The 107417-nt window shown below is 45.6% G+C and overlaps 2 protein-coding genes across 3 annotated transcripts; both read right to left on the bottom strand.

Annotated features, from left to right (window-relative positions):
- Window positions 1-18105: 18105 nt before the first annotated feature.
- Window positions 18106-60332, bottom strand: LOC141153588 (cholesterol 24-hydroxylase-like). The gene is made up of 15 exons (XM_073638538.1): window positions 59994-60332; window positions 58972-59049; window positions 48913-48994; window positions 47646-47716; window positions 46982-47068; window positions 45220-45358; window positions 41319-41429; window positions 40224-40380; window positions 39762-39824; window positions 39465-39537; window positions 38259-38343; window positions 37927-38037; window positions 35706-35794; window positions 33114-33183; window positions 18106-19014 (listed from the first exon to the last, which is right to left on the bottom strand). The coding sequence occupies exons 1-15, from the start codon at window positions 60128-60130 to the stop codon at window positions 18853-18855; spliced, it is 1515 nt and encodes a 504-aa protein (XP_073494639.1). The 5' UTR covers window positions 60131-60332; the 3' UTR covers window positions 18106-18852.
- Window positions 60333-64993: 4661 nt separating this feature from the next.
- On the bottom strand, window positions 64994-99707 carry LOC141153590 (cholesterol 24-hydroxylase-like). 2 transcript variants are annotated; one of them, XM_073638540.1, is made up of 15 exons: window positions 99441-99707; window positions 96490-96567; window positions 90014-90095; window positions 87553-87623; window positions 86497-86583; window positions 84392-84530; window positions 72388-72498; window positions 71022-71178; window positions 69432-69494; window positions 69254-69326; window positions 68752-68836; window positions 66774-66884; window positions 65842-65930; window positions 65697-65763; window positions 64994-65410 (listed from the first exon to the last, which is right to left on the bottom strand). In XM_073638540.1, exons 1-15 carry the CDS (start codon window positions 99575-99577, stop codon window positions 65252-65254), a joined length of 1509 nt encoding a protein of 502 aa, XP_073494641.1. In that variant the 5' UTR covers window positions 99578-99707; the 3' UTR covers window positions 64994-65251. The 2 variants fall into 2 exon arrangements, with proteins under 2 accessions (XP_073494641.1, XP_073494642.1); XM_073638541.1 differs by lacking the exon at window positions 96490-96567.
- Between the last annotated feature and the right edge of the window lie 7710 nt (window positions 99708-107417).

Consider the following 107417-nt stretch of genomic DNA (forward strand, 5'->3'; position numbering starts at 1 on the left):
CAAGATTCTCCTCGATGTACTCAGACATGGCCAGGGTCTCAGCCAGAGACAAGGGGCAGATAAGCCCATGGGGAGGTGAAGCGCCAGGTACCAGGTCGATGGGGCAATCATACGGCCTATGAGGTGGTAGTGTCTCGGCTTCCTTCTTGTCGAAGACATCCGCATAGGACCAGTAGGGTGCCGGCAGACCAGGTAGATTAGCCGGAGTAGACAGAGGTCGAGCCGGGCGAACCGGAACCAGGCAGGTCTCATGGCAATCCTGCCCCCAACGGAGCACCTCACCAGATCGCCAATTCAGGACGGGTTCATGTTTCTGTAGCCAGGGTAGACCTAGCAAAAGGGAGTGAGAGAGTCCGGATAGCACATGGAACGAGATCCTCTCCGAGTGCAGCATTCCCACCTGAAGAGTTATAGGCTCTGTGACGAGCAAGAAGGTCACTGGAAGGAGTCTCCCATCCACAGAAACGACTACCAATGTTTCGACCAGACGTTTGGTGGGAATCTGATACTGCTCCTCAAGGGACTGAGAAATGAGATTCCCAGCGGCTCCGGAATCCAGGTGGGCGGTCTCAAAGAAGCGGGTCTCACCACTGGAGATAGAAATGGATAGAGTCAAGGATGGAGAGGATTTACTCTTGCCTAGGATGACCTCTCCGAGCGGTCCTAGACACTGGAGTTTCGCGGCTACACCGCACAGGAACGGATCAGATGCTCCTTACTGCCACAGTAGAAACAGCTCCCCTCGGCTCGGCGCGTTTCCTGGCAAGACTTGACCATCTTGGTCTGGTCAATCTGCATGGGTTCGGGCGAGCGTGCCCGGGAAATTGCTGGTTGGGAGGCAGGTTTCAGGAAGACAGGAGCAAGACGAGGAAATCTTCTCTCCCGGGTAGTCTCCTTAACTTGCTCCAAGAAACAGATGTCAATCCGGTGACACCAGGTCGTCCAGGGTGGAAGGGATGTCACGACCAGCTAGCTCATCCTTGATTCGTCCGGAAAGACCCTCCCAGAACGTGGACACCAGGGCCTTGTTGTTCCAGGCAAGCTCTGATGCAAGGGTATGGAACTGTATGGCATACTGGCCCACGGTGAGACTCCCTTGGCAGAGACGGAGCAGTGAGGAGGCAGTAGAAGTCTTCCGTCCGGGCTCATCGAAGACCTTCCGGAAGGCAGTGAGGAAAGCCGGAAGATTGGACACCAGGGGATCCCCTCTCTCCCATAGGGGGTTTAGCCATGCCAATGCTTCCCCGGTGAGGTGAGACATGATGAACGCTACCTTGGCCCGGACTGAGGGAAACTAATGTGCCAGGAGTTCAAAGTGCAGCGTGCACTGGTTTAGAAAACCCCGAAATAAGATGGGGTCACCACCAAAACGTGGAGGCGCAGAGAGCCGGGGTCCAGAGCTGGATGCCATGGCACTAGTAGGCTGAAGCGCCGCCGGAGAGGGTGCTGCTTGGCTCGAGACGGACACAGGTGGGATGGACAGCGTGTCCAGGCGGGAGTTGACAGACTGCAGGTAGGTCGGGATAGTTTCCTGTTGGGATCTCTGACGAGAAACCTCCTGGTACAGGTCGGAAAAAGAAGGAGCCTGGGAGGCACCGGGTTCCATGGCCCGTGCAAACTGTTACGGATCCGGGTGGTGGAACCTCTGTGCTGCGGTGCAAGGAGGGACCAGAGGGGCGTGACTAAGTATCTACTCGGCCTGACCAGGGTCACACGGCGGCTCAGTCAACTCCGTGAACCAGGGAGGGACCGAGCAGAGGGACCAGGTGACACTCTGGGACCGACCTTGTATGAGAGCAGGTGACTCCCACGGGTCAGAAGTAGTGTTGAGCCACCCCCGTAGTGTTCGAGTTCGGTTCGGTTCGTCGAACACCCGTGTGTTCGCCGAACTGTTCGTCGAACTGTTCGTCGAACACCTTCGAACACCGTTAAAACCAATGGCAGGCAAACAAAAACACATAGAAACACATAGAAAACACCTTCAAAGGTGTCCAAAAGCTGACAAACTGCTCAGAAGACATAACTAACACATGGAAAAGTGACAAGTACATATAGTCATGCGAAAATAAAAGAGGTGGAGGAGTAAAAGGAGGGGGAGACACAGATATAGGCATGTCATGCCCTTCTAAAATCCAAAAAGTGAGAAGCCGACACGGCCAGTCCGCTCCTGCCCGTGCCACCTCCGTGTCGCCGGGTTTGTGCCAGAGCCGCGGTGAACCCTGACGGCCAGCCCCCCTCTCCCAATACTGGTGCCTGTCCGCTGGTGGGTCGAGCGAGCCCCCCTGTGGTGGAGGCAGCTCTAAGCTTTTTAATTTAAATTGTCTCTCTAATTTGAATGAATACACTTTAAATCCATTTACATGGATCTATTGGAGGGCAAGTCTCATGCCAGCAGCCGCGGTAATTCCAGCTCCAGTAGCGTCCACTAAAGCTGCTGCAGTTAAAAAGCTTTTATAAGGATCGAGCTCGGCTGTCCACCGCAAGGCATCCTACTGCCAGTCCCAGCCCCTATGCCTTGGGGTGCCTCCTGATGCTCTTCACTAAGTATCCCATGGTCCCGAAGCATTTCCTTTGAAAAAATTAAGTGTCTAAACTACAGGTGGTGCAGCTTGCTTAACAGCCGGGATAATCCGCTTACTAGCAGACACTGCTACTAGGCACAAAGTATTTCCTGGGCTAGATGCAGTTAAAAATTTGTAATTAGATACTCTCGTTGGATGCTGAGAAAGCATTCCATAGAGTCTCCTGGCACGCCATATATGATTCTCTTAAAAAGCTTGGGGTAGGGGTCTAGGGGACCCTTTTATAGCCAAAATCACGGCCCTGTATCGCAATACGTCACCTAGGCTGAAGATAAATGGAACTGTAGCACCCTGAGGGCTCGGTTGCTAAAGACGTATTGCACCTCACCCAGAGGTGTGATATCTCACTCTCAGGTAAGGATGGAGTGTGGATCAGGACCCGACACCTGCATGCATTACACCACATTGCCGTGGGGCAGGGCGACCAATATGCCCCTGAGATGGGCACGACAGTCCCTGTCCCTGGCTGGAGTGGGGGGAGGGAACACTGAGGAAGGGGAACCCTGTAGTGCAGGAGCAGGGAGGAAGCAGTTCCTGGGTGCATTGAGAAGGGAGTATAAAAGGTGGGCACCATCTTAGTTCAGTGCAGAGAAGTCTGAGCAGAAGTGGCAGGGAGCAGGGGCTCTGCATGAGCTCTGCTCCGGAGGCGGGCCTAGTAACAGAGGCCCAGGCCTGGAAGAGGGAGAAGGAAGGAAGAGGAGCGGAGAAGGCTCCAGGAACGAGGAATGAAGGGATCCCAGGGGTGCGGACGGGCGAGTCGCCACCGCACGCCCGAATCCACCTGCGTGGAGGGGTCAGGCCAAAGGGGGAGACCGGTCCCCGAACTAGTGGAGGCAGGAAACGACCCTCAGCTAGAAACCGGAGGCTCTGACATTTTATGTGGCGCAGCCCCTCGCTACACCCGCTAGGAAGGCACCACATAGGGTCAGGGAAACTGGCGCCAAGTTTACCAAGAGGAGGCCCGAGGCAGCCGGACAGAAGTGTTGGTAAGAAAGGCCAGACAAAGGACACACAAAGGGGGTCCTGTGAAGTGCTCCAAAGTTATCTGGGAGTTGTCTGAGCCCCTCACCTGGTGAGCACAGTACGACGTGGGCAGCCGTTACCTGCAGACGTGGTCTGGATAATAAGAACTGTGAGTAAAGGCCCTGAACTGCATCACTGACTCCGTGTCGTTACTGCTGCTGCCCAGCACCATCACCCCCATCCTCCGCATACACTGCCCTGAGGCTATACTCCTCCCGTGGGGAGTTATGCTACGCTCTGCTGCACCCACAACACCAGCCTCAGTGGTCTGCCCTGTAGCGGCGGTTCACTCTGACCGCAATCCACGGGTGGCGTAGTCGGACATTTAAACATGAAAACCACATAAATAGTTCCGCCACTGGTTTGACCGCCCTGAGCCACGGAACTGGGTCGCCGCCACGAAGACTACAACCACCAGCATCCACCAAAAAGGGTCCGGCTCCGGGTGTCCCAAGGCCCAGGGGGTGCGTCAGAACATTTTCATCACCTTTCACAATCACCAATGGGACAAGGCAGGGATGTCCTCTGTCCCCTCTCTTATACATCCTAGTGACGGAGCACCTGCTCTCATCAATTCGCCATAACCCCAATATTAGGTGGATTGAGGTGGGAGGCACCGAGTACAAGTGCTCTCTATTTGCTGATGATGTCCTAGTATATATCACTCAATCACATATATCCATCCCTGCTGTTATGGCTGAAATAGATCACTTTGTTACATGGTAAAATTTTAAAATCAATGCAGCGAAGTCTGAGGCCCTCGATGTCTCCCTCCCCAAATCCATATAGGATTCCATCCAGTCCAACTTTCCCTTTGCCTGGCCCTCACAGGGTATCAAATACTTAGGAATTCCTATTCATAGAGACCTCTCCCATCTATGTTATCTTAATTTTGGGCCCTTTATTGAACAACTCCATACAGACCACGGTTGGCAAGTTAGAACTGTAAGATTCACTACGTGAACCACTGGTGTTTTGTGGAAAAGCACATGTACACTGCGTTCCAAATTATTATACAAAAAGTGTTTAGGAGTGATAAGGGAAGAATTTGTTTGTTTGTCAGTTAAACTCATTGATGGTGATGTGTGTCAGGGCTCTTTATATCACTGTAAGCAATTGCAGACACCTGTGCTAATTAGTTTGGCAGGTGTGTCCAATGAAAGGCAAGACTACTTAAGAAGGCTCTCTCACATTATTAAGCAGCCTACATTTTCTGCCAAAATGGGAAAGAAAAAGGATGTGTCGGCTGCTGAGAAGCAACAAATTGTGGAGTGTTTAGGTCAAGGCATGACTACAATCAACATTGTGCGATGATCAGGATGAAGTGTCTTGGCAATCAAGAAGTATGTAGCTGATTCACAGTACACACGTGTGCGTGCTGATAAGGGCAAATTGAGGACTCTTTCCTACAGGCAATTACGTCAGGTTGAAAGAGCAGCGGCAAAAAAGCCTTGTCATAGCAGCAGACAAGTTTTTGAAGCTGCTTGTGCCTCCAACGTCCCCCGAACAACAAGATGCAGGGTCCTTCAGAGGTTTGCAGCTGTGCATGCGCCATCCTGTCGACCTCCTCTATCCACTTCACACAAGCAGAAACGGCTCCAGTGGGCCAAACATTACATGAAGACTGATTTCAAAACTGTTTTGTTCACGGATGAGTGCCGTGCAGCGCTCGATGGTCCAGATGGATGGAGTGGAGGATGGCTGGTTGATGGACACCCCACGCAAACACGGCTACAGCGCCAACAAGGAGGAGGTGGAGTAATGTTTTGGGCTGGAATCATGGGGAGAGAGATTGTCGGCCCCTTTAGGATCCCTGAAGGCGCTAAAGATGAACTCCATAATGTATGTGGATTTTCTCAAACAGCACTTCCTGCCATGGTTCAAGAAGAAGAACCATGTATTTCACAGCAAGATCATTTTTCTGCATGATAATGCACCATCTCATGCTGCACATAAAACATCTGCATCTCTGGCTGATATGGGCATAAAAGGGGACAAACTTATGGTGTGACCCCCATGCTCCCCTGACCTCTACCCCATTCAGAACCTTTGGAGCATCATTAAAAGGAGTGTCTATGATGGCGGGAGGCAGTTCACATCTAAGCAACAGCTCTGGGAGGGTATTCTGTCCTCATGCAAAACAATTGAAGCAGAAACCATCCAAAACCTGACAAATTCAATGGACGAGAGAGTTCAGAAGCTCCTTTCGAACAAGGGGTCCTATGTGAAAATGTAACATCACCTAGAATAAAGTTTTGAGTTGAAAACTGTTTGATTTCAGTTTCTAACAACCTGCTAATGCTTATAATTTCAAAAATGACCATTTTTTTGGTCTTTATTAAAATGAAAAGGTTGATCGAAAAGTTTGGGGGATCTAAGAGTGTGGCAACCCAGTAGTCATGATTACTTCGAATTCTGACAATATGAGGGTCATGCTGCAGGTAGTGCAGCAAGAAGGCACTTATGTGCCTTGCGCATCTCGGAGCCCCAAAATTATTTTCCGGGCTAGATGCAGCTAAAAATTATTTTTAATTTTAAATCTGGTGAAGCTTATTATAGATGGCCTAATAGGATCAGTGCTGCACACTGCTACAAAGCCCAAATTATTTTCCAGTCAAGATACAGATAAACATGATTAGTAATTTGAAAGCTTAAAACGGTTGGTAGGGTGATTTTAACCAATCATCAAGCTTTTACTCTCCCCAGGATGACACAGGGGTAGAAAAGTCGTTTCGGATCCATGATTTGTTCATCTTTATGAACGTGAGTCTGTCTACATTATCAGTGGAGAGCCGCGTGCGCTTATCTGTCAGCACACCACCAGCAGCGCTGAACACACGTTCAGACAGAACGCTGGCTGCGGGGCATGACAAGATCTCCAAGGCGTAAGTGGCTAGCTCCGGCCATTTATCCAGATTGGAAGCCCAAAAAGAGCAAGGGTCCAGTGACACAGTCGTGGCTTCAATGTTTACTTGGAGATACTTCTGTACCATCGTCTCTAGGCGTTGACTATGTGTCAGACTTCTTGTCTCCTGTGGCCTTGCAAAGGATGGGCTAAAAAAGTGGTGAAATGATTCCGCAAAATTGATGTTACCAGCAGATACTGTGGTTCTGTCACGGTTTGAGTGCTGAACACTTGACGGTCCCACGGTTGGCAAGTTGGAACTGTGAGATTCACTACGTGCACCACTGGTATTTTGTGGAAAAGCACATGTAAGATTCTGCAACAGTCTCTGCTGATACTCCTGCATGCGTGCATCCCTTTCTATGGCAGGAATAATTTCTGCAAATTTACTTTTGTACCGGGGATCTAACAGTGTGGCAACCCAGTAGTCAGGATTATTTCTAATTCTCACAATTCGAGGGTCATGTTGCAGGTAGTGCAGCAAGAAGGCACTCATGTGTGTTGCGCATCCAGGAGCACCAAGTCCCTGTTGTGTTGGTGGCGAGGTAACAATCATGCTTCCTTCCTCTGTCCTCTCCCCCCAACCTCGCACAACAGAAATGTGATCAAGGTCTCCCTCATCTGATGAGTCTTCCATCAGTTCGTCCTCCACTTCTTCCTGGGCTCCTGCACCTTCCTCACTAGTTTGGCTGCTACCATGCGCCCTGGTAAAACCATCTCCCCCACCCTCACATGCCTGCCGCCTTGGTGCTGCCGACCGTCTGGACCTTGCAGATGTTAGCCCTTCCGCATACAACTCCTCCTCCTCTACTTCCTCCACCTCCTCTTGTGCCACCACCTGACTCCGAATTCTGTTTAACATGTGCTCCAGCATGTAAATCACCGGAATAGTCATGCTGATAATGGCATCGTCAGCACTAAACATCTTCGTCGCCATTTCAAAACTGTGCAGAAGGGTGCATAGGTCCCTGATCTGAGACCACTCCTCCAGCGTGATTTGCCCCACCTCTGAATCTCGTTGGCCCAGGCTATACGTCAGAACGTATTGCACCAGGGCTTGTCGGTGCTGCCACAGTCGCTGCAACATGTGCAGAGTTGAATTCCACCGGGTAGGCACATCGCATTTTAGCCGGTGAAGTGGCAGGCCCAACGACTTCTGTAGAGATGTAAGTCGCTGAGCTGCGGGATGCGAACGGCGGAAGTGAGCACACAGCGACCGTGCCCTCTGCAGAAGGCCATCTAGTCTGGGACAGTGGGCTAAAAATTGCTGGACAACCAGGTTCAACACGTGAGCCATACAAGGCACGTGTGTGACATTGCCCCGGCGAAGGGCCGCACCCAGGTTTGCAGCATTGTCGCACACGGCCTTCCCTGGTTTCAGGTCCAGTGGAGACAACCATTCATGAAATTGGTTCTCCAGAGCTGACCACAACTCCTCAGCTGTGTGACTCACATTTCCCAGACATTTCAATGTAAAAACCGCCTGATGACGTTGAGCCCTACTGCCAGCATAGTAAGGAGGTGTGCAGGATCCCTTCTGTGCAGTTAGAAAGCTTGTGGCATGACCAGACAGGCTTTGGGTGCAGGTGGAAGACCGAGAGGAGGTTGAGGAGGCAGAAGCAGTGGTGGAACTTTGACATAAAGAGGATTGACGCACAACTCGTGGGGACGGCAAGACTTGGACAGCAGCCCCTTGTCCTGCTGTCACCATAGTTACCCAGTGCCCAGTCAGCGACATGTAACGCCCCTGTCCATGCCTACTCGTCCAAGTGTCTGTGGTGAAATGCACCCTGTCACACTCAGAGTTTCTCAAAGAAGCGGTGATGTTGTGTGCGACATGCTGGTGGAGCGCAGGCACACCTTTCTTTGAGAAGTAGTGCCGACTGGGCATCTGGTACTGGGGCACTGCGACGGACATAAGGTCTCGAAAATCCTCTGTGTCCACCAGGCGGAAAGGCAGCATTTCTGTAGCCAAGAGCTTGCAGATGGTGAAATTCAACCTCTTAGCTTTCTCATGGCTAGGAGGAAATGGTCTTTTACTTGTCCACATCTGAGGGACCGAGGGCTGGCTATTGTGCTTAGACGGGGTTGATAAGGGTGTCCCCGGCAAACTGCCGGTCTGTGAGGAAGATGCAGGCGGACATGTTAGGTTGCCTTGATCCAAAGGTGGTGCTATCGATGTCGGACAGCGCTCAAGACCAGCTGGTGTTACCACCTCCAAAGAAAATGATGACCTGCCAATCACGCTGGCTGTTGCGGGTAAAGAGGTGGCAGGTCTGCGCCCCAAAACAGGTGTGACTGCTGTCCCCCCAGTCACAGAGGATGAAGAGGCCGCGGATGCACAAGATATGGCAGACGGTGGTTGGCCCGGCCGGCTAGACCGCATTGTAGCACACTGAGCTTCCCACTGCAACTTATGCTTCATGTCCATGTGCCGGTTCATGCATGAAGTACTCAAACTATGTATTTTTTGGCCTCTACTTAGCTTTTGCTGACAAATGTTACAGATAACACGAGTTGGGTCATCTTTATCGATCTGAAAAAATGCCCAGGCTATGCAAGGCTTAGCACCCATACGACCTGAAGAGCCACCACGACTTGTGGTGAGAGGCAGAGTTGTGTTTGAGGATGCAGTTGTTGACGTGCTTCCAGTACTACGTCTCTGTCCAGGAAGGCGCAACCTGACCTCGTCGTCACTAGCATCTTCCTCCACCTCCTCTGCTGACCTCATCTCTTGGCTGACTGTGGGTTGACAGTAAGTGGGATCTCCGACCTCATCATCATCACCCTGTGCGTTATCACACCCGTCGTCCTCAGAGCCAACCTGTTCCTGCCCTGACAAAAAACTAAAGTTGTCGCTCCAATCAGGTATTTGAGTCTTATCATCGTCTTCCTCATTGTCTCCACCAACAGGAGTTACAGTTTGGGAATGAGGGTCTACATTATGGTCAGAACCTTCTGCGTCTGGTCCTGGATCCGACTCATAAAGATTCTGGGCATCAGTGCAGATCATTTCCTCGTCTGGATTCACAGAAGCGCTGGAGTCGACCTCTGATTCCCAGGCTATAGTATGAGTAAACAGCTCTGCAGACTCAACCATCTGTTCTACCTCATACTCAGACAGGCAGCTGGAGATTTGGGAGCTGTGAGGAAGCAAGTGCGATTTGGGTGACACCTTTGAGGACTGGAGTATTTGTGATGTTGAAGTTGATGTGGAGGAGAGCCCACTTAAAGGAGCACTTGATATCCGTTGAAGCACCTGCTGTTTTTGTGCCTCATCTGGAATTTGTAGCGATTGGCGTGGCCGTAAGAAAGGGATCTTATCACATTGTCCGCTAAAAGAAGTAGACATTTTAGTTTGGCTGGAAGATGGTCTTTCTTCTGCAGATGTTACTGTTGCTTTAACACCTACCCCACGGACACAACCTTTTTTCCCCTTCCCAACACGCCTATTCCCCTTTCTACCAGCAGCAGGCCTTTTTCCACTCATTTTGGTGGTTAACTAATTCACAACTCTGGAGTTGTTTGCACAAAAAAACAATGGATGGTAACCGAGCAGAGCTGAGTGGCCAAACTGTGGTATTAGGCCAAAACTATTGGCTGGGTTAGATGCAGAAAAAAATTATATTCAATTTGCAACCTGATGGAGGTCAGTATAGATGGACTAATACAACAAGTCCCACACACAGCTAGAAGCCCAATATTTTTTCAGAGGTAGATGCAGAAAAAAATATATTCAGTTTGCAACCTGATGGAGGTCAGTATAGATGGACTAATAGAACAAGTCCCACACACTGCTAGAAGGCCAAATATTTTTTCAGAGCTAGATGCAGAAAAAAATTATATTCAGTTTGCAACCTGATGGAGGTCTGTATAGATGGATTAATAGAACAAGACCCACACACAGCTAGAAGCCCAATATTTTTTCAGAGGTAGATGCAGAAAAAAATATATTCAGTTTGCAACCTGATGGAGGTCAGTATAGGTGGACTAATAGAACAAGTCCCACACACTGCTAGAAGGCCAAATATTTTTTCAGAGCTAGATGCAGAAAAAAATTATATTCAGTTTGCAACCTGATGGAGGTCTGTATAGATGGATTAATAGAACAAGACCCACACACAGCTAGAAGCCCAATATTTTTCAGAGGTAGATGCAGAAAAAAATATATTCAGTTTGCAACCTGATGGAGGTCAGTATAGATGGACTAATACAACAAGTCCCACACACAGCTAGAAGCCCAAATATTTTTTCAGAGGTACTGTAGATGCAGATAAAAATTATTTTTAATTTGCAACCTGATGGAGGTCAGTATAGATGGACTAATAGAGAAAGTCCGACACACTACTAGAAGGCCAAATATTTTTTCAGAGCTAGATGCAGAAAAAAATTATATTCAGTTTGCAACCTGATGGAGGTCAGTATAGATGGATTAATAGAACAAGACCCACACACAGCTAGAAGCCCAATATTTTTTCAGAGGTAGATGCAGAAAAAAATATATTCAGTTTGCAACCTGATGGAGGTCAGTATAGATGGACTAATACACCAAGTCCCACACACAGCTAGAAGCCCAAATATTTTTTCAGAGGTACTGTAGATGCAGATAAAAATTATTTTTAATTTGCAACCTGATGGAGGTCAGTATAGATGGACTAATAGAGAAAGTCCGACACACTACTAGAAGGCCAAATATTTTTTCAGAGCTAGATGCAGAAAAAAATTATATTTAGTTTGCAACCTGATGGAGGTCAGTATAGATGGATTAATAGAACAAGACCCACACACAGCTAGAAGCCCAATATTTTTTCAGAGGTAGATGCAGAAAAAAATATATTCAGTTTGCAACCTGATGGAGGTCAGTATAGATGGACTAATAGAATGATGCTATGCCCAAAAGATTTTACTTCACTAGGTGCAGTAAAAAAATTGGTATTCTATACACAGGTGGTATATCTTGCAACACAGATAGGCTACTGCACTGACTAACACACTCTGCAATAGGCCAAAAAGGATTAGCTTTGCTAGATTCAGCCAAATGCTGTGAAAAAAACTTGCACAGCACTGGCACAGACCTGCCTGGCAAAAACTGATAGGAACTGATGTAACCTAGTCCTGAAAAGGACTCCAATTACAATTAGTCTTTACTCCCACAACCTATCTATTTAAGAGCACAGACCTGCCTGATAAAAGTCGTAGGAAATGCTGTAACCTAGTCCTTAAAAGGACTGCAATCACAACTATTCCCTACTCCCAAGCTATCTGTATATTTGTGCGAAAATTGGCTTGAAATTAACAAGGTATAGCGCACACAGCAACAGCGGTGCCGTCTAACACGCAGCTGCAGCAGTGAGAAAATGGTGGCGACGGGGAAAATGGCTTGGTCTTATAGGGCAAGGACATGTGACATACACTGCCAATGACACATGCCCTTGCTTGTGTGAAAAAAAGCACTTCGCTCCGTGTGTGCTCTGCTGATAGGCTGACAGACTACACCTCCCCACTGTAAATGCGGGAAAGAGAAAAAAAAATGGAGATCTTCATTGTTCCTGCAGAGATCCATCCCCTGCCCCTCCCCCCACCCCGCTGTACACTCAAACTGCGTATTAACATTAATTTTCATCATTACTGAGAAAAAATCCAGTTATGATTTTGGTGCACGAACAGTTATCGAACATAACCTCGAACAGCCGAATTTTTCTCAAATTGTTCATGTTCGCCGAACGGCTCGAACACCGCCCAAAACAGCTCGAATTTGAGATTGGCGAACAGTTCGAGTAGAACAACGCTCATCTCTACTAGTCATGTCAGTAAGGGGTTTCACGATTACTGAGTAATTTTGGATGAATTTCTGGTAAAAATTAGTAAAGCTCTGGATCCATCTGAAAACCCGAAGAGGACAACAAGTACCCCAAAAACTGCACCTCTTGAACTGCGAAAACACATTTTTCTAGTTTGGCATATAGTTTGTTATCCCTTAATATCTGGAGCACCTATTTAACATGCCCCAGATGTGCCTCAAAATCAGGTGAGTAAACTTAAATATCATCTAGATAGACCATCACAAACCTCCGCACCAAATGATTGAAAATATAATTTATGAAATGCTGGAACACCGCAGGTGCATTGGTCAAACCGAAAGGCATAACCAGACTCTCGAAATGCCCTCCCGGGGTATTGAACGCTGTTATCCATTCATCCCCCTCTCTGATTCTAACCAGATTGTAGGCTCCCCTTAAATCCAACTTGGAGAATACCTTAGCTCCCACAACCTGGCTGAACAAATCTGGAATCAGAGGAAGAAGGTATGGATCTTGGATGGTAATTTGATTTGATTACCAGAAATCTAAATAAGGACATAGGTCGCCATCTTTTTTCTTCACGAAGAAGAACCCTGCCGCCACGGGAGAAGATGAGGGCCTGATATGTCCCTTCTCCAATCCTTCATGGCTTGTCTCTCAGGGCCAGAAAGATTATACTGTCTGGACTTCGGGAGTTTAGCTCCGGGGGTCAGGTTAATAGGACAGTTATATGCACGATGAGGAGGCAAATCCTGACATCCCCTCTCAGAAAAAACGTCCTCAAAACCAGACAGAAAAGCAGGTAATATTTCCGTAGAGACTGTAGCAAGGGAAATATCTAAACAGTTCTCATGGCAGTAATCTCTATATTCAATGAGCTCCCTGGTTTGCCAATCCACCAACGGATTATGTTTCACCAACCAGGGAAAACCCGAAACAATTGGGGTGGGAAGACAGTCCAAGACATAGCAAGGGATTATTTCACAATTAACCGACTCCAGCCTCAGTTTTAGATTATGTACAATCTGAGTTAATGTTTTCTGTGCAAGTGGCTCTGAGTTGATGGTGAAGATGGGAATAGGCTTAGCTAAAGTACAGCAAGCAAGACCATGAGTTTTCACAAACTCAGCATCAACCATGGTGACTCCAGCTCTACTGTCAACAAACACAGACATTTTCTCAGTTTTGCTCTCTAGCTCCACCTCTGCTGTCAGGACAAACCGGGAACTGCAGGTTGGCAATAAATGCACCCCCTGCTTATCCAAATCCAGACGACCAAGGGTTAATCGAGTTTCCTTTTGCTTAGCAATCGAAGGACAGACCCCAATAAAATGTCCCTTTTTCCCACAAAAAGACATACACCTTTATTCTTGTGAATCTCCGGGGAAATGTATGATGCAGAGAAACCCCCTAACTGCATGGGTTCCTCCACCTTCCCCAGTACTGGTTCACCGCCAGACAGTTCCCCCAGCAGAGGTACATAACCCCGCCCAAAAGCCCCCGGAGTAAGTGGTCTCACCTGTCTATCCCAAAGGCATCTATCAATACGTATAGCCAAAAGACATGGCAGCCTCCAAGGACTCAGGGGTTTCATATACTGCCAAAGCATCTTTCACCCTTTCAGTAAGGCCCTCACAAAATTGGCTTCTAAGGGCTGAGTCATTTCATTTGGAATCCGTTGCCCATCTATGGAATTCAGAACTGTACGTCTCCACTGACCGATTCCCCTGCTGAAGGCGACGTAGCCTAGACGCAGCCAAGGCGACTCGGTCAGGATCATCATAGATGAGGGCCAGGGCCCTAAAAAACTCCTCCACAGACTGGAGACAAACCGAATCCTGGGTTAAAGAAAAAGCCCAGGATTGCGGATCTCCCTGCAGTAGAGAGATCACAATTGCCACTCGTTGCTCCTCACTTCTGGAGGAGTAAGGATGAAGTTTAAAGTACAGTTTGCAGGTCTCCTTAAACACAAAAAACTTCTCCCTACCTCCTGAAAACCTGTCTGGGAGGGCAATCTTAGGTTCAGGCTGGACAGGCCTACCTGCAGAGACCCCCACATTAGAGACCTGATGCTGTTGCTGAACCTCACAGCGGAGGTCATTCACCTCCAGTGACAGACCGCGCAGCCGCTCTGCGAGCTCTGCAACTGAACCCATACCAAGGGAGAAAGGGAAAAAAAAACCCACACAAATAAACCCAAGTGTCAGGTTTTTGTTTTTTTCTCTAAATGTGCACGGCCGGTGATGACGTCATGCAAGGTGAAGGAAAGACTAAGTGCAACACAAAGGGAAGAGGGGAAGGGAGCCCAGACACTAGGGAAAGGGGGAGTGGAGACCTCCAAGGCTGATCTGATATCACATTGTTTCCTCTATTGTCTGTAATGCACACGCCCGGACTGAGCGGCGTGTGCGTGTGATTGTAGTGACTCCACTGTACCGTACCGGAGAGTGCCTGGAGGGGCGTAACTAAGTGTCTGCCCGATCCGACCAAGATCGCACGACGGCATACGACGCCAGTGCACCAGGGAGGAACCGAGCAGAGGTACCAGGGTCTACTCCAGGTCAGACTCCGGACACGGCTGTTGGCCCACACCGGGGAATACAGGAACTGGAAGGTTTAGGCTGGCACACTGGTATGCAGACGGGGAGGTACTGGCAGGTACAACAGGTTGGAGCACAGAGAGGATAGAACCCAGTACAGACTGGGACTTCTGGAACAGAACCGCAGAAGCGGTATACAAACACAGCAGGTTGAGAGCAAGACGAGGCCGCCAGGAGCGGAGCAAAGAGTCAGAGCAGAGCGAGACTGCCGGAGCAGCGAGCAAAGGGTAAGAGCAGGGTAGGACTGCCGGAGCAGTGAGCAAGAGGAAACAGAGCGAGACTGCCAGAGCAGCGAGCAAAGGGTCAGAGCAAACTACCGGAGCAGCAATCTAGAGGGAGCAGGACGAGGCTGCCGGAGCAGCGAGCAAAGGGTCAGAGCAGGACGAGGCTGCCGGAGCAGCGAGCAAAGGGTCAGAGCAGAGTAGGACTGCCGGAGCAGCGAGCAAAGGGTCAGAGCAGAGCAGGACGAGACCGCCTGGAGCGGTGAGCAAAGGGTCAGAGCAGAGCAGGACGAGACCGCCTGGAGCGGTGAGCAAGAGCAGAGCAGGACGAGACCGCCTGGAGCGGTGAGCAAAGGGTCAGAGCAGAGCAGGACGAGACCGCCTGGAGCGGTGAGCAAGAGCAGAGCAGGACGAGACCGCCTGGAGCGGTGAGCAAGAGCAGAGCAGGACGAGACCGCCTGGAGCGGTGAGCAAGAGCAGAGCAGGACGAGACCGCCTGGAGCGGTGAGCAAGAGCAGAGCAGGACGAGACCGCCTGGAGCGGTGAGCAAGAGCAGAGCAGGACGAGACCGCCTGGAGCGGTGAGCAAGAGCAGAGCAGGACGAGACCGCCTGGAGCGGTGAGCAAGAGCAGAGCAGGACGAGACCGCCTGGAGCGGTGAGCAAGAGCAGAGCAGGACGAGACCGCCTGGAGCGGTGAGCAAGAGCAGAGCAGGACGAGACCGCCTGGAGCGGTGAGCAAGAGCAGAGCAGGACGAGACCGCCTGGAGCGGTGAGCAAGAGCAGAGCAGGACGAGACCGCCTGGAGCGGTGAGCAAGAGCAGAGCAGGACGAGACCGCCTGGAGCGGTGAGCAAGAGCAGAGCAGGACGAGACCGCCTGGAGCGGTGAGCAAGAGCAGAGCAGGACGAGACCGCCTGGAGCGGTGAGCAAGAGCAGAGCAGGACGAGACCGCCTGGAGCGGTGAGCAAGAGCAGAGCAGGACGAGACCGCCTGGAGCGGTGAGCAAGAGCAGAGCAGGACGAGACCGCCTGGAGCGGTGAGCAAGAGCAGAGCAGGACGAGACCGCCTGGAGCGGTGAGCAAGAGCAGAGCAGGACGAGACCGCCTGGAGCGGTGAGCAAGAGCAGAGCAGGACGAGACCGCCTGGAGCGGTGAGCAAGAGCAGAGCAGGACGAGGCCGCCTGGAGCGGTGAGCAAGAGCAGAGCAGGACGAGGCCGTCTGGAGCGGTGAGCAAGAGCAGAGCAGGACGAGGCCGCCTGGAGCGGAAAGCAAGGCAGAGCAGGGGGGACAGGGCTCTGTTCACACGGAACAGACAGGAAGGGAAAGGCAGAGCCAGATACCCACAGGGTACTTGCAGAGAAGTAGCGAGTGGACCACAAACTCACAAACGGGAGTACAGAGACAACAAGCAGGAGTTAGGTACGAGTTCAGACTCTGCAGAAAAAGGAAAGGAACGGACATAGAGAAAAAACAGGTAAAAGATAGGAGAGAGTTCAGACTGGAACTGAGTGTACGGAGGAGACCGACACTGCAGCGGAATACAGGAGCGGGTCTGGGAATACGGCCCCCAGAGAGGCGGGACGAACAGGCAAGGAGCGTGTTCAGACAGGACAGACAAGATACAGGAGCAGGTCTAGGTAATCGGCCCCTAGAAGGCGGGAGGAACAGGAGCGTGTTCAGACAGGCCTGGAAATACAGCCTCCAGGATAGGCAGACAAGAGGCAAGGAACATGTACAGACTGCAGGTTAGGGTACACAGATAGGACACAGTACAGACATGGGAACAGATACTGCAAGACAGGTAACATAGAAAGGACCTCGCATGTCAGAGACAAAAGCCAACTGACAGGGCAAGATGCTCAGGCAGGGATTGATTGGAGCAGCTGGGTTAAATACCAGGTGACAGACAGCAATAGGCTGAGGACGCACAAGGGGTGTGCCTGCAGCAGGTACAAAAAGCAGGAAGTGATCGGGCGCCGCCCTTAAGCAGCAGAAACAGACACAAACAGACAGCATGGAGGGAAGCCAGAGAGACATTCTCAAGTGCGCGCTCTTGCACAGTGGGAGATAGACCACTATGCAAAGACGCCGCCAGGTATGTTACATTGTCCCTATATTGGTTCCTCACCAATCACCGCACAGGAACCTAAACCCTGTATTTCCCTATAGATTGACCCTGGTTAGGGAAGGGAGGGGGAGCACTAGTCAGTCCCCACTAACAACTAAAGACAATAAGGGAGACATACACGGGGGAAAGTAACTTAGCTTGAGCAGACTTCAGAGAGATTACACCACACGCCCTCCTAACACCAGAAAGGAAGTAAGCAGACTGCAATAGCTCTAAGCCTCCACAAGGAAACATGTGAATATCACCGGCACCTCCCTGTAGCAAACATAAAGTATTTAAACACCCAGGCCTGGGTGTCAAATAGCAGGAGGGAGGTAGTCGCCGGGTCCTAGCGTGAGACAGATCTAAGAAGGTGTCTGTAATGCCAAACAAAGAGATCTTTTGCAACCAACTGCAGAGCGACTGTCACATCTGACACACACGTGACAACTTCAGAGCACATTTTCAAGACGTGGATGTGGATCCCAGGGATCAGCAAGTGATCCTGTATTGATAAAAAGTGTATAATTTGGTAATCACCCTTTAATCAAATGTGAATGGCCACCTTAATAATAATCTTTTTATTTATATAGCGCCACCATATTCCGCAGCGCTTTACAATTCAGACAATTTATAGACTTCATCGGCACTGTCCCCATTGGGGCTCACAATCTAAATTCCCTATCAGTATGTCTTTGGAGTGTGGGAGGAAACCAGAGAACCCAGAGGAAACCCACGTAACCATACAAACTCCTTGCAGATGTTGTCCTTGGTGGGATTTGAACCCATTACCCCAGGGCTGCAAGGCTGCAGTGCTAACCACTGAGCCACGAGTAATCAAATTAATAACCACAAGGCTCAATGTATTTCTGTATTAATACAAACTTTATTGGTAAAATTGGCACAGTCATTCTTACTTTGCTCAATAAAAACATTGAGAAATTGAACCAAAAAAATTCTAAATTTTGACTTTTATCTTTACATTAATTATTGCTTTTACCTACTGTTATGTATAAACATTTTACAAGTAAACTAAGGAAAAGCCTCATTCACACGAGTGCTGAAAAACAGTGTCTACATTTGTAATTTTTATTACTTTTATGCCAGTGTTTTCCTTTCGCCCTATTTTCTTTCAGCGGCACAATATCCACAGAGGCGAAGTTGCGAAATTTCCTCTAAACGGCTTCGCCCAAATGCAATCTCACAGAGTTTAAAGGGGCTCTCTGGCACCTAACCACCTAACAACAGTTTTCAGTCTTTGATGTAGCTTTATGAGAGCGTGATTTTGCAGGATGATTTTGTTACTATAGTCCCATCATTCTGGTGTACATATTATTTATTGAATAACATAGATTTTTATATTTTTTGGAGGTGGAATAAAAAAAAACACAGCATTTTATCATTGGTTTTGAAGGTTCTAATTGTACTTTTTTTTATCATGCAGCATAAATAAAATGATACTTTTATTCGGCTGGTTGATAAAGCTTTAATATAAAAATAACATATTTGGCAGTGATGCAAGAGACCCGGCATCGAAAAAGGTGGAGAATTTGTACACCGGTATGAATGACAACTAATCCAGGCGTTCTTCTTTGGAAACAGAGACAACAACTTTAATTCTTTGCTGGTTTGCGATCTGTCCGGGGTCTCAGTCTGCACAGCACACCATCCAAGGGGCGCAGGGTGCCGATATCATAAAACCTAAAGCTCTGACCTTCCACCAACTCGAAATCAAATCTCTGCAAAAATTTGACCATGACGACCTTTGCCTCCATCTGTCAGGAGAGAACATAAAAAATATCACAGATTTGCTGATTGTTTGCTGCATGCTTGCTCATTCCTTACTGATCCCTTCAGTGTTTTCACGAGCCAATGACCATCTTTTACTGTGAACAGCGGATCCTGTTATCCATGTATAAATGCTGCTTATCCTGCCAGTGATGATAATGAGACGACTGCTGAAAAGTGATCTCGGCAGAACAGGAGATGTCAGCACAATGTGAAGCTCAGCGTAAACTGCAAGATTTTAGCATTTATATATACACACAGTGCCCCCTGACTATAGGTATAATATACACTGTGCCCCCCTGACTATAGGTATAATATACACACAGTGCCCCCCTGACTATAGGTATATAATACACACAGTGCCCCCCTGACTATAGGTATATAATACACACAGTGCCCCCCTGACTATAGGTATAATATACACAGTGCCCCCCTGACTATAGGTATAATATACACTGTGCCCCCTGACTATAGGTATAATATACACTGTGCCCCCTGACTATAGGTATAATATACACTGTGCCCCCTGACTATAGGTATAATATACACTGTGCCCCCTGACTATAGGTATAATATACACTGTGCCCCCCTGATTATAGGTATAATATACACACAGTGCCCCCCTGATTATAGGTATAATATACACACAGTGCCCCCCTGACTATAGGTATATAATACACACAGTGCCCCCCTGACTATAGGTATAATATACACTGTGCCCCCCTGACTATAGGTATAATATACACTGTGCCCCCTGACTATAGGTATAATAAATGTAGCGCCCCGAGGGTTTGGCCGCTACAGGGGTATTGCACCTCAGACCGGAGGTGTGATATTCCACTCCCAGGTAAGGATGGAGTGTGGACCAGGGCTCAGTTAGCTGCATGCAGCACACACACCCCATTTCCGAGGGACAGCTCAACGGTGCTCCCACTAGACAGAAGTGCAGGCACGACCGACCATGTCCCTGCTGGAGTGGGGAGGGAGGGGTGGAACACCCAGTGCTGTAGGGGCAGATAGGGGGCGGTTCCTGAGCGTAGGAAGGAGCTCATTGGTTGCTGGTCACCTGGGCTCATGGCTAGAGGGAGGTATAAAAGGTGGGCACCATCTTAGATCTAGGTTCGTTCGTTCTGTGGAGAGGAGAAGACAGGGAGCAGCAGCTCAGGCTGAGTGCTGCTCCAGAGGCAGGCCTAGGGAAGAGGCCGGGGCCTGAGAGGAGAAGGAGAAGTGGGCCTGGAGAAGAGGCCGAGGAGGAGGTGAAGGGGAGCTGAGATTCTGGCTCATCTCAGCTCCAAGAGAAAGGAACAGAAACAGAAAGGAACTGCAAAGAAGGAGAGACAGAGAAACAGAAGGGCTCAGGAACAAGAAGGTGGAAGGGACCCTAAGAACCCGCGAGAATCCAGGGTGCAGGGTCAGGCAGATTAAGGGTACCGGATCCCAAGTTAGTGGAGGAGAAATAACCCTCAGCCAAAGACCGGTCGTCGTGATCATATATTGGTGCGACACCTCATCAAACCTGCTAGGAAGGCACCATATAGGACAGCGGAGGACGGGGCCCACGTTTAACCGCACAGGTCCGCAGCAGCTGGACAAAAGTGGGTCACTGGTGAGGCAGGCCAGAGAAAGGATAAAACGGGGTCCTGGGCCATGCTCCTGAACTGCCTGGGAGTTGACCGAGCCCCTCACCTGGTGGACGCAGCACGGCTCAGGCGGTCACTGCTGGCCGAAGTGACCTGGAACAAACGAACTGTGAGTAAAGACCCTGGACTGTAACTTGTTGTCTGTGTGCTCCTTCGCGCCTCCAGCACTATCAGCACCGGGACTCGCACTACCATCACTCCCAACATCCACTACACTGCCCTGGGGCTGCACTCTTCCCGTGGGGAGTCACATCACCTCAGCTGCACCCATCATCAGCCCCAGCGGACTGCCTTGCAGCGGCGGTTCCTAATAACCGCAATCCACGGGTGGCGTAGTCGGACATTATCTGAAGCACTTAGCAGACTACCATTGGTCTGACCACCCTGAGCCGCGGGACCGGGCCGCCACTACTACCCCCATCGTTTCCCTATCGCCCGGATCCGCGTGCCCCACGGCCCAGGGGGCGAGTCAGCTTTGGCGTAGTCGGCAGGATCATTACCAACTCGCCACAAGCGGGTATTGCGTGCCTGAAGAAAATTGCACATGTACCTTAAAAAGAAGTTTCCCGCCGTCCGGAGTCGTTTCCCGCCATCCGGAGCTGATTCCCGCCATCAGACGCCATCTTGGACCGTTTCCCGCTATCTTCATCCGTCTTTCCCGCCCTGGCAGAGCGGACGCCATTATGTGCGCACCAAAAGACAGCAGGAAGCCACCTCCCATCGTGGGCCAGGTCCCAGAATGGCGCCAAAGAAGGAGCCCGCCCCCACCAGCCATGAATGCAGCAGTGGAGGTGTCCATCAACATGGGGGGGCTGCCCCTGAAAGTGATTGTCAGCAGAATGCCCCAGGACCACCCCCTCTGGGGGCGGAGAGAGAAGAAAACTGTGGGGCAGGGCGCAGTCTGGATCAGTCTGGCCAGGCCGCACCCGGAGATGGAGGGAGAAACCAGTTCCGGTACCCTGGCAAAGGGCCTGCTGCAAGCTACACCACCATGCAGCCTCACCGAGCTGTTAGCCCATCTCCCCAAGGAGGACCCCGAATATACACGGGCGGCGTTGGAAGAGCTGGACCGGAGGATGGTCCGGGCGCAGCAGGACGTGATCGCCGGATGGAAGAAGGAAGTGGCCCGGCGGGCTGTGATCCTGCAGCCGAAGGCGCCATCGACGAGCAGCGCACCAGCCACCGAGGGCAATGAAGGCCGAGCGGAGGCCGAGGACAATGCCGCGGAGGAGGCCGCGACAGCAGAGGCAGGTAACGGAGACACCCCTGCACTGAATCCTGAGGCCGCCGACCTGCCCCTGCACCCCGTCACGGAGCCCAACGCACCGGGACCCGCCGTCGACACCGTGCCCCCGCCGCCATCAACCGGCCCCCAGGCCGTCGACGCTGCCGGTGAGCCCCGCCCCACGCCGTGCCCTCTGACCCCGGGCGGGCTCAGCCAACCACCATCGCAGGTCCGGCCGCAAGGCCCTGCGCCCCCGGGCGCCGCTGCCCTGACGGAACCCCCTGCACCTGCTGTACCGCTCTTGGGAGCAACCAGGAAACAACCAGCACGGGACTGGTCGCAAGGTCACGTGCCCCCGGGCGCCGCCAACCCACCTGCGCCCCCTGCTGCTGCAGTACCACCACTGGGCGCGGATCTCTTCGCCCAATACACCACTCCGGATGGGCTGCCTTTCATCTGGCCCCCCGAGTTTGTCAACCCCCGCTTCCGGAGGAGCCCGTCCGCGGAGGTCGAAGTACCCTCTGAGCCCCTCATACCTGCTCCGGCGCCTCAGGAAATCCCCCAGCTGCCATTGGAAGATGCCCAGTTTGAATGGGACCCCACAGGGGAGGACCTGATGGGGTTCACGAAAGAAACGCGAGCGGGCGCAGCTGAGCGGCGGGAGGCCTGCCGCCAACAGCTGGAGATGTTTGAGAAGGAGCAGCGAGAGCGGCGGGTGAAGCAAGAGAAGCTGCAGGTCCAGAGCGCGGAGCAGAAAATGAAGGCGCGACTAGATCCCCGAACTGCCCGCAGACCCCGAGTCACCGGGACTGTGGTGAAGTTCCAGATGGAGCGCGGCTGGGGCTTCATCCGAGACCCCGAGACCATCAGTGACGTGTTTGTGACAAGGAGAGATATGGAGAGTCACCTACCGGAAGGCCATCGTGGGCGGGATCTATTCCCAGGCGACGTGGTGTCTTACACCCGACACCAAGGCGTGAAGGGGTGGTACGCCCTACACGTCCGCCGAGTAGTAGAGGAGGAGGAACAGCACTACTCGGACGCTGAGTACCAGGAGGGCCCGGACGGGCCTGAAGATCCGTATGAGGAGGAAGAAGGAGCGTCACGAAGACACCGTTACCAGTGAACGGTCAAGTGGCATTGTAAATAGTTACCCGTAAGGGTGCAAAGGAACTGTGTGGGACTGTTTCAAATTGCGTGTGGTCCCCGTTGGGACTGATATAGGACTGTGTGAACGTTATGCCCTATCCCCTAAGTAACCTGGCTGAGGACTGAGAGCAGCCATCCCTCTTCCCCTAACAGGCTGAGGACTGTGAGCAGCCATTCCCCTCCCCAAAACCGGCCGAGGACTGGGAACGGCCAATCTCATGTATATAGTTGCGCTTCTTAAAGCGCCCCCTACTGGTTTTATACAAGAACCGCAACGTCTACCTCACAGTTAAAATGGACTGTTGCACCTTTAAAAAGAAAGAACACCTGGTCGCAAGTTGCACCGCCGCCAGGATCCAAGAATGTGCTTTACTTAAAAAATGTTTTATGTGAAAAGGTTTTATATGCTGCTAAATAGTCATGTGAAAGTTTTCTATAATGTTTTATACAAAAGAGTTCCGGAAGTATTGAAAAAGTTTTCTATAATGTCTAGTGAAAAGAAAAGTGTGTCCCATAAAGGGAGTTGAACCGTAACGTCTGTTTCTAATGTAAAAAAAAAAAAAAAAAAAAAAAAAAAAGTTATTGAAAAAGTTTTGCATGTCCTGTAATCAACTGTTTTTGCTCTTTTCCAGCCCGAGGACGTGCTGTGCTTTACCAGGGGGGAATGTAGCGCCCCGAGGGTTCGGCCACTACAGGGGTATTGCACCTCAGACCGGAGGTGTGATATTCCACTCCCAGGTAAGGATGGAGTGTGGACCAGGGCTCAGTTAGCTGCATGCAGCACACACACCCCATTTCCGAGGGACAGCTCAACGGTGCTCCCACTAGACAGAAGTGCAGGCACGACCGACCATGTCCCTGCTGGAGTGGGGAGGGAGGGGTGGAACACCCAGTGCTGTAGGGGCAGATAGGGGGCGGTTCCTGAGCGTAGGAAGGAGCTCATTGGTTGCTGGTCACCTGGGCTCATGGCTAGAGGGAGGTATAAAAGGTGGGCACCATCTTAGATCTAGGTTCGTTCGTTCTGTGGAGAGGAGAAGACAGGGAGCAGCAGCTCAGGCTGAGTGCTGCTCCAGAGGCAGGCCTAGGGAAGAGGCCGGGGCCTGAGAGGAGAAGGAGAAGTGGGCCTGGAGAAGAGGCCGAGGAGGAGGTGAAGGGGAGCTGAGATTCTGGCTCATCTCAGCTCCAAGAGAAAGGAACAGAAACAGAAAGGAACTGCAAAGAAGGAGAGACAGAGAAACAGAAGGGCTCAGGAACAAGAAGGTGGAAGGGACCCTAAGAACCCGCGAGAATCCAGGGTGCAGGGTCAGGCAGATTAAGGGTACCGGATCCCAAGTTAGTGGAGGAGAAACAACCCTCAGCCAAAAACCGGTCGTCGTGATCATATATTGGTGCGACACCTCATCAAACCTGCTAGGAAGGCACCATATAGGACAGCGGAGGACAGGGCCCACGTTTAACCGCACAGGTCCGCGGCAGCTGGACAAAAGTGGGTCACTGGTGAGGCAGGCCAGAGAAAGGATAAAAGGGGGTCCTGAGCCATGCTCCTGAACTGCCTGGGAGTTGACCGAGCCCCTCACCTGGTGGACGCAGCACGGCTCAGGCGGTCACTGCTGGCCGAAGTGACCTGGAACAAACGAACTGTGAGTAAAGACCCTGGACTGTAACTTGTTGTCTGTGTGCTCCTTCGCGCCTCCAGCACTATCAGCACCGGGACTCGCACTACCATCACTCCCAACATCCACTACACTGCCCTGGGGCTGCACTCTTCCCGTGGGGAGTCACATCACCTCAGCTGCACCCATCATCAGCCCCAGCGGACTGCCTTGCAGCGGCGGTTCCTAATAACCGCAATCCACGGGTGGCGTAGTCGGACATTATCTGAAGCACTTAGCAGACTACCATTGGTCTGACCACCCTGAGCCGCGGGACCGGGCCGCCACTACTACCCCCATCGTTTCCCTATCGCCCGGATACGCGTGCCCCACGGCCCAGGGGGCGAGTCATATACACAGTGCCCCCTGACTAGAGGTATAATATACACTGTGCCCCCCTGACTATAGGTATAATATGCACACAGTGCCCCCCTGACTATAGGTATAATATGCACACAGTGCCCCCCTGACTATAGGTATAATATACACTGTGCCCCCCTGACTATAGGTATAATATACACAGTGCCCCCTGACTATAGGTATAATATACACTGTGCCCCCCTGACTATAGGTATAATATACACTGTGCCCCCCTGACTATAGGTATAATATACACTGTGCCCCCCTGACTATAGGTATAATATACACTGTGCCCCCCTGACTATAGGTATAATATACACACAGTGCCCCCCTGACTATAGGTATAATATACACTGTGCCCCCCTGACTATAGGTATAATATACACTGTGCCCCCCTGACTATAGGTATAATATACACACAGTGCCCCCCTGACTATAGGTATAATATACACAGTGCCCCCCTGACTATAGGTATAATATACACACAGTGCCCCCCTGACTATAGGTATAATATACACACAGTGCCCCCCTGACTATAGGTATAATATACACAGTGCCCCCCTGACTATAGGTATAATATACACAGTGCTCCCCTGACTATAGGTATAATATACACTGTGCCCCCCTGACTATAGGTATAATATACACTGTGCCCCCCTGACTATAGGTATAATATACACACAGTGCCCTCCTGACTATAGGTATAATATACACACAGTGCCCCCCTGACTATAGGTATAATATACACTGTGCCCCCCTGACTATAGGTATAATATACACTGTGCCCCCCTGACTATAGGTATAATATACACAGTGCCCTCCTGACTATAGGTATAATATGCACACAGTTCCCTCCTGACTATAGGTATAATATGCACACAGTTCCCTCCTGACTATAGGTATAATATACACACAGTGCCCCCCTGACTATAGGTATAATATACACTGTGCCCCCCTGACTATAGGTATAATATACACAGTTCCCTCCTGACTATAGGTATAATATGCACACAGTTCCCTCCTGACTATAGGTATAATATACACTGTGCCCCCCTGACTATAGGTATAATATACACAGTGCCCCCCTGACTATAGGTATAATATGCACACAGTTCCCTCCTGACTATAGGTATAATATACACCGTGCCCCCCTGACTATAGGTATAATATACACCGTGCCCCCCTGACTATAGGTATAATATACACCGTGCCCCCCTGACTATAGGTATAATATATGTAGCACCCTGAGGATTCGGCTGCTACAGGGGTATTGCACCTCAACCCAGAGGTGTGATATTCCACTCCCGGGTAAGGATGGAGTGTGGAACTGAGCTCGGTAGGCTGCATGCACTACACACATCCCATTTCCGAGGAACAGACCAACGGTACTCCCACTTAGAAATGTGCAGGTACGACCGAGTCTGTTCCTGGCTGGAGTGGGAGGGGGGTGGTACATCCCAAGTAGTGTAGGGGCAGATAGGGGGAGCAGCCTGGGTAAAGATAGGAGCTCATTGGGTGCTGGTCACCTGAGCTCACACATAGAGGGTGTATATAAGGTGGGCACCATCAAAGAACAGGGTCAGTCAGTCAGTCTTTGCAGAGAAGTCAGAGGAGGAAGAGGAGCAGAGCAGCCCCAGAGAGAGAGAGAGGAGAAAGCCAGAAAGACCCAGAGGGGGAAACAGAAAAGGAACTCTGAGAACCCAAAGTCCATCAGCGGGTGAAGAGTTGGCAAAAGGGTACCGGATCCCAAGCTGGTGGGGGCAAAAGCACACCCTAGCCAGAGACCGGAGGCCGTGGGCAGTGTCTGCCACGGCCACCCACCACATCCACCCCGAAGGCATACCACGTGGAGGGTCAGGGAACCCAAGGCCAAGGGTCTCCCAACAGAAGGCCCGAGGGAGCTGGACCTGGGTGGATCACTAGTGGGGACGGCCAGAGGAAAGGACAGAAGGAGAGCTCAGGGTCACGCTCCGGACTTGTTTGGGGGTTGGCTGGATCCAGGACCTGGTGGACGCAGCACGGCTCGGGTGGTCACTTGAAGCTGGAGTGACCGGAACATCAGCAGTGAGTAAATACCCTAAACTGCACAACCCGACTCTGTCTTCATTTTACATCTACGCTGCACCACCACAACCCCCATCCTCTGCACCTGACCCCCTGAGGCTATACCCCACCCGTTGGGGGTTATACCATCAAAAGCTGCACCTACACCATCAGCCTCAGCGGACCCTGCTGCAGCGGCGGCCATAATGACCGCAATACAACGGGTGGCGTAGTCGACATTAAGAACTTAATAACATCTGTAGGACTGCCACATACAACTGAGTTTGACACCCTGGGCACGGACCGGGTCACAGCCACTCGGAAGACTACAACTCCCATCTGATCCGGCTCCGGATATTCCCCCTAAAGAATATGGCCCAGGGGGCGCGTCAACTTTGGCGTAGTCGGCAGGATTACGTGCCCACAACAACCGGGTACTGCGTGCCTGAAGAAAAGTGCAAGTTTACCTCAAAAAGAAGTCTCCTGCCGGTTCCGGAGGGTCCCCGCCATCGGACTCCATCACAGGTCGATTCCCGCCGGTTGTCCGCCATTAACAGCGTTTTCCCGCCATCTGCAGAGTTTCCCGCCACTGGGAAGCGATTCCCGCCATTTCCAAAGGTTTCCCGCCTTGGAAGAGCGGACGCCATTATGGGCGTGCCAGAGGGTGGTGAGAGGCCGCCTCCCATCGTGGGCCAGGACCGAAAATGGCGCCAAAAGTGGAAACCGCCCCCACCAACAGAGACTGTGATGCTAGAGGTGTCTGTCAGCGTGAAAGAACAGCCCCTGGAGCTGACAGTCACCAAGTGGCCCCGGGACCGCCCTCGAGGTGGGAGGAGACGAAAGGAGAGAACAAAGATGGGTGTCGCCTGGAGCAGTCTAGAGCGAGCGCACCCGGAGGCAAGAAGCCTGGAGAAGAGTATCGGAGGAGCTTACCCGGAGATGGCGAGAAAGCAGAGCAGCACCGGCCCGTTGGCCAGGAGCCTGCTAGAAACAGAGGAGGGAGAGCAGAGCAGCACCGACCCGTTGGTCAGGAGCCTGCTGGAAACAACGACCCCACTAGGCCTAGTGGAGGTCCTAGCACAGCTCCCCCGAGACCGGGAGTGTGCACAGACCGCTCTGGAGGGCCTCGCAAGGAGGATGGCCCGGGTGCAGCGAGAGACGTTGGCGGAGTGGAGCCGTGAGATGGCCCAGCAGACCGAGACCTGTCAGCGGAGCACGCCACCCGAGACGAGGAAACAGACCGCCTCTGAGGATGGCGCGGGAGGATTGAAGGCCGGAGACGGCGCCGAGAAGGGAGCCGAACGAGTGGAGGCAGGTAAAGGGGACGTCTATACCCCAAACCGGGAAACCGCGTACCTGCCCCAGCTCCCCGTCGCAGAGCCCGAAGTCTATCCTGCCGTGCCCGTCGCTGCAACGTCACCGCCGCAGACTAGGCCTCAAACGGGAGCCGCGACCCCTGTGACGTCACACGCCTCGACCCCGAGCGTGACCAAGCAGGAAGTACCACCAGCCTGGTCGCAAGGCCTAGTACCCCCGGGCGCCGCAATACCAACAGCGCCCCCTACCTCCGCGGAGCCCCCGGCCTGGTCGCAGGGCCAAGTAGCCCAGGGCGCCGCCGTCCTTACGGTGCCCTTTACCTTCCAGATACCCCAGGCCTGGCCGCAAGGCCCGGGCAACCCGGGCGCTAACACCACCGCGCCCATAAGACCAAGAGTGCCGCATCTGGGAGAGGACCTGTACGCCCAGCATACGTGCCCGGATGGGCAGCCATTTATATGGCCGCCGGAGTTTCACCATCCCCGACTCCGGAGAGAGAGACCCCTGGATGAACCCCTGATCCCGGCTCCAAAGCCCGTAAAGAGGATCTCGCCCCCGCTAGCAGAAGCGCAGTTTGAGTGGGACCCCACCGGAGAAGATCTTATGGGGTTCACTCAGGAGACTCGGGCAGCTGCAGCGGAGCGTGCTGAGTGCTGCCGCCAACAGCTCGAGGACTTTGAGAGGGAGCGGAGAGAGAGGCGGGTCCGGGAACAGCAAGCTCAAATAAGGAGCGCGGAGCAGAAGAGCCGGGCCAGGAGAGACCCCCGTGCAGCGCATAGTCCCCGCACCACCGGGACTGTGATCAAGTTTAACATGCAGCATGGGTGGGGCTTCATCCGAGACCACCGCACCCCAGGCGACGTCTTCGTGACCAGGAGAGACGTTGAGTCCCACCTACCGGAGGGACACAGAGGTCGTGACCTTTACATCGGGGACGAGGTCACCTTCACCCGGCACAAGTGTGCCAAAGGACCCTACGCCCTCCATGTGCATCGCCTGACGGAGGAAGAGCTGCGGTGTGAGGAGGAAGAACAAGAGGACCCGGACGGGTCTGAAACTAGAGTTAGAGGTAACCATAAAGAAAGAGCAGGAGGACGCCGTCGTTAAGTACAGCGGAGCCGAAGCTGTATATAGTTGCCCGTCGGGGCACAGTGAACTGTTACAGTTGCTAATGTAGTCCCCGTTGGGACCAGAGAATTGAACTGTTTACCCGTTTAACCCCTAATACCTGGCCGAGGACTGAGAGCGGCCATATCCTTGTAAATAGTTGCGCGTCCTAAAGCGCCCCTACTGGTTTTATAGGAAAGCCACGAGTTATATATATATATGATGTTTTATATGTTTATGCAAAAATTTGTATGTTTTTGGTGTTTTGTTCTTACAGCCCGAGGACGTGCTGTGATTTACCAGGGGGGAATGTAGCACCCTGAGGATTCGGCTGCTACAGGGGTATTGCACCTCAACCCAGAGGTGTGATATTCCACTCCCGGGTAAGGATGGAGTGTGGAACTGAGCTCGGTAGGCTGCATGCACTACACACATCCCATTTCCGAGGAACAGACCAACGGTACTCCCACTTAGAAATGTGCAGGTACGACCGAGTCTGTTCCTGGCTGGAGTGGGAGGGGGGTGGTACATCCCAAGTAGTGTAGGGGCAGATAGGGGGAGCAGCCTGGGTAAAGATAGGAGCTCATTGGGTGCTGGTCACCTGAGCTCACACATAGAGGGTGTATATAAGGTGGGCACCATCAAAGAACAGGGTCAGTCAGTCAGTCTTTGCAGAGAAGTCAGAGGAGGAAGAGGAGCAGAGCAGCCCCAGAGAGAGAGAGAGGAGAAAGCCAGAAAGACCCAGAGGGGGAAACAGAAAAGGAACTCTGAGAACCCAAAGTCCATCAGCGGGTGAAGAGTTGGCAAAAGGGTACCGGATCCCAAGCTGGTGGGGGCAAAAGCACACCCTAGCCAGAGACCGGAGGCCGTGGGCAGTGTCTGCCACGGCCACCCACCACATCCACCCCGAAGGCATACCACGTGGAGGGTCAGGGAACCCAAGGCCAAGGGTCTCCCAACAGAAGGCCCGAGGGAGCTGGACCTGGGTGGATCACTAGTGGGGACGGCCAGAGGAAAGGACAGAAGGAGAGCTCAGGGTCACGCTCCGGACTTGTTTGGGGGTTGGCTGGATCCAGGACCTGGTGGACGCAGCACGGCTCGGGTGGTCACTTGAAGCTGGAGTGACCGGAACATCAGCAGTGAGTAAATACCCTAAACTGCACAACCCGACTCTGTCTTCATTTTACATCTACGCTGCACCACCACAACCCCCATCCTCTGCACCTGACCCCCTGAGGCTATACCCCACCCGTTGGGGGTTATACCATCAAAAGCTGCACCTACACCATCAGCCTCAGCGGACCCTGCTGCAGCGGCGGCCATAGTGACCGCAATACAACGGGTGGCGTAGTCGACATTAAGAACTTAATAACATCTGTAGGACTGCCACATACAACTGAGTTTGACACCCTGGGCACGGACCGGGTCACAGCCACTCGGAAGACTACAACTCCCATCTGATCCGGCTCCGGATATTCCCCCTAAAGAATATGGCCCAGGGGGCGCGTCATATACACTGTGCCCCCCTGACTATAGGTATAATATATACTGTGCCCTCCTGACTATAGGTATAATATACACAGTGCCCTCCTGACTATAGGTATAATATACACAGTGCCCTCCTGACTATAGGTATAATATACACAGTGCCCTCCTGACTATAGGTATAATATACACAGTGCCCTCCTGACTATAGGTATAATATACACACAGTGCCCCCCTGACTATAGGTATAATATACACACAGTGCCCCCCTGACTATAGGTATAATATACACTGTGCCCCCCTGACTATAGGTATAATATACACTGTGCCCCCTGACTATAGGTATAATATACACTGTGCCCCCCTGACTATAGGTATAATATACACTGTGCCCCCCTGACTATAGGTATAATATACACTGTGCCCCCTGACTATAGGTATAATATACACTGTGCCCCCCTGATTATAGGTATAATATACACTGTGCCCCCCTGATTATAGGTATAATATACACTGTGCCCCCTGACTATAGGTATAATATACACTGTGCCCCCTGACTATAGGTATAATATACACTGTGCCCCCCTGATTATAGGTATAATATACACTGTGCCCCCCTGATTATAGGTATAATATACACTGTGCCCCCCTGACTATAGGTATAATATACACTGTGCCCCCCTGACTATAGGTATAATATACACTGTGCCCCCCTGACTATAGGTATAATATACACTGTGCCCCCTGACTATAGGTATAATATACACTGTGCCCCCTGACTATAGGTATAATATACACTGTGCCCCCCTGACTATAGGTATAATATACACTGTGCCCCCTGACTATAGGTATAATATACACTGTGCCCCCCTGACTATAGGTATAATATACACTGTGCCCCCCTGATTATAGGTATAATATACACTGTGCCCCCCTGACTATAGGTATAATATACACTGTGCCCCCTGACTATAGGTATAATATACACTGTGCCCCCCTGACTATAGGTATAATATACACTGTGCCCCCCTGATTATAGGTATAATATACACTGTGCCCCCCTGACTATAGGTATAATATACACACAGTGCCCCCCTGACTATAGGTATAATATACACTGTGCCCCCCTGAAATATATGAAAACGTGCAATTTCAACAGTAACGGTTGTTTGCTCAGCGCTTGTCGTCAACTTTAACCTCGTTTTTTTGCCTTCAATGTGTAAATGGGCAAACTCTACAGCAGGGAGATAATGGAAATCCTTATCTCCTATTTTAAAACAGGTCAGAGTGCGAGGTCCTTTTCTGCTGTCGCTATTAGTATACAGAAACAATAGAAATATTTAGAAAATAGAAGACATGTTCTACTGTAAGACAGCGGCTCTCACGTCTGTGCGGTAATGAGGTAGTGACCAAAGACAGTTCAACTTAAATGCCTGTATTTGCCAACTTACAAAATAAATCCAAACGTTATCATCCGGATCGTCTGTATCAGTCCATTGCTGTGGGCGACTGCACTATCGTGTAACTCGTGGGTGTAGCAATGGCTTTGCTTCAGTCTCTGGCTCTGGTCTATGTTCAGTCTCACACAGACCTGACATACACAGAAGCTCCTGCTCTGATGCTTTCAAAACCAACACTAACACACCCAACCCTTACCTGAAAGTTTAAATGGGAATGATGGACATGGGCCACTTCCAAGACCCGGACTGGAGGGAGAGATCCGTCCCACTACCTTCCTACAGATCTCTCCAAAAATAAAAGCCCATGTCAGGTTTTCCTAAATCTGACTTGGTCAAGTAGCCTGACCCAGTCCACACTCACTTTTATTTTGCGTTGTACCCACAGCTGTGGCTGTAATTACAATGATCTCCTGTGGGTTTAGTATGTTTCTATGCACATCCTTGGGAACACATAACAACCCTCGTATATGGTTCCCCTCACTGTCTCACACTACATAAAGCAATAAAAGTTTTTAGGATTGAAAATATCCAGTTCCCTATTTTGTAAAAAAAATAGGACAGAGACGTTACGAGATCCTGAAATATTTTTTACTCTCGACAGTACAATTTCTTTCTATTTTTCTTTTTTAATTTATAGAATCTACCTACCTGCGAAAATACTTGACCAATACAGGTTCGTGGCCCAAGAGAAAACGGAAAGTAAATGTTTGTATTTGGCCTGATGGTGTAAAAGAAAATAAAGAAGAAATATCCAGTGCATGTCAGCACAATAAATAATTAGTAATTCTACCTTAAATGCACAATAAAGATTAAATACATTTATTAATAATTTACTTATAGCGCTAGGGTAAAGTGAACCCCAGGGGATGGTAAGCTGAGACATCACCTGTAATGGTGTATTCTGTGTTATCTACTGTATATAGAGGTGTTATCAGTCATGGTACAGGAGGAGGAGGTGAGCTGTGACATCACCTATTGTGAATGGTGGATCCTATGTTATCTACTGTATATAGAGGTGTTATCAGTCATTGTACAGGAGGAGGAGGAGGTGAGCTGTGATATCACCTATTGTGAATGGTGGATGCTGTGTTATCTATTGTATATAGAAGTGTTGTCAGCCATTGTACAGGAGGAGGAGGTGTGCTGTGACATCATCTATTATGGTGGATCCTGGGTTATCTACCATATATATAGGTGTTATCAGTCATTGTACAGGAGGAGGAGGTGAGCTGTGATATCCCCTATTGTGGATGGTAGATCCTGTATTATCTACTGTATATAGATGTGTTATCAGTCATTGTACAGGAGAAGGAGGAGGTGAGCTGTGACATCACTTACTGTGAATGGTGGACCTTGTTATCTACTGTTTATAGAGGTGTTATCAGTCATTGTACAGGAGGAGGAGGAGATGAGCTGTGACATTATCTATTGTGACTGGTTGATCTTTTTTCAGTGGGGAAAAAAAGTATTTATTCAGCCACCAATTGTGCAAGTTCTCCCACTTAAAAAGATGAGCGAGGCCTGTAATTGACATCATAGGTCGACCTCAACTATGAGAGACAAAATGATAAAACAAATCCTGAAAGTCACATTGTCTCATTTGGAAAGAATTTTTCTTTTTAAATTTTGGTGGAAAATAAGTATTTGGTCACCTACAAAGAAGCAAGATTTCTGGCTCTCACAGACCTGTGACTTCTTCTTTAAGAGTCTCCTCTGCCCTCCACTCATTACCTGTAGTACTGGCACCTGTTTGAACTTGTTATCAGTATAAAAGACACCTGTCCGCAACCTCAAACAGTCACACTCCAACTCCACTATGGTGAAGACCAAAGAGCTGTCGAAGGACACCAGAAACAAAATTGTAGCCCTGCACCAGGCTGGGAAGACTGAAACTGCAATAGGCAAGCAACTTGGTGTGAAGAAATCAACTGTGGGAGCAATAATTAGAAAATGGAAGACATACAAGACCACTGATAATCTCCCTCGATCTGGGGCTCCACACAAGATCTCACCCCGTGGGGTCAAAATGATCTCACGAACGGTGAGCAAAAATCCCAGAACCACACGGGGGGACCTAGTGAATGACCTGCAGAGAGCTTGGACCAACGTTACACAGGCTACCATCGCTAACACACTATGCCGCCAGGGACTCAGATCCTGCAGTGCCAGACGTGTCCCTTTGCTTAGGCCATTACATTTCTGGGCCCGTCTGAAGTTTGCTAGAGAGCATTTGGATGATCCAGAAGAGTATTGGGAGAATGTCATATGGTCAGATGAAACCAAAGTAGAAGTGTTTGGCAGAAACACAACTCGGAGTTGCATCCAAATAACACCATACCTACTGTGAAGCATGGGGGTGGCAACATCATGCTTTGGGGCTGTTTCTCTGCTAAGGGACCAGGACGACTGATCCGTGTACATGAAAGAATGAATGGGGCCATGTATCGTGAGATTTTGAGTGCAAATCTCCTTCCATCAGCTAGGGTATTGAAGATGAATCGTGGCTGGGTCTTTCAGCATGTCAATGATCCCAAGCACACCGCCAGGGCAATGAAGGAGTGGCTTTATAAAAAGCATTTCAAGGTCCTGGAGTGGCCTAGCCAGTCTCCAGATCTAAACCCTATGGAAAACCTTTGGAGGGAGTTGAAAGTCCGTGTTGCCCAGCGACAGCCTCAAAACATCACTGCTCTAGAGGAGATCTGCATGGAGGAATGGGGCAACACACCAGCAACAGTGTGTGCCAACCATGTGAAGAATTACAGAAAACGTTTGACCTCTGCCATTGCCAACAAAGGATATATAACAAAGTATTGAGATGAACTTTTGTAATTGACCAAATACTTATTTTCCACCAAAATTTGAAAAAAAATTCTTTCCAAATCAGACAATGTGATTTTCAGGATTTGTTTTCTCCTTTTGTCTCTCATAGTTGAGGTCTACCTATGATGTCAATTACAGGCCTCTCTCATCTTTTTAAGTGGGAGAACTTGCACAATTGGTGGCTGACTAAATACTTTTTTTCCCCACTGTATTTAGTGTAATGGTGGATCCTGCGTTATATACTGTTTATAGAGGAGATGCTAATGAGATGACTGCTGAAAGTGATCTGTACAAAGCAGGATGTGTCAGTCTAGCATAAAAGTTTAACATAAAAATTAGATTATTAAAAAATAGTTCACTTTCTGATGACACATTCCCGTTTAAATGAAAATACATATTTTATTATAGATCCACACTTACTTAGGGGCATCAGGATGGAATCTATCAGGATCGAAGTGCAAAGGATCTTTAAAATATTTCTCCATCCGACACATGACGTATGTGTTAAACTATAAAGAAAAGAGAATTTATTATATGATAACATGCCCCCCCCCACACTTATTCTAATTAGCATTAATAAAACTCACAGCATAAAGGGGAATCCATAAACATATTATTTCTAAAATGTCAGGGAGACAGGACAAATTATATTTGTGTGTTTCTGAGAGATCACATCCACTGATTTCCAAAATTAAGGGCACCCCTCACAATGGAAGACCACAGAAGAGAGAAAGAATGCCAGTTTATTAAGACTGTTCCTAATTGTATCATCTGTATATATGGTTTATTAAGGGGGTTATGGAAAGCACTGGAAAAGATGTAGCAGTAAGTATTTTTTATATTGGTATTTTACAGTATTTCGATGTGAATTTGAATTTTTTTTGTTTAACCCTTTTAACGCTAAAATAAATCTGTCAGTCTCTGACATTGGCATTTAAGTGGCACGATCCCATTTGGGCATCTGTTTGGGAGTCTACGGAAAAATTAAAAAAATATGGCACTAGGAAATAGAAGAGGAAAAGACTAAAGTACAAAAATGGAAATTGGCTATGATGGGAAGGGGCTAAATGTGGACAAACTCTTAACTGTTAACACATTTAGATAGATTTCTCAGCTACATCTATTACACATCAAAAGATTAATTTGACCAAGCTTTGATCGTAAATTAGTTCTTCAGATTGAGATATTAGGACAAGCACTAAGTATTGCCACTCTTCGTACCCTAAATACGTAACATGGCATATGGAAAGTTAGAAACGAAATTCAATTGTGAAGACCCGGGGTCTTCCGTGGGCGTAATACTACTCAGACAACACAGGGTGAGGGTAAAACAGTGTGGCAATATTTTATTGAACCACAAAAAGGACAATAAACATATAGAACAGTCCCAGCAAATACCCAAGATGGTGCAAAATTACACAGTCCTCACGCTTCCGCTGGCCCACCTGGGATACAATAGCTGCGACTTTGGGACTTCCACGGCCAACTACCTCAACCAGTGACCCCCCGCTTCTGGCGGGCCCTCACAGAGAGAAGGTAGAGGCAAGCTTAGGAAGCTAGGAGTCCATCGAGGTACAAGGCCAGGAGACCCGAGGGTCCCACCCTGGCCTCTCCGAGAGGTTTAATGGGGCCAGATGACTGGCTGGTCCCAATCTGGCTTCTCAGAAAGTCTCCATGGGTTCCAGGCAACCGGAAGGTCCCACCTGGCAACCCCAAACAACATATCCATGGGGCCAGGTGAATTCATCGTCCCAACCTGGTCTCTCCAAATGTATCCATGGGCTCTCTGATGGTCAATAGAGCAGATCCGTATCTTTCCAATCAGAGCCATATACCCTTAGGCTAGAATCATGTAGAATTCAAATCTGTGTCTCTTTGGGTAAAGCCATACTACCAAGCTGATGGTCGGAAGGGAGTCTGAGCTTTGATTCTCCTTGTAAAGTCTCTTTCAATTCTCGTTGCAGCAGGATAGAAAAACCCTTTTTTATATTTACATATGTGGCTAAGGTCATCAGTCACAGGTCAGAGGTAAAGGTGCAGGGCTCACTCAGGTCTCATTGTTTGAGCTAATCAATTTACACAGTTGGTATAGCAGGGGGCTCTTGTAAATAAACTAGCTAGCTTAGTATAATATGCAATTAGCATAGTAACAAACATCATTGTTTAACCCTCCGTCACATACAATATCGGTTCTAACGAGTTCACATACAATGTGACTGTCAGGCGCAGGCTAGAAAAATACCTATAATATCTAATGTTTGCAATTTCAGTGCTCTAAAAGTGATCAGTGACCTTCATAGGGATGTAATAAAAGAGACTACACATAATCAGGTGCAAAAAAAACCCATTTACTTAACATAAAACTAATAACTCTGAAATACAAACATTTCAAAACTCCCGCCAAATAAAAGAGATGTGCCTGTCAGGCCTATTGTATGTGACGGAGGGTTAAGAACCAAGAGAAGACAACAATCAGGGTTATACAAATACTGGTCTGTCCTTCTTGACCAGCCACAGAAATACACATATATTTACAAGTTAACACAAACACAATAGTGCATTTCTCTTGGCTTAACAAATCTAGATGTCTGGCTGATTAAGATTAGAAAGCTGTGTTGTCACACCAATGTTTCTCTCTTACCATTACATTAGATCCAGCAGGAATTCTCACTCCTTCGACAACTATTTCCTCTACTGAAACTCTTGATGTTCCTGGTGCTGTTGGGTACAACCTTAAGGATTCTTTTAAAACCTACAGAAGGAATGTAATGAGAGACTCAAAGAAACCCTTTACAAGCAGCTACAGTATGTCCTCCTCTAGAAGATTTATCCTTTTATTTATCAGTGTCTTGTGTTGCAAAAATAACACACCGCACTCCTTAAAAAACTGACCTCATCCATTACATGTACAGGAATATGTTTATAGGAAAGAAATTAGATTGTAAGCTCACAAGGGCAATAATTAACAAGTACCTGGGTCAAGTATTGCAGTTTCTTAAGATCTTCATAATCAATGTCTCTTTTGGAGCCAATAACTTCATCCACTTCAGCCTGGGCCCTAAGAAATCAGAAAATTCATAAGAATTATGAAAATAAATCACCGCCATAAAGATAACATTACAAGCTGTGAACATTACCCACGAAGAGGGTAAAACAAACTAATTTTGACAATTGGAATGAATCTGACATAACCTATGTTACCTGGCAATGGGTCAGCAAAGTAATAGTCATAAGGACTGTGATAAAGTATCCCTGTGTATTATGAAGCTCAGCTGATTAAGGAGGATGCACCTGATCCTAAACAGTTTTAGTGCAAGAAAAACTGCTTATAAAGGTTTAATATTCTAGAAGAGGACATAGCTGCTTGTAAATGGTTTATCTGAATCTCTAACCACATGCACACAGACAGGCACAGCCACAACAAACTGAGGAGAAGCTGTGACTGGATTTACCTCAGTTGCTGTTTCTAGCCTCCTTCTCCCTGATGCTTCATAATACAAAGGAATCCATTTTATATCTCTTCTTAAATAAATACATCCAGAATTAATTAATCAGCAGCACAGATCTCTCCTGTGTTTTTCTGCTGCACAGTCATGGTATCCTGACACACACAGAATTATCTCCCTTCTCAGAAGCAGGAAGTCTCTCACAGCTATCAAAATAGTAAGACAGTAGAGAGCCCAGACTTCAGCCAACTTTAGTCTCTCTGTCTAGAAAACAAAAGGACCGGGCATTGAAATGCAGCTGCCCAATCCTTATCTCCTCTGGTAGATGACGTGAGGAGGCACCTATACATATTAGAATTCAGCCAGTTCATCTGAGAGTCAGTTTGACAGAATACAATGTGTGCAGGGGCTTTTACTCTCTTTATAGTTACTGCCTAAAAATAAAGTTCACCATAAACATTAGCTAGTTATCAGTCAGAACAATAATACTATATCAAACCAGCAGGACCTAAGTCCACATAAAAATAAATTGGTCACGTTGGTTCTGGAGGCAAAAAGTAAGAAAATTCTACTGGTCCTTAAAACCAAAATTTACTTTGTAGATAGGATAACATGTTTAAAGGAATCAGATTGTTATGTAAGAAAAATTGATCCCCATTATCATCGATACCCACATTTTCCTCGGCTGGATAGCCCTTTAAAAGTTTATGGCTAGATCAAAGAATTGACTTACTTAGCTAGTACCTCGGGGTACCTGCCTAATTCCATCACAACAAATGATAACTGGTTTGCTGTCGTTTCTTGTCCTGAAACCATTGCAAATCAAGAGTCAACATCATTGTAACATAGATACTGGATACTTTAGATAGATAGATAGATAGATAGATAGATAGATAGATAGATAGATAGATAGATAGATAGATAGATAGATAGATAGATAGATAGATAGATAGATAATAGATAGATAGATAGATAAACAGATATAAATTAAACACAAACCAATAACACTTCAGAAGACAGATTTACTAACCTGCAATGAAGAACGTTACAAAATTATCTATTAAATCTTCTAGAGTGCAGCTTTCATGCACCTCTGAAAAGACAACAAGAGTATATATTCAGTATATTGGATGAGAAAGTCTCCAAGAAGCATAATAAAGGCACCAAGCAAGCACATTTCTAGATAGCGAATACGGCCGCTAGCAAAAACATCAATATCTGCTGTCATTCAGCTTTACCAGAGTTCGGTAGCTACAATATGTGAATATTTCATTTTTTTACACTTAGAATTTCATGGCAAATACACGGCAAAATCTATTTTAAATTTGGCACGTGGAGGCGATCTGTAAAATCTATTGATCAACCACTTGCCGTGTACCGTGAGTTCCTTCCATTCTCATGTCATCTTGTGGAGTGGGATTTTATTATTCAGGGAGGAAATTACAACATTTTTAGTTTTAATGTTCTGCAGTCGGCATTTTTGGGACCATACCTGCTGATTTCAGGATCTGTGTGAGGATATCTTTAGGAGTCTCTTCTCCTTCTTTAATCGCCTTGATCCTTTGCAGAATGCGTTCTTTGCCTTCGTTTCTCAGATCGCCCAGACTCTTTTTTACATCTTTGATAAAGTTTTTTTTGGATGGATGGAACTATAAGGAATGGAGATACCAATGGTGACCGATCGTTGTAACTTAGTGATCACAGGATCGAAACCTCTGATTTCATTATGTACAATGATATGAAATATATGGCACCTATAAATATATATACTGCATAGGTATATATTTATGGCACCTATGCCTTCCTTAGCTAAGTGTTAAAGGGATTGTCCACTACTAGGACAATCCGTTCTTGATCAAAATATTTGGCCCTGATAAAAATAAAAAAGCTTATATTAACCTCCCATTCTGGCACTGTTCTAGCGGTGTCAGTACTCGCGGTCCCGGGTCTCCAGTGCTGCTGTTGTGACACGTGACGCCAGTGCCCAATCAACGTTGGCATCACTATCTCCACCTTCGGACAAATCAAAGATAAAGAGGAAATCTGGGCTGCGGATGCTCTCGGACTTCCTCTTTATGCTCAATTCGACAGGAGGCAGGGGCAGTGACACCAGCGCTGACTGGACACCAGCATCGCGACTCACAACAACAGCACTGCAGCCCCGGGACCGCGAGTACCGATACTACGGGAACAGTGCTAGCATGGGAGGTTAGTATAAGCTTTATTATTTTATCGGGGCCAAGATAGGGGGGTGAATAGGGGTTGTCCAAGTAGTGGACAACTCCTTTCAGTGGGCCCCCGACTTGGGCATGTCTACAACTGCAGTGGCACATCCTAATTATAGTGGTTTATTCTGCAGGTCAAAATAATCATGGCAATGCCAAATTTACATATGTTTATTAGTTTCAGAGAAAATAAAAACCTGGCATGAAGAAGAAGTCGGATTGACTTTGAAACGCGTTGACAATAAACCACCCTATTGCGCTTTTCATTTTCCCTCTAACGTCATCAGTGATAACAAGGCATAGGGGAGCTCCAGTGCCCAGCATTAGTTTAATAAGAATAATGCACCATATGTAATACAAACCCGAGCCAAAAAATCCCGGGATGCAAGAAGTCCTTCCATAATCTTTGTGATAGTTTGAGGAAATTGTATCTGGTCATCTAAAATAGAACGTACGTCCATAGCAAAGGCGATCTAGAGAGTAGAACACAGAATACAATGGTCAGGCCATAAAATGGTTGGGGTGTTATCACTTCTAGTCTTTTACAAACAGAAAAAATGATCAGTACATCAGTACATCCAAACTCGTGTGTACAGGTGCCAGCTAAGACAATAATTCTAAGAGAAACTATAGCTGCACTCTGAAATGCTAAGAATAATACATTTAGAAAATTGGAACTGCATTACTGCCATAGAAAATAGGTAAACGCTACATTATGTACATACGGAATATTGGAAAAATGGAACTAGAACATTGCTATAGAAAAATTACAGAAAAAGAAGGTACTTAGCCCATAGATTTGCCAATATATGTGAGCCCAACGGCCATCATCAAGGCGTACCTCATTGTTCGGTCCCTGTCCTGATAAGACACCTTTCCTGGGCTGAAAAGCCTACAATTTATAGGGCAGGGATGAACCAGATAATTAAAACCACCTTAGGCTGCTGGGAGTAGGAGTGTACATGTCATAGGAGTTTGCTACAAACAGAAAAACTGACCAGCACTTCCAAACTAGTGTGTAGCCATTGAGAAAGGCTAGCGCCGAAACACGCGTCGGGGAGACGCGTTCTATGTGGAGCAGGGTGGTGGCCATATTTGTCATTCATCTCAGGTAATAGACTTGGTTTTGATCTGTTCACTATATATGGTGGAGTATATCTATATATCTTTACTATGCATCTTTTGTACAGTTTGAAGCTTTTTAGCCTTAGCGGTGATTCCATTTGGGGGATAGATATTTCCACTCACCTTTGTGGTATTATATAATGGTATCTTCCGCCCATCCATATATATATATCTTTGTAATATACATCTAATATGAATTGGATTTAATTGTAAATTATGCTCCTGCATTTGTGGACGCTGTCTTAATATTTTTATATGTATGTATGTCTGTATCATTGTATACCTTCTCTAAATACCGTGTGACAGTATATACTCAATAAAAAAATTTAAATTTTTTATTTTTTGGCCATAGATCGTGGTTTTTTTTGCTGTCTAGCTCCTCTGTATTAGTGTGTACAGGTGCAAACTGTTATCACTTCTAGTCTTGACAGCGACCATAGGAGCAGTGGGGGGTTCAAACTGGTAAGTAAAACTTTTTTTCTTTATTTAGGCTCTTTTCAGGAAAAGAAAAAAAATATGTAAATAACATTATCAATAAATTTTTAAATACCTTTAACTAGCAAATCGCTCTTGTTTTCGCCTAGGGAGGAAATCAGTGTCGCACATTAAAATGAACTCTGTCACCTTGTTACACTGATAGAAGTCGGTTTTATAATATTCATTGGACAGGAGTCTTTTAGCACGTGCGGTAGGAAACTCAGCTGCTGTGTCCTGGAGAGAGCGTGAAAGTATGTAATAGTATGAGATGTAGGCTTTTTCCAGGTCACAGCAGCCACTTTATAAAGACATGGTGGACAGCAGTGTGAGCAGCCTCTTCTTACTTCAGCACTCCTGGTATCTCCAGTATTAGATCAGATTGACATGCGGACAGCAGTGTGAGCAGCCTCTTCTTACTTCAGCACTCCTGGTATCTCCAGTATTAGATCAGATTGACATGTGGACAGCAGTGTGAGCAGCCTCTTCTTACCTCAGCACTCCTGGTATCTCCAGTATTAGATCAGATAGACTGGATGGACAAGAGTGTGAGCAGTCTCTGTTTACCTCAGCACTCCTGGTATCTCCAGTATTAGATCAGATAGACTGGATGGACAAGAGTGTGAGCAGTCTCTTTTTACCTCAGCACTCTGGTATCTCCAATATTAGACCAGATAGACAGGGTGGACAGCAGTATGAGCAGCCTCTTCTTACCTCATCACCCCTAGTATCTCCAGTTTTAGACAAGATAGACAAGGTGGGCAGCAGTGTGAGCAGCCTCTTCTAACCTCAGCACTCCTGATATCTCCAGTGTTAGATCAGATAGACTGGATGGACAATAGTGTGAGCAATCTCTTTTTACCTCAGCACTCTGGTATCTCCAGTATTAGACCAGATAGAAAGAGTGGATAGCAGTGTGAGCAGCCTCTTCTTACTTCATCACCCCTAGTATCTCCAGTTTTAGCCAGATAGACAGGGTGGGGAGCAGTGTGAGCAGCCTCTTCTTACCTCAGCACTCCGGGTATCTCCAGTATTAGATCAGATAGACAGGATGGATAGTAATGTGAGCAGTCTCTTTTTACCTCAGCACTCTGGTATCTTCAGTATTAGACCAGATAGACAGGGTGGATGGCAGTGTGAGCAGCCTCTTTTTACTTCATCACCCCTGGTATCCCAGTATTAGAGCAGATAGACAAGGTGGACAGCAGTGTGAGTAGTTCTTCTTACTTCAGCACTTCTGGTATCTCCAGTATTAGATCAGATAGACAGGGTGGACAGCAGTGTGAGCAGCCTCTTCTTATCTCAGCATGTCTAGTATCTCCAGTATTAGATCAGATAGACAGGGTGGACAGCAGAGTAAGCAGCCTCTTTTTACCTCAGCACCCCTGGTATCTCCAGTATTAGATCACATAGACAGAGTGGACAGCAGTGTGAGCAGCCTCTTCTTACTTCATCACCCTTAGTATCTCCAGTTTTAGCCAGATAGACAGGGTGGGCAGCAGTGTGAGCAGACTCTTCTTACCTCAGCACTCCTGGTATCTCCAGTATTAGATCAGATAGACAGGATGGATAGTACTGTGAGTAATCTCTTTTTACCTCAGCACTCTGGTATCTTCAGTATTAGACCAGACAGACAGGGTGGATGGCAGTGTGAGCAGCCTCTTTTTACTTCATCACCCCTGGCATCGCAGTATTAGAGCAGATAGACAAGGTGGACCGCAGTGTGAGCAGCTTCTCTTGCTTCAGCACTTCTGGTATCTCCAGTATTAGATCAGATAGACAGGGTGGACAGCAGTGTGAGCAGCCTCTTCTTATCTCAGCACGTCTAGTATCTCCAGTATTAGATCAGATAGACAGGGTGGACAGCAGTGTAAGCAGCCTCTTTTTACCTCAGCACCCCTGGTATCTCCAGTATTAGATCAGATAGACAGAGTGGGCAGCAGTGTGAGCAGCCTCTTCTTACCTCAGCACCCCTGGTATCTACAGTATTAGATCAGATAGACAGAGTGGGCAGCAGTATGAGCAGCCTCTTCTTACCTCAGCACCCCTGTTATCTCCAGAATTAGATCAGAATATCCACTAGGATCACATCTTCCTACACATGAAGGGCTTCTACTGCACATGCTCAATGGGCCCCTCTCCTGATTACTACAGTAATTACCTCCCTAGACAAAATCAATTGGATTTCCTAATTAAAGGTTTCTAATGATATTTTCTTTCTTTCTTTTATTTCTTTGTAAGGGAACGCCTTTAAGATTCCGTTATACTTTAGGTAGAAGTCAGTTAAATGACAGCTATCTTTTTCACCTTCTCTCCATACACATGCACACTCAACTTAGCTGAGCGTGCATGTATTGTCAATGGGGAGAGTGCAGTAAGATACAGCCAAACACCTTTGGTGGTGCAATATTTATACAATGGGAACAAAAGAATGGGATGTGGAAATTTGGAGAAGCCCATACACATGATATCCACACACCTAAGTGACATCATACGTGACATCCACACACCTGGCACAATAATATAACCAGTCCCAACATCATACGTGACATCCACACACCTGGCACAATAATATAACCAGTCCCAACTCACAATGATGTCACCAATCCCAACTCACAATGATGTCACCAGTCTCAACTCACAATATGAAATGCTCAGAGATACCTTGGCAATGACATCCAACGTCACTCTACCAAACATTTCGTGCATTTTAATGTGCTGTTTCCAATCAGCCATCTCTGCCAGTTTATCCACCATATCTTCAGCTTTTTCATTGAAAGTCTGCATTGATCCCATCAAAAAGCTGGAAATAAAAGGGCAAAATACATAATTTAACAGGTGCTAAAGTCTCCATATATAAGTAATATTTAGGTGGACTGGTAGGAATTGTCCATTATGCTATAATCTTGGACATCTTGGATTATGAGGAGATATGGCCTCAAATATGGTGTAGAGTCAGGTAGGACAGGGTTAAGTCCTAGTTCTGCAGGATTTGATTAAATGCATCTGCTTAACTTTTACTAAAACCAGGACCTGTATTCACTAGGTGTGTCAGTCTGCTGGATGAAGCAGAGTCGAGTGTACTGGAGCTGGTGAGTGACCAGCCGAGATGTGAGCTGTAGCAGACAGAGATGTGCCGGGGTCTCTAGCCGAATACAGACTGCATGGGTCAGCTAGGAAAGCTGAGCAGTCTGTGTGTTGGAGCTGCAGAGAAAAGTGTGGAAGCTGCAGCCTGTTCAGTGTGAACTGTGCATGGAGTTGAATACTTCTGTTTGACGCTGGAATCTGCTGGAGCTCAGGCTGAAGGGGATAGCGAGAATGGTGGGATCGTAACTCTTCTGTGTATGAAGTTTGCTCTGGGAGAAAGGACTGTAATCTCTTCGGGTGAGCCGACACTAACATATGTGCCCTGCTAAATGAACTGTTTATTTGCTGTGATGCCTTTGTGCCCAGAAAGGTTGTTTGAATAACTTGGAATATTATGAAAGCAATAAAACTGCACCTGTTTGGACCAAACCTCATTGCCTGTGTGAACGCTACCTAATGTCGAGCACACTGGAAGCAATGACATCCCAACCACCAGTGACCTGACCCTGCAGCCCAGCAGTGGCTTCAGCAATCTGATGACTGGTGGGTATAACATCATCTTTTTCAGTTTGGCAGTTTCTATGAAAGCGGTATTGCTGGAGTTGGAGGTGAATTCTGGGGGTAAGCATACCTTTTTATTTTCTAAAAATGGCAGAATCCATCCCCACGTCAGCACTGCTGACCCGACAGTCACCACCAGACTGGGAGAAATGACGTCCCAACCACTAATGACCTGAACTTGCAGCCAATCAGCGGTTCGGTGACTGGTGGCCATGACATTATCTCTGCTGGTTCAGCGAAGACCATTGCAGTGGTAGTGCTGGAGGTGGGGATGGATTCTGGGAGCAAGTATGCCTGTTTTTTTTCTTTTCCAAGGATGGCAGAATCCCTCCCCGCTTTGCCTCTGCCGATCCTGTATATAATCTCCAACAGACTGGAAGTAATGACATCCCGACCACAAGTGACTTGACCCTGCAGCCGATAATGGCTGGTGGTCATGACTGTTACGCTTTTCAAAGGACCAAAAAAGCCCTTTTAAAGTCTCCATACACTTTAGATCAATGTTGGCCAAACCCATCAAATGTGTCTAGAACTTGTGACCATTTAATGTGCTTTTAACTTTCCCTGACAATTGATGTCAGGGAGCAAGAATTAGGTATGTTGAAATTTAACACCCAATCAATATCATCGGTTGGGGAAGATCTGAGAGCTTCCAACAGATTAGACTGTTGGCGAACCATCATTGGGTTCGGCTGACATTAGGCTAATGTGTATTGGGGCCTTAAGTCTTAGGTCTTGCCAACAACTCTACAAATAACACTGACCCAACAGTACTTACCTTTTGCTGAATGCTGGATCCATAAGTCTCCTCTGTTTGTGCCAGTGGTCATAATCCACGTCTGTTAGTAAACCTCTTCCCAAAAATCTGAAAGTATGAATTGCCACAGTAGAGTAAGTAAAATCTTTAAAAAAAATGTGAAAACTAGTATGTATTGAGCTTAGATGTCAACCATGAGATCACAAGAAGTTGGATGTTAGTCTACTAGAGATTAAGGAAAGAAGAAGGGTTGAATACTTGACCACTGGACTACGGTGGACTTGACTCATCCACTAAGTCCCAAATCTTCATTAATGGGGCACCAGGGAAAGGAAATGGGCAATGCACTACAAAGAACTTATCATATCTTACAAGATAATGAACACCGATGGATCACCATAGACTGCACATTATATCATTTGGGCCACGTTCAACTTCCTAGAATATATGTTTGGTTCATTATGGACCGAGCAAAACGACAATTTAGTTAACAGTTCAGTGACCAGAGATCTAGGTCTTCACTGGGACCATCCGATGCGATGTTTATGGTAATTATGGTATTTTTTTTATATGACAGTGGGGTCATTTTGCACCAAGGGCTAAGTATAATTTTATGGTCTCCGTTTGACAAACTTTAGTAATCAAAATTCTAGACATTTCTATAGGTATGAAGACCAATCTTTACCTCATTCCGAACATGAAATGCAGACGCTCATAGAAATCATCTTTGGTGTATTTTGGTGATAATAAGAATTCCTATATATATAAAAAAAAATACATTGAGTATAAGTATACAACAGGGGATCCAACTAATAAGTACTACCAGTGCTTCACAAGAGGAGAAACAAAAGGTTTACATTTACAAAACGGGGCTCCAATAGTAGCAGTTTTAAGGGCCTTCGGCTGCCTTTTGCTCTTAGAAGTAGAGATGGTCTCATTTTAACCATTTGCATTACACAGACCTTATCTAAAGGTAGGTTTGGTAAAAAATTGTAAAACATTGTAAACCTGGCCATGGGCTTTCAAAAGCCATCACCTGAATAGTAGGCAGAACATCTCATCCACATTAGATGGTTGGCTGAGTCTAATGTTGAGAAGCATAGTGCATAAAAGTCACCACCTCTCTGCTTACTTGATAAATGCAGATCCCCAAGCCTCATCACGATAAAACCTGTGCCCCCGCCAGGATCTTCATGGCCGAGCAGCAACCTTACATCACCAAGCACAATGCCGAGCGTCGGATGGAGTGATGTAAAGCCGCCACCACTGGACTCTGGAGGAAACATGTTCTGTGCAGTAACAGATGGCACTTCTCTATCTGGCGTCTGATGGATGACTCTGGGTTTGGTGAATGCCAGGAGAACGTTACCCACCTTATTACATTGAGCCCGCTAGACAGTTTACTGGAGGAGGATAATGCTATGGGCTTGTTATTAGGAGTCAGCCTCGGCCCCTTAGTTCCAGTGAAGAGAAATCTTTTTTCTTATTCAACATACAAGACATTGTGGACAATTGTAGCTTCCAGCTTTGTGGGATCAGTTTGGGGTTCGCCCTTTTCTGTTCCCCATGACTGTGCCCAGCGCACAAGCTCCATACAGACATGGAGGGGAGAAAATGACCCGGAGTCCGGACCTCAGCCCCAACTGTTTGATATGAACTAGAACAGGAATTGTGATCCCGTCCTCTCCCCAACATCAGAGTCTGACCTCACAAATGCTCTTCTGGATATATGAGAAAACATTCCCACAGACTCCTCTAAAATCTTTGTAGAAATCCTTCCCAGAAGAGAGGGAGCTCTTATATCTGCAAAGAGGCCGACTCCATATTATTGTCGATGAATATAGATTGAGAGGTCAGAAAAGCTCCTGGAGGTGGGACGTGGAGGGGGCACAGTACTACGGTCCATACAGTGTATGAAATCAGCACATATGTAAAAATGTTTGGTCGCTTACCTTAACGCCTTCAGGGCTAATAACCCAGATCAACGCCTTGTGCATCATATTCAGGCGTATTATCGGGCCGTACTTCTCAATCCTAGACAATCAATAGTAAGTTGAAAGCATGAATACTTTTGTGGATATAAATCAATCTAGCATTAAAATGTAGAAATGCATCATGTGTGGATTTGGGACCGTAAACTTTATCAGTGTTTTTACAGGGGTTTTACAGATAACTTACAATATACGGTCGGCTTTAGGAAGGGAATCTAGTCTTCAATATAAGCAAAGAGTCGACTATACATTAATTAGAAAAAGGAGCTAGATTGACTCCCAAAAATAAGTTTTTCCCTTCAGTCATTAGGAGCAAGTACAGGCAACATCCGAGATGGATCCTACACCAGTGCGTGTAGGTATAAACTGAGGCTCTGATCCGCTCCGTTTGAACTAAAGGCGGCCAAACATAAGGCGGACATTCATTAGAAATCATCATCTGGTCTAATCTATCTAATGTGTATGGGGGTCCTAACTTTTTCCTAATATCAAATGTTGGGGAAAAGAAGGATGGGGCTGTTGGATTTCAACATGCCCTATCATTTTGTTCTCAGAGTAGATAAACAGCGAGATCAGAAGTGTTTGCCATTGGCCTTTCCCTTTTCAGAACACATGCAAACTCGGTCCAAACCCAAAGCAGGTATAAATGGGGGATTGGTAGGAAAGACTTAGCAAAGGAGTATTTAGCCAACAGCTATCTAAACTGCATGATTGGCTTAATTCATGTGTGCCCAAACCTTACCAAACCATAACTAATAATTTTGCAAGATAATGCATAAATCATAAAAAGTGCTTGTTTCTTTTTTTTTTGTTTTGTTTTTGCACTAGAACTTTTTGTTCTTCTGGATTGTATTTTTTGGGGTTACTCCATAGGATTGCACAGTATTATTGACGCGCCCCCTGGGACATATTCCTTTTTGAGGGGAATACCCGGCACCGGGTCAGATGGGGGGTTGTAGTCTCCGAGCGGCTGTGACCCGGTCCCGTGCCCAGGGCGTCAAGCTCAGTGTCATGTGGCAGTCTTTACTGATGTTATTAAAGTTCGTTGTGTCGACTACGCCACCCGTTGTGATGCGGTTACTGTGGCCGCCGCTGCTGCAGGGTCCGCTGAGGCTGATGGTGGGTGCGCAGCCTGGTGGGATAACCCCCAACGGGTGGGGTATAGCCTCAGAGGGGACAGGCGCAGAGGATGGGGGTTGTGGTGGTGCGGTGCAGCCGGTAATGATGACAGAGTCGGGTAGTGCAGTTAAGGGTCTTTACTTACTGCAGTTGTTATACGGGTCACTCTAGCTCCAAGTGACCTCCCGAGCCGTGCTGCGTCCACCAGGTCCTGGATCCGGCCAACCCCCAAACAAGTCCGGAGCGTGGCCCTGAGCTCTCCCTCTGTCCTTTCTTCTGCCTTCCCCACCAGTGATCCGCCTAGGTCCAGCTCCCTCGGGCCTTCTGTGGGGCAACCTTTGGCCTCAGGTTCCCTGACCCTCCATGTGGTAAGCCTTCAGGGTGGATGTAGTGGGTGGCTGTGGCAGATGCTGCCCACAGCCTCCGGTCTCTGGCTAGGGATGTGTTTTCTGCCCCTACCAGTTTGGGTTCCGGTACCCTAGTGCTGACTCCTCACCCGGTGATCTGATTTGGGTTCTTGGGTCCCTTCTTTGTCCCCCTCTGGGTCTTTCTGTACTCCACTCTCTCACTCTTCAGGCTCAGGTCTGTTCTGCTCCCTTGCTGCAGGCTGACTTCCTCTGCAGCAGACTTGTTCTCTGCACTGACTGACCCTGATCTTTGATGGTGCCCTCCTTATATAGCCCTCTATGTGTGAGCTCAGGTGACCAGCACCCAATGAGCTCCTAACACTACCCAGACTGCTCCCCCTATCTGCCCCTACACTACATGGGATGTTCCTCCCCCCTCCCACTCCAGCCAGGAACAGGCTCGGTCGCACCTGCACATTTCTAAGTGGGAGTGCCGTCGGCCTGCTCCTCTGGAATGGGATGTATGTAGTGCATGCAGTCTATCTGAGCTCAGTTCCACACTCCTTCCTTACCCGGGAGTGGAATATCACACCTCTGGGTTGAGGTGCAATACTCCTGTAGCAGCCGAATCCTCAGGGTGCTACATTCCCCCCTGGTAAATCACAGCACGTCCTCGGGCTGCAAAGACAAAAACACCAAAACATACAACATTTTTATAAACATGTAAAACATATTAAATATTATACGAAATACTATATAAATATATATATAAACTTTTTCAGGTAAACAACATTCTCGTCGTCTCTTTCTCTCTTCTGTTCCTCTGGTCACCGTGCAACTCGTGACCAGGTAGAGTGCGACAGTCTTTTGTAAAACAGTTTCCCAATTAAAACCGGTAGGGGGCGCTTTAGCAAGCGCAACTATGTACAGGGAAATTTTGGCCGTTCTCAGTCCCCGGCCAGGTAAAGGGAAAGGGATGGCTGCTCACAGTCCTCAGCCTGGTATGGAAAGGGTTACAGGTAACAGTTCGCTGGTCCCAACGGGGACTATTTTAGCAGCAACAACAGTTCCAGTTTCAGTTTCAGTTCCGATTCACTGTGCCCCGACGGGCAACTATATACAGTCTCCTGCTCTGCCGCACTCAACGGCGTCTGCCTCCTGCTCTTATCTTACGGCTGGTGGTTTCTTCAGACCCGTCCGGGTCCTCTTGCTCCTCCTTCTCGCACCGCAACTCCTCCTCCGTCAAGCGATGCACGTGGAGGGCGTAAGGTCCCTTGGCACACTTGTGCCGGGTGAACGTTACCTCATCTCCGACGTAGAGGTCACGGCCTTTGTGACCCTCTGGCAGGTGGGACTCGACGTCCCGTCGTGTAACGAAGACGTCACCCATGGTGTTCCGGTCCCTTATGAAGCCCCACCCATGCTGCGCATTAAACTTTATTACCGTCCCGATGGTACGGGGACGATCTGCTGCACGGGGGTTCCTTCTGGTCCGACTCTTTTGCTCCGCGCTGTGGGTCTGGGCCCATTGCTCTCTGGCCCGCCTCTCCTCCCGCTCTCTCTTGAACTCTGCCAGCTGTTGACGGCAACACTCGGTACGCTCTGCTGCAGCTGCCCGAGTCTCTCCGGTGAACCCCATCAAATCTTCTCCCGTGGGGTCCCACACGAACTGGGCTTCCTCGAGTGGAGGCGAGACCCGAGTCACGGGCTTCGGAGCCGGGATTAGGGGCTCACACAAGGGCCCTAGTCTTTGCTGCCGCTCTGGCTCAGGGTACCCTTCGGGCCAGATGAAGGGCCGCCCGTCCGGCCATGTGAGCTGGCCGAAGAGGTCCTCCCCCAGGTGTGGCACCCTGGGTATTACGGGCGCGGGCGCGGTGGTGGTGGCGCCCGGGTTGCCCAGGCCTTGCGGCCAGGCCTGGGGCACCTGGAAGGTGAAGGGCACCGTTAGGACGGCGGCGCCCTGGGTTACCTGGCCTTGCGACCAGGCCGGAGGCTCCGCGGAGGTAGATGGCTCTGCTTTGGATGCGGCGCCCGGAAATGCTAGGCCTTGCGACCAGGCCGGAGGCTCTTCCTGTTTAGTCACACTCCGGGTCGAGGCGCGTGACGTCACGGGGGTCGCGGCGGCGGCTTCCGGTCGGGGCCTAGTTTGTGGCGGTGTCGTGGCGGTTTCGGGTACGGCTGGGGGACCTTCGGGCTCTGCGACAGGGAGCTGGGGCAGGTAAGCGGTCTTCCGGTATGGGGTATAGGCGTCCCCCTTACCTGCTGCCATGCGTCTCGCTCCCTCTTCTGCGCCGTCTCCGGCCTTGGGTCCTCCCGCGTCTTCCGCAGAGGCAGTTGATGTTTTCTTCCAAGGGAGCGGGCTCCGTGGACGGGTTCCAGCTTGCTGGGCCATCTCCCGGCCCCACTCCGCCAGGATCTCCCTCTGCACTCGGGCCATCCTTCCCGCGAGGCCCTCCAGGGCACTCCGCGCGCACTCCCGATCTCGGGGAAGCTGCGCCAGGATCTCCGCTAAGCCTAGCGGGGTTGTTGACTCCAGCAGGCTCCTGACCATCGGGTCGGTGCTGCTCTGCTCTGTTTCCGGCAGGCTCCTGGCCATCGGGCCGGTGCTGCTCTGCTCTCCTCCTTCTTCCTCCAGCAGGCTCCTGGCCAGCGGGCCGGTGCTGCTCTGCTGCCGCTCCATTCCCGGGTCTATTCTTTCTCTCCTCGACTCCGGGTGCTCTCGCTCTAGACTCCTTGTCTCCGGGTGCGCTCGTTCTAGACTCCTCCAGGCGACACCCATCTTCTCTCTTCTCTTTCGTCTCCTCCCACTTCGAGGGCGGTCCCGGGGCAACTCGGTGACTGTCAGCTCCAGGGGGAGTTCTTTCACGCTGACAGACACCTCCAGCATCACAGTCTCTGTTGGTGGGGGCGGTTTCCACTTTTGGCGCCATTTTCTGTCCCGGCCCACGATGGGAGGTTGCCTCTTGCTCTCCTTTGGCACGCCCATAATGGCGTCCGCTGCTCTTCCAAGGCGGGAAATCTGCGGTTTTGGCGGGAATCGCTTCCCAGTGGCGGGAAACTCGGCAGATGGCGGGAACAAGCTGGAAATGGCGGACAATCGGCGGGAAACGACTGGTGATGGAGTCCGATGGCGTGGACCCTCCGGAACCGGCAGGAGTCTTCTTTCTGAGGTAAACTTGCACTTTTCTTCAGGCACGCAGTACCCGGGTGTTGCGGGCACGTAATCCTGCCGACTACGCCAAAGTTGACGCGCCCCCTGGGACATATTCCTTTTTGAGGGGAATACCCGGCACCGGGTCAGATGGGGGGTTGTAGTCTCCGAGCGGCTGTGACCCGGTCCCGTGCCCAGGGCGTCAAGCTCAGTGTCATGTGGCAGTCTTTACTGATGTTATTAAAGTTCGTTGTGTCGACTACGCCACCCGTTGTGATGCGGTTACTGTGGCCGCCGCTGCTGCAGGGTCCGCTGAGGCTGATGGTGGGTGCGCAGCCTGGTGGGATAACCCCCAACGGGTGGGGTATAGCCTCAGAGGGGACAGGCGCAGAGGATGGGGGTTGTGGTGGTGCGGTGCAGCCGGTAATGATGACAGAGTCGGGTAGTGCAGTTAAGGGTCTTTACTTACTGCAGTTGTTATACGGGTCACTCTAGCTCCAAGTGACCTCCCGAGCCGTGCTGCGTCCACCAGGTCCTGGATCCGGCCAACCCCCAAACAAGTCCGGAGCGTGGCCCTGAGCTCTCCCTCTGTCCTTTCTTCTGCCTTCCCCACCAGTGATCCGCCTAGGTCCAGCTCCCTCGGGCCTTCTGTGGGGCAACCTTTGGCCTCAGGTTCCCTGACCCTCCATGTGGTAAGCCTTCAGGGTGGATGTAGTGGGTGGCTGTGGCAGATGCTGCCCACAGCCTCCGGTCTCTGGCTAGGGATGTGTTTTCTGCCCCTACCAGTTTGGGTTCCGGTACCCTAGTGCTGACTCCTCACCCGGTGATCTGATTTGGGTTCTTGGGTCCCTTCTTTGTCCCCCTCTGGGTCTTTCTGTACTCCACTCTCTCACTCTTCAGGCTCAGGTCTGTTCTGCTCCCTTGCTGCAGGCTGACTTCCTCTGCAGCAGACTTGTTCTCTGCACTGACTGACCCTGATCTTTGATGGTGCCCTCCTTATATAGCCCTCTATGTGTGAGCTCAGGTGACCAGCACCCAATGAGCTCCTAACACTACCCAGACTGCTCCCCCTATCTGCCCCTACACTACATGGGATGTTCCTCCCCCCTCCCACTCCAGCCAGGAACAGGCTCGGTCGCACCTGCACATTTCTAAGTGGGAGTGCCGTCGGCCTGCTCCTCTGGAATGGGATGTATGTAGTGCATGCAGTCTATCTGAGCTCAGTTCCACACTCCTTCCTTACCCGGGAGTGGAATATCACACCTCTGGGTTGAGGTGCAATACTCCTGTAGCAGCCGAATCCTCAGGGTGCTACATTATCATTTCACCTCATTCCATAATTCAGACCATGGGATCAGCCAGGACAGGGTTCAGTTCCACATGCCACTTTTCTGACATCCTTGAATCTTAACCTTAACCTTGATGCTATCATGCTATCTCGCATGTAGTTTGATAATGGTTGTGACCTTGCTGACAACATTATCAATATTTGCTGCATGCAGTTACTCTACTGATCTCCAATTACATATTATCACCAACTTTCTGGTATATATTGTCTTAGTTCAGAGGTTAATGACCTGCCCCTCTTTCCACCAGGGATACTCTAGTGCACACGTCTCAGACATCTATCTTGGTGCCATTTTGAACTACATATATATTATATATACAGTACAGACCAAAAGTTTGGACACACCTTCTCATTTATAGATTTATCTGTATTTTCATGACTATGAAAATTGTACATTCACACTGAAGGCATCAAAACTATGAATTAACACATGTGGAATTATATACTTAACAAAAAAGTGTGAAACAACTGAAAATATGTCTTATATTCTAGGTTCTTCAAAGTAGCCACCTTTTGCTTTGATGACTGCTTTGCACACTCTTGTCATTCTTTTGATGAGCTTCAAGAGGTAGTCACCGGAAATGGTTTTCACTTCACAGGTGTGCCCTGTCAGGTTTAATAAGTGGGATTTCTTGCCTTATAAATGGGGTTGGGACCATCAGTTGTGTTGTGCAGAAGTCTGGTGGATACACAGCTGATAGTCCTACTGAATAGACTGTTAGAATTTGTATTATGGCAAGAAAATAGCAGCTAAGTAAAGAAAAACGAGTGGCCATCATTACTTTAAGAAATGAAGGTCAGTCAGTACGAAAAATTGTGAAAACTTTGAAAGTGTCCCCAAGTGCAGTTGCAAAAACCATCAAGCGCTACAAAGAAACTGTCTCACATGAGGATCGCCCCAGGAAAGGAAGACCAAGAGTCACCTCTGCTTCTGAGGATAAGTTTATCCGAGTCACCAGCCTCAGAAATCGCAGGTTAACAGCAGCTCAGATTAGAGACCAGGTCATTTGCCACACAGAGTTCTAGCAACAGACACATCTCTACAACAGCTGTTAAGAGGAGACTTTGTGCAGCAGGCCTTCATGGTAAAATAGCTGCTAGGAAACCACTGCTAAGGACTGGCAACAAGCAGAAGAGACTTGTTTGGGCTAAAGAACACAAGGAATGGACATTAGACCAGTGGAAATCTGTGCTTTGGTCTGATGAGTCCAAATTTGAGATCTTTGGTTCCAACCACCGTGTCTTTGTGCGACGCAGAAAAGGTGAACGGATGGACTCTACATGCCTGGTTCCCACCGTGAAGCATGGAGGAGGAGGTGTGATGGTGTGGGGGTGCTTTGCTGGTGACACTGTTGGGGATTTATTCAAAATTGAAGGCATACTGAACCAGCATGGCTACCACAGCATCTTGTAGCGGCATGCTATTCCATCCGGTTTGCATTTAGTTGGACCATCATTTATTTTTCAACAGGACAATGACCCCAAACACACCTCCAGGCTGTGTAAGGGCTATTTGACCAAGAAGGAGAGTGATGGGGTGCTACGTCAGATGACCTGGCCTCCACAGTCACCAGACCTGAACCCAATCGAGATGGTTTGGGGTGAGCTGGACCGCAGAGTGAAGGCAAAAGGGCCAACAAGTGCTAAGCAACTCTGGGAACTCCTTCAAGATTGTTGGAAGACCATTTCCGGTGACTACCTCTTGAAGCTCATCAAGAGAATGACAAGAGTGTGCAAAGCAGTCATCAAAGCAAAAGGTGGCTACTTTGAAGAACCTAGAATATAAGACATATTTTCAGTTGTTTCACACTTTTTTGTTAAGTATATAATTCCACATGTGTTAATTCATAGTTTTGATGCCTTCAGTGTGAATGTACAATTTTCATAGTCATGAAAATACAGAAAAATCTTTAACTGAGAAGGTGTGTCCAAACTTTTGGTCTGTACTATATATATATATATATATATATATATATATATATATATATATTGGCTTCAATACGATGTTGATACAACTGGATCTTGTGACGGAGCAGGGAATCATAAGCTCGCTGCCCCACCACTCTCTGTCCTGTAAGCCACAAGTTTCTGCAGAGCTACAGCTTACAAGTCATCACTGTCACGCTATGTTCACACATGTTGGGTTTTTCAGCGTTTTTTTGCTGCAGTTTTTTATGCAAATTTTCAGCTGCGTTTTGCAGTACCAACAAAGTCTATGAGAAACCTGAATTCTCTGTTCACGCATCATGTTTTTTTTTATGTTGCGTATTTTGTACCTTGGTTGGGTTTTTGGAAAATAAAGCATGTCACTTCTTTCAGTGTTTTTTCAGCGTCTTTTTCACCCATAGGAAGTAATGGGTAGTGAGAAACGCTGAAAAACACATGATGTGTGAACAGGTTTTGCTGCGTTTTTAGTGAAAATAAGCAAGTACAACAGTATGTGAAACATTTATTTTTCTGTTTTTACCATCTTGTCTTGGTCACTGAGATAGTAGTTTGAAAAGGAGTGTTTAATTAAATTAGTGATGTGTACATTGTAAACATTAGCTGAGCTACTTGTGAGATTGAACCATACCTGTGGCCCAGGGAGGTGTGAAATTGAACAGTGCCTGTGTAACTGAATGTCAGACCCCATAGTGTGAAAGTAAATAGTGTCATACACACTGGCATTCATTGAGTTTGTTAAACAATTCCTGAACGATTCCTCCCCCACTGTTATGCCAAAACCAGAATGAGATTTTTTTTACCCCCTGAACTTAATGTACATGCATAAAAGAGACAGAGCATGAACAACAGACATAATTCGGCAAAAAAAGCATAAAAAACGTAGCAAAACCTGCGTTTTTGACGCAGCTGATTTCCTGCCAGATTCATAGATCAACCAGTACTAAGAGTGTATAATAAAATCAAATTTCACAGAAGAATACACCTAAAATTTACAGTTTATTGATATCATTTAAAAATTCCCAGTATTCAAGAAAAACCCTCAAAAAAGCAAAACAATGCCTATAAAAAACAGGCCAGCACAAAAAATTACAGCCAATTAGATACAGATAAATGGGGAAGGGGCAATGCCCTGAGCTGACCCTTGATCTGTTCCTGCCTGTCAGCGGAGGTTGGCACCCTCTTTAACGCAAATGGCGCCCCCGCTCCTGGACGGCTCTGCCTGAATGAACCTGTGAGGCCCTCAAATGAATGGGAGTGATGGGAGTAAAGTACAGATGTGAGGGGATAAATAAAGGTAGCCAATGCTACACCATCAGGACATCACAACCAGCAGCACTGTACCTGCAGTGTACAGGTGTGGTAAGTAGAGTGTGATGTTTCAAATATTAGTCCTTATTTAATAACACCTTCTTACCCTGCCTACATGCAAACATAGGTAAGTCAAATAATCAAGGGAGATTATATACAACAAATCGGCTCATCAGGAGCCACATATAGACTCTAATGATATAATAGGAGTACTTAATGGAAAACTTAGCTTAGATGAATGACGTTGGCATTCTTAATAAGTTGGCAGAATTGGATATCTTTTCTCAAATGTGAATACAGGCTTTAAGGTTTAAGGGTAACGACCCTGGTGGCAAGTGAGTGGCTCCAAAATCACCTCCAAATGGAGGACTTTTGTGGGCAAATATTTTTGTAGGAACTAAATCTTCTATTGGTCCGGTCTGACCTTGAGTGATCCTAAAAGGAGTTCTCTTCTAACTTGATACCTACTTGGACATAAGTTGTATGAAATAACTTGATATCTACTTGGACTTTCATTCCAGAGAAGATATCGTTATGAGATGAGGATAAAAAGGGTGTAGCTCTCACATAAAAAATTGAAATTGGGTTCTTGGTGGTTCCCATGAGCAAATGATAAACCTGTCCCTAGTGTAGGGTACATAATGTATGATTTAGCAAAGTATAGGGTTGAATAAAATAAGGAATGACAGGATGAGAGAACTTTGAACGGTCATCATTACCAAGGTGATTGCCAAAAGGTGGATACTGATAAAACCAATCCTTTGAAACATTGAGTAAATATTTGGTAATAAGATACATACCATTCAAAGAAGGGGTCGTAAATGATCTCTTTTTTGTTCATTGTCTTTATTAATGTGGGTGAGTGTCCCATGAAGAAACTGCAAACCAAATAGATCACAATATTTATATTATATTGTTATATCATTACAATTTAAAAGAAAAAAATGCCCAATAATTGCCTCTATCGACACTTAACATCTATAGATATGACATATTGACGAGAGGCCAAAGTCCAATAATGATAACGAGGCAAAAGATGGTTGTTAATATATCAAGAGCGTTGTAAATAGGATCTAACTCACTGCCAAAAAGTTTATAGTGTGACAGTGAAGAAGAATCAGTCTGCAAGGGGTCGCAGCACCTACATTTTTATTGATTACATCGTGCCGCAGCGTTGTGAATGAGATGTCACTAAGTCTTATACAAGCGCAGCAGGATAAATTAATCACCGCTGCAGACTTGACTTCTCTGTTGCAGGGATCATCACGACTTATACCCTTTGCATTGCATAGAGTGAAACATGCAAAACATCTGCACATTTTCAGCAATAAAATCTGTTGCTGCTTTTGTTTTTTTCTGTTTTTTTTTGGAGAGGAATTTTTATAAGTTTATGTTTACACGTTGCCTCTTTGCTGCAGATTTTTCTATACGGATCTGCATGCGGAAAGTCCACAGCATAATTCAGTACCAGGTAAGTAGATGAGGCATCAATAAAAAACATCTACACGTTGCAGAAAAAGGCTGCATCAAAAATCTTCAGAATGATCAATTCTTTGCATAGAATTCATCATAGATTATTCCCAAAGGGTGAAATCTGCAGCAGATCCGCAACATGATCCACCCCAAATTCCCCAATTTAACTCATGTCGATTGTGCTGCAGAAAAATCTGCAGCAGATTTTTAATTAAAAGAAAAATGTTCCTGATCTATGTGTATTAGCGTTGTCTTTTGTAACATGTTCTGCAGCCATGTCTGCGGGATATGTTTTGATTCCTTAGGAAAAATTGAAACACAATGTATATGAGAAAGTTGCACAACTTACCTGTCTCTGGGAGGTCCAGGGATGTGGTCATACTTCAAGTGGGTGTAGTATATGTATCCGGAGAACAGAAGAAAAGCTACTAAAGCTACTATTAGGAGCAGAAGAAGGACCCCAGTAATGAGACCCAAAGCTCCCATGTTCCTCCAAACGTTCTGCTCTGTGGTGCTGCAACTTGTTCTTTGCTGAGCAACAGAAGAGGACAGAGGTTGTCTATTTTATATGGCTTGGTTGAAAACTATCAGGAAGACAACCCCTCCCCCAGAAGGATAAGGGGGGAATTATGAGTACAGGAACAGAGTGTATGAAAGAGCTGAGTGCGGAAGGAATTCTAAGGGCACTGCTAAAGGATCTGACAAAAGAATGTACAATAGAAACAATAAGTCAGTAGAGGATGTAAGGGGTTAAACTTTACGTCTCTGATACCTGAAGAATGTTCAAGGCTGTTCTTCCCAGATAAGCAGGTGCTGACACAGTATCAGTTGCAACCAAGATTCTAGAAGTTTTTACTGGTTTTAGTGAAACCACAAAAGACAAAGGAATATAAACTAAGATTAGGAAAGAAGGAGAAAACTTTTCTGGAAGTTCCACAGCTTGTCCAGAACACAGTGAAGGGCTAAGTGATTATTTACCTTTTATACTACTGTTGTGTTTTCACTTATTTGAACTGTTCTATTGTCACTTTTATACATTTCTGTATCAATTGGAGCACAGTTTTTCTATTAAACTTGGTGCTTTTATTCCCACAATACCTGAATCCACCAAAAAATAACAAAACGTTCTCCAACCGTTTTATATTAACTGTTTATGCAAAAGTTTTCCCATATTGCTCCTTAGTAAGTTTCCCTGGTGCTGGCTGTTGTCATCCTATCAATCATTAACTGCAGCAGTGATTTACCGTCCATAGTGGTTTCACCAGGGGCGCACACATGGCGCACGTAGGTCCAATAAGTCTGGTCTCCCAGACACCCTGCACGCCCAGTTCTCGTGTGATTGAAATTGGAGTATTTCTTACAAGGGGATTGAGGTCATTTTGAACCACTGAGTGTTCAACTCTTTTGCTCAGGGGGGGCAAATTATGAGCCATTTTCTATTTAGGAGCACAGTGAAGAAAAACAATGTGGGGCGTATTTCTAATCAGGGCAGAGTTTAGGATGTTTTTAAATCAGAGGGATAGTGAGAGTGTTCTTTTATTTACTGAGACATTTTGCTATCTAATGAGCATGGGGCAATTTTTATTTATTCAGCTGCACAGTATGGGCCATATTTTATTCTATCATATATAACATTATTTTTTTTTTGGGCACAGTGCATGTATCTGCTGCAAAAGCGATAAGCTGATGACATCTGTGCGGGAAATTGTACTTAGATGAATCGATGGCCAGAAGAAGTCATCATGATGGTCAGGGCCAAAGAAAAAAATGAATCAAAACCAGCAGTTGGTCTGGACCAAAGAAAGAAAACAACTCTAGTAAGAAAAAATATTACCTATAGGTCGCCGAATGTAAATGTATATTCTTTTACCGTCTGTGATTACTACTGTAGCACTGACTGCAGGGTTGGAAGCATGATAATGGGTGACAGCATTCTTGTTTGTGAAACAACTCCATACATTCACATACAGTGAAGGAAATAATTATTTGATCCCTTGCTGTTTTTGTAAGTTTGCCCACTGACAAAGACATGAAGAGTCTATAATTTTAAGGGTAGGTTAATTTTAACATTGAGAGATAGAATATCCCAAAAGAAAATCAAGAAAATCACATTGTATAAATTCGATTTTTTTTTTTGCATTTTGCAGTGAGAAATAAATATTTGATCCCTCTGGCAAACAACACCTAATACTTGATGGCAAAACCCTTGTTGGCAAGCACAGCAGTCAGACATTTTTTGTAGTTGATGATGAGGGTTGTGCACATGTCAGGAGGAGTTTTGGTCCACTCCTCTTTGCAGATCATCTCTAAGTTATTCAGATTTTGAGGCTGTCGCTTGGCAACTCGGAGCTTCAATTCCCTCCATAAGTTTTCTATGGGATTAAGGTCTGGAGACAGGCTAGGCCACTCCATGACCGTACTGTACTTCTTTTTGAGCCACTCCTTTGTTGCCTTGGCTGTATGTTTTGGGTCATTATCTTGCTGGAAGACCCAGCTACGACCCATCCTCAATGCTCTTACTGAGGGAAGGAGGTTGTTGGCCAAAATCTTGCAATACATGACCCCATCCATCTTCCCTTCATGGTGCAGTCGTCATGTCCCCTTTGCAGAAAGCATCCCCAAAGTATAATGTTTCCCCCACCATGCTTCAGGTTGGGACGATGTTCTTAGGGTTGTACTCATCCTTCTTCTTCCTCTAAACACGGCGAGTTGAGTTAATGCCAAAGAGCTCAATTTTGTCTCTTCGGATCACAGCGTCTTCTCCCAATAACTCACAGAATCATTCAGATGTTCACTGGCAAACTTCAGAGGGGCCTGCACATGTTCCTTCTTGAGCAGGGGGACCTTGCGGGCACTGCAGGATTTTAAACCTTTAAGGCGTAATGTGTTACCAATGGATTTCTTGGTGACTGTGGTCCCAGCTGCCTTGAGATCATTAACAAGTTCCCCCCGTGTAGTTTTAGGTTTATCTCTCACCTTCCTCATGATCAAGGATACTCCACGAGGTGAGATTTTGCATGGTGCCCCAGATCAATGTCAATTGACAGTCATTTTATATTTCTTCCATTTTCTTACTATTGCAGCAACAGTTATCTCCTTCTCACCCAGCGTCTTACTTATAGTTTTGTAGCCCATTCCAGCTTTATGCAGGTCTATGATCTTGTCCCTGACATCCTTAGAAAGCTCTTGCGTCTTGCCCATGTGGTAGAGGTTAGAGTCTGACTGATTAATTGAGTCTGTGGACAAAAGTCTTTTATACAGGTGACTATGTAAGACAGCTGTCTTTAATGCAGATAACAAGTTAATTAGGAGCGTCTAACTGGTGTGTAGGAGCCAGAACTCATAATGGTTTGTAGGGGATCAAATACTTATTTCTCACTGCAAAATGCAAAAAAAAATATCTAATTTATACAATGTGATTTTCTTGATTTTTTGGGGGGATATTCTATCTCTCAATGTTAAAATTGACCTACCCTTAAAATTATAGACTGTTCATGTCTTTGTCATTGGGCAAACTTACAAAAACAGCAAGGGATCAAATAATTATTTCCTTCACTGTATACAGTGACACTGGGAATAGTCTGGTACATTGCAAATTTATATGCAATCTATTAACTAGACTTTGCATTTTATCTCTGTACTGAACTTAATTCTGGGTCTGAATTCATGTACTGAGCTAGTCTTATTTACAGAGCTTAGTTCTGGAGCCATATTATGAGTTTCATTGTCATGCTGTATATATCTAATGAACCTGGTTCTAGTACTCTATTTTATTAATCTGATTCTGGTGCTGTATATATGTAATTTGCCTGGTTGTAGTATTTTTGTAATGAGCTTGGTTCTGATGCTGTATATAGTTAATGATCTTTGTTCTAGTGCTGCATTAATTTAAGGAGTTTGTTTTTGGTGCTGTATTTATGTTATGAGTTTTCTTCTGGTTCTGTGTTTAGGTTATGACCTTGGTTCTGATGTTGTGTATATGTAATGAGCTTGATTATGGTGCTGTATTAATTTTATGAGTTTGCTTCTCGTGCTGTATTCATGTTATGGCCTTGGCTCTGGTGCTGTATTTATTTTATGAGCTTGGTTCTAGTACGGTGGAAATGTATATGGTGCTGTATTTATGATTTAATCTTAGTCTGGTGTTGTATTATGTTGTGATTTTGCTTCTGGTGCTGTATTAATGCTAAGACCTTGGTTCTGGTGCTGTGTATATGAAATGAGCTTGGTTCTGGTGGTGTATTTATTTTATGCTAGAAGCTTGGTTCTGGTCTTGTATTTATGTTATGAGCTTTGTTCTATATTTATGTTATGAGCTTGGTTCTGGTGCTTTTTTTACTTGGTGAGCTTAGTTTGGTTCTGTGTTTATGTGGTGAAGTTAAGGGAAAATGTTATGTCTAAAAACACTATTTATATGCAGATATAGGGGTAATCTGGAGGTAAATAGCATTACAATTCTACCTGGATGCCTTACTTAAAGTGCAACTACTGGGAGAAAATAAACTTATATCCTCCCGTCAGCGGCTGGCTTTTGGTCATAAAATTACAGTATACAATGAGCAAAGGTGTAATCCCTGATACTTTGATTGACAACTCACTCTGCCCCATTTGTGTGCAGAGTACACTGTCAAAGTGCTTACTTCTGTACTCCCTATATACTTAGCGATAACTATTATCGCTCTCTGCTCCGCTCCATGACAGAAAGCAAGCGGCTCCCGGTATCTGTGCTTTCAGTATTAAGAGGCCACACAGCATTTTAATGCAATGTATTTGCAGATTAATCCTATATTTGCAGGTGAATAGTGTTTTTCGACATTACAGGTTCCCTTTAGTTCAGGTGTCGTATTGATTTACTAAGGTTAGTTATGGTCTTGTTTATATGTAATGAGCTTTGTTCAGGTACTGTATCTGTGTTATGAGCTTGGTTTTGATACGGTTTATATATCATTAGCTTAGTTTTAGTTCCATATGTATGCTATAAGCTTAGTTGAGATGCTGTATTTATGTACTGAGGTTAGTCCTAGTGCTGCATTTATATTATAAGTTCGGTTCTGGTGCTGTATTTATGTTATCAGCTTGATTCTGATGATGTGTATATGCACAGTAATTAGCTTAGTTCTGGTGATGTATTGACATTTATTTTATGAGTTTGGTTCTAGTGCTGTATATGTGCAACGAGCATGGTGCTGGTGCTGTATTTATGTAATGAGCTTAGTTTTCAGGTGCTCAGTTCTACAAAATAAAAAGCAGTGATTTTCTATGCAGATTCACTGGACATCGGCCATGTGTGAAAAGTACAGGTCAGAAAACTTCTTTAAACCTTTACTCTACATTTACAAGATGTAAAACTTTAAATCATGTGTTATACATTTATTGTTTTACATGCAATTTTATTTAGTCATACCTGTAACAAATATTACAATATTCAGTATCTACTGTATATAGACATTGGAGTCTGTACAATATTAACAACCTGCTGATCGTATTATGCAATATAAAAAAGTGCTTATCCAAACTAGTAGACATTTAGTCCAATATTAGTCTAGTAATTTTGTTATACGATACAAAAATCTGACTTCTATTGTTTTAATTTATTTGAGTTTTTGATTATTTTTTGTATTTGTGTTCTGCTCGAGGTCTCAGTCTACAGATTACACCATCCAAAGGACGAAGGGTTCCTGTATCCAAAATCCTGAAGCTCTGTCCTTCCACCAGCTCAAACTCAAATCTCTGCAAAAGTTTGGCCATTACGACTTTCGCTTCCATCTGTCAGAGAGAACATAGATATTATATCAGGGAATGATATCATTAAATTTGTGCATGTCCAAAGGATACTTTCTTTTTCCATTCTGAACATTTTTATAGTGTCTTTACTCTTGGACACATCTCCATTTTTGGTACTTCAACTAGGTTTCAACATGCTCAATCCTTTTTTTAATGGAGGATAAGCAGCTGTCAAAGGTAAGAAAATCCACAAGCTCCAAAAAATATTGTTCTACTTGAGCAATCTCTTCCCAGGAACATTTTTATTCACTTCTTAATCTGAACTCACCTGGGCAAATACTTGTCCAATACATGATCGTGGTCCAAGAGAAAATGGAAAGTAGGCATAGCCAGGTCTGCAAACAAAAAATAATGATATCAGCACTGCATAATGCACAGGGCAATAAGGATGATATTACAGTGCGGACACTTACTTGGGAGCATCAGGATGAAATCTGTCTGGATTGAAGACCAAGTGATCTTGATAGAATTTCTCCATTCGGCCCATAATGTAAGAATTGAACTACAAAGAGAAAATGATGTTACCACCTACTAATACCATATACTGCTTAACTATAAAGAAGACCTAAGATGCATCTACTTTAATAGTAAACTATCTACTAATAGTTTAATAAAGTTACGAAGAATCTACATGTAATCTATTAAATCCTGAGTAAGATTAATGCAAACATGTCATAGGTGCACATGAAGAATAAGACTATTTCTGGCCGTTATATGACTCGCATCCAATAGATTTCACCAATTATCTATCTCTAACTTTCAGTTGCCTCTGAGCTAGTGAGTGGAGGCTAGCTGCTATGATGTGCCCCAAACACTACACTCACAGACGTAAGGGATTCCTCTTCTCCTGTCTCTATGTAGTAAAAGTTCAGAAGCAACTGCAGTTTGGAGGACATTATACAGCAATACTGAACAGTGTAGCTGTGAATCCAACTCTGGGATGAAATAAAACACTTTCTAAAAAGCAAAAGCACATCTGCTTCATTCTGCACCTTTCCCCTCCCCCTCTCCCCTCTTTATAGGCTTCAATAGGAGGTGTAACATGATCACTCAGTGAGCTGGCAGCTTGTCTGTTTAGACCAAGATGGATTTGAGCTGTTTTTCAAAACAAATGATGAGTTCTGGAAGAAGCAAAATGGGATGAATTTGCTCATAAGTGGAGAACGGAGCATATACAGTATCTCTGATATGAAAGTTTCTCATATTCACTTTAACTATTGATGTATGTAAAGTTTGTTGAAATTACAGCGAATATTTAAGGAAATCCTGAGTTGGCTTGGACTAATAAAAGGTCATGATTTCAGCCCTTTTTGGATACTCTGAGTCGCCACAATCTACGTCTTACCATCAAAGCTGTCCTAGGTGGAATCCTTACTCCTTCGATCACCATTTCCTCCTCTAGGACTCTGGATGTCCCAGGAGCTGTAGGGTATAGCCTCAAAGTTTCCTTTAAGACCTGGTAACAAAAAAAAAGTAGAAAAAAAATTTGTTCAATCCTATATTCTCCATGGGCTTTAAATAGGATTGGATGCAACTTTCTAATAATGCAGTAAGATTTTGATTCTGACGCTTGGAAAGGGAAATATGCCTTGTGATTGCAGAACTGCTTGGCTGCTTGATGTAATATTAAAGGATCGGGCAAAGTAACTTTACTATAGCTAGTTTAAAGGGTAACTAAACTTTTTAAAAAGTTCGATAAGTTGTAGCTACTATTTTTTAGAGTTGAAAGAAAAGATTTGCAGGCCATAGTCCAGCAGTCAGATTTCCATGACCCTCAGACCAGAGCCTCCTAGTAGCTTCTGGCATCTGCCGCGGCTCTTCTTATTAGTAAGCCCATGTGTGCATCAAGCCGCCACAATGACATTGCACCAGACCTACTAATCCAAGAGGTGTTGCAGATGCTGGTAGGTAGGAGGAAGTTCAGCGGGCTAGTATGGTAAATACAGGCTAATGATTTAGCCTCTAGAACTGCAAATGTTTTTGCTCAACTCTGTTTAGCACTTTTAATAGGGGGGTCTGGGTCCTGAGACCCCCACTTTTTGCTCAAAGGAAAAGTCAAAAGTGCCCAGTCTATCTTCGAGCACAAGTAAAGGGGTGTACAAACTCATCGACTTTCTACTGATCCCCTCCAATGCTTTGCTCAAGCTCTAGTAATGCTTTTGCTCTCTCTTTGTTCGATTATAATTGGGCGTCTCAGGACCCAGCCGCCCCCACCATCAATCAAGACCTAGTCCCGCCGTTCATTGAACAGTGGATACATCATATTAAACTTTTTTAAAAATGTAATGAAACTTTAATCTCAGATTAGTAAAGTTACTTTGCCGGGTGTTTTGATATACATGATATATTGATATATAATATCTTATATATTTAGTTATTACAGTTGTATATTAGTTTTTAATATAATTTTTAGATGTTTTGTAATGCAGCGGTATTCACACAGTGCGGTAAAGAGGTAGTGACCCAGGTTAGTCCAACTTAAAAGTCTTTGTTTTGGCAACTTACAACAAAAAGGCAAACGTTAAACTCCAGATCCCAGCCAGATCGTCCGTCACAGTCCGTAACACTCTGTTGCTGTGGGTGACTGCACTACCGTATCACTCGTGGGTGAGTCAGTAGCTTTGCTTCTCTGGCTCTGGCCTGTGTTCAAACTCACACAGACCTATCATACAAGGAGCTCCTGCTCTGTGCTTGCAAACCAAAAACTGACCCACCCAAACTCAACTGAAAGTTTAAATGGGTTTCGTGGACATGGGCCACTCCCAAAACTCAGAGAGGAGGAAAAGATCCATCCCACTACCTTCCTACAGATCTCTCCAAAAATAAAAGCCCATGTCAGGATTTCTTAAATCTGACTTGGTCAAATAGTTTGACCAAATCCACTTTTTCTTGCATTGTAACCACAGCTGCGGCTGTAATTACAATGCACTCCAGCGGGTTCAGAATGCCTCTATGCACATCGTGGGGGACACATAATGACCCTCGCATATGATTCCCCTCACTGCCTCACAGTTTAGTTACCCTTGATTGCGGCTTCCATTTATAGCTATTGTGACAACGCTTTGCCTGGTACGATGGGTGCTAACAACGGGGTCCGTCAGAGTTTTGCTGTGGTGTCCAGTTATTTGATGGTAAGGTAAGTACTGCAAGTCTTACATCAAAATGTGAACAGAGTCTAATTTCAAGATGAACCTTATGTTTTTTTTTTATTTGCATTAAGTAATTAAGAATATTTTAAGCCATTTGGTAGCTGCATCTGTGTGAGTTATGCAGCCTGTTGTCTGGGGCAAATATGGAAAAAACGATACTACTGGTACAAATACCTGAGACAGATATTGCAATTTTCCAAGATCTTCATATTCGATGTCTCTTTTGGAGCCAATAACTTCATCCACTTCAGCCTGGACCCTGAGGAACCAAAATTATTATCTGTCCAAATAGTAATATATAGGTGCTATAGTTATTATACTAATCTGATCATCTGGAATGCATGTGTTGACAGATGTGGTGACAGTACTCCAAGAGATCGTGACTGTTTGACCTTCTGAGAAACAATGAATCTTGCTTATTAATGGAAGTTACCATTGCTTGTCTATAACTTTGTAAAATGGCCAAGGACTGAACTGCTTGGTAAAAAAACAAAACCCTGACCCTGGGATATCCTCTACAGCCATATTGACCTGATACATAAGTGTGTTGTCTCTGTGCTCTCCGGCCGTACCTATTGAATGTGATCTCAAGAGATGACACTTTGTAGAGTAGATCAGGCTACTATAACAATGATAGAAATATAAACTACTTAATTTTCAAACACATTGGATTTACCTTGTCAGTATCTCTGGGTTACGCGCTAATTCCATCACCGCAAAGGAAAGCTGGTTGGCCGTTGTTTCTTGCCCTGAAACCATGTGCAAATCAATATTCTAATTCTTAGAATCATAAAGATAGAGTGATGGATGGATAGATAGACAGATAGATACTTTACATAGACAGAATTACTGACCAGCTATGAAGAATGTGACAAAGTTATCTATTAAATTCTCCTGACTGCAGCCATCTTCCAACTCTGAAAGGAGAAATAGAAGGAGATAATGAGAAACCAAAATAACTTCATCATACATGGAGATTGAGCGTAATAGGAATACATCTTACCAAGTGTAAGGCCGTTTTCATATAACCACCTGTAGCGCTCAGGGGGGGAATACTATAATTGTAACAAAGCCACTTGTAGTATCTATCTATCTATTGTGGTAAAACGACTCACTCGGATGCTTTTGTAAGTAGACTCAGGAAATGGTTTCCTCTGCAGGCTTTATTGTACTGCATAAAGCACTGCAGGTTCAGCAAAATAAATACGGCCTTTCTGGCATAATGGCAAAACAAAAGATAAACAATAGCACAGTCCATATGTGTGTGGAGTTCGCCCGCACAGGTTATAGCACAGCCTTCAGCTCCCCCTGAGCTGAAGCTTTCCAGCCTGGAGACTTGCCTCTCCAGACACACAACCACAGAAAAAAAAAAAACTGACCGTTTAACCTTGCTCAGCCACACCCTGAGGGGAGGTATGGTGACTGACTTCCCTCCCATCTCTATGCCATTCACACAAAACCACTCCCTTTAGGTGATTTAACCCCCCAACATATAACATTCTGGAGGAAAGTTGTAGGTTCAGTTTGCTAAGGCTAGCAGCCGTGGCGAAACATACCTTCCCTCACATATAACACCAGTGACTCTGTCACACTATCTATCACCTAATTGTTTAAAGCCTATACATTTGATGAGTACTGATCCCACGGATTTCCCTTGAGACATCAGTATCATATTATTTGACTTATTATGCTGCTATATGATTTATGAGACACCTGAATCTTGTGTACCTTGTTGGACTCTCTATATGTCCACTTTATGGCCAATTTTAAGCAACATTTTTTAAGATTTTTTTTTTTTGTGTATTTTTATGAGATCGAAAAAACTATTTTTTCTTGTCATAGAGGCATAGTTGTTTGATTTTATAGTTTTACAATGAGATCTACATCACCATTGTTGTAGATTTTTGATGTGTATTTAATTTGCATACATGGTACCTTATATGGTTCTTATATATGTGGTTTGTTGGCATACATATTATTGAGGGGTTTGCAATGTGGAGTCCTCTGTTTTTACATCTCCATTTATTATTATTTACTTATGTTATTATGTGGTGTATACTAAAATTATAGCTTTTTATGAATTTTGACTATAATTCTATTTTTATTGTATGTAGGATTTACTATTTATTTATCTACAGTATCTACAATCAGCTGCAATCCCACGATCAGTAAGTGATAGTATATACTATGTTATTACTTCCTACAGTAAGAGAATCCATTTACATATCTCATTTAGGCAATATTTGCATTTCCCATGTTACCCTATCAGGTGTATAGTGTATTGATTTTATATATGTGTTTGTACCACCTATAAATAACTGTGGAAATACATGTATTATTATTACTATTGTTAGTATTTGTATGTTTATTCTAATTATTAAAGATGGACATGTAACACTGACATAAGACGCCCTTCATTATAATGACATTTTCTCAGGACATACCTGCCCCTTTAAGAATCTGTGTGAGGATATCCACAGGTATGTCCTCTCCGTCCTGAATTGCCTTCGTCCTTCTCTTTATACACTCCTGTCCAGTTTTCCTCAGGAGTTGGATATTCTCTTTTACGTCTCTGATGAAGGCCTGTTTTCCTGGAGTATACTAGAGAAGGAAATCTACGTGGTTTTATCCTGTAACTAATCACGGCGTAGAGTTGTAATATTTTAACGGTCAATCATTTTTTGATCATTTGATCACAGGTTCAATCAGGCAGCAAGTGTTTAATTTCTCTGCAGCGCCCCCACAGTGGAAATAGAGTATTACATACGTCTTATTGAAATCAATGGGCTGTCTAAAAAATGGTCAACATGCTGAGTCCTCCAGGGACGTGCTTGGTGGTCACAGAACCTTCTGTTAACAGCAGAGACCGGAGCTCGCTCTGATTGCTGCTGTTGAAGCACTTAATACCGCTGTCTGTGTTAAATTGATTGATTGCATGGCACAGTCATAAATACCACTGTAGTATTAAATTTAATCAGTGCGAGGCGCGGTCAATTTAGGTCCCATAACAATCTTTCCATTAACCATCGTCCCCTTCCACAACGAGATCTGAATGAGCCGATGGGTTAGCAATGGCAGGAGGGGGGCTACTAAAAGCTGTAGCTCGGCTTCATCGGAGTTTAGTAACTGCACTATATACTGCAATAGCTTAGTACCATGGTATTGCTGTATATAGGGAAAGCGATCAAATGATTGCAGGTTGAAAAACCCGAAAGGAACTAAAAAGAATAAAATAAAAACTAAAAAGTTTTAAAACTTTAAAAAAAAAGTTGAAATCACTTCCCAATTAAAAAAATGAAGATATTTTACATTTTTTTAAAAATTAACATAATTCGATATTGTAGAGTCTGGAAAAGTTTGTTAAAATTACGGGTCTCAGAAAATGGTGAAACAAACCCAATTTTTTCTTTTTCACAAAGTTCTGAATTTTTTTAACCCCTAAAAGTTTGATATCGCCATAATCGTACTGATCTAGAGAATCATGTTGTCTTGTCACTTTTACAACACAATGAATGCCACAAAAACTAAACTCAAAATACAATGGTAGAATTGCGGGACTTTATCATCCCACCTATAACTTTTTTCCCATTTTTCAGTACATTACATAATTCAAAACTATAATTCTTCCTGCAAAAAAAAAAAAAAAGCTCTCATACACCTATGGAGGCGGAAAAATAAAAAAAAAATTATGACTCTTGGAAGAAGGGGACCAAAAAGAGCGAAATGAAAAATCGCCTGAACATGCAGGGGTTATTGACTATATGTGTTTGCCTCCTCGCTGGGTATAAGTCGGCAGCGTATATTATATACCATCACTAAAGGATTCCGTGTCTCGATCATTCCTTTCATAACAGTTGAAATGGCTCTGGGGAATGGTGTCTGATCGTCATGAAGAGAATTCAGCTCCATCCCAAAGGCGACCTGGAAAAGGCAAATAATAAGAAAAAAAAGTATATCATAGTAAAAAGTTTCCTAACTTCCATGTGCATTATGGGTGTGTTCACATGGGGCACAGTGCTCATTAAGAATGCAGAACTGGACCAAAACAATACACATTTGGATTCTCTTGAGAATAAACACTGAACAAACAGAGCTCTGTTACAGTGCTCAGTCGTCTGTTCTCGGCTTGTAATTCACGTACCTGCAAGATGGAGGGGGTCAAATCATATCCAACAAGCCAAATTGGCTTTACAACCTGTCCTTTTAAGAATAGCCAGATTTTTAGACGTTGTGAAGCTTGCTCAGTGTGTGGGGGTCATTTTTAGTGCTGTATAGACCTAATTTATGATTAGTGTTGAGCCACCCCAGTAGTGTTCGAGTTCGGTTCGGTTCGTCGAACACCCGTGTGTTCGCCGAACTGTTCGTCGAACTGTTCGTCGAACACCTTCGAACACCGTTAAAACCAATGGCAGGCAAACAAAAACACATAGAAAACACCTTCAAAGGTGTCCAAAAGCTGACAAACTGCTCAGAAGACATAACTAACACATGGAAAAGTGACAAGTACATATAGTCATGCGAAAATAAAAGAGGTGGAGGAGTAAAAGGAGGGGGAGACACAGATATAGGCATGTCATGCCCTTCTAAAATCCAAAAAGTGAGAAGCCGACACGTTCAGTCCGCTCCTGCCCGTGCCACCTCCGTGTCGCCGGGTTTGTGCCAGAGCCGCGGTGAACCCTGATGGCCAGCCCCCCTCTCCCAATACTGGTGCCTGTCCGCTGGTGGGTCGAGCGAGCCCCCCTGTGGTGGAGGCAGCTCTAAGCTTTTTAATTTAAATTGTCTCTCTAATTTGAATGAATACACTTTAAATCCATTTACAAGGATCTATTGGAGGGCAAGTCTCATGCCAGCAGCCGCGTAATTCCAGCTCCAGTAGCGTCCACTAAAGCTGCTGCAGTTAAAAAGCTTTTATAAGGATCGAGCTCGGCTGTCCACCGCAAGGCATCCTACTGCCAGTCCCAGCCCCTATGCCTTGGGGTGCCTCCTGATGCTCTTCACTAAGTATCCCATGGTCCCGAAGCATTTCCTTTGAAAAAATTAAGTGTCTAAACTACAGGTGGTGTAACTTGCTTAACAGCCGGGATAATCCGCTGACTAGCAGACACTGCTACTAGGCACAAAGTATTTCCTGGGCTAGATGCAGTTAAAAATTTGTAATTAGATACTCTCGTTGGATGCTGAGAAAGCATTCCATAGAGTCTCCTGGCACGCCATATATGATTCTCTTAAAAAGCTTGGGGTAGGGGTCTAGGGGACCCTTTTATAGCCAAAATCACGGCCCTGTATCACAATACGTCACCTAGGCTGAAGATAAATGGAACTGTAGCACCCTGAGGGCTCGGTTGCTACAGACGTATTGCACCTCACCCAGAGGTGTGATATCTCACTCTCAGGTAAGGATGGAGTGTGGATCAGGACCCGACACCTGCATGCATTACACCACATTGCCGTGGGGCAGGGCGACCAATATGCCCCTGAGATGGGCACGTCAGTCCCTGTCCCTGGCTGGAGTGGGGGGAGGGAACACTGAGGAAGGGGAACCCTGTAGTGCAGGAGCAGGGAGGAAGCAGTTCCTGGGTGCATTGAGAAGGGAGTATAAAAGGTGGGCACCATCTTAGTTCAGTGCAGAGAAGTCTGAGCAGAAGTGGCAGGGAGCAGGGGCTCTGCATGAGCTCTGCTCCGGAGGCGGGCCTAGTAACAGAGGCCCAGGCCTGGAAGAGGGAGAAGGAAGGAAGAGGAGCGGAGAAGGCTCCAGGAACGAGGAATGAAGGGATCCCAGGGGTGCGGACGGGCGAGTCGCCACCGCACGCCCGAATCCACCTGCGTGGAGGGGTCAGGCCAAAGGGGGAGACCGGTCCCCGAACTAGTGGAGGCAGGAAACGACCCTCAGCTAGAAACCGGAGGCTCTGACATTTTATGTGGCGCAGCCCCTCGCTACACCCGCTAGGAAGGCACCACATAGGGTCAGGGAAACTGGCGCCAAGTTTACCAAGAGGAGGCCCGAGGCAGCCGGACAGAAGTGTTGGTAAGAAAGGCCAGACAAAGGACACACAAAGGGGGTCCTGTGAAGTGCTCCAAAGTTATCTGGGAGTTGTCTGAGCCCCTCACCTGGTGAGCACAGTACGACGTGGGCAGCCGTTACCTGCAGACGTGGTCTGGATAATAAGAACTGTGAGTAAAGGCCCTGAACTGCATCACTGACTCCGTGTCGTTACTGCTGCTGCCCTGCACCATCACCCCCATCCTCCGCATACACTGCCCTGAGGCTATACTCCTCCCGTGGGGAGTTATGCTACGCTCTGCTGCACCCACAACACCTGCCTCAGCGGTCTGCCCTGTAGCGGCGGTTCACTCTGACCGCAATCCACGGGTGGCGTAGTCGTACATTTAAACATCAAAACCACATAAATAGTTCCGCCACTGGTTTGACCGCCCTGAGCCACGGAACCGGGTCGCCGCCACGAAGACTGCAACCACCAGCATCCACCAAAAAGGGTCCGGCTCCGGGTGTCCCAAGGCCCAGGGGGTGCGTCAGAACATTTTCATCACCTTTCACAATCACCAATGGGACAAGGCAGGGATGTCCTCTGTCCCCTCTCTTATACATCCTAGTGACGGAGCACCTGCTCTCATCAATTCGCCATAACCCCAATATTAGGTGGATTGAGGTGGGAGGCACCGAGTACAAGTGCTCTCTATTTGCTGATGATGTCTTAGTATATATCACTCAATCACATATATCCATCCCTGCTGTTATGGCTGAAATAGATCACTTTGTTACATGGTCAAATTTTAAAATCAATGCAGCGAAGTCTGAGGCCCTCGATGTCTCCCTCCCCAAATCCATATAGGATTCCATCCAGTCCAACTTTCCCTTTGCCTGGCCCTCACAGGGTATCAAATACTTAGGAATTCCTATTCATAGAGACCTCTCCCATCTATGTTATCTTAATTTTGGGCCCTTTATTGAACAACTCCATACAGACCACGGTTGGCAAGTTAGAACTGTAAGATTCACTACGTGAACCGCTGGTGTTTTGTGGAAAAGCACATGTACACTGCGTTCCAAATTATTATGCAAAAAGTGTTTAGGAGTGATAAGGGAAGAATTTGTTTGTTTGTCAGTTAAACTCATTGATGGTGATGTGTGTCAGGGCTCTTTATATCACTGTAAGCAATTGCAGACACCTGTGCTAATTAGTTTGGCAGGTGTGTCCAATGAAAGGCAAGACTACTTAAGAAGGCTCTCTCACATTATTAAGCAGCCTACATTTTCTGCCAAAATGGGAAAGAAAAAGGATGTGTCGGCTGCTGAGAAGCAACAAATTGTGGAGTGTTTAGGTCAAGGCATGACTACAATCAACATTGTGCGATGATCAGGATGAAGTGTCTTGGCAATCAAGAAGTATGTAGCTGATTCACAGTACACACGTGTGCGTGCTGATAAGGGCAAATTGAGGACTCTTTCCTACAGGCAATTACGTCAGGTTGAAAGAGCAGCGGCAAAAAAGCCTTGTCATAGCAGCAGACAAGTTTTTGAAGCTGCTTGTGCCTCCAACGTCCCCCGAACAACAAGATGCAGGGTCCTTCAGAGGTTTGCAGCTGTGCATACGCCATCCTGTCGACCTCCTCTATCCACTTCACACAAGCAGAAACGGCTCCAGTGGGCCAAACATTACATGAAGACTGATTTCAAAACAGTTTTGTTCACGGATGAGTGCCGTGCAGCGCTCGATGGTCCAGATGGATGGAGTGGAGGATGGCTGTTTGATGGACACCCCACGCAAACACGGCTACAGCGCCAACAAGGAGGAGGTGGAGTAATGTTTTGGGCTGGAATCATGGGGAGAGAGATTGTCGGCCCCTTTAGGATCCCTGAAGGCGCTAAAGATGAACTCCATAATGTATGTGGATTTTCTCAAACAGCACTTCCTGCCATGGTTCAAGAAGAAGAACCGTGTATTTCACAGCAAGATCATTTTTCTGCATGATAATGCACAATCTCATGCTGCACATAAAACATCTGCATCTCTGGCTGATATGGGCATAAAAGGGGACAAACTTATGGTGTGACCCCCATGCTCCCCTGACCTCTACCCCATTCAGAACCTTTGGAGCATCATTAAAAGGAGTGTCTATGATGGCGGGAGGCAGTTCACATCTAAGCAACAGCTCTGGGAGGGTATTCTGTCCTCATGCAAAACAATTGAAGCAGAAACCATCCAAAACCTGACAAATTCAATGGACGAGAGAGTTCAGAAGCTCCTTTCGAACAAGGGGTCCTATGTGAAAATGTAACATCACCTAGAATAAAGTTTTGAGTTGAAAACTGTTTGATTTCAGTTTCTAACAACCTGCTAATGCTTATAATTTCAAAAATGACCATTTTTTTGGTCTTTATTAAAATGAAAAGGTTGATCGAAAAGTTTGGGGGATCTAAGAGTGTGGCAACCCAGTAGTCATGATTACTTCGAATTCTGACAATATGAGGGTCATGCTGCAGGTAGTGCAGCAAGAAGGCACTTATGTGTCTTGCGCATCTCGGAGCCCCAAAATTATTTTCCGGGCTAGATGCAGCTAAAAATTATTTTTAATTTTAAATCTGGTGAAGCTTTAGTATAGATGGCCTAATAGGATCAGTGCTGCACACTGCTACAAAGCCCAAATTATTTTCCAGTCAAGATACAGATAAACATGATTAGTAATTTGAAAGCTTAAAACGGTTGGTAGGGTGATTTTAACCAATCATCAAGCTTTTACTCTCCCCAGGATGACACAGGGGTAGAAAAGTCGTTTCGGATCCATGATTTGTTCATCTTTATGAACGTGAGTCTGTCTACATTATCAGTGGAGAGCCGCGTGCGCTTATCTGTCAGCACACCACCAGCAGCGCTGAACACACGTTCAGACAGAACGCTGGCTGCGGGGCATGACAAGATCTCCAAGGCGTAAGTGGCTAGCTCCGGCCATTTATCCAGATTGGAAGCCCAAAAAGAGCAAGGGTCCAGTGACACAGTCGTGGCTTCAATGTTTACTTGGAGATACTCCTGTACCATCGTCTCTAGGCGTTGACTATGTGTCAGACTTCTTGTCTCCTGTGGCCTTGCAAAGGATGGGCTAAAAAAGTGGTGAAATGATTCCGCAAAATTAATGTTACCAGCAGATACTGTGGTTCTGTTACGGTTTGAGTGCTGAACACTTGACGGTCCCACGGTTGGCAAGTTGGAACTGTGAGATTCACTACGTGCACCACTGGTATTTTGTGGAAAAGCACATGTAAGATTCTGCAACAGTCTCTGCTGATACTCCTGCATGCGTGCATCCCTTTCTATGGCAGGAATAATTTCTGCAAATTTACTTTTGTACCGGGGATCTAACAGTGTGGCAACCCAGTAGTCAGGATTATTTCTAATTCTCACAATTCGAGGGTCATGTTGCAGGTAGTGCAGCAAGAAGGCACTCATGTGTGTTGCGCATCCAGGAGCACCAAGTCCCTGTTGTGTTGGTGGCGAGGTAACAATCATGCTTCCTTCCTCTGTCCTCTCCCCCCAACCTCGCACAACAGAAATGTGATCAAGGTCTCCCTCATCTGATGAGTCTTCCATCAGTTCGTCCTCCACTTCTTCCTGGGCTCCTGCACCTTCCTCACTAGTTTGGCTGCTACCATGCGCCCTGGTAAAACCATCTCCCCCACCCTCACATGCCTGCCGCCTTGGTGCTGCCGACCGTCTGGACCTTGCAGATGTTAGCCCTTCCGCATACAACTCCTCCTCCTCTACTTCCTCCACCTCCTCTTGTGCCACCACCTGACTCCGAATTCTGTTTAACATGTGCTCCAGCATGTAAATCACCGGAATAGTCATGCTGATAATGGCATCGTCAGCACTAAACATCTTCGTCGCCATTTCAAAACTGTGCAGAAGGGTGCATAGGTCCCTGATCTGAGACCACTCCTCCAGCGTGATTTGCCCCACCTCTGAATCTCGTTGGCCCAGGCTATACGTCAGAACGTATTGCACCAGGGCTTGTCGGTGCTGCCACAGTCGCTGCAACATGTGCAGAGTTGAATTCCACCGGGTAGGCACATCGCATTTTAGCCGGTGAAGTGGCAGGCCCAACGACTTCTGTAGAGATGTAAGTCGCTGAGCTGCGGGATGCGAACGGCGGAAGTGAGCACACAGCGACCGTGCCCTCTGCAGAAGGCCATCTAGTCTGGGATAGTGGGCTAAAAATTGCTGGACAACCAGGTTCAACACGTGAGCCATACAAGGCACGTGTGTGACATTGCCCCGGCGAAGGGCCGCACCCAGGTTTGCAGCATTGTCGCACACGGCCTTCCCTGGTTTCAGGTCCAGTGGAGACAACCATTCATGAAATTGGTTCTCCAGAGCTGACCACAACTCCTCAGCTGTGTGACTCACATTTCCCAGACATTTCAATGTAAAAACCGCCTGATGACGTTGAGCCCTACTGCCAGCATAGTAAGGAGGTGTGCAGGATCCCTTCTGCGCAGTTAGAAAGCTTGTGGCATGACCAGACAGGCTTTGGGTGCAGGTGGAAGACCGAGAGGAGGTTGAGGAGGCAGAAGCAGTGGAGGAACTTTGACATAAAGAGGATTGACGCACAACTCGTGGGGACGGCAAGACTTGGACAGCAGCCCCTTGTCCTGCTGTCACCATAGTTACCCAGTGCCCAGTCAGCGACATGTAACGCCCCTGTCCATGCCTACTCGTCCAAGTGTCTGTGGTGAAATGCACCCTGTCACACACAGAGTTTCTCAAAGAAGCGGTGATGTTGTGTGCGACATGCTGGTGGAGCGCAGGCACACCTTTCTTTGAGAAGTAGTGCCGACTGGGCATCTGGTACTGGGGCACTGCGACGGACATAAGGTCTCGAAAATCCTCTGTGTCCACCAGGCGGAAAGGCAGCATTTCTGTAGCCAAGAGCTTGCAGATGGTGAAATTCAACCTCTTAGCTTTCTCATAGCTAGGAGGAAATGGTCTTTTACTTGTCCACATCTGAGGGACCGAGGGCTGGCTATTGTGCTTAGACGGGGTTGATAAGGGTGTCCCCGGCAAACTGCCGGTCTGTGAGGAAGATGCAGGCGGACATGTTAGGTTGCCTTGATCCAAAGGTGGTGCTATCGATGTCGGACAGCGCTCAACACCAGCTGGTGTTCCCACCTCCAAAGAAAATGATGACCTGCCAATCACGCTGGCTGTTGCGGGTAAAGAGGTGGCAGGTCTGCGCCCCAAAACAGGTGTGACTGCTGTCCCCCCAGTCACAGAGGATGAAGAGGCCGCGGATGCACAAGATATGGCAGACGGTGGTTGGCCCGGCCGGCTAGGCCGCATTGTAGCACACTGAGCTTCCCACTGCAACTTATGCTTCATGTCCATGTGCCGGTTCATGCATGAAGTACTCAAACTATGTATTTTTTGGCCTCTACTTAGCTTTTGCTGACAAATGTTACAGATAACACGAGTTGGGTCATCTTTATCGATCTGAAAAAATGCCCAGGCTATGCAAGGCTTAGCACACATGCGACCTGAAGAGCCACCACGACTTGTGGTGAGAGGCAGAGTTGTGTTTGAGGATGCAGTTGTTGACGTGCTTCCAGTACTACGTCTCTGTCCAGGAAGGCGCAACCTGACCTCGTCGTCACTAGCATCTTCCTCCACCTCCTCTGCTGACCTCATCTCTTGGCTGACTGTGGGTTGACAGTAAGTGGGATCTCCAACCTCATCATCATCACCCTGTGCGTTATCACACCCGTCGTCCTCAGAGCCAACCTGTTCCTGCCCTGACAAAAAACTAAAGTTGTCGCTCCAATCAGGTATTTGAGTCTTATCATCGTCTTCCTCATTGTCTCCACCAACAGGAGTTACAGTTTGGGAATGAGGGTCTACATTATGGTCAGAACCTTCTGCGTCTGGTCCTGGATCCGACTCATAAAGATTCTGGGCATCAGTGCAGATCATTTCCTCGTCTGGATTCACAGAAGCGCTGGAGTCGACCTCTGATTCCCAGGCTATAGTATGAGTAAACAGCCCTGCAGACTCAACCATCTGTTCTACCTCATACTCAGACGGGCAGCTGGAGATTTGGGAGCTGTGAGGAAGCAAGTGCGATTGGGGTGACACCTTTGAGGACTGGAGTATTTGTGATGTTGAAGTTGATGTGGAGGAGAGCCCACTTAAAGGAGCACTTGATATCCGTTGAAGCACCTGCTGTTTTTGTGCCTCATCTGGAATTTGTAGCGATTGGCGTGGCCGTAAGAAAGGGATCTTATCACATTGTCCGCTAAAAGAAGTAGACATTTTAGTTTGGCTGGAAGATGGTCTTTCTTCTGCAGATGTTACTGTTGCTTTAACACCTACCCCACGGACACAACCTTTTTTCCCCTTCCCAACACGCCTATTCCCCTTTCCACCAGCAGCAGGCCTTTTTCCACTCATTTTGGTGGTTAACTAATTCACAACTCTGGAGTTGTTTGCACAAAAAAACAATGGATGGTAACCGAGCAGAGCTGAGTGGCCAAACTGTGGTATTAGGCCAAAACTATTGGCTGGGTTAGATGCAGAAAAAAATTATATTCAATTTGCAACCCGATGGAGGTCAGTATAGATGGACTAATACAACAAGTCCCACACACAGCTAGAAGCCCAATATTTTTTCAGAGGTAGATGCAGAAAAAAATATATTCAGTTTGCAACCTGATGGAGGTCAGTATAGGTGGACTAATAGAACAAGTCCCACACACTGCTAGAAGGCCAAATATTTTTTCAGAGCTAGATGCAGAAAAAAATTATATTCAGTTTGCAACCTGATGGAGGTCTGTATAGATGGATTAATAGAACAAGACCCACACACAGCTAGAAGCCCAATATTTTTTCAGAGGTAGATGCAGAAAAAAATATATTCAGTTTGCAACCTGATGGAGGTCAGTATAGATGGACTAATAGAACAAGTCCCACACACAGCTAGAAGCCCAATATTTTTTCAGAGGTAGATGCAGAAAAAAATATATTCAGTTTGCAACCTGATGGAGGTCAGTATAGATGGACTAATACAACAAGTCCCACACACAGCTAGAAGCCCAAATATTTTTTCAGAGGTACTGTAGATGCAGATAAAAATTATTTTTAATTTGCAACCTGATGGAGGTCAGTATAGATGGACTAATAGAGAAAGTCCGACACACTACTAGAACGCCAAATATTTTTTCAGAGCTAGATGCAGAAAAAAATTATATTCAGTTTGCAACCTGATGGAGGTCAGTATAGATGGATTAATAGAACAAGACCCACACACTGCTAGAAGCCCAATATTTTTTCAGAGGTAGATGCAGAAAAAAATATATTCAGTTTGCAACCTGATGGAGGTCAGTATAGATGGACTAACAGAGAAAGTCCCACACACTACTAGAAGGCCAAATATTTTTTCAGAGCTAGATGCAGAAAAAAATTATATTCAGTTTGCAACCTGATGGAGGTCTGTATAGATGGATTAATAGAACAAGACCCACACACAGCTAGAAGCCCAATATTTTTTCAGAGGTAGATGCAGAAAAAAATATATTCAGTTTGCAACCTGATGGAGGTCAGTATAGATGGACTAATACAACAAGTCCCACACACAGCTAGAAGCCCAATATTTTTTCAGAGGTAGATGCAGAAAAAAATATATTCAGTTTGCAACCTGATGGAGGTCAGTATAGATGGACTAATACATCAAGTCCCACACACAGCTAGAAGCCCAAATATTTTTTCAGAGGTACTGTAGATGCAGATAAAAATTATTTTTAATTTGCAACCTGATGGAGGTCAGTATAGATGGACTAACAGAGAAAGTCCCACACACTGCTAGAAGGCCAAATATTTTTTCAGAGCTAGATGCAGAAAAAAATTATATTCAGTTTGCAACCTGATGGAGGTCTGTATAGATGGATTAATAGAACAAGACCCACACACAGCTAGATGCCCAATATTTTTTCAGAGGTAGATGCAGAAAAAAATATATTCAGTTTGCAACCTGATGGAGGTCAGTATAGATGGACTAATACAACAAGTCCCACACACAGCTAGAATCCCAATATTTTTTCAGAGGTAGATGCAGAAAAAAATATATTCAGTTTGCAACCTGATGGAGGTCAGTATAGATGGACTAATACATCAAGTCCCACACACAGCTAGAAGCCCAAATATTTTTTCAGAGGTACTGTAGATGCAGATAAAAATTATTTTTAATTTGCAACCTGATGGAGGTCAGTATAGATGGACTAACAGAGAAAGTCCCACACACTGCTAGAAGGCCAAATATTTTTTCAGAGCTAGATGCAGAAAAAAATTATATTCAGTTTGCAACCTGATGGAGGTCTGTATAGATGGATTAATAGAACAAGACCCACACACAGCTAGATGCCCAATATTTTTTCAGAGGTAGATGCAGAAAAAAATATATTCAGTTTGCAACCTGATGGAGGTCAGTATAGATGGACTAATACAACAAGTCCCACACACAGCTAGAAGCCCAATATTTTTTCAGAGGTAGATGCAGAAAAAAATATATTCAGTTTGCAACCTGATGGAGGTCAGTATAGATGGACTAATACAACAAGTCCCACACACAGCTAGAAGCCCAATATTTTTTCAGAGGTAGATGCAGAAAAAAATATATTCAGTTTGCAACCTGATGGAGGTCAGTATAGATGGACTAATAGAACAAGTCCCACACACTGCTAGAAGGCCAAATATTTTTTCAGAGCTAGATGCAGAAAAAAATTAGATTCAGTTTGCAACCTGATGGAGGTCAGTATAGATGGACTAATAGAATGATGCTATGCCCAAAAGATTTTACTTCACTAGGTGCAGTAAAAAAATTGGTATTCTATACACAGGTGGTATATCTTGCAACACAGATAGGTTACTCCACTGACTAACACACTCTGCAATAGGCCAAAAAGGATTAGCTTTGCTAGATTCAGCCAAATGCTGTGAAAAAAACTTGCACAGCACTGGCACAGACCTGCCTGGCAAAAACTGATAGGAACTGATGTAACCTAGTCCTGAAAAGGACTCCAATTACAATTAGTCTTTACTCCCACAACCTATCTATTTAAGAGCACAGACCTGCCTGATAAAAGTCGTAGGAAATGCTGTAACCTAGTCCTTAAAAGGACTGCAATCACAACTATTCCCTACTCCCAAGCTATCTGTATATTTGTGCGAAAATTGGCTTGAAATTAACAAGGTATAGCGCACACAGCAACAGCGGTGCCGTCTAACACGCAGCTGCAGCAGTGAGAAAATGGTGGCGACGGGGAAAATGGCTTGGTCTTATAGGGCAAGGACATGTGACATACACTGCCAATCACACATGCCCTTGCTTGTGTGAAAAAAAGCACTTCGCTCCGTGTGTGCGCTGCTGATAGGCTGTCAGATTGCACCTCCCCACTGTAAATGTGGGAAAGAGAAAAAAAAATGGAGATCTTCATTGTTCCTGCAGAGATCCATCCCCTGCCCCTCCTCCCGCCCCGCTGTACACTCAAACTGCGTATTAACATTAATTTTCATCATTACTGAGAAAAAATCCAGTTATGATTTTGGTGCACGAACAGTTATCGAACATAACCTCGAACAGCCGAATTTTTCTCAAATTGTTCGTGTTCGCCGAACGGCTCGAACACCGCCCAAAACAGCTCGAATTTGAGATTGGCGAACAGTTCGAGTAGAACAACGCTCATCTCTATTTATGATATAAACCCAGTTTTCCAATATTCTATGACACAAATTTTAGGATTGTCCATAGGTACCTTGGCAATGACATCCAGGGTGAGTCTGCTCAGCATCTCGTGCATTCCAACCTGACACTTTCCATCTGCCTTATCCCCCAGCTTCTCCACCAGGTCTTCTGCTTTTTCGTTGAATGTTCCCATTAATCCTATCAGGTAACTTTGAAATAAAATAATGAAATAATGACATTGAATTCTGATGTTGATTTTTGTACACTGCTGTTTTTAGAGTTCTTTAATGAGGCATAAATTGCTTAGATATGCATTTTTGTTGCTTTTTCCATTGTGTTCCTTTAAAGGGGACCTGTTTCTTTCCATAAATATATATATTTTTTTAATCTGGTGTAAATGCCGCTGTTCTTCTGAATCCAGTGTTATTTTTCTTTTGTTTCTGCTCCTCTTCGTTCCTGGGATATGACCTTTTCTTTCCTGTAGATACAACCAGTCTTGTTAACAAAGTGGGCGTGGTTCTCGGTAGACACACCCACAGGAGAAAGTTGGGCATCATTCCCATTTGGCTAACAAGACTAGATTTATATACAGGTTTGAGGAGGCCATATCTCAGGAACGGAGAGGAGCAGGAACAGAAGAAAAGTATCGCCGGATTCAGGAGAACAGCGGCATTCACAGTAGGTAAAAAATCTACAAATTTAAGACAAGTAATAGGTCCTCCATTCAGCTTGTCATTGAGGGTCCCCTTCTAATAAAGAGGGATTATTCAAAAAGTACAGACTCTTTCTTCTCCTATCCTTGGCTTTTGTCCTCACATCCTCTATACAAATGCGCACCAATTTACGACGTTCTGTTCTGTATTATGAACAGGACCACCATGCCATACGGAATAATTGCTGGTGACCACAGCTATTGTGTCTATTACATGTATAGACCTTGTGGTCACTGGTACAAGAAGTTATTAGTAAATAAACATACCTGCTAATTGTGTAGGTGAGACCTCAACAGCGACAATCACCTTGATTTGGAAATGAACTGTGGTGTACAATCCCTTTAACCCTTCAGTAACATCTGCGGACATGTATGGCGCATGTGTGCACTATTTGTATGGAGTGTCCTCAGTAGATCCCATGTCTGCCATGATAGAATTCTGTGGCCGGGCTTCATAGGAGATTTCACAGTGCATTACAATTTAACATTTTTTGTACCGGCGATCAAGTAATCTCAGGTTAAGGTCAATCAAGAGGATTAATTAAAAAATGTAATAAAAATAAATAAATAAAAGAAATTGGAAAAGATATAACCCCTCACCCCCCCCAAAAAAAAAAAAAAAAGTTTAAACCACCCTTTTCCCCAAAACAAAAACAGAAAAATTGAAAAAAAAAAAGGTTTAGTATTTCTGCGTAAGTAATTGTAACAAATAACATATTTGAATATTTACTCCATAAATACAAACACAAAAAAATAACAAATTAGTTATGGTAACTGTGGCCAAAGTTTTTTTAATAAAAAATTTGGTATCACCTTAACCATACTGACCCGTAGACCAAGGTTACTTAAATGTTAGGGTGGAAAACCAACACTAAAAACAACAGCAGAATTAGTGTTGTTTCTTTTAAATTCCATCCCACTTGGATTTTTTCTTTCATTTTTCTGAACATTATATTGTAAAATATAAAACTACAACTCATCGTGAGAGTTCACTTGGAAGAAGGTGAGAAAAAAAACAAAAGCGCAAAAACAAAAAATCGCCAGGTCTTTGAGTGTCTAAGGGAAAACCTAAAGCAGTGAAAAATATCTTACTGTTATTACATTAGAGAAATATAAAGTAACGTTAAAGGGGTTTGCTGGTTTCAGAAAACCTGTGTACCCAGGTGGTCTGCTTTAAACAAAACAAAGTGTTCTTTACTCACCCTGCTCGAGTCTCCGCCGCTGCGCCTGGTATTGTCTGCAGCGCTGATGTCACATTAAAAGGACTGCAGAGAATCAGTGAGCACAACCGCTCTGAGCGGCTCGTGCCGTCTACTTGGGCAGAGCCGCTGCGCTCACCTTTAACAGCACCTTTTGAGGAGAGCCTGGATGCACCAGTACTAGATTGGCAACTGACCCACCTATGGAGAAGCAGTCGTGTAATGATACCATCAAGAATTAAGGTTTCAAAAAGAAGTTCTTACGTTCTGCTGAATGCTGGGTCCATAATCCTCCTCTGTTTGTGCCAATGCTCGTAATCTCGATCTGTCACTAAACCCGTTCCCATAAATCTGTAAAAGGGATAAAAAAAATGGTAATAAATGTAAAACATGCACTAGATACAGTAATCATCAGTTTATTATATATATACAGAATATATACAGAGGGATTTTTATGGACTGAACACTTTCAGGGGTTGTATCAAGGTAATACCTTATCCCCTACCGATAGCACAGGGGATGACTTACTGACTGTTCGGAGTACAACCACTATGTATTTCATCTGTATAGCTTCCCATGGATGGGTGTCTCAGTTGGGGCCCTGATTTGCTCTGCTCTTATTCACATTGACATCATTTTACACAAGGTAAGGTTTTAATAGTAGAGACAGGATAGGACTGTTCCGATGGGTGCACCTTGTCGTGGTGGGATGGCTTTTATGCCCTTTTTTAATCAAAAGCCCCCTATGTTATTTACATGTACTATTGCTATTTACTTATTGTAGGGTATATGCTCATTTAGTTTTTTCTTGGGTTTTGTTTCAGATTACATAGCAAAAACCCAGTGACAGATTCCCTATAACACAAGAAACGCTCCATTAATTGTTCATGGGACTGCCGGATAGTGCTGATCGCAATACTCGACTTATACAGCTGTTCCATAGACAATGAATGGAGCGGAGGCCGGCCATGTACAACTCTGCTCCATTCAAGACAGATTCACAGAGCCCGGTTCTCAGAATATATGAATGGGCATAACTTGTTATTTTGGGAATTATTCTTTAACTCTCTCTGTACTGGACACCATCCCATTGAGTCGCCAGTTACTGTGTCCTAAACTAAAAGGACAGATTTGCAACAATTATTTTCCCAGGTCTTCAGAAATTGATTATTAATCTTTGCTGGTAGCTGGGGACAGAGTTCAGCATATATGGCTGCCTGTGTTTGCAAAGTAAAAGTTGCTTCACTTTTTTATTTTAGATGCACTGAAACAAAGTTGCAAAAGAGGAAATGTTCTGTAAAATCTGTAAGCCATTGTTACCTTGTTCCAAACAAATTTTCAATGCGTTTATAGAAAGGATCTTTGGTGTATTTGGGTGACATCAAGAATTCCTATAAAGAAAATAACTATCAATGTAAAATAGAATAAAAACATGAGTATTAACCCGCTGTGTGATTTTGGTTATGTTCACATTACGCTTCTGCCCCATATTAGTGGCTTAGTAGAAGCTTCCATCTGAACACTGTTCAGGATCTGGAAGGAACCTTGACGATGCCACTCAGTACATTAAGTCAGACAGAGTCGGGCCTCCTTTCCGATAGCGCCCGTCTTTTTGTGTCACCTAAATATAATTTGAACACTGCTGAAATGGAGGCCAGACAAATTACAAAGTGCAAGCAGATAAAAGCGTGTTATGCCGCTTTATTGAACTTTTGCCTTGCTCCAATGTCACTGGTGGAAAGAGTGCCAGTTAAATAGGAGTACAAAAGGACTTTATCTGCCTCTTTGTAGCGAATGGCTCCATTAGGATTCCATCCGAATTCCGTATTTCAGGACTTCAGATGGAAGCCCCGACAGAGCCACTAACGTGACAAAAACTTAATGTGTAGTTGTGAAGACATGGGGTCTTCCGTGGGCATAATACTACTCAGACAATACAGGGTGAGGGTAAAACAGTGTGGCAATACTTTATTGAACCACAAAACGGACAATAAACACACAGAACAGTCCCAGCAAGTACCCAAGATGGTACAACATTACACAGTCTCCGTCTTCCGCTGGCCCGCCTGGGATAGAACAGCTGCGACTTTGGGACTTCCAGGGCCAACTACCTCAACCAGTGGCCCCCTGCTTCTGTCAGGCCCCTTCAGAGAGATGGTAATGGCAAGCTTAGGAAGCTAGCAGTCCATTGAGGTACAAGGCCAGGAGACCCAAGGGTCCCACCCTGGCCTCTCCAAGAGTTTCCATGGGGGCCAGATGACTGGCTGGTCCCAATCTGGCTTCTCCGAATGTATCCACGGGTTCCAGGCGACCGGAGGGTCCCACCTGGAAACCCCAAACAACATATCCATGGGGCCAGGTGACTTCATCATCCCAACCTGGTCTCCCCAAATATATCCATGGGCTCTCTGATGGTCAGTGGAGCAGATCCGTATCTTTCCAGTCAGGGCTATATACCCTTAGGCTAGAATCATGTAGAATCCAAATCTTGTGTCTCTTTGGATAAAGCCATGCTACCAAGCTGATGGTGTGAGAGAGTCTGACTGATCTTTTGCTTTTCCTTGATTCTCTTTGCAGCAAGATAGAAAACAACTTTTTATATTTACATATGTGGCTAAGGTCATCAGTCACAGATTGGGGGGAAGGGCAGTGCTCAGGTCTCATTGTTTGAGCATTTAATGATTTTGCATAGTTTGTCCTCCTGTCTTGTGAGTCAACAAGCCACAGGGTCCACACAAAGGTTAATCAACATATTTAGCAAACATTCATTGTTCCACGCTGAGTCACTGTCCTTCTTCACTAGCCAAAGAAATACACATAGAATCACAAGTCAACACAAACACAATAGCGTATTTCTCTTGGCTTAACAAATCTAGTCATCTGGCTGATTAAGCTTATAAGCTGTATCGTCACAGTAGTGTTTGGAGAAAAACTTGAGTTCAGTGTAAAAGGAGCCAATTACCCCAAAGGAATCCAGACACTGAGCCATGTGCTATGACTTTTATTCAGGTATAAGCAAAGACAGATGCATTTCAGGGATGGACCGTCCCTCTCGTCAGGCATCTACTTCTACTAAATACTGAAACACATAAAAAAATTGGTTTGATTACCTGACAAAGGGGATGGTTTGTTCCCAAAGCGCTATAAGATTGGTCCCCAAAATGTGATGAAAGATTATTGATAAGATATACCTAACAAAGGGGACGGTCCATGCCCAAAACACAACGAAAGATTGATGTGATATACCTGATGAAGGGGACAGTTCGTCCCCAAAACGCATTGTTTTTGCTTACACTCTAATATAAACCATAGCACATGGTTCAGTGTTTTTCTCCTATCACTAAACTGATCACTAAACCCAATTCAGGAGATCAGGAGAGGAGAGGACCGGCTGATGCCCAACTACAGCTATTTGTTTTCACAGCATAACTGTATCATGTTAGATTTTAATTATTAGCTTCACCTTTATTGTGTTCCTGATTGTACTCTATGAAGTGCTATTTCTTTTTCTACAGTCATAAAACATTATGTGAATATAGCCTGTAGTGATTATCAGGCCCAGCCGGTCATATACAGTAGGTAAAGTAAGAAAAGTATATTCAGTTCTATTGGCTTAGATACATTGACACAGGGAATATTAGCTGTGGATAGACCGTATAGATATGGTAGACTTGGGGACATTGTTGGCTTGGGCAAACACATTGACATCTTAGGCACCTCAATAAGTGGCACAGAGTGCTTTGTGACTTATCTGACTACATAGACATGTTTGATTACTTGCCTTAACTCCTTCTGGGCTGACAACAAGGACCATTACATAGTGTAATCCATTAACCCGTATCACTGGACCGTACTTCTCGACCCTAGAAGAAAAATGCTATTATGACATTACAGAAACGTGTGAGTTAACCAATCCTAAGAGGAAACGATAGATACAATACAACCTCTTTTAGTATGTAGCTTTCCCAGAAATCGGGTCATTGGTGTAGCTCTGACTTTTCAGCCACCATGACCATGGCATAGGTAGATGAGCCATCACAGCTTCTATCCTGCAATTTATTCTTCATGTACTTCCCTCCTTTTCTATATCCTGAGGTGCCTGTGCTGTCCCTGAGACCATAGATGCTTTCTCCACTGTGCACATTGTGGTGATCAGTGTACAACCCCCTCCTGCTATCTCTAACTCTGAGATAAGGGAGGGTAGAGCAGAAAGGGCCATTAGAACCAAATGCAAGAGCCCTCATGGATTTGTAGAATTTTCAGAAAGTGCTAAGCTAGGTAAAGGGCTTAAAGACACTCTGCAACAGCAAAATGGTAGAAATTTTTTAATGAAGACTATTTAGAAATTTACTTACGGTAACTTTGCATTTAGGAAGCAAATGAACATAGTAACATAGTAACATAGTTTGTAAAGCCGAATAAAGACTTGCGTCCATCAAGTTCGACCTGTTAGTTCTGTAATTGCTAAAGTTGATCCAGAGGAGAGCAAAAACCCCAAATGATTTGGCCAATCTTCACCTGAGGAAAAATTCCCTCCCGACTCTGAAACCAGCAGTCAGAATAAATCCCTGTATCAACTTACTATTTTATTTTATTTTTAAGTATACGCTGAAATCTGCCTGGTATCTAGAAATGCATCCAGTCCCCGCTTGAACTGGTGTAGTGAATCCGACATTACCGTCTCCTCACTCAGTGAATTCCATATTCTCACTGCTCTTACCGTAAAGAACCCCTTCCTATGCTGGTGCTGAAACCTTTTCTCTTCCAGTCTTAGTGAATGCCCTCTTGTTACCGTAATATCCCTCCTTTTGAACAAATCCCGGGCAAGATCTCTATACTGTCCCCTAACATATTTGTACACATTTATTATGTCCCCCCTCAACCTTCTCTTTTCCAGGCTGAATAGTCCTAGTTTTGCCAACCTCTCTGGGTATTGCAGTCCCTCCATTCCCTTTATTAATTTTGTTGCCCTCCTTTGTACCTTTTCAAGCTCATTTATATCCTTTCTATATATTGGGGCCCATAACTGAGCACAGTATTCCAAGTGTGGTCTGACCAGTGCTTTGTACAGTGGAAGAACAATGTTCTCCTCCTTTGCAGCTATACCTCTTCTGATACATCCCATTACCCTGTTTGCCCTTACAGCAGCGGCCTGACTTTGGGCACTCCAATTTAGTTTGCTATCAATTAAGATGCCCAAGTCCTTCTCCATCTCTGAATTCCCCAATGATTTCCCATTCAGTGAGTACTGGTGACTTCCATTTTTCCTTCCCATATGTATGACCTTACATTTCTCCTTGTTAAACCTCATTTGCCATTTAATGCTCCACCTACCCAGCTTATCCAAATCCCTCTGTAGGTCTGCACTGTCCTCTTTTGTATTAATTGTTTTACATAACTTTGTGTCATCTGCAAATATTGATATTTTACTATTTATCCCGTTGACTATGTCGTTAATAAAGATATTAAATAACATTGGGCCTAGTACAGACCCCTGTGGTACCCCACTAGTGACGCTTACCCAATCTGAGTATATTCCATTTATAACCACCCTCTGCCTTCTATCCTTTAGCCAGTTAGCTACCCACTTGCAGACATTTTCCCCCAGCCCCATCATTCTCATTTTGTATACCAACCTATTATGTGGCACGCTATCGAACGCTTTTGAGAAGTCGAGATACACGACATCCACTGGTTCCCCCTGATCTACTCGAGAGCTAACCTCCTCGTAGAAGTCAATCAGGTTTGTTTGGCAGGAGCGATTCCTCATGAATCCATGTTGGTTCGGGATTAAAAGATTATTAGCATCAAGATGCTCCGTAATTGCCTCTTTAATGAAGCTTTCAAAAATTTTGCCCACAACGGACGTCAGACTCACCGGCCGATAGTTTCCGGTGTTACTTTTCGCTCCCTTTTTGAATATTGCCACTACATTCGCCTGTCGCCATTCAAGTGGTACAGACCCAGTCTCAACAGAGTCCTTAAATATAAGATATAACGGTCTGTCTATCACATTACTTAGTTCCCTTAGTACCCGTGGGTGTATGCCATCAGGTCCTGGTGATTTGTTTATTTTAATGTTACTGAGGCGTTTCTGTACCCCAGCTTGGGTTAGATTAGTCATACTTAGTGGAGGATTAAGTTTGTCACTTCTCATTTCTCCTGTTAGTTCTATTTCCTTTGTGAAAGTTGTCGAAAAAAAATTATTTAATAGATTAGCTTTATCCTCATCTTTCTCTATGATTTTGCCTTCCTCACTTTTTATCGGTCCAATATTATCCGATTTAATCCTTTTACTATTTATATACGTAAAGAACAGTTTGGGATTTGATCTACTTTCCCTAGCAATACGTCTCTCTGTTTCCTCCTTCGCTATTTTTATTTGTTTTTTACAGGTTCTCGTTTTTTCCTTGTAACACATTAGTGCCTCCTTGCTGTTTTCCTGTTTTAATCTCTTGAATGCCTCTTTTTTGCTATTTAACGCCCCTTTTACGTTCTTGTTCAACCATATTGGTTTCCTCTTATTTCTGGCCCTTTTATTCCCATACGGTATATACCTCTCGCACTGAGTATTCAGAATTCTTTTGAAGGTTTCCCATTTACTATTCGTATTCCTTTGATTAAGTACTTTGTCCCAGTCAATAAGTTGAAGGTTTTCTATCAGCTGATCAAACTTCGCCCTCCTAAAGTTTAATGTTTTTGTTGTTCCCTTATTGATAACCCTACTGAAGGGCATTTTGAAGTCGATAATATTATGATCGCTATTACCTAGGTGCCCCCCTATCTGTACCTCAGTTATTCTATCAGGCCTATTAGTCAATATTAAGTCCAACACGGCCTTCCCTCTCGTTGGTTCCTGCACTAGTTGGGAGAGATAATTATCCTTAATATTTGTCAAGAACCTTTTTCCTTTCTGCGATCTACAGGTTTCTGTTTCCCAGTCAATATCCGGGTAGTTGAAATCCCCCATTACAATCACTTCATTATGTTTTGCTACTTTGTCTATTTGTCCTAATAGCAGATTCTCATTCTCCTCTGTTATATTTGGTGGCTTATAGCAGACCCCCAGTAATATTTTATTATTATTTTTTGCCCCCTCTATCTCTACCCACATGGACTCGACCCCCTCTTCTCCCTCTCCTATATCTTCCCTTAGTCTGGGCTTTAGACATGACTTTACATATAAGCAGACTCCTCCGCCTTTCCCCTGTTTCCGGTCCCTTCTAAATAAACTATAATCTAATAAATTTACCGCCCAGTCGTAGCTATCGTCTAGCCAAGTCTCTGTTATACCTACGATGTCATACCTCTCCTCCGATATAAGCGCCTGCAGCTCATCCGCCTTATTGGTCAGGCTTCTTGCGTTGGTCAGCATGCAAGATAAAACTTTGAGGTTATTTAGCATCCTATTCTTCTCTAACGATCTAACTGTACTATCCCCACCCCCCTCTCCACCCTCATTATATTCACTTCTCCCTTTCCCCCTTGCTTGCCTCACATCCCACCTATTTCCTAAAAGATAATCTGTGCAGAGGTATATATAGCCTATGTATAATAATGTATCCTTCCCATGGACTGATCCAGGAAGGAAAAGGATAATCTTTCAAGCCCAACCAAATAGCTACAGTGCAAACCAATAATAGTCCATTCTTACTAGGACATTACAAGTTGTGTACCCAACACTCTATGTCACAAGTATTGAAGCTTTTTCTTAAATGTTTATTACAGTTTTGCCACTTTTTTAGGTCTGTCCTTTTTTGTACTATACTAACAGTCCTATTATCTGCCTATACACACATGGTCAAAATTGTTGGTACCCCTCGTTTAATGAAAGGAAAACCCACAATGGTCACAGAAATAACTTGAATCTGACAAAAGTAATAACTTAAAAATCTATGAAAATGAACAAATGAAAGTCAGACATTACTTTTCTGCTTCCACAGAATTTTTAAAAAATTAAACTCATGAAATCGGCCTGGACAGAAATGATGGTTCTTCTTAACTTAATATTTTGTTGAACAACCTTTTGAGGCAATCACTGCAATCAAACGATTCCTGTAACTGTCAATGAGACTTCTGCACCTCTCCACAGGTATTTTGGCCCACTCCTCATGAGCAAACTGCTCCAGTTGTCTCGTGTTTGAAGGTGGCCTTTTCCAGACGGCATGTTTCAGCTCTTTCCAAAGATGCTCCATAGGATTTAGGTCAGGGCTCATAGAAGGCCACTTCAGAATAGTCCAATGTTTTCCTCTTAGCCATTCTTGGGTGTTTTTAGCTGTGTGTTTTGGGTCATTATCCTGTTGCAAGACCCATGACCTGCGACTGAAAGCAAGCTTTCTGACACTGGGCAGCACATTTCTCTCTAGAATCCCTTGATAGTCTTGAGATTTCATTGTACCCTGCACAGATTCAAGACACCCTGTGCCAGATGCAGCAAAGCAGCCCCAGAACATAACAGAGCCTCCTCCATGTTTCACAGTAGGGACAGTGTTCTTTTCTTGATATGCTTCATTTTTCCGTCTGTGAACATAGAGCTGATGTGCCTTGCCAAAAACTTGTCAACATGTAGTTTGGAAGATTCCAGTCTGGCTTTTTTATGATTTTTTTCAACAATGGTGTTCTCCTTGGTTGTCTCCCATGAAGTTCACTTTGGATCAAACAATGACGGATGGTGTGATCTGACACTGATGTTCCTTGAGTTTGAAGTTCACCTTTAATCTCTTTAGAAGTTTTCCTGGGCTCTTTTGTTACCATTTGTATTATCCGTCTCTTTGATTTGTCACCAATTTTCCTCCTGCAGCCACATCCAGGGAGGTTGGCTACAGTCCCATGGATCCTAAATTTCTGAATAATATGTGCAACTGTAGTCACAGGAACATCAAGCTGCTTGGAGATGGTCTTATAACCTTTACCTTTAACATGCTTGTTAATAATTTTCTTTCTAATCTCCCGAGACAACTCTTTCCTTTGCTTCCTCTGGTCCATGTTGAATGTGGTACACACAATGTCACTAAACAGCACAGTGAGTATCTGTAGCCCTATATACAGGCCCACTGACTGATTACAAGATTGTAGACACCTGTGATGCTAATTAGTGGACACAACTTGATTTAACATGTCCCTTTTGTCACATTATTTTCAGGGGTACCATCATTTCTGTCCAGGCCGATCTCATGAGTTAATTTTTTTAAAAACATTCTGTGGAAGAAGGGTTGAAAAGCAATGTCTGACTTTCATTTGTTCATTTTCATAGATTTTTAATTTATTATTACTTTTGTCAGATTCAAGTTATTTCTGTGACCATTGTGGGTTTTTCTTTCATTAAATGAGGGGTACCAACAATTTTGACCACGTGTGTAGCTTCCTATTTCTGATTCTCCAGCTGTTGCAAATGTACTTTACAACTTTCATACCCCATTTTTATGAAGTTTTCTGTTTTCGCTGATAGACTTTACACTTCATTCTTCAAAATGACGCACAATGTTTTATTAATTTGATACAAGTTGAAAAATGCTTTTTTTTGTGTGCCTTTTGAGCCTTTGTTAATATAAAATGTTGCAATATCTCTTTTAATAAGCTTTACAATGCCCCACATTAATCTTGAGCCTTAGATTTTGTACTCCTTGGAGGTATCATTGCTTAAAACATTTTCTATATTTACAAAAGATGCAGGTGTTGAATCAGCCAAAAATATCTAGATAATGAAAGCCACGCCAATAATGTTGAACAAACCCCCCCAAAAAACGACATGGACTAAAAGAAATAGCATGAATATAATAAAAAAAAGCCATATTGATTTGGGTGTAAAAACAAAAATGTTTAAAATTCTAATTTTTACTAAAAAAGAAAGAAAAAGAGTGATAAATAGGGGCTAAAATCTTATATAGTTTTGCTTTGTAGCTCTAAAGAACCCAATGTCTCCGTAGAATATAAAAGCCCCATCACATTAGATTAAAGTTGTCTGAATTCGCTGATTTCAGATGAATCACTCTACCATCTAATTTGTATGAGAGTCTCCGAACTCTCCCTCAATAGATGATGTTGGAGAAGAGAAGGATCCTGCCATTGGAAGTTCAGCATCCGATCCTTTTATTTGGTGGCTCTCACAGAGAACACAAGAGAGCTCGGCTGAGTGTGAGATTGCGCTGTGGAGTGGCGTTTACTCCTTATAGTCGTACCCACTTTATAGAAGTGGAGAGCGGGACCTTTCGGAACAGCTAGTAATGAATTATCACGGGTCATTATCTGATAACTTACCATTCTAGAAAGGTGTCATATATGACCATGTTATTCCTCATCTGCTTAATTATTGTGGGTGAGTGTCCAAACAAGAAACTGAAAAATATACAAAGTCTGCATGACATAATTATTCATCGCTTTGATGCTGTTACTTAAGCTTTATTATGACCATGGGTGTACATATGCTGATTTTCTGGCATTTTTGCAATGATCACTTTAAAAGATATCTCATTAATGATCTAATTCAATAAATAGCTATATGTATGGACCAAGTGAAGAGTGTTGTGTAACACAGTAACCTCATATACAGAAGCTCATTACAGCTGCTACAACCAGGAGAACAAGTTTTTTTGATGACTCGGCATTTTTGAAAAAAAGTTACTTGGAAGATACTCGGAAGTTACTCGGAAGTAAAAAGTTACTCGGAAGAAACTCAGCTGACTTGTTATTCACCAACGTATACATAATAATATTGTCCAGGAGCGTGACTGCAAAAAAAATAAATAAATGTACTCGGGAGTGGCCGTTCTGCAGTTCAGATCATGTTCACTTCAATAGGAGCTGAGGTGCAGTACACGAGAATGGACGGTGTATAGAGGTGTGGGGTTATGGCTCTGCACACTGTGGGGTTATAGCTTTCTGCACTGTGGACATCCGAGCGCTTCAAAAGCTGATCGGTGAGGGTGCCGAGTATCGAACCCCCAACAACCTGATATTTATGACCTATCGGAAGGATGGACCATCCATGTCTAGGACCTAGGAAACTTTTTTAATAATTGTAAAAAAAAAAAGTTCTGCTAATTTTGAATAAACTTTGCATTTTCTTAACCCTCCAAGATCCCTACAGAGCTGTAACTTTTAACAGTTGAGCGTTTGGCTACTGTATAATTGAGATAGGCAACTGTGATGCCGATTAAGACTGGGGACACACGGCGATATATGTAGTGCGACTTTGAGATCGCTTTGCATCCTGTGACCTTCCACACCTGCGAAAGAGAGTTGCAAATGTTTCCAAATGTGTTTGATTTTCTATCGCTGGTTACAAGTTGCACGTCACACACTTGCTATAGACTTTAATGCAGATTGCATGTGAATACGAAATGGCTGCAGTGTAGCTGTTTTTTACTAAATAGCCAAGTGACAGCAAGTTGCACACTTGTTTTTGTTAAAGTGTCTGAGAATTGCTATCATGCAACACATGTCTCTGTGTTGCCCCAGCCTAAAACTGCTGGATCAAATGTACCTGCCATATATAATGACCAGGGGCATAATGATCACAATCGCAGAGGGTGCGACCACAAGCGGGCTTGTGCAGGGAGGGGGGGCTCACCTAGGCTCCAGCGACTATTTCAGCTGGATGTGTGTCAGAGAACGCACATTCAGCTGAAATGTATTGCAGCGCAGAGACCCGCTGAGTCCCTGCACTGCAATGCACGCTGGCAGCAGACGTAGGAGTGGCAGTCACAGGCGGTGCATAGCATAGCATAGCAATGACATCATGCGCCGCCCATAGCAAAAACGTCGAAGTCAGCTGCCGGCCTCTGCGCCAGCTATAGAAGAGGACGTCTCGCGTCATGGGAGCAGAGTAACGTGAGAAGAAACTTTTTTTTTTTTTAAATGTGTTAGAAAACAAGGAACATTATTACAGGATGGTCCCAAGAGGGGGGATATTAGACCTGGAAGAGCCCAGGATGGGGAGCATTATTACTGAAAAATGACCGAATGGGGACATTATACCAGGATGGGGGACATTATACAAGGAAGGTGCCCAGGATGGGGAATATTATATGAGGAAGGGGGCATGATAGGGATATTATTACAATAAGGGGCTCACGATGGGGAACATTATAGCAGCAAGGGGGCCTAGGATGAGGAACATTCTTACTGGAAGGGGCACAGGATGCTGGACATTATTAGTGCAAGAGGCCCAGGATGGGGGACATTATTACTGAAAGGGGCCTAGCATGAGGAACATTCTTACTGGAAGGGGCACAGGATGCTGAACATTATTACTGCAAAAGGCCCAGGATGGGGACATTAGTATTGGAAGGGGCACAGGATTGAGGACATTATTATTAGAAAGGGCCTCAGTGGAGGACATTATATCAGGAAGGGGTCCAGGATGAGTGACTTTAGTACAGGATGGAAGACAGTATTACATTATGGAGGGTAACATGTAAGTCTTTATATGATACGCTACAAGGGTCCATACATCTGACCAATATGCTGGTGGGGACCGAGGTCTAAATTTTGCACCAGGGCCATCAACCTCTAGTTATGCCACTGATTATGTTGGTAGTATTTAGCATGCATGGTAAATAATGCACCAGTACAATACCTTTGTAAAGAACTCTTATCTGTGTTAGACTTAAGGCCTCGTCACACTAAGCGACGCTACAGCGATCCCGACAACGATACGACCTTTCAGGGATCGTTGCTGCGTCGCTATGTGATTGCTGGTGAGACGTCAAACAGTCAGATCTTCCCAACGACGCAACAACGATGCGGCGACCCGTAACGATCTGTATAACGATGCACGCCTATGTGTTTCTGTGTCTGAGTCGTCAACAAGGTCGTTGGTAAGGTGTCAAACACACCGATGCATGCAACCCAGCGGGACCTCAACGATCAAAGAAATGTCCAGACCATTCCGACATGACCAGCGATCTCACAGCAGGGGCCTGGTCGCTGCTAAGTGTCAAACGTAGCGAGATCGCTGCTGAGGTCGCTGTTGCGTCACAAAACTTGTGACTTAGCAGCGATCTCGCTTAGTGTGACGGGGGCTTTAGACCCAGGTACAGGGTTCCGGCATGACTGTAGGCCCTGTACTCCCTATTGCTAAACTATAGGAGATGGTGATGTGCCTATACTTGACACCTGCACATATGAAATCTAAATGTTCTCCATGCAAATCAAAAAAGCTAATGTCAGCGGTATGTTTTTCTGTTTACTCGCTACAAACTCCTTACCTGTCTCGAGGGGGACCTGGGATGTGGTCATACTTCATGTGCATGTAGTAGATGTAGCCACAATAAAGAAGGAAACAGATGGCGACCAGGATCAGGAGCAAAATAACAGCTCCCATAATAAAACTCCACACCCCCATGTCTTCTTGTAATGAGCCGAGCCGGTATCAGAACAATTCAGAGGCTGCTTTACTGTAACACAAACCAAGCTAGGAGCAGCAGGCTGTATGATCAGATCCAGCGTCCCTCCCCCAGTAAAGCAAGGAGGTGTTTATCACATTCTTGGGCAGAGGCCATATACATAAAGGAAAGTACTTATTTCCTAAACAGAATGAGGCACGCGATTCTGAACGCTTCCTAAAGAGCAACAATGACACAATTCTGCTGAACTCTATATTTGTACATAGTTATTTAACGTTATAGACACAGATACAAAGTGTTACACCCTACATAATGTAAGAAAGAGAAGGTATGAATGGGCGACACCATAAAACTGATAAAAACAATAAATAATCTAGAAATGTTTACAAAAATGACATTGATCTAATTAAAGAGGACCCGACACCATGTCAAAAGTGGCCAGTTCACCCTCATATTTTATTCTCGTGGCTCCCGAGTATTCCGTTTTTTTAAAATTTTGATATCTGTTGTTGTATTTATGTCATCTTGGTTCTGTTGCTTTGGTTGTGAATTTAGCCTGTTGCTGTATACATAATGATCCTTGTTTTGTGCTGTGTTTAAGTTATGAGCTTGGCTCTGTTGCTGTAGTTATGTTGTGAGTTTAGACTAGTGCTGTATACATAATGATCTTTGTTTTGGTGCTGTGTTTCTGTTTTGAGCTTAGTTCTGGTGCTGTATATAAAATGAACTTTGTTTTGGTTCTGTGTTTATGTTTTGAGCATGGTTCTGTTTCTGTAGTTATGTTGTGAACTTGGTCTGGTGCTGTATATGTAATGAGCTTGGGTATGTATTCATATTGTGATCTTAGTCTGATGCTGTATTATGTTAGCTTGATTCTGGTGCTGTATTTATGTAATGAACTTTGGTTTTGGTGTTTTATTTATGTTATTGCCTTGATTGCGATGCTGTGCATATGCAATGAGCTTGGTTTCGATGCTGCATATACACTGTGTGCTGAATTATTAGGTAAATGCGTATTTTGATCACTTTGATACTTTTTATACATGTTGTCCTACTCCAAGCTGCATAGGCTTGAGGGCCAGCTACCAATTAAGTAAATCTGGTGATGTGCATCTCTGTAATGAGGAGGGGTGTTGACTAATGACATCAACACCCTATATAAGGTGTGCTTAATTATTAGGCAACTTCCTTTCCTTTGGCAAAATGGGTCAGGAGAGAGATTTGACGGGCTCTGAAAAGTCCAAAATTGTGAGATGTCTTGCAGAGGGAGGCAGCAGTCTTGAAATTTCCAAACTTTTGAAGCTTGATCACCGAACAATCAAGCGTTTCATGGCAAATAGCCAACAGGGTCGCAAGAAGCGTGTTGGCCAAAAAAGGCGCAAAATAACTGCCCATGAATTGAGGAAAATCAAGCGTGAAGCTGCCAAGATGCCATTCGCCACCAGTTTTGCCATATTTCAGAGCTGCAACGTTACTGGAGTATCAAAAAGCACAAGGTGTGCGATACTCAGGGACATGGCCAAGGCAAGGAAGGCTGAAAAACCACCACCTTTGAACAAGAAACATAAGATAAAACATCCAGAATGGGCCAAGAAATATCTTAAGACTGATTTTTCAAAGGTTTTATGGACTGATGAAATGAGAGTGACTCTTGATGGGCCAGATGGATGGGCCAGAGGCTGGATCAGTAAAGGGCAAAGAGCTCCACTCCGACTCAGACGCCAGCAAGGTGGAGGTGGGGTACTGGTATGGGCAGCTATCATCAAAGATGAACTTGTGGGACCTTTTCGGGTTCAGGATGGAGTGAAGCTCAACTCCCAGACCTACTGCCAGCTTCTGGAAGACAACTTCTTCAAGCAGTGGTACAGGAATAAGTCGGTATCGTTCAAGAAAAACATGATTTTCATGCAGGACAATGCTCCATTACGTGCATCCAACTACTCCACAGCGTGGCTGGCCAGTGAAGGTCTAAAAGAAGAAAAAATAATGACATGGCCCCCTTGTTCACCTCATCTGAACCCCATAGAGAACCTGTGGTCCATCATGAAATGTGAGACCTACAGGGTGGGAAAACAGTACACCTCTCAGAACAGTGTCTGGGAGGCTGTGGTGGCTGTTGCACGCAATGTGGATCGAAAACAGATCAAGCAACTGACAGAATCTATGGATGGAAGGCTGTTGAGTGTCATCATAAAGAAAGGTGGCTATATTCATCACTATTTTTTTTGTTTTTTGTTTTTGCATGTCAGAAATGTTTATTTCTAAATTTTGCGCACTGATATTGGTTTACCTGGTGAAAATAAACAAGTGAGATGGGATTATATTTGATTTTTATTAAGTTGCCTAATAATTCTGCACAGTAATAGTTACCTGCACAAACAGATATCCTCCTAAGATAGCCAAATCTAAAAAAAAAACCACTCCAACTTCCAAAAATATTAAGCTTAGATATTTATGAGTCTTTTGGGTTGATTGAGAACATAGTTGTTGATCAATAATAAAAATAATTCTCTAAAATACAACTTGCTTAATAATTCTGCACACAGTGTATGTAATAAGCATGGTTCTGGTGGTTAATTTATGTTATGACCTTAGTTTTGGTGACATATGCATGTTATAAGTTTGGTTCTGGTACTGTATTTATGTTATGAGCTTGTTCTGGTGCTGTAGTTATGTTGTAAGCTAAATCTGGTGCGGGAAATATGCAATGTGTTTGGTTCTGATACTGTATTCATGTCATGAGCTTGGTCCGGTGCTATATTTATATATACACACCTCAACATTGAAATTGCAACACTAAGAAGAAAAAGTTATGGAGTTAAGAAAATCACAGGATTGATAGACATGTTAATGACATGCACAGGATGAGAAAACAGAATCAAAATTTCTCAATTTATTCAATATTGAGTGTGAGCACCACATGCAGAAATCCCTGCACTTACAGCCTTGTCTGCTATCAATGGGGTTATTAATGATCATCTGAGGAATGTTCTGCTGTGCAGAATGTACTTGGCAAATCATCAAGATCCACCGCTGGCAGCTCCCTTTGTAATTTCCAACTAATGATATTCCAGATGTCTCGATGGGATACAAGTCCAGAGATACTAAAGGCAAAGAAGCAGCAGGAATGTGAAGCCTGGTGTTGCAACTTTGAAAAATGACTCCTTTCACATTTCCTTGTGAAGACTTCTTGTTGAAGTTTCCCACATGGTTTCCAGACTAATCTCCAGCTATCAATGCACCTAAAACAAGAGCGAGACTTATCGCTGAGGAGGATAGAACTCCATTCCAGTCTCCACTGCAGTCTTTCTCTGCACCATGATACCCATTGAGAGCGGTGGTGTGAGGTCAATGGAGCACTTGTAGGTGGACATCTGGCTCATAGGCAAATGACATGCAAGCACCTTCTGATAGTTTCATAGACTCTGACGCCATAGGCTTGGTATGTGAGGTCTATTTCCAATTGCAGTACAGAATGCATGACTACATGCCATTCTTTGAATCTGATGAGACAATGTGGGCAGTGCTATGATGAAGACTTCATGAAGGAACATCACACGGTCATACTCCCAGGATAATGGGGTAAGGTAATGTAGCTGGACTTGTCTAGTCTTCATTTCAGGGACACTGACAGCTCTGCGTTACATAGATATTTTTGTGGAACCAGTGTTATGGCCATTTATATAAAGTCCAATAGCTTGGTGCTGGTGCCTTATTTATGCATAAGCAGAGTACTGATATAGTAATTACTAGCTATTGAATCCGTTCTACGCCCGGGTGGCGAGCATTTTTATTGGTATATGGTCGCCCATGTTGGTATGTGCTGCCCCCTCCTGGTATTTGTGCTGCCCCCACCATCCTATCCCGGTATGCGTGGCACCCCTCATCCCCAATCCCGGTATGCGTGGCACCCCTCATCCCCAATCCCGGTATGCGTGGCTCCCCCATCCCCAATCCTGGTATGCGTGGCATCCCTCATCCCTATTCTGGTATGTGTGGCACCCCTCATCTGCAATCCCGGTATGCGTGGCACCCCTCATCCCCAATCCCGGTATGCGTGGCACCCCTCATCCCTATTCTGGTATGCGTGGCACCCCTCATCCCTATTCTGGTATGCGTGGCACCCCTCATCCCCAATCCCGGTATGCGTGGCACCCGTCATCCCCAATCCCGGTATGCGTGGCTCCCCTCATCCCCAATCCCGGTATGCGTGGCACCCCTCATCCCCAATCCCGGTATGCGTGGCACCTCTCATCCCCAATCCCGGTATGCGTGGCACCCCTCATCCCTATTCTGGTATGTGTGGCACCTTTCATCCCCAATCCTGGTATGCGTGGCACCCCTCATCCCCAATCCCGGTATGCGTGGCACCCCTCATCCCTATTCTGGTATGCGTGGCACCCCTCATCCCTATTCTGGTATGCGTGGCACCCCTCATCCCTATTCTGGTATGCGTGGCACCTTTCATCCCCAATCCTGGTATGCATGGCACCCCTCATCCCCAATCCCGGTATGCGTGGCACCCCTCATCCCTATTCTGGTATGCGTGGCACCTTTCATCCCCAATCCTGGTATGCGTGTCACCCCTCATCCCCAATCCTGGTATGCATGGCAACCCTCATCCCCTATCCCAGTATGCGTGGCACCCCTCATCCCCAATCCCGGTATGCGTGGCACCTCTCATCCCCAATCCCGGTATGCGTGGCACCCCTCATCCCTATTCTGGTATGTGTGGCACCTTTCATCCCCAATCCTGGTATGCGTGGCACCCCTCATCCCCAATCCCGGTATGCGTGGCACCCCTCATCCCTATTCTGGTATGCGTGGCACCCCTCATCACTATTCTGGTATGCGTGGCACCCCTCATCCCTATTCTGGTATGCGTGGCACCTTTCATCCCCAATCCTGGTATGCATGGCACCCCTCATCCCCAATCCCGGTATGCGTGGCACCCCACATCCCTATTCTGGTATGCGTGGCACCTTTCATCCCCAATCCTGGTATGCGTGTCACCCCTCATCCCCAATCCTGGTATGCATGGCAACCCTCATCCCCTATCCCGGTATGCGTGGCACCCCTCATCCCTATTCTGGTATGCGTGGCACCTTTCATCCCCAATCCTGGTATGCGTGTCACCCCTCATCCCCAATCCTGGTATGCGTGTCACCCCTCATCCCCAATCCTGGTATGCGTGGCACCCCTCATCCCCAATCCCGGTATGCGTGGCTCCCCTCATCCCCAATCCCATTATGCGTGGCACCCCTCATCCCCAATCCCGGTATGCGTGGCACCCCTCATCCCCAATCCAGGTATGCGTGGCACCCCTCATCCCCAATCCTGGTATGCATGGCACCCCTCATCCCCAATCCAGGTATGCGTGGCACCCCTCATCCCCAATCCTGGTATGCATGGCACCCCTCATCCCCAATCCCGGTATGCGTGGCACCCCTAATCCCTATTGTGGTATGCGTGGCACCCCTAATCCCCAATCCCGGTATGCATGGCTCCCCTCATCCCCAATCCCGGTATGCGTGGCACCCCTCATCCCCAATCCCGGTATGCGTGGCACCCCTCATCCCCAATCCCGGTATGCGTGGCACCCCTCACCCCCCCACTATACACACATCCCCAAAAAAATAAACAGTTATACTCACCTTTCTTCTCTGTACTCCAGGGCAGCAGCGTCCTGTTCTGCCGGAGGCCGGGGGAGGAGTGCGGCGCCAGAACACCGCGCTGTCCGGCGCCAGAGCACCGCGCTGTCCGGCGCCATTTTTCTGAAGACACACTGTAAATGTGTCTTCAGTAAAATGGCGCCGGATAGCGCTATGCGCACGCGCCGATCCAACGTCTCACTCCGCCCCCCCGGTCTCCGCTGAAGAGAGACACCGCGGCAACGCTCTTCCCGGTCAGGTAAGTATGTAAGTATGGCGCCGGAGATCGCAGTGTGCGTTCAGTGCCTACGCATACCGCGATCTCTGGCGCCATACACTCCTCTTACCTGTAACAGCTGGATGCGGTCTTCTGTCTGGAGCCAGACTGCGCGTCACGCATGCGCAGTCTATCGAGGCTTCAGACAGAGACCCGCATCCCCGGTTATATTATAGATGTACTGAGGTAGATTCTGGTACTGCATTTATGTTATAAGTTTAGTTTTGGTGCAGTATTTATTTTATGAGCTTTCTACTGGTACTGTATTGACGGACAAAGTTTAGTTATAGTGCTGTATTTTTATCTTCTTGATTCTAAAATGTATTTATGTGATGAGCTTGATCCTGGTGCTGCATTTATTTTATGATCTTGGTAATGTTGCTGTATTTATATAATGAGTTTTATTCTGGTGCTGTGTATAAGTAATTATTTTTGTTCTGGTTGTGTGTTTGTTTGGTTCTGGTGCTGTATACAGTGGGGAAAAAAAGTATTTATTCAGTCACCAATTGTGCAAGTTCTCCCACTTAAAAAGATGAGAGAGGCCTGTAATTGACATCATAGGTCGACCTCAACTATGAGAGACAAAATGAGAAAACAAATCCTGAAAATCACATTGTCTGACTTGGAAAGAATTTTTTTTTAAATTTCGGTGGAAAATAAGTATTTGGTCAATTACAAACAAGCAAGATTTCTGGCTCTCACAGACCTGTGACTTCTTCTTTAGGAGACTCCTCTGTCCTCCACTCATTACCTGTAGTACTGGCACCTGTTAGAACTTGTTATCAGTATAAAAGACACCTGTCCGTAACCTCAAACAGTCACACTCCAAGCTCCACTATGGTGAAGACCAAAGAGCTGTCAAAGGACACCAGAAACAAAATTGTAGCCCTGCACCAGGCTGGGAAGACTGAATCTGCAATAGGCAAGCAGCTTCGTGTGAAGAAATCAACTGTGGGAGCAATAATTAGAAAATGCAAGACATACAAAACCACTGATAATTTCCCTCAATCTGGGGCTCCACACAAGATCTCACCCCGTGGGGTCAAAATGATCTCAAGAACGGTGAGCAAAAATCCCAGAACCACACGGGGGGACCTAGTGAATGACCCGCAGAGAGCTGGGACCAACATTACACAGGCTACCATCAGTAACACACTACGCCGCCAGGGACTCAGATCCTGCAGTGCCAGACGTGTCCCCCTGCTTAAGCCATTACATGTCCAGGCCCGTCTGAAGTTTGCTAGAGAGCATTTGGATGATCCAGAAGAGTATTGGGAAAATGTCATATGGTCAGATGAAACCAAAGAAGAACTGTTTGGTAGAAATACAACTCGTCGTGTTTGGAGGAGAAAGAATGCTTAGTTGTATCCAAAGAACAACATACCTACTGTGAAGCATGGGGGTGGCAACATCATGCTTTGGGGCTGTTTCTCTGCCAAGGGACCAGGACGACTGATCCGTGTACATGAACGATTGAATGGGGCCATGTATCGTGAGATTTTGAGTGCAAACCTCCTTCCATCAGCAAGGGTATTGAAGATGAAACGTGGCTGGGTCTTTCAGCATGACAATGATCCCAAGCACACCGCCAGGGCAATGAAGGAGTGGCTTCGTAAGAAGCATTTCAAGGTCCTGGAGTGGCCTAGCCAGTCTCCAGATCCAGACCCTATAGAAAACCTTTGGAGGGAGTTGAAAGTCCGTGTTGCCCAGTGACAGCCCCAAAACATCACTGCTCTAGAGGAGATCTGCATGGAGGAATGGGCCAACACACCAGCAACAGCGTGCGCCAACCTTGTGAAGAATTACAGAAAACGTTTGACCTCTGTCATTGCCAACAAAGGATATATAACAAAGTATTGAGATGAACTTTTGTAGGTGACCAAAAGGTATTTTCCACTAAAATTTGAAAAA

This window comes from Phyllobates terribilis, unplaced genomic scaffold, assembly GCF_046119375.1.
Source record: "Phyllobates terribilis strain yellow unplaced genomic scaffold, ASM4611937v1 Scaffold_7__3_contigs__length_470593459, whole genome shotgun sequence".
Taxonomy (NCBI): domain Eukaryota; kingdom Metazoa; phylum Chordata; class Amphibia; order Anura; family Dendrobatidae; genus Phyllobates; species Phyllobates terribilis.

What these genes read in the sequence shown, in the direction of transcription:
- LOC141153588 (XM_073638538.1), bottom strand. Translation starts at nt 60,130, where the DNA reads ATGGGAGCTTTGGGTCTCATTACTGGGGTCCTTCTTCTGCTCCTAATA. An exon ending in AACTGCAATACTTGACCCAG is followed by an intron (nt 38,038 to 38,258) that starts GTACTTGTTAAT and finishes TTCCTTCTGTAG; the next exon opens with GTTTTAAAAGAATCCTTAAG. An exon ending in CTGCTGGATCTAATGTAATG is followed by an intron (nt 35,795 to 37,926) that starts GTAAGAGAGAAA and finishes TTTTCTTTATAG; the next exon opens with TTTAACACATACGTCATGTG.
- LOC141153590 (XM_073638540.1), bottom strand. Translation starts at nt 99,577, where the DNA reads ATGGGGGTGTGGAGTTTTATTATGGGAGCTGTTATTTTGCTCCTGATC. An exon ending in AATTGCAATATCTGTCTCAG is followed by an intron (nt 66,885 to 68,751) that starts GTATTTGTACCA and finishes TTTTGTTACCAG; the next exon opens with GTCTTAAAGGAAACTTTGAG. An exon ending in TTTCATCCTGATGCTCCCAA is followed by an intron (nt 65,764 to 65,841) that starts GTAAGTGTCCGC and finishes TTTTGTTTGCAG; the next exon opens with ACCTGGCTATGCCTACTTTC.